The sequence below is a fragment of the Vigna angularis genome, chromosome 5 (genome assembly GCF_016808095.1).
Source record: "Vigna angularis cultivar LongXiaoDou No.4 chromosome 5, ASM1680809v1, whole genome shotgun sequence".
NCBI lineage: Eukaryota > Viridiplantae > Streptophyta > Magnoliopsida > Fabales > Fabaceae > Vigna > Vigna angularis.
The window spans coordinates 28,763,191-28,899,272 of record NC_068974.1 but is presented as its reverse complement, the minus strand read 5'-3'; the positions used below and the strand labels follow the sequence as shown (position 1 = coordinate 28,899,272).

Sequence of the window (136,082 nt, the reverse complement as noted above, 5' to 3'; positions counted from 1 at the left end):
AAGAAGGGGTTTTTTGTGCGATTCGGTTTTCTTTCACTGTGAGATGTTTTATTCTTCTCATTGCAGTTCAGTGATCAAATGGAGTTCCATAGTGAAGTTTCTCTTCTTTGTGGTTCTGTTCTTGTCACCAAGCGACGCAGTATTGGGGGATTCGGACGAATCTGCTCTCCTTCGTCTGAAGGCATCGTTTTCCGACCCCGCCAGCGTTCTCTCCACATGGACCTCCGCAGCCGGCACTGACTCTGGCTACTGCTCTTGGTCTGGTGTCCTCTGCAACGCGAACTCCCGGGTGGTCGCCGTCAACGTCACCGGAAACGGCGGCAACCGCCGCAACGGAACCTCTCACCCGTGCAAAGGTTTCTCTCAATTCCCTCTTTACAGATTCGGAGTTCGGCGAACGTGCGAAGGTAGTAAAGGTTCTCTCTTTGGAAACGTTTCTTCTTTTAATTTCATCAGTGTGCTCACGGAGCTTAGGGTTTTGTCTCTCCCCTTCAACGCGTTGGAGGGGGAATTTGGAGGTTTTGAATTTGGCTGGTAATGGATTGAATGGTTCTGTGCCTGGTTTTGTTGGAAGGCTAAGAGACTCTTTCCTTTAATCAGTTCAGTGGGGTTGTTTCGCGAGAGATTGGGGGAGAATTGTTGGAAGCTTGAGCATTTGGATTTGTCTGCTGTTGCGAGAGATTAGGGAGATGGTGTTGTAGATAAACCCAATTAAATAAACCTAATTTTTAATTAAAATTTAATTTTAAAATCAGTTGCCCTAATACCACGTAAGCACTCAAACAATTACGTGTTAGACACCTAGCCAGTAATTACTGCCACATCATCAACCCATTAACTCCGTTTGCCTATATTTAACGGAAGGGACTAATTTGACTCACATAATTACAAGTAAGGATCCATTACAATCAGTTTTATAAAGAGGGACTAAATTGAGATTTCCGAACCAAACTGGGGACAAAATTGGGTATTAAACCTAAAAAAGTACTAAAACAAACATTTTATTTCTATTTTTGTTTTTGGGAATAATACTTTTCAAAAAGTATATCTCCAAATGACCCGAGCTTATAATTTTCGGGAATTCTTAACTGATTTTTTTGTATATTCTCAGTTGGAAACTTCTTCGGAATTTGGTTGCCCCAAGATTAGATTTTGAGAAGAGTTTATGATATTTTTTTTTGAAAAAAAAGGAAAGAAATTAAAAAAATTTAAAATTAAAATTAGAGAAAAGTAATTTAAAATACTTAATTAAAAATATTGAAGTTAAATTTTAAATGTTTTGAAAGATGAAAAAAAAAACACAAAAATAATTTAAGGATAAATAACTTTTGCATTTGAACGTTAATGTTAAACCAAAAATGATATCAATGGGAAAAAACTAAAGAAATATCCAAAAAAGGTAAGAGAAACACTTTTGTTAAAGGAAATTACACAAAATTTACATTTATTTTTCCTCGCACTCGTAAGTCCCTAGTTGAAGCAAAAAAGAAAACGTGAAAAAGTAGTGTGGTGACGCTGCTTTTAGAAAATAATTATAATGTATATGACGTCGAAAAACTTCAAACTATGGCATCTTATAACTCTTTAACGTCTGAAACTAGGACATTCGACGTAACAATTTCACTTTCGCGTTTAACATTTTCATAAAAGTTACCCAGTATGATGTTGGAAATTGAAAATTTTGATGTCTAATTAATGTGCATATGATGTGGAAAAAGTATAAATTTTGACATTGAAATTGAACATTTATTTACAAAAATACTACCAGTCATTTTTTACCTTGGTTTTTCGTACTCCAATATTGAATGCGAGACATTAAAGACTTATTTTGTACTAGTGTTATGGCATCCCATTCGACAATCCTACCTGTATGTTTGTAATTTTTTTCACATTTTATCATACAAGATGAATTTTCTCTCGCATGATGCGAGACTCACGTATCAATAATTTAAGAGATGTCATTCTTATTAAGTAGGCAATCCTTGAGTTTGAAAACATTCAAAATATTATCGTTGTGCTAAGTGATGTTGAATTTCCGTTGGTTCACCTGGATTTTAGAGAGTAGGAAACTGACCACTTTATTTGCCATAATCTTTTATAATTTTGAAAAAAATTCTCAGTGTAATTTTTCTAGACTTTTGATACCATGATAAGTTTTACAACAAGAAAACTTGATACCTCTTGACTCATCAACCCATCAATATAAATACACGTTACAACATTGTGCTGTCTAAAATAAGGTGAAATTACATTCACTAAAAAGTCCATCAAATAATGTAACATCCCAAAAATACAGCAATAAACTATATAATAGAATAATCACATTTAATAATATTTCAGTTCAGTCTTACACTAAAGTAGAGCGAACGCTCATGGCCGAACGGTCTTACATAAAAGAGTTATAAGAGTAACTAAACAGGTTAAGAAAGTTTAACCGAACGGTTTACAAAACTCATACCGAACGATCAAAATGAAATCAAAAGGGAAGGTGATCGAACGACCACCTTTCAATACTAAACTACTGACCGAATGTCCTATTGTTCGGTCTTCACTTCTACCTCTACCAAATTTTCTTCTTCCAGCGCTTCTTCCAGCAGCTCGTCTCCTTCTGCTCACATCCACGCGGATGATCATTGCAATGACAAGGACGGACGTACGAAACAAGACATGACAAGAAAAACACAGGGTAAGCTTATGTAATTTAATTCATGCATAAACATACATTTCAACCAATTCAACACACAAGGTACATTTCATCATACATATCATACGAAGCCTATTACTAGACTGACTGTCCGGACTGTATGAAATCTGTGTAGCTACAGGCGTTCGTGCACTCGGGTGATGTAGTAACTGGGATGCCCTCAACAGCTGCCACCCGAGGTTAACCCTATCTGTCCAAAGTAACCCTAAGGACTAGGACCTCCTACCGTTCCCACACATGATCTACCCCCTCTACGTGAGGACGAGTACTCACGGAACATCAAGATGAACTGTCAGCTTAGTATAACCACATTCATACTTTACCAATTTCAATATTCATTCATGAGTCGTTCCTCCCCGGAACGCTCGTTCATATTTCACAACCTTTCATTCATATCATATTCTCTTCATCTTTCTTTATTCATCATCTTAGTTCCATCTTTCATTCTCAACTGTTTCAATTTCCTATTTGTTCAAAGATTTATAAAGACACCAGATATCGAACGTTCTTTCCTTACTCAGAACAAAGAAGAACACTTGGAACGAGACAAAGAGGTCTCTAGTTCCAGAATAGAATGAGACCACGAGGATTACTATCGGATTACGAAAGAAACCGAGGTCAATAGTATATCGCAAGAATGACTAGAACGAACGTTAATTACAAAGTGAGTCAGTTAGATGAACTGACCCTTGAGAGTTCTAACCGAACACAGAAAGAATTAGGCCAAATACTAAGGCTCTAAGCCGAAACCAAATGAACGTATACACTTCAAGACTTTCAGAGAGAAATATTTAGAAAGATTCACCTGAAGAAACCGAACGCTTAAGAGTATTTAACTTATTTGAATTTACATCAAGAAATCCAAATGCCAGTCGATGACCGGTCACGGTGAAGGGAAATTCTACTAAATTTGGACAAACTCTATTTCATCAAAAATAGATCAAACCATAAACGAGTACAAGCGCTTGGTATAAGACCAAACACTACTCATTTCGAGAGCTTGGTGTGAGACCGAACACTACTAAACTTATAATAGAAAGATTAATAAATAAGATATTATGGTAATTGTGTTTAAGAATAACTAACATATACAAATACATATATTTAAAAATTTTAAGTTTATCAAGCACAGTATTTTCACAAGAAGACGCTCGTCCTCAACTAGGATTCTTTCCAAATGAAAGAAACAAATTTCAGACAAGTTTACCAGAAACACCGAACGGTCGAGGACCGTTCAATGACGAACGTACACTATCATAGGGAAATTTCATATTCGAAATTCATTTATATTCAAACTCATTTCTCAACATACAACTCCATAATTTCATACATTCATATCATAATTAATTTTTCATATTTCATACCATCCAAACATAAATATTTCATATAATTCATGCATCATAACATATCACAATCATTTTTCATATCCAATCCAATCAACGAACGTTCATGCCACACAAAATCATACACATTAAATTAATAAGCTCCCCTTACCTCTAGCGTGAACGAGCGTCCTAGAGACAGAAGTAAGGTTTCGCCTGACTATGATTCCCTTCTACCCTCAACGTTCAACAGCTCTTCCAAAAACTAACCAGACAACAGGAGACCAAACAATGACTCAGACAATATGAAATCATGCAACCAGATTTTTGGTTTGCATGTGCTAGAAACGAACGTCTAAATACAGGAAGAACTTACCAGTTCAGAACTTAAAATTTGTTCAGTTTAAAATGAAGCTCAGGACGCCGGTAGTGCTTCTACGGTGCCTGAATGATGATCGGAGTAGAGAAATGGTGAGTTTCGGTAGAGAGAAGGGAAAACTTTTTAGAGAGAAGAAGGAGAAATGAAATATCAGAGTTTTGGAGAAGAATGGTGCATGCAGAGAGAGTGAGACGGGTTTTTCAGAAAAATCAGTTTTGCTTCCCACGTTAAAACGAACGTCCGCTCATCTGCTGACACATGTCTTCCACTATCTGATTTCCAAATCCTCGTTGCTTGACACCTGACGTCCGTTCAGAGGGGTTTTGGGTGCGTTTTTAATGAGGTCTGACAAATAATATCTATAAATATAACCATATTACATCCATAAGTAGGTTAATAATATATGAGATAATTAATAATAAAAAAGAATAAATAATATCTCAATAATTTTAATCTAAATTTTTAAATCTAAAAAATAAATACATATGTTTTAGTTTTATTCTTAAATATGAAATACTTTTATACAAATGGCTACATTTAAATATCTATATAGATTTTTTTTGTCATTTGTGTTTCTTCTTGTTTCAAATTACCACGGTGGGACAATCCTTTACAACGCCTTTTACTATTTCCTTTTCATTTTCATTACTAAAGATCTCATATGGACTATAGATAAGAAAAATTTATAATATAAAAATGGATACAAACCTCATCTCATAAACCAATTTTATAAAGTTAAGTTAAGTTTAAATTTCACTTCTAATATCAAAATCACCTAAAGTACATCTTGTGAAATTTATTATTCATTGGATCTATTGTATTATATTAGAAGATTTATTATTTATTAAACATATCATATCACCTGTTATGGAATAATCCATTAATATATAAATTTATACATAATATATATATATATATATATATATATATATATATATATATATATATATATTTCAATATAAGAAGTAGATTACAAATCTTATATCAACTAAAAATAAAATGAATTTAAATATATAAATATATAAATTTAATATTATAAATCAATTTTATAAAATTAAATTAAATTTAAAATCCACTTCTCGTGGCTAAAAATATTAATAATGTATCCATATCGTAAGATGCAAAAAGATAACCCAAAATAAAATAGAATATGAATAGAGATTTACATTAAAGAACAAAATAGTGCAAAATATTGTTTTTATTAACACTTTTCTCACCACTTAAGATAGGTTTCCTGGCAATTCTTAGTGTATCATCCATCAAACAAGTGTTTAACTAAATTTAATATTCTATAATAGTTTTAAGTACTTGATCAATAAAATTCAATTTTTTATATTTTATTTTTATCTATTTTCAACATTGTTTATATTGTTCGAGTAAATTACATGATTGCACAAAATTTAACCATAACAACAATAATTTACCTCAATTTCATATTAATAATTCAAAACTAATAATTTAATAATTTATATACACAAAAAAACTTCTAAATAATAACCAATTTTAATAATTAAAAGTAATTAATTAATAATGATCAATTTATAAATGAAAAATTATTGATAAGTAAAATAGTTTGTATTTTGAATAAAAAATTGTAATTAGTTTCTAAATTGATAATTAAGATACTTTTAATTATGAATTAGTATCTCAATTGAGCACTAATATTAGCTACCAGGATTTTAACTACTACTAAGTAAATATATATTTTATTACTAAAATTTGTTATTATTTAGATATTATTTTATAGTGATAGATCATTAAATCTGTTATTAGTAAATAGAACCGCAACATTAGTAATTTAATTTAGTTTATATTTATATTACATACATTTGAAATTATTGATATTGATTATTAATATTAAAAATGTAAGTATGATATAAATTAATAATCATTTTAACCTCTTAATTCGTTAATCATAATTTCAAATTTCACATTTTAAAATAAAACTGCAATATTGTAACTAACTTTTATTAATTTACGTTAGCGAACTCCAAAAAAAAAAAAAATTGTTATTATTCATTATTATAGTCTATATATATTTTATTAATACTCGTAAAGTAAACTAAATATCATAATCCTTAATCATAACCATTAAATTCTTTTAAAAATAATTTTTTAATAACTATGAATTTTATATATTTATTTTTAAATTTAAATTAAATATTATAAATTAATAATTTCAATTTATCTAATTTTTTTTTAAATCACAATTTTAATTTTAAATAAAAAATAAAGAATAAAAAAAATCCATAGATCAGTTTGTGTGGACTGAATGAATTTTCGACTACCAGCTCCAACCATAATTGACAATTGGGTATTTGGAAGTTCATTTCTGAACCTCCGCAATAAAAAGTTCTGTTGACTAAATATTTTTTGAACCTCCATTTTAATTTTAATTTGTTTTGCACATCTTTCAAACAGTGGAATTTTAATATTGCAGAAAAAAGAATTACTTTTATTGTAACATGTGTTTGGAAATATAAGTTTCAAACATTCAAACCTGAATGAGCAAGATTTTGGTTAAAGATTACTTTTATTGTCATGTGAGGGTCATGTTAACAAGTGCCATGATTAAAAACAATTAATAAATATTGAATTTTACAAAGATTTATAATTAATTTTGATATTGAATGAATTTTGACTTTAATAATTATTAATGTAGTTTTATTTTATTTAGATGACACAAATATCTAAAGTGTTATACAATTTTATTTCATAATTTATTTGATGCAAAAAAAAATTAAATAATAAAATATTTTTAACGCAGTTGTATTATTTTTTAAACTGTTTATCTTTCATTTTAATATTGCTAAAAATTAAAATATAATTAAACGTAAAGAACCTTTTAAATGTTTCAAATCTTAACTTTTTCAAGCCTTCATATGTTAAGTTTTTACTAAAAAATAGTCTTTTAAACGTCTGAGATATATTTTTATTTGTTTCTTGATAAAAACGTTAAAAACTCTAAAGAGTTTATTTTGTTTTTAGAAAATAATTGTAAACATAAAAGATAAAAAAATATTTTTATCTTTAAAAAAATATTTTAATATGAATTTATATTATTTTAATTAGTAAAATTAATTATTCAAGATTTTATATCATAAATATAATGAAAGAAAAAAATCATTAATTATATATTAAATAATTAGTTATATATTAAATAATGCTTAACATTTTTTTTTATGTAAATAGCTACAGATTTAATGACTAGAATTTAACTACTGAAAATTTGTGTTATTGATATTATAAATGTAATTTATCACTAATTTGATCACATATTTGTGATAGTCTATGATTTAGTGACTATTCCCACTGCATGTTACAATCTATTTATTTTGATTGCTAATTGAAGTCATTAAAATACTTACTTTTTTTTTAATAATCATAATACGTTCTTTTTCTGTAAACTTAAATTATTGATTAGAGTCACTTTATATAGTATGATTCATTAGTGTAACTATCACTTTTTTAATGTTAGTTGGGATTTATAAAAACCTCGAACCTATATAATCATTATCAGATATGTTATTCGCAAAATTAATCACGATTTACCAAATTTCACATTACATCACATAACACATATATAATCCATTTATGTTATTTTATCCGGTAATAATTTATTTTGCTTTTAACACTTTTTTTCTTTTTAAGACTAATAATGTAATATTTAATCTACTACAACAATTATTCTTCACACATACACATGTAGAATAATGTAAATATTTAAAGCAATTGATTTAAGTTTAGGTGAAAACTATCACAACCATTAAACTCCCCAACTTAGTGGGATCCATGTGTGCTTTGCAAGTGTCAGGGTCATTAAATTTCCCAACATAGTGGAAATCATGTGTCCATAAAAGGGAAAATGAATCTCAGGAAGTGGAAGACAGGTGGCTGCAGGAGAGTGGACCGATCGATTTGTACAAAGGGTATTTAAGTTGAAATTTTGAAATTCAGTCCCACTTTCTACATGCACCCTTCTTCTCCAAACTGCTGACCCTCATTTTTCTCCTCCTTCTCTCTAGATTCCTCCATCTTCTCTCTAAGAATTCTCATCTTTTTCTTCTTCCGATCACCATTCAGGCAACGTTTGAGCTCTTCTGGCGTCAAGGACTTTCATTTAGACCGATCAAGTTGCAGTTTTGAAGTGGTAAGTCAAATCTCGTTGTCTTTCAGGATCCATGCATTCCTATCACATGCAAAGTATTGGTTGGTCTTGCATGTGTTTTATCAATCTCTTCTCTGAAACTGTTTACCATCTTTGATTTCATGGATGGTTCTTTTGCACCAACCAGAATCTTATAGGAAGCTGTAGGAGTTACTTGGGATATATTCAGTATTGTGAAAGTTTAACATTTTCTGGGTTTCAAGGTAAGGGAAGCTTGTAATTTAATTGTGATTCTCGTTTTATGATTTTTCTTGCTGAAATGATGTTATGATTGATGAGTTGGTTGATGTTGAAATATTACATGTTTGTCTGAATGTATTGATGATTGATGAAAAGGCATGATCTGGGTAGAAATAGGGTTTAATCTTAATTCTGCAATAATCTGCAGAATTAATTAAACTGTAACCGAGAGTCATTCGTGACTGTTCGGTTTTCCTTGGTTGTGTTCGGTCTTAACTGGATTCTCCTTCTAAAGAGACTTTCAGTTAATGACCGTTCGGTCTCCTATTGGTAGGTTGGCACACTAAATATTTAGTTTATGTTTGGTTTTCTATTTCTACTTAGTTATCAGCCTAGTGAGGGTATTCAAATGAGTTAAGTAATCAACATTATAGTCGTTTTCAGTATGTGAATAGATGTTAGGTTGTTTCCGTGGTCGGCTTGGTATATTTATATTTGCTAGAGTATTTGGTCTCTACAGTACTAGGTCATAGACCTGGTGCTCGGTCTCAGTAGTACTCGGTCTCAGTAGTACTTGGTCATAGACCAAGTGCTCGGTCTTATAATATTCCGTCATATACCTGCATTAGGTATTAAGAATGTTTGGTTAAACTCCAAAGTGTTCGGTTCAAGTCAATAGCGTTCGGTTAAAGCTTGTAGGGTTCGTTTTTGAGTTCTTAGGTTTCATCAAAAGTTATTATGATTTTCGGTTAAGTGTAAATTATATGTATTCTTTGATATTCGGTACATTCTTAGGAGTTCCATCTAGTAAGATATTGATCTGTAGTAACTGTTGAGTCATAAGTAAACATCTAAATATTATCAAGAGTGTTCGACTTATAATGAGTCTTATATAGCATAGATCTTTCGGTCATATTCTATGTATAAGTGGAAGATCGCTCAGTCTTACACTAAGTGTTCGGTTGTGTTAGTCTAAAAAGTATTCAGATCGTTTGGTCTTGTCTCTGGGGTGAGTGTTATTGTTCAACTTTGGTTTAAGATGAGATATGTTTCTATTAGTTTGGTTTTATTGTATTGATGAATAAGTAAGATGATGCTGAAGAGTGATATGAATTGAGTAATATGGATGTGAAAGAGAATTCCAAGGAGGAATATCTCATGAATGGTATTGGAATGGTAAAGTATGAATGTGGACAAAGCTTAGCTGGTGTTTATCCTGATATTCCGTGATTACTCATTCTCACGTAGAGAAGAGTAACTCATGTGTGGGAATGGCAGGAGGTCCTAGACCATATATAAGGTGAACTTGGGCGGAATGGACTAACCCTAGGTGGCAGCTTTTGAGGATATCCCAGTTATTACATCACCCAGGTGCAAAAACGTCGTAGCTACACAGAATTCATACAATCCGGACGGTCAGAGTAAAGTGGTCGGTCATTGCATGCTTTGACGTATGATTTTGGTTGGAAATGTATGATTGGATGATTGCATGATTTACTATTTGATGTATATCAAATTTATGTGAAATAAATGTTTATAGAATTAATTAAATTACATAAGCTTACCCTATTTCCTGTCTTGTCTGTTTTGTCCTTCCTGTTGTCATTTTCTGTTGCAATGATCATCCTTTGGATGTGAGCAGAAGAAGAGGAGTTGCTTGAAGAGGCTTTGGAAGAAGTGGAGGTTAAGGCCGAACCGTAGACCGTTCCGTAGTTGTAGTTGCTTTGTTTTGAATACCCGTTCGGTTTAAGCTTAGTTTTGAAAACCGTTCGGTCTAGACTTTGACTTAGTAAAAGTTTAAATCCTGGAGTATTATTGTAAGGTCGTTCGACCATAATTGTATCTTTTCTCTTCCAGAACTAAAATGTAATATTGTTAATATGTGAATATTCTATAGTATGATTTTATATTGTATTTTTGAGATGTTACAAAAATGTTTGACGAAGTGTTAAAGCATACGTCGAACCGAATTGTTCGATCTAAGGAAAATATCCAAATGGATTAATTTTATTTTTAATAGTCAATTACCCGTGTTTTATCAGTTTTTTTGGATCATTTTAATTTTAAATACTCCTAACTAATGTAAATTCTAAATATCTGCAAACTAAATTTAGCTCTACGTAAAAGTTATACGCCCCAAAAGCTATTATACGGAAGCATTATACCAACAACATTATGGTAAAGAGGCTTAGAAACGAGGATTAGGAATAATAATGGGACTATCTACTATGCAATTTATAATAAAAAAAAATTATGTTATTTGACTCGGTATTAGTTGAATATTTATTTTAAAAAATATTTTAAGATTTATGAATATCAATAAATATTTATAAATATTTAAAAAAGATATTTTATAATTTTTTAAAATAAAACTTAAATAAAATTATAAAAGAATATAAAATATAATATAATATAAATTAAAATTTAATTTTACTAAATTTAACATAATAAAATATAAATTAATTTTAATTAAATTTAACTTAATAAAATATATATTAAATTTTAATTTTAATTTTTTTATACATAATAAATATTTGCGAATGCAAATAATATAATCCATTCACTCAAATTATTTATAAATGATATTAACACATCTACCGCCTGTTAGTTGTAAATACTAATTATTCCTCAGGATTTTTCTTAACAGATATTTATGAATATAAATATTTTTGTGATCTTGAACAAGAATGATATAATCACATTAATAATAACTACAAAAAATTGAAACACAATATTAGGGGAGAGAAAAGGGAATAAAAATTTTCTAAGAAAATTAGAAGTTTTAATGACTATGACCCAAATAATCATTTTTGTTCGTATGATGGTTCAGATTCAACTATGTTCACTTTTTATAAGACAATCCCCATATAAAAATATTAAAAGTCATTATTAATCAATAACTTACACTTTTAGTAAATACAGTATTTATGAATTTACATAAACTTAGTATGTCTTTTTCTATTGAATTGTCATGTTTCTTTTTTAATATTTGTAAATAAGGAAAACTTGATAAATTATCTTAATAACTTTGAAACCGTTACAAATGTCGAAATCATATATGTTCTGTGTAATTAAATTTGTTCACTAAGAATGGTCTTAATCAAGTTCATTGATTTTTTAACAAAACAAATTCAATCGAGAATTAAACACGGTCATCTTGACAAGAAGGAACATAATTTTTTATCCACGTGAATGGACAATATAAAAACTTTTATAAATATCCATACATATACTATATATAATTGTAATACAAGATTTTTTCTGGAAATATGTTTCGGTTAAGGGGATTGAAACTAAGTCTTCTTTCACAAATATTCTTCAAGTTCCAAGATAAAGTCAATATTTTGTCTTCAATCCTCTCTTTACATTTCAATCCTCTCTTTACATATCGGTCGAGCCGAGTTCTATCTACAGAAAGTACTTTAATAGTAAAGTAAGTGTTTGTCCAAATGCTTGTAGCAATAAATGTATAGTAAGAGTAATCAACTATCTAGATATCAAACCTGTATTTATAAATTTCGAGATGAGCTTCTGATTAATATTGGACTAATCACAGGCTAAGTAATAGTAATGTCTTGACTTAGAGTTAACATAATTATTCTTATTGCTAATCTTTTGTGTGGTCCGGCCGACCAGTAAGTCGACCGTTTCGCATTGGGTGGAGGAGTATGTTGATCACTTGGCCTGTAGCTAACCGGACAATCATACTGTACATAGGCCCCCAAGGCCCGAGTTCATCTTCTGTTGAAGACGTACGAAGGGATTTGTTGTGGACAAGGAGATGGGCTCCGTCGCACCACTCGTTCAGAAGTAGTTGGTCATGCTGTACAAAATCCTTCTTATGCCATAGGTTATACATATTCACAATCATATCACAATCCATAAGTCATCCTTAATTTCAAAATAAAAATATATTTAATTCAATTACATTACTTCAAACCACACAAGATTCATTGAACACATAAAACTACACAAACTCTACAACAAGGAAAGCTTAGCACAAGGTCTGACGCTCAACGCAAGGTTTGACGCTCAGTGCAAAAGCTCTCACATATTTTCTCACTCAATGCCAAAAATCTCTCGCTTAGCGAATTATCATAAAATTAGTTCAACACCTGTTGTGGTAACTGACGCTCAACGGTACCTTACCACCACTTAGCTCCATACCATTCACACTTTGGTCTGCTCAGTGGCAGAATGGACGCTCAACACCATACCAAAAACCTGCACACTACCAAACTATGATTTGATGAACTAAGTATCAATTCAAATGACCAAATTGATATTTGTAACTCAGGGATTGATAATACGTGTTTTTGTGTTTAAAAGAATACCAATTTGCTCAATTGACTACATACTTAGTTTACCAATTCAACTAAGCTAAATCTATTCACTTAAGATACTCATTTAGAAATCCACAAATCTCAGCTCCAATATGAGATAACCAAGACCTCAAATATACATATTTCAGATCAATAACATAAGTATTTGTATCAAACAACAACTCTAACAGAAATGCCTACATTCTATCACCAATTATGGAAAACTTTTGTCTAATGATAAGAGCAAAAAAGTAGTTAATTTTCATATGGAATTTTAGCACTTATGTTTTGAATTGAGTACATTTGTATCAATTTTCCCCAATCTAAGAAAGATGAAATGTAATCACATGTTTCTGAGTTGTTGAGTAAAAGGAAATCATTTGATCCCTAGTTTGTATACATTTAAGGTAAACTAAGAGAGAAGAGCAAATCTTGCAACATTTCGCCAAAGCTAGAATGATTTCGCTTAAGCTAGACTTGTCCAGGAAGTCATTACCTTAAAAGTCATTCTCGCTTAAGCGAGAATATTTTAGCTTAAGGGAGAATGACTATCTTCTCGAAGAAGTTTCTTCTCGCTTAAGCGAGAATAATTTAGTTTAAGCGAGAAGAGAATGACTATCTTCTCGAAGAAGTTTCTTCTCGCTTAAGCGAGAATAATTTAGTTTAAGCAAGAATTCGGACAGTTTATATACTTACGAAGCAAAAAGAAAGAAAAAGGACGGAGAGCTACGGAGAAAGAAGTACCCAAAGAGTTTTTCTTCCACTTTAGTTGTAGGATCTTCTTCTTCATCTCTTAGAATGCTAATGGCTACTATGAGTGGCTAATCTTGATAGCGTCCTCCTCGAGCTAGGTTGGGCCAAAGCACGAAGATGAAGCTATGGAGGTGGAATTTGTGCGGAAGCGATGGATATGGTGGTGGGCTCACAATTTTGGTGAGTATTTGTGGTAGGATGGAGGTGTTTGATGGATCTCCGGAGAGGTTGGGCCAACTCTAGAGAAGGGTGGTTAGAGGGACCTCATGGGATGCTCTAGCCTTGACTTGAGACAAGATATGTTTGCACACATTTTGGCATAATAACATTCAAATTCATCAAGTGATTTTACAAGGAAGGAGACCCTTCTATTTATAGAGAAAGGTGTCTCCAAAGTAGACAAGAAACCCTAAAAACTATCCACTCTTAAAGAGACATGTGGCAATCCTCTTTTACAAAGTTTCTCCACTCTTAGAGTGCCATGTGGCAATCCACTTTTGTAAAGTCTTCTCCACTCATGTGGTAATCCACTTTTGCAAAGTTCCTCCACTCTTAAAGTGCCATGTGACAATCCACTTTTGCAAAAGCTTTCCACTCTTAGAGTGACATGTGGCAATCCACTTTAGGAAGAGTTTCTCCACTTGGAAAGTGACACATGGCCACTTCCTTTTTAAGAAGTGTCTTCACTAAGAGCTTGCCATGTGGCCATCATGTCCCATGGTGGGACACACTCTTTTAAGCTAATATTACAAACCATACAATACTTGGCCCATTATACAAGGCCTAAAAATATACCCTATACTACTTGACCCTTAATACAAGGTCTAAAATACACACAATTTTACCATGGCTAGGGCATATGCCATCATACCCTCCCTCTTAAAAAGGATTTGTCCTCAAATCTTTAAGTTTCTTCAAAAACCCTCTTCTTCATATTGATCAACTTATGTATCAACAAAACCCTCCGGGGTCAAATAACTTTCTGCAAAAAACAAGAGATAAAGTAAGTATTATTAGAATAATCAACCCAATTATGTATTTTCCCTTTAAGTCCCGGCTTATCTTGTGTTGAATGCATATGCATTTGGAGTGACTTCCTTTTTTACCACCAAGTCTCATTTGGTCTTGTCTTTCCAATCTACTAAAGGAAGATGGAAAGAATACCCCTTTTGAATCTTCACACAAGCTTGTGGCCCTTAACATGAAGGCTCTTTTGTTGGGACACTCATTGGACATGTGTGTATTGCTTTGACACTCTGAACATTTGATTTTGTATATGTTAATGTCATCTCTTTCCTTTTCTCTCTTATTTTTCATTTGTACTTGGTCTATTTCAACTTGAGATGGTGTGAGAGGATGAAGTACAAACTTTCTATCTTTATGGTTGAAGGTTATCTCATTGGTACGACCATGATGTATGGTTTCCTTTTCAAAAAGCCAAGGCCTTCCTAACAAGATGTGACAAACTTCCATAGGTACTATGTCACATAGCACACTATCTTCATAATTCCCTATGGACAACTTAACCTTCACTTGTTGATTAACTATCATGTCTTCACCATCATTAAGCCATTGAAGTTTGTAAGGTTGGGGGTGAGGCAATATAGTTAAGGCTAACTTTTCAACCAACCTAGTGCTACAACAATTGCAACATGAGCCACTATCCACAATAAGAGAACACGTGTTTTCTAAAACTTGACATCTTGTATGAAAGATGTTCTCTCTTTGGGTTTGGACTTGGGGACTAGGTTGATTCTTCAAAACTCTTCTCATCATGAGGAGATCTCCCTCGCATGGGTAGGAATCTTCTCCTTCACTCTCATCCTTACTTGTGTCTTTCTCCTCCTCCTCTTCACTACTATATGAGTCAACATCCCTCAAGATTATGGTCCTTTTAGTGGGGCATTGTGATGCCATATGACCTCTACCTTGACATTTAAAACATTTAATTTCACTAGTACGAGTGTGTAATGATGTTCCCTCCCTTGATCTATCTTTTTCTTTCTCCTTCCACAGATTCCTAGAGGTTTCCTCTTCCATCACTTGCTTACCTTCCCTCCTATAGTCTTTCTTAACACTAGAGTTAGAGTGGTCAATTTTCAAACCTTTTCTCAAATGTTGTTGCTCAACTTTTATGCAAATTTGTACCAAATCATTGAGATCTTGATAGGGCAACAACTCCACTTTATCTCTAATATCAAGATTAAGACCACTTAGAAATCTAGAAATGGTGGTTCCTTCTTCTTCCCTAATTCCCGCTCTCATCATGTAGAGTTCCATCTTTTGCCTATACTCTTCCACACTCATGGTTCTTTGTTGGAGCCTTTGGAGTTTATCCATAAGCTCTCTATGGTAGTAGGAAGGTATGTGTCTTCTTCTTAGAGCACTCTTTAAGTCATTCCAATATTGGACTTGAGGGGAATTGGAGAGTCTTCTTTCTCTCACTAGGGAAGTCCACCAATACATGGCATTCCCTTGAAAGCTTAGGGTGGCTAGGGAAACTTTCCTTTCCTCTATTATTTGACGACACTCAAAAAGTTGTTCTACTTTCATTTCCCAATCTAGGTATGCCTCAACATCTTCTTTCCCATGGAAATGAGGAAGGTCTAGCCTAATCTCTCTTGGTGGTTGTTCACTCTCCCTTCTATACCTTCTAGGTGGAGGATGTTGGTAGAATTGGGCAGCAGTCCTACTATCTTGTTCAGGGTATGTGTTTTCTGTGGGAGTTTTTGAACTTCTCCTTGAGTGACTCCTACTCCTACTTTTCTTTATCTCTTCTTGGACCTTTTCTTGTTTTTGGGCTAGAACTCTAAGTTCTTCTTCTAAGGTTTCAAGATATTGTTCTCTTTCAATTCTTTCTTTTTCTTTCAAAATGGATTCTTGCTTTTGCCAAAGTTTTAGTGATTTTAGTTCCTTGGCCATTTGTTCTAAATTTGGTTGGGCCTCTTCACTATAATCACTATCAATTTGGTAAGAAGGTTCCTTAGACATTCTTAAAAAAAATTCAAAATATGTAATGCACACACAAACTTGTATTTCAAAAGTAAATTCCTTTAGAGATTTAAGGAGGCAAAATAATCTCAAGTTCACTTCCAGGAAAGAGAGGAGAATCACTAAGGATCACTTAAAATCCAAGCCTTTCCTAGCCAAAGTTTACCTCAAGTTCTCTTGCACCAAACTTCTCAAATGGAATTAGGTTTGATACACAAGTAGACACACAATAAATTATAAGCAGTTAAAGACAACAATTAAACTAGACTATGCGGCCTAATGGTAAAGTTAGAAGGCACTTTGGAACCTTCAAACTTTAACCAACTAAAAACGTTTTCAATATGGTTTACAAGTCTTTGTTAGGATATGGGATTGAGTATCACAGACTACCCCAAGATACCTAACAAGGTTATGAGTTACAAATCCAAAAGCAATACAATTTTACAACTCAAAAATGCGTAATACAAATAAATAATGTGTGTTCCTCTCTAAAGTGTTTCACTCCTTTTCTTCTTGTCTCTTCCTCAAGGTTTCAAGGTCCAAAGAGGTCTCCGATCACCCAATATACTATGTCCAATTTCGTTTTTCCTCCAAAGAATATCCTACACCAAATATCAAACCAAATCCGAAAGGTAGGAATCCAAAGAGAATGCAAATCAAGGGCCAATTTGAACAATAGCTCTTCAAAAGGAGTTATGTTGAGACAAAACAAAGAGTAATGAACAAGACAATCAAGAAAATAAAGCTTAAAAACAAAGGCTAGGCACTCAAAAGAATTACCTAAAGAAAGGCACTAGAATAGATGAATAAAACAAAAAACAATTAGAATAGAGAATTATCACTTCTTATCTTTACAAACACTGAGCTAATGGTGCAATGTAGGCAGAGACAATATTTTGTCAAAAGTGTCATGTCCAAGTCTCATATCCAAGGGTCATGTCCAAGTGTCATGTCAAGGTATTATGTACAAGTATCATCTCCAAGTGTCATGGTAAAGTCTCATGTCAAAGTCTCAAGTCAAAGTAACTTTTTTTTTTTTTACTTTTGCTTTTGCTTGTACTTTCACTTCTTTTTTTTTTTACTTTGGCTTTTTACTTTTGTCTACACTTTTGTTTTTCAACACAAATTAGATCTGGACAATTTGTTTGGGTAGCTCAAAGTTCATGACTCAAAGAAAAAAAATGGAAGAAATCTTACTAGAATCAAAAATAGAGCATGAAACTCAAAGAAACACAAGAGAAACTTAACTCTAAGAACTTGACAATGATCTAATGACAAGCATGAACTCAAATATGAAATAAAAAAGCACTCAAATGGATGTATATACTGTAATTTCGAAATCCCAATGGGACATATTTTTTTATGATTTTTGCAAAGCCCGAACTAAGAGAAAATGACATAAAAATGACTACACATGACTCTAGACAACATGGATGGAATTAAAAATAAAAAATAACCCAAAAATGACATTAAAACAGAACCAAATATATGAAGAAAGACTCAAAAAAAATATAAAAGCACGCCACAACACATGTATATGGAAACTTAGTGGTAAAAACCGAATGGTTCCGCAAAAGAACAAACTAGAACCATAAAAATAACATATATGGATGTAAACAATGGAAGACAATAAAGAACAACACAATAACAACAAGAAATACACAAAGATAGGTAAAGGACCAAGATACTTAGCTCTTGTAGATCCAAAGCTCTTGATACCAAATGATAGCGTCCTCCTCGAGCTAGGTTGGGCCAAAGCACGAAGATGAAGCTATGGAGGTGGAATTTGTGCGGAAGCGATGGATATGGTGGTGGGCTCACAATTTTGGTGAGTATTTGTGGTAGGATGGAGGTGTTTGATGGATCTCCGGAGAGGTTGGGCCAACTCTAGAGAAGGGTGGTTAGAGGGACCTCATGGGATGCTCTAGCCTTGACTTGAGACAAGATATGTTTGCACACATTTTGGCATAATAACATTCAAATTCATCAAGTGATTTTACAAGGAAGGAGACCCTTCTATTTATAGAGAAAGGTGTCTCCAAAGTAGACAAGAAACCCTAAAAACTATCCACTCTTAAAGAGACATGTGGCAATCCTCTTTTACAAAGTTTCTCCACTCTTAGAGTGCCATGTGGCAATCCACTTTTGTAAAGTCTTCTCCACTCATGTGGTAATCCACTTTTGCAAAGTTCCTCCACTCTTAAAGTGCCATGTGACAATCCACTTTTGCAAAAGCTTTCCACTCTTAGAGTGACATGTGGCAATCCACTTTAGGAAGAGTTTCTCCACTTGGAAAGTGACACATGGCCACTTCCTTTTTAAGAAGTGTCTTCACTAAGAGCTTGCCATGTGGCCATCATGTCCCATGGTGGGACACACTCTTTTAAGCTAATATTATAAACCATACAATACTTGGCCCATTATACACACAATTTTACCATGGCTAGGGCATATGCCATCAAATCTCTTCTCTTGGGATTGAATGTAATCGATTCGAACTCGGATGTAATCTGGTGATATTTATATATAGCATTTCTGTTTTTATTCAACATTGGTATTTTTGTTCTGCTCTTAATGCTTGATTCTACCTGATCAATAGTTTCATGAATGTGGATTTTAGACTTGACTGGAAAGTATTTCTAAAACCCTGATCTAAGCAAGAATACTTGATATTCTGTGATGCTAGGGATAGATTTCAGTTTATCAATTGCTTATAACACTTGAATATAATGCTAGACAGTTTGTTGGATATGTGAGGAATCAATATTCAAGGAACTGATCTTATGAATTTTATATGCGAGGAATCGATATAAATGACTTTTGTGTGTTGCATCAATGTTGGTAATTTCAGTTGCTATATGTTTGTATTCATCCAGATTGCAGACGAGTGAGATAGATGAATTCAATCCCAACTTCTCATATTAATCTTCGTTAAGTTATTTGTTGTTATTATTTTACTTTCACGCAACGTAGTTTTATTTATCAACATCAATCATGAATCAAATTGAACATCCTTGTATATATACTGTTTGAGATAAAAATTTATCTGTTTAATCGAAACTGTTCCTTGTGGGTTCGAAACTCTTACTCAAAATCATTATACTACAGTTGACTATTGGTACGCTTGCCAAAAGTCTAACATCTAACTAAACTCTATTCTATTATAACTTTGAAACAAATTTTTTTAACAATGATAACACCAGTTCAAACACACATTCCAAATCAATCATAACCATCAACACACACACATACAAAAAAAATTTGCATTAGAACTAAAGACAAATAATATTTAGCTTCCCTTACTTTTTAGAAGTTGAAACAATACTCTAGAACCTAGATCGCTCTCTTATAACATATAACTTTATCTGCACATACAACTCACATAATCATCAATAGAGTACACCATTAAAATCACTGATCAACAAATAGTACAATAAAGGACTCAGAGAACATATGTACTAACTTAAAGTCCACATGCATGAGAAAAGTACTAAACTAGAGAGAAAAACAAAATAGTACAGAAACATTATACCAACAACATTAACGAGGATGACAACAAGGATTAGGAATAAGGATTAAGGATGACAAGTTAAGTCGGACACAAATAGTGTTTACTCGCTATGCGAACTGTAATGAAAAAAATCTACTTGTTACATGCTCTATTACTCGTGAGATACCCGTTTAAAAAATATCTACTAGTATTCTAAAACCTGCGAATATCCGTGAATACCCGTGAATATTACAAAAAGATATTTTATAAACTTTTAAAATAAAATCTAAATAAAATTACAAAAAAAATATAAAATAATATAATATAAATTAAAATTTAATTTTAATTTTAATTAAATTAACATAATAAAATATAATTTTAATTTTAAATTTTTACAAGTAATGGATACTCACAAATACAATAATACTATTCAACTCATTTATAAACAGATATTAAAATACCGAAATCCAACAAACTACAAGTATCTCTCACGGACCTTACAATCAAGTATATTTTCGTTATCCTAATAAAAATGGTACACTCTCAAGTAGGGCTGGGCATAACATACTGAACTATACTATACTACAATTAACTATATTTTTAATAAACTAAAAGAAACTGAACTACTTAATATAATATTTAAACTATACTATTTAAGAGTTCAGTTTTTAAAAACTGAACTTATATTAGTTAACTAATAACTGAACTGAAATTTGTAAGCATACTATCAGCTGCATAATTGTATTCTCACTGTTGTTTGTTATGCGTTAAGTATTGAAAGGTTATGAACTTAAATAATTGTTTACAATATTAATAAAAATCAAGACAGTACAGTTTCAATTTGGATTTAAATTATAAGTAAATTCACCTAACAAATATAGTTGGTGGTTAAATTCAAATGTTAAAAGTTTATTGTGCTTCATAATAATTTTTTTTATAATCTTAATTATTCACCAATTAAGACAGTGAATAAATTGGACAAATAAAGTAGATATTCTTTTTTAAATACTATTTATTTTATTATTTTAAATATAAAACAATATCTTTAAATATACTATTTTATTATTTTAAATATAAAAGAATATCTTTAAATATACCATTTTATTATTTTAAATATAAAATAAAAAGTATTTTAAATAATTTTTTCTTCAATTCCACAATTTGAAGTTTGTAATCATATATATTTTATTTACGGTCTTTTGAAACTGACTATGCTTATGTTTGAATACCAGTATATTTATGTTTGAGTACCAGTATATTTATGTTTGAATGCAAAGTTTAGTTTATATATATATTTTAGTTACCGCTTTTTAAACACAGTAGGCTTATGTTTGAATGGATAGTATAGTTTAGTTATTAGTTAACTGATATAAGTTCAGTTTTTTAAAATTGAATTATAAAACAATAGAGTTTGGATATTATTTTAATTAGTTCAGCTTTTTTAGTTTATTATAGTACAGATAACTATAGTTTAGTACAATTTAGTTAATTTTGTCCAGCCCTACTCTCAAGGATGAGAAGAGTGATAATGGCTACCAACAGTTGAAGCACGATAATGGAGAAGAGAAAAGGAAATACAAATAATCATTTTTGATCCTATGATGGTTCTAAATTCAACTATGTTCACTTCGTATTTTTTTCTAAGATAATCCTAACATAAATAATATTAAAAGTCATTATTAATCAATAATTTAACACTTTTGGTAAATGCATTTATGAATTTACATAAACTTAGTATGTCTTTTTCTATTGAATTGTCTTGTTTCTTTTTTAATATTTGTAAATAATTAAAGTCTATAATATGAAAACTTGATAAATTATCTTAATAACTTTGAAACCGTTACAAATGTCTTAAATTTGTTCACTAATAATGGTCTTAATCAAGTTCATTGAATTTTTAACAAAACAAATTCAATCGAGAATTAAACACGGTCATCTTGACAAAAAGGAACACAATTTTTTTATCCACGTGAATTGAACAATATAAAAACTTCTATATGCACTTTATTTCAGAAAATTGAGTTAAACTCAACACAAATTTAAGGTTTTTATTCTAAAAGTTTTTCATAAAAAATTGTAAAACTAAAATTATAAAATATAAAATAATTAACTTTTTTCTTTTATTTTATTTTAATAATTCTTTTTCGTGACAAATAACTGATTAATTTAAGATTTGAACTAATATTTCAAGATACATAATAATATCTAACATTAAGTATAATTTCTATCAATAATTAATATTATAATAAGTTACAAAATATTGTGTTATCAAAATGGAGTGTTTCATCCTACACCTCCAAGATCTCATCTTGCACCTCCAAAAATTTCATTTTTAACCTTCTGGCATCTCTCATCCTGCACCTCCAAATTTTTTAAAACTTTATTTTTAACTTTAATAAATATTTTTCCATTTTCTTTTCTTTTTTATTAAAAACAATCTTCACTATCTTAATAATAATTTAATTTAATTTAATTTAAAATTTAAATATTATTTAAAATAATTTTGTATTTTAATAATTATTAAAATATAATTTATATTATAATAATAGTTATATTAAAAACATAAAAATAAAATAAAATAATAATAATAATAATAAATTTGATTTAATATATTCAAATATATTAAATTATAATAAAATATTGAAACAAATTAAATAATTATTAAATTTTAAATAAAAATGAAAATTTTAAAAAACTTATTTATATATTAAAATCTATAAAATATGTTAATCCTTTTGCTTTTTATTTAAAATTTAATAAATATTAAATTTAAATAAAAATTATAATATTACTTATTATATTTTTATATTTTAATAACTAATAAAATATAATTTATATTTTAAAAATAGTTCTATTAAGAAAATTGAAAAATAATAACTAAAATAAGAATAAAAATGAAAATAAAAATAATACTTAAAATTATATTTAATATATTTAAATATATTAAATTATATTAAAATATTAAATTAAATTTAATAATTTTTAAAATTTAAAAAAAAACAAAATTTTGAAAAATTTGTTAATCGGATATCCGATAAGTTATGAATCGATATCATATCCGATAAAGAATGGTTTTTAAAATTTTATTTTATATATAAATTTTAATAATTATTTAATTTAATTTAATATTTTAATATTTTAATATAATTTAGTATATTTAAATATTTTATTTAATATAATTTTATTTGTTATTTATAAATAATTGTTTTAAATTTTGTTTATTATTTAAATTTTAATAATTATTTAATTTAATTTAATATATTAATATAATTTAATATATTTGAATATATTAAATATTTTATTTAATATAATTTTACTTTTTTGTTATTATTTTTATTTTAATTATTTCATTTTTATATTTTTAATATAACTATTATTATAATATAAATTATATTTTAATAATTATTAAAATATAAAATTATATTAAATAATATTAGAATTTTAGATTTAATTATTATTAAGGTGGTGTATAGTCTTTTTAACAAGAAAAAGAAAAGAAAATAAAAATATATTTATTAAAATTAAAAATAAAATTTTTTACAAAGTTAAAGGTGTAGAATAATGATGAGATGTCAGAAGGTTAAAAGTGGAACTTTTGGAGGTGCAGGATGAGATCTTGGAGGTGTAGGATGAAACACTCATCAAAATGACTTGTAACTCTCGAGCCAACCCAGCCCACTACGGGTTAGAGCTGGGTTGAATTTAAAAAAAATGTAATTCTTTGGGTGTTGCTCCCTCCACCACCACCCTATACTTCCTCCACCTCCCCACATTATTTTAAATACAATTATATCCTTAAGTTAAAAAGATTTTTACTTTTACCCTATTTTAAATAATTTGAAATCCTAATTTTACTTTCCCAGCACCCAACCACGGAACTCTCTTTCCCTTTCCCCATTTTCGTTTCACCTCCCCACCTCCCGCACTTCCATTCCTTTTTCTTTCCAGCTTTTTTTTTTGGTTTGAAAGCTTCCATTGCCGCCGTGGTGTGAAGGAGCGTCACCGCCATGGTGTGGAGGAACATCGAGAAGCGTCCAGAGCATCAACCAGCGTTAGGAAGTATACAACGGAGGTGACATCCTTCAACGGATGTCCCCTAATAAAACAAACTAAAATAAAAAATGTAACCTTTAAACACATCTTCAATGGATGTCACCTCCGTTTAAAGGTTACGTTTTTTATTTTAGGGTTTTATTTCAAGGTTTATTCGAATACGAGAAAGCACGACACGCACTGCACCACGAGAGGGAGACTGCTTGATAACTCTTTCCACCACCACCAACCTTTGCAACTTGTAGTATCTCACAACCACGAAAGAAAGAGAGGAAGAAATATAATGTTAAAATGAAAGAAAAATATTTTACTCATGTACGGGACTATAATAGGTTATTAGTGAAATATGTTGTGAATGGGTAAAATTAAAAAATAATAATCCTAAAAATAAAATTTTACTGAGGGACAAAATAGTAAAGTGGAGGTGGAGGGAGAAAGGTGTGATGGTGGAGGTAGCAACACCCTAATTCTTTTATACTGGTTGGTTTTCAACCCGGCTTACTTACAACCTGACTCACCCGAGTTGAACCCGTGGTGAGTTGGGTTGACTCACCAACTCACCTAATTTAATTTAATTATTTATTATTTTGTGTTTCAATATTATTATTTAACATTTTTTATTATATTGTAAATGAGGATAAAAAAAAGACGTTACAAGACAAAAAATATTATAGATTTTTTATTCAAGACTCTAATATTATAAATGGACAAGTGATACAAAAATTATTAATATTAAAAACTTATTTGTTTGCCTTTTGTGCTTGTTTTTGGATTACGCATATGATATTTTTTTATTTATTTTGAATTGTCTTAGGAGTTTAACATAATTTTAAAGTGAAATTTATTTATATTTGAATTAAAAAAGTTATAATTTTTTTATTTAAAAAAAACTTATAATTAAGTAAGCTAGTGAGCTAACCCGTTTAACCCACAACCTGTGGTGGGTCGGGACAGATTCAAAATTTTTTCAGCTCGCTAATTAGTGACTCGGGTTGGATTGACTCACTAAGTAACCAATCCGTAGTGAGTCGGACGAGGTTGAGCTGGATTACCCATTTTGATAGCACCACGAATACAACTCATTGTTTTTTTTACATAAACTAACAAAAAATAAATAAATATCAATTATTAAAATCATTTTTCGAAAATAATTCTTCTATCTCGATAAATATATCATTTATGATTTACGAGAATGAGTTCAATTAGTTAATATTTCCTTAGAAATTGATAATATTAATTAACTTAATATTTTTAAAATGCTATAACTACATTATGGATAATTAATTAGCATCTATTTGAAAAGTAATTAATTTATTAACGTTAAAATAATCAATAATTATAATAGTTCTCAAAATTATCCTTAAAATTATTGAGACTAACTAATTTTTCTTATTTCATTACTTTCCGTAATGAATATTGTGAGAGAACAATTGTAAAATATTAATTTTTAATAAATTTAATCTCTAAAATTCCCTATTCCACATACATTGAAACAATTCATACAGAAAAACTCAGTTATCAATTAAAGTCGTTTAAAAATATTCAGATGAAAATATTCAATACCACACAAACAAAAGACAATTTTATAAAAGAGAAAACTAAAAAAAAAGTGTTATATTTAAATTCAAAGGAAATATAACTTTATGAAATTTTGTGAAAAAGATTAGAGAACGTTGACTTATTTACAAAATGAGATACAATATATTCAACAGAAGGTGAAACTACAAAACTCCAACAATCTTCTCAAAAGTCAAAATTTCACGTATGAAAACAAACCAAGGAACATGAACATCCAATTGTATGAACAACAAAATTCAACTGCAAAATACTGGAATGTATATACATGCAACAATGCATCCAAAAGGGGCAACACAAGCCACTCCTTCAGATAACTTCTAACAGATTAACACTCTGGGACAGTACAAAAAATATCAGCAATGTCTAAACCCTCTGGAATATCAAATTCGAACAAGTCACTGCAAAAACTATTCTTCTCTTCCTCCCTGCCACTTCTCAAATAGTTGGATGATGAATTCAACTGGTTTGGACTTGACTCAGGCGTAGGCATAGCCGAGTCATACCCCTTTTTCAGCTCTGCATTTTTCATGGAATGCGCAAAAACATGGTTACCTAACAAATCAACTTGGTTTTGTTGCAAAACAAGGTTCTCATCACCCGAAGGAGAATTTGAGCAGCTAAAGTTTTCCACGGTGCCAGAGAATCCTTCCAAACTTTGAAGCTGAGTTATGTCTAGTGGTTGAGCAACTTGGTTTTGTACATAATTGTGTGAAGCCAAATTTTGATTCTCTAGAAGAGAGGCTGTAGCAGCAAGGTTTAACAAGCCTTGGTTGATCAAAACTTGAGCTCCTCCTAAGAAGCCTTGCATGTTAAGGGAGGGATTCAACACTGTCCTTAAAATAGATGACATGTCTAGCAGGTCAAGGCGTGGGGCATGTGTAACTGGATCAATTCCCATACGAAGAAGCCTCTTCCTAATGTGTGTGTTCCAATAGTTCTTTATTTCATTGTCAGTTCTTCCTGGCAACCTAGCTGCTATAGATGACCATCTAAGTAAACCAGAAATTAACCATATTATTGATCAGAAACTCGTACCAATCTATAATATTGAAGCTTATTAGACAGATCCTGATATATATGAAGGAAAATGGTCATAGATAGTTCTTACTTGTTTCCCATGATACTGTGCAACTGAATAATCGTATCTTCTTCTTCTAAGGAGAATCTTCCTCTCTTAATATCAGGTCTAAGGTAATTTGTCCATCGAAGGCGGCAACTCTTGCCACACCTTTGTAGACCTGGTCAAATGTATGTGTTAGTGAATAGTAACAATCGAGTAGATAGAACAAGAAAACCGTGTATGTGTTGAAAACATGTTAGTATAAACAAAAATGGTGTTTCTCAAACTCAAGGTCAACCCAAGCAATATTTTGTTAGGACAATTTGATATATATTACAACATTTACATCTTTTCGAAACAAAAATGATATCTTCTAAGTTAGTATGACTAATCTTTCCTATAACAAAACAATGTGTTATTGGTAAATGCTAATGAAAAGGGAGGGAGAAGGAAATAACAAACCAGCACTTTTAGGTAGGGATCTCCAATTGCCTGGTCCATGAGTCTGAATGTACTTGATGAGTTTAAGGTCTTCTTCTGGTGTCCATGGACCCTTCTTGAGTCCATTCTTGTCACAGCAAGGAGCTCTTCCCATTTTCAAAGTATATAGATGAAAAGTGGAGTACGGTGCAGGAAGGTTCCAATAAGCCAAAAGGGTAGAAAACTTAATATTTCTTACCACAAAAAGACACAGAAAGTGAAGTTCTGTTGCTTGTGGTGATGGCTGAGACGACAATGCTTTTATAGCAGAGGAAAGCAGTGTAAGATGTTCAAAGTCAAAAGGATTTGGCGCCGACCATTTGACACATGTCTCTCTCAGGCTCAGCGAAGATACTCATCAATGCATTATGTATGTGTTATAATATATATACGTGTATTATACATACACTAAATTGCATACACGGTTTATATACGTCATGTGTTTGATATCTTGACAAAAACAATGTCTTATCTATTAATCTAACCATTACATCGTTGCATTGGACTTGAAACCAAAAGGAGATTAACATGGTAGAAGTAGAATTATGAATCACATTTTTAGCAGATTAACAAAAGTTCATTTTCTAAAAAATTAAAGAGTTAGCATATTACTAGCCAAATACAACCTTTCACACTCTCTCACACTTAACAGAACAATAAACGAATGATAATAGATGAATGAATTTCTTGATGGCAATATTTGAATAAATAAGGGTAAACAATAATTGGGAGTATAACCTCCTTCAATTACTTTGAGAGCATAACCTCCCTCATAAGACAATAATGTCTGTCACAAAACTCAATAATCAAAAGCATACCTTTAACCCTAGACTCTAACTTTATTTATACTAGTTATTTCTCGCACATCTCTTATTAAATATTTTCCTAGAATATATCTGCATTTAATATAAATATTCCTATATTTAATATAAATATCTCCCTATATATTATCGTAACATATATCCTTAATTATAAATATCTTATATTGAATATTTTCCTGAATATATATTTATTTACTCTAATTAACTTATACTATATTTATTTACTCTAATTAACTTATACTGAACATTCTCTCTGCTTCCCACCGTTCGGCCTGGTTGCTTCATGTTGTCTATCGTTCGGCCTAACCTCTCTATGCCTTCCATTGTTCGGCCTAACCTCTCCATGCCTTCCACCGTTCGGCCTTTACGGTTAATACCGTTCGGCCTCACTTCCCTCCTACCTTTCTTCTCCTTTTCATTACCTCCCACCTTATACCCTAACATTACACCCTGCTGCAAAACAACCTTGTCCCCAAGGTTGGATTGGGGGAGCTTGATCTCATGGCTCCTCATCAATTCAGGTCTGGAGGTTTGGGTGGTGGAAATTCCTCCTCGTCCTCTACCAATATCAGGACTCTCAAACTCCTGTCCAGGCAGTGGTGATAAGGACCAAACGGTCCCCCACACCTGATACACCTTCCCTCTTCTCTCCGTTTTATGGCTTCTGAATAAGGCATGTTCCTGGTGTTTCTCCCATTATTATCACTACCTTCCTTCCGTACGGACCCCACACTCTCAGCGACTCCCGATCGGCCTGGGTTATAGTGATTGACTTTAGACCGCTCGGCGACGACCAATCGGCCTGGGTTATAACGATTTACTCCGGGCTGTGTCTCCTCACCGTTCGTTCCAAAGGTGACGGGTTCTTTGTCACGCTCCAATTCTCATCCTTTGTCCTGCCCTAGGCCTCCTCGGCATCCCTTGCAATTCTCATGGCAACCATCAACTTCTGCGGATCAAGTAGATGGATTTGATTACGGATCCCCTCTTGTAAGCCTGCCATAAAATACCCCATCAGTTGTGCTTCGGGTATTGCTTTCGTTTGGCCGACCAAGATTTCGAAACCTTGGATATACTCTTCCATGGTGCCTGCTTGTTTACAGGCCGCCAACCTCTCAAAGATTGTTCCCCGGCTCCTTCCTCCAAATTGGTTCACCATCGCCTCCTTCAATCCTCCCCATGAACGGTCCTTGGCCTTCTCTCTCCAGAAACTGAACCAGTGTCTAGGAACTCCCTCCATGCTGATATAAGACAGGCGCAACTTTTCTTCCTCCGATACTCCTTGTAGTTCAAAGAACTTTTCCGCTCTATTGATCCAATTCAACGGATCAATCCTTTCAAAAACGGGTAAATCGACCCTTTTCCTCCAAATCGGCTGCTCCTTTCGGTGTCCCCCATCTAGCCCGCCATCGTCTTTCTTACCCTCCTCCTCCTTTCTCCCGTTGACAGACCCTTAACTGTCCTCCGAATTCCCCTCATGTCGTCGACCGCGCTCCCACATCATCTTCACTAGCTCTTGGACTACCGTCTGCAATCCGCCCATGGAGATTTCTATGACCTCTAATTTCCCTTCAATGACATTCACTCTTCCCTCCATGATGATCCGGCAGGTCGGACCAATTGTTACGTACCTGAGTACGTAAACTAGCCAAATACAACCTTTCACACTCTTTCACACGTAACAGAACAATAAACAAATGGCAATGGATGAATGAATCTCTTTTATTGATGGTAATATCTGAATAAACAAGGGTAAAAAATAATTGGGAGCATAACCTCCTTCAATTACTTTGAGAACATAACCTCTCTCACAAGACAATAATGTTTGTCACAAAACTCAATAATCAAAAACATACCTTTAACCCTAAACTCTAACTTTATTTATACTAATTATTTCTCGCACATCTCTTATTAAATATTTTCCTAGAATATATCTGCATTTAATATAAATATCCCTATATTTAATATAAATATCTCCCCATATATTATCCTAGCATATATCCTTAATTATAAATATCTTATATTGAATATTTCCCTGAATATATATTTATTTATTCTAATTAACTTATACTATATTTATTTACTTTAATTAACTTATACTGAATATTCTCTCTGCTTCCCACTGTTCGGCCTGGTCGCTTCCTGTTGTCTACCGTTCGGCCTAACCTTTCCATGTCTTCCACTGTTCGGCCTAACCTCTCCATGCCTTCCACCGTTTGGCCTCACTTCCCCTTTTGTCCACCGTTCGGCCTAACCTCTCCATGTCTTCCACGGTTCGGCCTTTACGGTCAATACCGTTCGACCTCACTTCTACTTTTGTCCACCGTTCGGCCTAACGTCTCCATGTCTTCCACCGTTCGGTCTTTACGGTCAATACCGATTGGCCTCACTTCCCTCCTACCTTTCTTCTCCTTCTCATTACCTCCCACCTTATACCCTAACACACACACTAACATATATTACTCTTTAGCCTATCTATCTATATATAGAAATGTTGGTCAAAGTTGAGTATATATATTGAATTAAATGTCCAAATTAACAAAAAAGTTTTGTTTTAACTAATATCTAATTAAAAGTGTCACCATACATGTTTTCGATAAGTATAAAAGAGTGTCAGATATCAGAAACATCTAATTATAATAAGAGTGATGTCGGTCCTCGTATATAGAAGTAGAATTAATGTATAGTATTCTGTCTAGATTTTCTTTCACAATGAATACATATACGTAGAATACTTGCATCCATGTACGGTTTACGCATCTCATATGGGCACATATGAAACTATGGCACGTGACGTTATAGGACAGAACAGGGTTAACGAAATTCAAAACTGAAAAGGACATGCAAGGGAGCTGACTTTTTCCATTGTAAAACCAGTGAAGAGAAGCAGGTAGAAAACGATTTTTGAACTTTTTTGCTTGACCTTACAGTTTTTACGTATTGTGTAGAATCATGGACGGTACGGTTGTTAAATCTCCTTAACAACGTTTGCAGAAAATATGCTCCACTTTTTCTCTTTCACTATACTGCTTCCTTGTGGGGTTTCGTTTGACTATGCATAAAACTTCTACAAGGGTGTGAAGGGGAGAGAAAGGTTTCAAAAAGTGACTAATATAAAACTTATCACGTTTTCTTCTTGGTGTGTACGGTGGTGTTATCTTTAACTTAGTAACATTTTTCGAAGTTAGAGGATTGTATTTCTGAATTTTAGACTTAATCCAGTGATCACGTTCAATTAATAAGAGTAATTTTTTCTTCCACTTTAATCACATGTTTTAGGTTTACTGAGTCTCCTTGTGATCTTTTTTTAAATTACAAAAAATTAATAGATTTAAAAATAATTACATGTATGGATAAGTCGCATGATTTTATTAAAAGAAATTAGGTTATTAGGATGAAACAACTTTAATATAAAGATTTTTTTAAGTTGAACTCGTGTCACTTACTACTTCAATTTAAAATGTTATAAAAATTTCAACTTTTAAAATTATTTAGTTTCACACTGTCTTTAATATCATATGTTATGTAGACTCTAACAAATTTATTTTTGTTATCACTTCAAAAAACTTTTTAATAAAGAAGATATTTTATATGTATATAAACTCATATTTATTTTTTATTTTATTTGATTTCAGACTTTGTTTTTATCTAACACTTTCAGCGTATTCATGTTATTTTAATATAATTATAATTATTTTTTAAATTTACCGCTTTGAAATTTTTTCTAAAACATTAAACTGGTGCTTTTTCCAAGAAATTAAAAAAACAAATGTGCTGCAAAAATTACTGTTTGGTGAAGATTACTTTTTCATTTTTTCTTTCTATTCGATTCTGATGTAAGCGTGACGATTGTTGTTTTGGGTCAGAAAAAGGGTGTTCTTTGGTCAAAAATCTTCCCACACCCACTCGTTTGTTTTTCAACTCTAATAATTTATTTCCTAAACAAAAATTTTAAAATCATTATTAGTCCAATTTGGCCTTATATTGTGCAATACATTACACATTTTTGAAATGCAATTTGGAACAACATAGTTTTCCTTAACATTATCATGAAGAAAGGAAAAAGATATATAAATAACATATTTATTATCATTATAATAACGACAATAGTACTTCTCATACTAACGATTTTATATAATGTCAAGAATTATGTAAGATTTTAAATTATCACTGAATAGAATTAAATCCATAATATTAAACGAATTATTAATATTTATCAATACAAAATGAATTTAAAAAATTAAATTATTCTTAATTAGCAAATTTTATATCAACATGATGAAGAGAATTAATGAATTCCCTCTGTTAAATAAAACATTCCTTACTTAATCAACTACCATTTGAGTTTTTTACTTTAGTCAATTCTGAAAAGTTTATAGTTTTGTTGTGTTAATAAAATGGTGTTATGATGTGTCACCTTCTTCTCCACAAGTTTTTGGATGAGTAGAGAAATTTCCATGGTAGGAGACCTTAAAAGGAGTAAAACAGCATCAATTACAGGTGTCATTACCTTGTCCATGAAATGAAGTCAGCCATGTCACAATTTATTTTGTTCTTCACAGCAAGTAAGGTGTTGGTTGCTTAATGCTGGCTAGCATTGCCTTATTCTGCGTTCAAAATGCTTTGAAATTAGGTCCAGATTTTCATCAACCTCTATCTAACACTGTATGATGTAGGTCAAATGTTATTTGGTTCAATGTTTTTCTACTTTCTTTCTTTAAATATTGTCATATTCTCTCGCTCACATCTACAAACTTCTCCATTTTTTTCTTCTTTCGGGGTTGTTTATAGAATGAGTTAGGATAAATTTAGTTTTAATACTTAACTTGTATAAATTTTGGTCTAATTATTTGGTTTAATCATATACATTGAAGATCACATATATAATAACCCGCTACCGATAGTTACTTGGCGGAAAATGAAAAGCTTGATGGCGATTGCTTCCCTGAATTACTGATCTACCATCACTTTGATGTTAGCTTCATTAAGTTCATTGTATGGATACGGTGTTTTATCATTGGCCAATAGTTTCAAAATTGCAATCAACTTTGAAGTTTCTTTTTATGAAACTGGATCAATTAGATTTGAAAAGTATGTATTTGGGTTTTCTTAACAAAAAAAATTATGCAGAGAGTTAAGCGGTACTCTTAGTGGTTAGTTATTGACGTGAGGAAAGTTTCTTTTTTCGATGGAAAACAAAGACTACGTTATTTACCGTATTTTTTTAAGAGGAACAATTCAACTACTAGAAATAGAGAATGATAACATTATGAGGAGAAATAGTACCATGACATACTTTTACGTTCATTTGACACAAGATACAAAGGTAAAATGATTTAAAAAGTGTAAAGTTTTGTATTTTTTCAAGCCCACGTGGCAAAAACATTCAATTGACACGCTACTTTTCAATTATTTCTTCCAAAATTACCCTTTCATCTTTAATAAATATTAAAAGAAAAAGTGGAACCCATTGTGTCATTTGAATGTGAAAAGCAAACATGTGTGTCGAAGTATTATTTTTGTTTTTTCAAGAAAGAAAAAAGTAAAAAATAAGTAAGGGTAATGTCAAATGAATGTAAAATATTTAAGTGTGTCAAAAAATCATTTTCCTATTCTGAATCATGTCATATTAACATGTGGAATATAGTTGAAAACGAAAACTATATACCTCTTAATGAAGAGGTGTAATGAAGAGGGTGAGTTACTGATGAGAAAGAGATGGTCAGACAAAAAAAAGGTATTTTCTTATCTCCAAAGTTCACAAGTCTTGAAAAAGAATATAGAAAAATTTATGGATTCAAGCACTAAGAAAATATGTGACACCCTTATTATCATATATGAAAGATTTAATGAAGTTAAAAGAACAAGCTCTATTTGTTGACCAGACAATACATGTTGTTCTTCCTGCTGGACAATGCGAATATGCAAATCATGTTCAACAGATTCCAAACCATCTCAATGAGTTAAAATCACTAGGTAAGGTTTATGATAATTTTGATAATATTAACAAAATTTCTATGCAGCCTCTCGAAATAATAGAGACTACAAGTCACAACTCTCAAAATGTTGATCTAATAGTGACTAAAGTATATATTTTGTAAGCAAATTATAAATGAAGAACAACTCATTATATTTATTGAAACTTTTAAACAAAAATAGAGATTTAATTATTTTTTTTTTAAATGTAGACTCAATTAAATAAAATAAAATGTAAGAACCAAAATAAATAAAAGCCTAAATATAAAGACTAAATACTAATAAGCCCTAAAGACAAAGCAAAATTAAAATGAAAATAATTAATAATCCTCTCTCCTTTCCAATTTTTTCATTTCTTATTTTTCTTCAAACAAACGTATTGACTTTATTTGTTTTTTTTTTATTTTCTACATTTCTATTCTTGTTCACTCTATTTTTGTCACCAAACAAAGGGTAAGAGTAGTTAAGTGATGCATTCTACTTCTGCATATTCTACATTACTTTCATTGTTAGTTTGCATGCATAATTAACGCATACACTTTGGTTTCACACATTTTTTTGATATTTTTTTTCTTCTTTTAGAATTACTTTTTTGTTGTTGCATGTTCTGATCCTTAAAACTTATAAATTTGGAAAGATGGAAATGTAAATGGAGATTTTTGGAAGTCATCTTAGTGTGTATATGAAATGGGCTTGAAGAAAATGTAAAAGCCGAAATGGTTATATTTTTTTTTTCACCATGAGTGGTGTAATTTTATATACATGTTCGAAAAGAACTCAGAGATAAAGCTACTATTGGATTTGATGATTAACCAACATTCTTCCCAATTTTTGCTTTGACAATAGTGTAATTCTTCTACAAATTGTGCTTTCTCAAAACCACCATAGCATATCATAGAGTTATAATCAAGAAGAACTATAAGAGATTTTAATGGATTTAATCCATATATAACCTCAAAAGGAGAATAATAAGTTGTTAACCACTCTATTATACGAAAACTTAACAAAAAGTGAACGTTTTTACTCATTTTTTTAGGTTCTTAGTAATTGTGCATCTAAATAGTTATATTGACCCTTTATGTTGATTACCAAGTTGGGAATGATGAGCAATAAAAATTAAGATTTTAATTTCACATTTTTGCATAAATGTATTTTAAAAATATTCAAGAATTTTTAATATCTATTATACATAATACTCCTTAAAAGTAATAGAGTTACCCAACCTCATTAAAGAAGAAATTTATAATATGATACACATAATCAACTTAATGACCGGAATAAAATGGACTATTTTTAAAAATCTATCCATAACCATTAAGATTGAATCATTATCTTTCCTTATTTATAAAGTAGAGGGTATTTCTTTCTACACCATATCAAATTTCTTCTTGTACCCCATTTGTAAGCTTTCGGAAAGTTTGATCCACAATAGAGGTGGAAAAAGTGTCTTCCAAAAAGACATGGGGTTTGCTCCCACCACCACCACCCTCCACTTCTCCAACCTTTTTGCAAAAAAAAATTAATTACAAAAGTAACCCTTTTTATTTTAACCCTATTTATTTACTCATGAGAGGAAGAAGTGGAACGTGAAAAAGAGGAAGAAGAACACAATGAAACAATGAGGGGACATACGATAAAGAGGAATAAGAGTTACCGCTGCATACATATAGAGGATTGGAGTGGGTAGAAGTTAAAAAATATTAACCCTAAAATTTTACTAAGGGTAAAATAGGAATGGAAAAATAAAGAGAGGGGTAAAATATGAATGGGTGGTGGTGGAGGGAGCAACACCCAAAATATATTTTTGAAATTGATCTAGTGTGTTCCGAAAAGCAAAATCCGATTGAGGGAGTGCAGAAAGAAATTTGGTGGAATGCAGGATGAAACAAATTAAAGTACGTATAATTGAACTTTAAATTTAAGCCTTTAGACAAGTGATCCACTTTTTTAAAAAATATTTAAACATGTATTTTCTTTCTTAAAGGGAAAGAAAAACCACTTGACAACGTAGGTTTAGAAATAAAATATTCTTTAAAAAGTGAACTTTTATTTATAAAAAAAAACTTAAAAATTAAAATAGTAAATGGAAAATGGGTATAAAAAAATTATATATCAAACTTTCATTACCCTTTCTCAAGTGTGACCAAAAGAAATTATCATTCAAAATCTCCAAAGTTTTAAAAGCCTTATCATATTCTTTAATATACCCTCACATACTTTTATGAGTTGCTCCCTTAAAGATCCTTTGTGTACATAAAACATTTTACCTTTCTAATCTAGCTGAAAATAAATTTGGTGACTATTTAAAGAACCCTAGAAAAACCCAAGATTGGTTGTCATCATTTTAATAAAATTCTTTTTATCATCAAACTTAAGAAATTTTGTTCCAGTAAGTGTATCCTACGGTATCAAGGGTATTAAGGTGTGATTGGGCCGTCATTAGGCCGATGAAAGGTAAAAGCCCATTATAACCAGTATAAATAAAGGTCTCAGGTATGACTTCAGACTTGGATGCAATATATACATGCATTACTTACCGCTCGATTACATTACTAACTTGAGCGTCGGAGTGCCTTTGACAGGTGCTCGCCCGCCAAGGTGCGTCCGCCCGGTACGTAGTGTCCACAGTGTTCGTCCGCCCCATCTTTAGTGTCTACCCAATCTTCAGTACTACCAGGAATGTTTTAAGGGATCTCCACATCCCAACCGAAACATTTTGGCGCCCACCGTGGGGCATAGCTGGTATTCCCCACTGTACCCACAAGGAACCAGTGAGTGGTGCCTCAGAAGAACGTCAACTCAAACTTTCAGCCTCTTATACTCGGCCTCGTATACCTGACAACTCGGTCTTGTCTACTTGGCCACTTGGCCTCGTTCGCACGGCCATTCGGTCTCCACTTTTCGTCCTCTCAGCTTCCCTTGCTCAGTCATTTGGCTTTTCAACCTCTTAGCCAAGTTTGGCCTCCAACACCCGACCGTTCGGCCTCCAAGGTAATTCCTCGAACCTAGCCTCGCAGGTACCTAGCCAAATTTGGCATCAACCGTTCGGCCTTCAGAGGCCTCAACATTCTCGGCCACCACGGCCTCAACCAATCGGCCTTCATAGGCCTCGACCGTTCGACCACTGCTTGGCCTCAACTTGGCCTTCTTGGCCTCAATTCCTCGGAGTTCAAAGGCCTCAACTCCTCGGCCTCTACAGCCTCAATCGCTCAGCCTTGAAATGGTTTCAAGTTTTTGGCCTCCAAAGGCCTCAGCCGTTCGGCCGTAGTAATCAGGTACTTTCTTAAACCAGGCCTCTAGGTACATGGTGAAAATTGGCATCAACGTCAGATCATTTGGTTGTACGGTCTCAACATGGCCTTCTCGGCCTTAACTTCTCGGCCTTCAAAGGCCTCAAATCGGCCTCTGCGCCCTCAACCGTTCGGCCACTACATAGCCTCAACTTGGCCTTCTCGGCCTCAACTCCTCGACCTTCAAAGGCCTCAACTCCTCGGCCTCTACGGCTTCAACCGTTCGGCCTGGAAATGGTTTCAAGCTTTCAGCCTCCAAAGGCCTCAAACACTTGGCTTCTTCGGCCTCACTTGATTGGCCTCCTCGACCTCAACTTCTCGGCCACCACGACCTCGACCTCTCGATCATAGCCTGGCCTCAACTTCTCGACCTCGAGTGGCCTCGATCGTTCGACCATCCATTGGTCTCAACTTCTCGGCCATAGCTTGGTCTCAACTTCACAACCTCTATCGTTCGGCCTCAACTTGGCCCTTGATGGCCCCAAATTCTCAGCCTCCCAAAGGCCTCAAATTCTCGGCCTCGAATGGCCTCAACAAAGCACAACTCTTTATCTTCCATCCGCTCACCAACAAGCAGAGATGACTCAGAAACAAAGGCCAACCAGGGCAAACGTCCTTTCCAGGAAGGCCATCTACTAAAACCCTTTACATCATTAACATCATACTCGGGCTTGGGGGGCTGATGTACCGTATGGTACCTAGGGTACCGTAAGGTCTCCTTCCAAGCCGACCGTTCGAGCCAACCATCAGGCCAATCATTCTGGTCGACCACATGGTCCAGACCGAACGACTATTCCTAAGACCGAAAGGTTCTTCTTAGGCCAACACCAGGCCAAATACCCCGGCCGACCAAGCCGACCACCCATACTGACCGACCATCCTGGCCGAACAAACTGCATGATTAGATTATAAACAGTAAAAGCTCATTAAAGCCCCTAATGGAGATTAAGGTGTGATTGGGCCTTCATTAGGCCGACAAAAGGTAAAAACCCATTACAACCAGTATAAATAAAGGTCTCAGGTATGACTTCAGACCAGGATGCAATATATACATGCATTACTTACCGCTTGATTACATTACTAACTTGAGCGTCGGAGTGCCTTTAACAGGTGTCCGTCTGCCAGGGTGCGTTCGCCCGGTACGTAACATCCACAATATTGGTCCACCCCATCTTTAGCGTCTACCCAATCTTCGGTACTACCAGAAATGTTTTAAGGATCTCCGCACCCCAACCGAAACCGTAAGCAAGGTGTGTTTCCTTAAAAGAACATCAACAACCATATTTGATTTTCTCTGCTTACGTTTGATCATAGAATTGTTCAGTGTACTCTACCTATTTTGTATTTCTCTGCATTGTCATTTTAAATATTCAAGAATCGTGATTTCCTTTCACAATAAATACTGCTATTAATTGTACAGGGCTTTAGAAAAGGCATATGGTCTTATTACAGATATAGAACTCGATAACATCATAAAAATAGTAAAATTAATTTAAAAAAGTAGTTTTATATTAAATATATAAATCAATTCTATAATATGTTCAATTTACTATTTTGTTCTTTATCTCATCTTCTTATTCTCAACGATAATGTAATATATTAGATGTCATGCCAATATGATAAGTGACTCTTTATATTCTGATAACACCATATTATAAGTGTAATATCATTAATTAACAGCAGTAAAGACTTTTTCAATGATCAAGAACTAAAATTTTATACAACAATATCAAAATAACAAAAGAAAAGGACAAACAATAAAAATCAATATATTAGAAAAATAATATTATGCTTTTGAGTACCTTAAAAAAAAAATACACAGTTGCTAAGTTCGCCCAATGGAAAAGGCTTTCAGTAGTTTATATCTGTGTCTCTACTTCAGTCTCTTTTACCCGTATACCCCACTGGGATCCCAAAAAACCAAACAAACACGTAAACAAGAAACCTCGTAGTTCCTTTCCAACGCTGTCATTGCCTTTGCACACAGTTCAGGTCAACTCGACTTTTTATCTCAACTTTATGCTTTGCATTCTTCATTTCTATTCTGCTCACACTCCCAATTCCAATTTTCACCATTCGCCCCATCAAATTCCCAAACTGAATTCGAACATAATCGGAGGAACATAGCAGCGACGTCACGTGACTTTCGCCTCAATTTGTTCGTCTCTCTGTGCTGCTGCACGTGACATGGCATCACACCAGGCAATGGCTTCTTCTTCCTTCATCAGCAACTTCATAATTCCCGACCACATTCTCGTACCGGGCTCTCACGTTGGAAATGAGGGCCACCAGCCTGAGTGTCCCGTCCTCGTTTTTGTCAACTCCAGGAGTGGCGGTCAACTCGGAGGAGATCTTCTCCAAACCTATCGCAATTTACTTAATCCAAAACAGGTTGATAATTAACCTCACATTGAATATCGTATCTAGAAAATTAACTGTTGGTGTTCTATTCTGACGTGTTTGTGATTGGTTGACTTTTTGATGAGTTTGGATCTCTTCCTGTGACATTTTTTGCAGTGAGATTTTAGTCTGGGAACTTATGAAAGAAATTTAAATAGTAGAATAAACGGGTATGGAATTTTGATGGTGGAGATTTTGAATGAAGAAAATTCAAATGAATATTCTCGTATGGGCGTGAAATATTAGCCATTGATTTTCGCGTCAAAACAACTTATATTAATAATTGACTTTCTCGTGTTGACATGCTTTAATTTACCCTTTTAATTCTTGTCTGGAGACCAGAATTGATTCTGGAATCTAAATTCACATCCAAAAATTGAAAAAATGGAAGCAAGTATTTGTTGTTTTGACTTTCAACATGGAATTGGAATCGGAATCAACTATGGAAGAATTGAATTTAATCCAAATACACCCTTAAGTGAGCTGCTCAATTCAGAAGGGTCTGATCCTTGAAGTTTATCAAGTTGTTTTGATTCGAGTGACTTTTGGTTTACACAATCTATCTTATCTCAGTGGTGAACAAGAAAAACAGTCGTTGGTGTTCTGTCACATATGATTTATTATGGATGTTGATATTCTTATCAACAACTAATAAAATTTACTTTACCTTTTGAATTGAGTAGCTCGTTTTAGAGAAGTCAGGTTATTAAACTGATGAAGTTGTAATTTTTCAGGTTTTTGATTTGGGGGAGCAGGCGCCTGATGAGGTTCTCAGAACGGTGTATGCTAATTTGGAAAGCCTTAATCTGCAGGGTGATCAGTTTGCTAAAACGATCATGAAGAAATTGAAGTTAATTGTGAGTTTTTATGAGAAAAAATATTTAATGGGTAGTAGTTTTTTATTTTGTTTGTGAAGAAATTTAATGCTTGTGGTCTTTGTTTGAGTTTCTGAGATGTATCTTGGCTTTAGGTTGCAGGGGGTGATGGAACAGCAGGCTGGCTTCTTGGAGTTGTTTGTGATCTCAAATTATCTCACCCTCCACCTATTGCCACTGTGCCACTGGGCACAGGGAATAATCTGCCTTTTGCGTTTGGTTGGGTAGGAAAAACATACAGTGAAACTTTATAGTGCATGTAGAATACTATACCTGTTTTTTCACTGTCATGAACTTCATAGTATTAGATCTACAGTTTTATATGGAAAGTTTTTATTTTGCCAATTCTTTGTTTGATTGGATTTACTTTAATATGGAGCATATTATTATGTTGGCATATTCCTGAACTTCTTACCTTTTCTTCCTAATATTATAGCCGTTTGTTTCCTGTATATATAAAGATTTCTAGCTCCTTTAATGTTTTTCTATTTATGCTAGAAGTTAGGAAGTTTTCAACAGTCATTGACTGTAAACACATTTTTTATGCGTTACAGGGGAAGAAGAACCCAACAACAGATCAAGGATCAGTAGAGTCATTTTTAAATCAAGTCATGAAGGCAAAGGAAATAAAAATTGACAAGTAATGTTGTCTGGGTCTAGTATTTAATTTTTGAGATTATTTTATTATTCTTATACCTAGATGGCTGACATTTAGATTAATGTCATTTTTCTTAGTACAATACTCCTATTTCCTTATAATTGATATTCGATAAATAAATTTATGTGACCAGGTTATGATTCCTGGTTTGATTGTTTGCATGGCTGAATGACAGTATAGTTGCGAATGGCAAAGCTGTGTATAGATGTAGACATGTTGATTTTGTAATAAATCCAAATTGAAAACTAGAGCTTTTTGTTTTAATCGAGTCATTGACACTGGAATGTGTTTTCTTAGACTTTGAGCTACTTCACAAGTTCAGTCCTTATGCCCCTTGATCCAGAGCAAATAGATGAATGTTTAACACATTTTTTATTCAGTTTCTGCATACATTCTACAAAATGCTGTTTTCTGATAACTTTTTCTTCACTTCCCTAACCTTCAGCTGGCACATTCTCATGAGAATGAGAGCTCCTAAAGAAGGTTCCTGTGATCCAATTCCACCACTTGAGCTACCACATTCTTTGCATGCCTTCCATCGTGTATCTGAAGCAGATGAGCTTAATAGGGTAAGACATTCCATGAGTCACTAAATACTATTTCACAATCTTCTGAGAAAAATACCTTAATTTTTTTTGTGTTTTGCAATGAAAGTTTTATATGCTTCTTTTTCTAGTGACTCGAACCTCACTTTTTAACACATTATTTTCAACATTATTCCATTTGGGTCCCATTAAATAGAGATTAGGACCTTGTTATTTGGGGGACTCTGCTCAAAAGTATAATAAAATCTTCTGCTGATATTATTGGGTTTCCTATTTTGTTTTAATATTGAGTTCAGTTATTGAAACTGAGGAATGACGGTTCTTGTCAAAGAATTTTTGTGCCGCCCTCAATTTTAATTTTGAATTTTTAAAGGATGTTGTTAACTGCTTTTCAGGAAGGTTGCCACACGTTTCGTGGGGGATTTTGGAATTACTTCAGTATGGGTAAGTAAGAATAGTTATTCCTGGCTCTTCTGTGGCTAAACTTCATGGACCCTAAAAATGTTTTCCACTTATGGAAGAATATTATTAGTTGATTGACACTTTCTTGCATTAACTTGGCCTTTTCCATCCATTGATCTCTTATAGATTAGGTTTTTGCAAATAATGACACTGCAAGTTCCAATATAAATAAATGTACACAGAAAACTTGAACTATAAGGTAAATGTGAAAATGTACTAATAATATATTAAGCAAATCTGCCTATTAAATTAAATTCATTGATTGTCAACTGCATTGTTATTTTTCTTGTTTATAGCCTGATTACTTTTATCTTTTCTTAGAATGTTTAGATGGTTGATTATATTGGAGGAGTTTTATTTACCTGTCCTACTTTAGTGCTTGTTAAATTATCACCCACTGTTGACTGTAGGAATGGATGCTCAAGTGTCTTATGCATTTCATTCAGAACGAAAGAAGAATCCTGAAAAATTCAAAAACCAGTTGGTTAATCAGGTATGCAGTTGTTCCTTCAGTGCTATAATTATATGCTAAAATAATGTGCAGTTGGTTAATGACAGTATTTCTTTGACTTTCTCACTCTTGAAAGGAAAGGAAGAGATATGTACTCTTGTTCAGAAATTTTTAAAAACTGATATTCTGGTCTTGATTTGAATGCACTCGTTAGACTACTTATGCTAAGCTTGGATGCTCACAAGGATGGTTTCTTACTCCTCTTTTGCACCGTGCCGATAGGTCAGTTCATTAAAACCTGTCATTGTATGCATTTGTGAAATATGCGAGAACCACTTATCAACACTTAACATGGAACCCTGAGGCTTTGACCATATATTTTTAAGCCATCTTCATTCTATTGCAATTTTTGCTATCTTTCTTAATAGGTCTTAACTTTTAAGTGTGCTGAATTTTTCTAGATTTCCAAGATCTTTATCCAAGTATGTATTTGGTAATATTTAAGTGCATTGCTTAGACCATTTAAGACAATGAAAGGGAATAAAGATTTATTCAGGCTTTTTCATCAGTAAAACAGACACATTTGTAGCTTTGATCATGTGTTTCCTTTCCTATACTTATATTCATTTTTAGAATAGTGCAACAAAATATTTATGTTTCGACAAAATCAAGAGGGGTGAATGAAAAGTTTTTCAAAACCCTTTCTCACAAACATGGAGAGTTTATCTAACAGTCACAACTCTAAACCTTTGAATGAAAAGTTCTTCACAATTAGGTTTAGTCAAATATATATAGACTTTCTCTTTCAAAAATTAAGTCAAGAACCTAGAGAGTCAAGTTACAACTGCTGCTGATAATGGGTTATATCAAAGGATAATCGATTATCATAGAAGTTTTTTCAAAAAACATTTTCTCACTATAATAATCTATTACCATAAGTGAATAATCGATTATCATGTAGTCTTTTGTGTAAAACTGGATTTCATTTGCATAATTGATTATCATTCACATACTTTTTATGAAAAATAAAACTTTCCTTTGTGCATGCCGCTTTGTGATTCTCTAAGCTAAGTCCTATACATAATTTATTCACTAGTATGACTTATTACAAAAAATTAAGAACATACATAAATATAATACAAGCCTTCCAATATCTTTTGTCATCACTTTGAGTTCTTGGATTTTCTTTTATCATCATCAAAATTTACTCTTAATACTGATCTTCATGATCTTCTTCTTTTGCCTAAAATATTCATATAAACACCTTTGTAACTTTGATCAATTAGTTAGAATGATTTTGAGAAAAAGCCGATCTTGCACCTTGTTGACTCCTTTAAAATTTTAAAAGCTCAAGCATTACATATAAGAGTATCTGGTTCAATCCCAAAGCATGATAATGTATCACTGATTTTGGAAAAATTATGGTAATATTGAGAAACAAAAGAACCAATGATGGAGTATCTCATTCTAGTGCAAAAACTTAACTTTGAGGCCTTGCTCAAGGTATATATGAAGGACTAGATGAAAATCATATAGATGACCTTAAAGTAAAGGTTGACATCTGTATGCAATTCTACTTTGATAACAAGTCAGCCATAAGTATTGTTTATAATCCGGTACACATGATACGACCAAACATATTGAAATCAACATTAATTTCATCAAAGATAATCTTGACATAGGCCTTGTGTTACAACTCACGTTGACTTCTAATATGAAACTTTTTCACTAAGGGGTTTTCTCATGATAGATTTCAAGATGTCATAGACAAGTTGAGAATGATCGATATTCATTAATCAACTTGAGGATAAATGTTTTAAATAACTAATTATTAGGAGAAAAATATCCTTAGTATCTTTATATTGATCAGAAGACAATATCTTTTGAATCCTTCTATTCATTTCAATCAATTTTTATTTCTTTATTTTAGAGGGTTTGAATGTTATAAATAGAGGTGGTGATAATGTAATGTATGTGATTGTTAAGAATAAAATAGTTTTATTTTATTACATAGTTCAAGTGTATCATTGTAGATTCCATAATTGACCCATGTCCACTTTTACATTTACAAGGTAGCTTCCCGACCTTTTAAAAGTTTGTTTTTGGCGTGGCGGTAATGCTGGTCATGGCGGCCACTGACCAGTGATTTGGAACTAGCAAGCATTTGAAATAAATATTGGCACTATATCAGAATAATAGCGCTCTGCTATTTCAAAAGTCCAACTTTATTTAATTGTGGTCAATTAGATAACAAATATGGTAAAACAAAACTTAATGGTATCCTATATTTGGTTTGCTTATGTCTGTTGAGTCTTGTGTATAATTCGGTCCATTTATCAGAGCGTACCATTGACAATGATACATGTTGAAACAAAACGTGATCAGCACTCATAAGCTGAGGATTGTTTAAGATTGTTTTTCCTTTTCTTGTTTAGTTTGTAAAATTCATATGTAGGATGGATTGCAACAGTGTTTGATAAAGGAGATTCAGAGCATTTCTAGTAATTTAAACAGTGTTTTGTATGCTAGTTTAATAAAGCATGCATTTGTACCAACCACATAAAGCTAATCTAATCTGCTTTCTAATGCAGGAACATAGCACAACTGGCTAAAGTAAAATTCATGAAAAGGCATGGTGAATGGCAAGACCTACACATACCTCCTAGGTAAATCATTTTATATATTTAGCCATATATTTAAGGGAAACATTTAAACGCTAAGATCTCAAAAATAAGGTTATTTAAAGAATAGCATTTTCAACTAGCCGAAGATCAAACTTTCAAGAGACAATCAATTGCTGTTTATAATAATTTTTCAGAACTAAATTGCTTTAAAGGTGGTTGCTATTGTTTTTTGGACTCACATTGGAAACTTATTGTACGTAGATGTTTTATAAACGACCAGATAAATTATAAAAATTTACTTTTACTGCATCCCCTCTGTTGTCTTCTGCGTGCTGCATATGTTTACTTCCTGAATAACGCCTAATATGACATTTTCCATTGAATGTACAGTATCAGGTCAATTGTATGTCTTAACTTGCCCAGCTTTTCTGGTGGACTAAATCCATGGGGTACACCTAACAGGAGAAAGCAGAGTGACGTAATTTCCATATGCTAATGCTGCAGTTTTTAAGTATTTTGCGAAATATTTCTTACCTGCTAGTTTTGAGATTAAGTACTAGTGGTGAATATATAATACTCTCATGCTAGTTTTCTGTTTTCTGTTAGAAAACTAAGGTTTCTTGATTGAATACAGAGAGATTTGACACCACCATTTGTTGATGATGGCCTACTAGAAATTGTTGGTTTTAGAAATGCGTGGCATGGCCTTGTTTTATATGCTCCAAAAGGACACGGAACGCGTCTTGCTCAGGTATATGTGATACGATAAAATAATGGCTATAAGATTGTTGAAAAAATGTTAAATAGCAGTTTTTATCTGGCCTATTCCTTGTTCATTAGGCACACAGAATCCGTTTTGAGTTTCGGAAAGGTGCTGCCGATCATACATTCATGAGGATTGACGGGGAGCCTTGGAAGCAACCCCTTCCGGTTGATGATGATACAGTTGTGGTTGAGATTTCTCACCTTGGCCAGGTTAGCATGCTATCTACGGCTGATTGCAAGTCTAAAAGTATGTATGATCCTTTATCACCACGCCATGAGGTTGAGGAAGATGACAGTGATGAAGATGCCTCTCCATCAGAGGAATTTCGGAAGTTTGGTGCAGCAGATACATTTAAAATCCCATATGACATTGACCCTTCTCGTCTTAGTTAGCTCCCTCATTATTAAGACAATTATGGTGTTATGCAGCTCAAATTTCCTATACTAATTAGTAGTAGTTAACCCCTTACAAATATTTGTGGCTTCTATCAATGTGAAAATCATTATTCTCAATTCTTGAAGCATTATGACAGTAAACAGGATAAATGTATTGGGATGATGGGATACAACAATTGCAGTTGTAATACATAATTTCAAGTAGACTCCATGTATAAGGGCTAATTTTGACCTGAGACTATGAAAGTATTCAGGAAACCGGCATGCGCATATTAGGGCAAAATGATTTTATTAGAAGAAAAATCAATCTATTCTTGGGAATTTCTTCTTGCACCCGGATTTTTTTTTCCTGCACCCTTGTGTTTTTTTTATAATTTCAATTATACTCTTGATGTAATTATAGTTTTGATATATAATCATAAATATTTTGGATTGTATAATCTATAATACATATTTAAAAAATAATCTGTAATGTAAATTATGTTTTTGATTATATAACGAGTAATTTAAATTTGAAAGACAATTCAGAATATAAATTATATTCGGGATTATTTGAAATAAATTTTTTTATATGATGTGATTTAAGCATAATAACTTAAAAAATATGTTTTATAGATAAAATTAAATAATTATCATTTTATCTTGATGATAAATATGATATAAATTTAAATATAAATAATGAATATTATATTAAAATGAAATTAAAATTGTTATTTAAAATTGTAAAAGTATTATTATTATTATTATTATTATTATTATTATTATTATTATTATATTTTTATTATTATTATTATTTTTATATTATTATTATTAGAACCCTGCTATTAGAACTCATCATCTTCCTAGAACCCATCTTCATTTGTAGTATTCCACGACAGCGATGGACAGCACCATCAAATCACACCTCCAAGCCAAACCAGCAATGGTATTATCAGGTCACGATACCAGAGACTGCACCATGAGCATGGCACCAGGAACACCGCAGGAGATCCTAACCGCCACCTCCACAACTCTGCCGTGACCAGAAAGGTACCCACCACCAGGAAGAGTAAAACCATATCCCCACCATGCAGCTGACCAACACCTCCTTCAAAATAACAAATCAAAATGCAAAAAGAGGAGAGAAGGGAATCGATTCCCTATGGCAGGAAAATTGGTTCTCCTTATTCTATTATCTTATAACAGACACAGCATAATCGATTTTTTAAAAAATAATACAAAGGAGAATTGATTTTCTTGGGTCTAGAATCAGATCTCTTGAACGTTTATATCATGAATGTTTTCTCTCGTCTCATTCTTGGCAAATTCTCGAGCAACCATAATCGATATTCTGTATTGAGAATCGATTACTTGCACCGACAACAACTTCCCATTATCTCCATGCAATAAACACCATGCAAAAGAAAAAAAGAAGAAAGGGCAATACAAATGTGTAATATTTTATCTTGTTAATCTGCAGGTGCAGGTTGTCCGTAACAAAATGAAGTATGTGGGTGCAGGAAGAAATACCCTCTCTTCTCGGTGTTAACTTATACACAGCTTTGGTGGCTACTCGGAAGAGTGCGAGGAGTTAGAGTATTGACGTGGTATCATTGCAAATTCTAGTTAAAATGTGCAAATATCGGTGATCAAAATTCAATTAAATCCATATTACTTTGTAAAGTTTGTGTGAAAATATGTTACGTGACTATCCAATATATCTTGGTCTTGCAGTTTTCGGTTAGGTGTAAACCGATAGTCCAATAAGTTGCAAGGAAATAACGAATCTAAAATGCGTGTTTGTTTGAAATATGCGAGATGTGAACTAGACATTCACTCCAAAAAATGTAAGATTCTGAAATATGAAGAATTTCAATTTCAATTACCAGACCATATGCTTTCCCGGGTGTGTATTTGAACTACAAAATACATCTGCGACCGTGTGGTAGAAAAGAAAATACATGTTAGAGAAGATTACACAAGACTGTGTTGGACAGGTAAATTGTGGTAGAGCAGAAAGTAGGATTTAGCTGGATCACCATGGAAGAAGATAGATCAAGTACAGTATACAAAACCATGATGATAGTAAGGCCCCACTCCGATTCACCCAATGCACAAGACCAACAACAACAACAAAAAGAGCAAGTCAAGAATACCAATTCTTACAAGGTGATCATTTCAGAGAAAACCCCATAACTAAAGGCTAGAAAATTGCTGTTGGGTAATGGCCTCATTAGTCTTTTGTGGTTCGGCCCTTTCTTCTCTTTTCTTCTTCTCCCTGAAAGCAAAAGATTATTTCAAAGAGTCAAGATCTTGCTGAGGAAAACAAAACAAGGTAAATATAACAACATCTACTGGAACAACAGTTCAGGTAAACAAATCCAAATGCTGACTGCTGAGTAGATATGGGTATCAAACACAGGCTACTGCAAGCATTATGGAGCAAATGGGATCTAATTGTTATCAGTGGTGAAATAACTTGACTAAAAACTATTTAGGGCAAAATGTGGTTTTGGTCTTCCTACAACTTTAAATGTGTTTTTGGACTTTCTAAAACTTTTGAAATTCAGTTTTTGTCTCTCAAAATCTTCCTTTCTCAATCACTCTAGTTATAAAATGTATCATTTTTTATCTTTCAAGGGAATTAGATAATGCTTGCTATAGTATAAAAACCGGTTCAGATTGTAGCAAGAGCACTAAAATTTGTGTATTTCAAAATTAGGGAAACAAAATATAAAACCTTTTAGAGAAACTAAAATTGATCTTTGGAAGTTATAAAGAAACCAAAAACATATTTTACCCATATACTCAACAAAAAGTTAGAAAGACACCTTGATACGAATGTTCTCAGTGTATAACACAAAGTTTGTAATCATATCTTTTCTAAATAGGAAATTTGTAATGAATGTTGAATCTTTGTCCAAAAGGCTTCAATATAGGCTGGGGCAAACCACCTCAAATTTGATTAAAGTTAATACCAAAGATTTTAGTACGTTGCTCTGAGGTTTGTGATGTCATTTTCTACAAAAGTTGAACATTTGGAATAATGTTTTCATGAGCTTAATGGACTAAACTGCCAAAGAATTAGTAGATTTACAACTGCAGACTAAAAGGTTGAGAATGGAAAAAAAAATCACTGAATAAATGCGATATTCGTAGATTCTATCATGGATGAAAACTCCTGAGAAGGGAGTTTTCACTAAATAGCATTGCAAGAAGATAAATCACTAAATTCACTAGATAGCATTGCAGATGCCGAGATCTAATATTTTACCTGTCAACATATTCCTTTAGCAACTCTTTAGCTTGAACCAACTTAGAAAGCAAGTTACGATACACATCCAAATCCCGATCCACGCTTCTTTTGTTGACATTCAAAACCGCACAAAGCTGTTGGATTAACACCAGAGATTGATTGATAAATAATCCTATATAGAAAGTAATTTTTGCGGTAGAAAGCAGATAGGTTTACTCATAATCAAGGTATTAAATGCATCCTCCTCTATTCCATTGTCATACCATCTCCTATACTGAAATTGTTAGTTTTATCTGTGATTTGGCGCCTATAATTGTTGTGTATGATTCATATTCTATGGCCAGACAATTACATGGGTGATAATAAATCTGTACTGTTATATACATATATACATATACATACATAAACAGACACACACATGTGTGTGTATATGTGTGTGTGTATATATATATATATATATATATATATATATATATATATATATATATATATATATATATATATATATATATATATATATATATATATATATATATGATGCATCTACTTATTAAATAATAACAGAAACAACTATTCTGATCCACAGTAGGTAGATACACTGTCACGTTGAGTGTACACACATTTATTCTGCTGATATAGAATTCAATTTCTATTGCAAACAATAATATTAAAGTCCTAAATGCTTATTACAAAAGATGGAGTGTTTCTCTTCACATGTCGTACAATTATTTCAGCAGAAGAAAAATAATGAAATCAATATTTTATATATAGATTAAAGAAAATTATGTGAGTAAATCCACCTATAAGGCCTGAACTTGGAAGAAGTGAGATCATATCAAGACCATTATCTCACCAAACCCAAACAGCCCAGAAAAGAGATGTCTAAAAATATTTGATAGTCTTGAAATTTTCGTTTTATAGACTGAGTGAGAAATAGACTCGGCAATCTAAACTCCAAATTATTAAAAATATACATGTAAATCAAATCAATATATGATTATTTTTCATGTATTCTTTCAATGCTCAACTTCTGTTAAAATTTGGTACTGGTTGAAACAATTTTTTTCTTATCTCACTTTTGGTTATTCTATGATTATTTATTCCTTTTCTAAAAGAAAAATGCAGTCCTCTGGTTTCTCTAATAAAGTTTGTTGTTGTTATTGGTGCAGTCTGAATGATTTGAAGAATGAGAAACCAAGCCAAATTTCAAAAGTCTATTCATATACCGTCTGCTCTTCAGATCATTTCTAGTTTTGAGGTTAGCTGGTATATTTTCTACTAAATCAATTCATAAGACCATTGCTGATTTGTGTTAAAAGCATTTGGTATTAATACTCGGTCTGGAAAAGTTTCTTCTTTGGTCCAAGTTATTTGGGAGTTTCTAATGGCTACTTGGGTAAGATACTGCAAAGGGTTGTCCTAGTTTGGCTGTTTGTGCTGATATTTTTCAAGACAAGAGGGGAATATATTGACAACCTCTCTTCTTTTTAGGAAGTTCAAAACACTCTCTATGCTGAACTTATGGGAGCCATTTATGTAGTAGGGTATGCTTGGAGTGTTGGATTTAGACATCTTTGGCTGGAGTGTGATTTTGTTTTAGTGTGCAAAGCCTTCTCTTCACAAAATTGTTCCTTGGATTCTCGGAGGTGGATAGAGGAAATGTCTGTTGTGATATGGAATTTTAAAGCTTCACACATTTTTAGGGATGGAAACCATTATGCTGATAAATTGACCATTTTGGCTTGGTAAATAAGGAACAATTTAAATGGTATTCTTTTTATGCTTCCTAGCATTAGTATGGATTTTTTTATAATAGGGGTTTAGGGTGTTTAGTTTATTTTGAAGCCTGTCTTGTATTTTTTTTTATCATGGATTTGGTCTTATCCCCTAATGAATCATTATTTTTTTTTTCTTTTTAATAATTTTTTTTTCATTTGATGACAAATGATAGATGTGATTTGGGGTGTCAACATACCAAAGATGTTAAAGTGCATAATGATGTCAAGCATGAATTTTTCGTTAAAAATAATCAATATATGATGCCTTAAATGAATTGGGTAACCTTTTCCAAAATTGTTGGTTCCATAGCATTTGCTAACTCAAGAAGGCGAAAGAGGCCTATTGCGAAGAAACGACTGTAACTGAAATCCCCCTTTCCTCCTGCTCTTTCTGCAATATCCTTTAATATTCCCTCAACTTCTCCTTCTCTGGAAGAGAACTCAACTAGTGAAGTTGAGTTTTGAGCTCGAGCCCATTCTTCCAATTTCTTTGCATCAACTCTGTAGAGGGAAATATAGAAGATAATTATTTGCAACAAAAATTCAACGAAATTGATATAACAATTTTTTGCACAGTACAGACAATGGACCTTGTATTTCACCCAACTTTTTTTTTCCTTCAACAGCTTTTAGGAAAAGTAATTCATTCTTATACTTTTAAACATGCAGATTAAATTTCAGAACCTTTTTTTTTTCATTTCACAGCAATAATCGACAATATTAATAATGCGTGCCTGGGTGGCAGTGAGTACTATACCTTCTAATTGCAGGCAAATTGCAAACAACAGACAATACATCAAAATTTATTATTCATGCAGAGAGTCATTTGATTGTACTAAATCTCTCTTCAATAATATTTAAGCAATAGTATGGGTATCAACAGCCTAAAACATGATTTTAGGTGCTAAAACTCCAATGTCATGCTTGGAGTAAGCACACCAAACATGATTCACAAATCACAAAATCATGTTCCATAATTTGTAGCAACTGCTAAGAACATGATTTTGGGTTCAAAATCATGTTTGGAAGCACCCAAATGTCCCCCAAGCACACAGCATCAGGGCTTTGGTGAGTTTAAGTGAAACAGTTTCCTGTGGCTCATAGCCATTATTAGTTCTCAATTCCTTATCAGTATGTTGATGATTTGGAATAGGAATCACAGAAATGGAAAAGTCCAAATTATTCAATATTTTGACCTGTATTGTTCAGGATCTTCTTTCAGTGCCTTAATGTATGCTTGGAAGATCGCATCTCGGTCCTCATCACTTGGATACCCTTCCATGAGTTGCTCATATACAGTGACAAAGCCAAGGGCAAATACAGCGTCATAGCGATATGATCTCTTGTATCTCATTAAATGTTGCTGAACAATGAGCTCTTGCAGCACCGTGTTATAGATACTTGGAATTGGTCGCTTATATTCCTTGAGAAAATTTAACTTTGTCTCAGAAACAGTTGGAGGGTCTGCAGATCAAGTGTGTAAACAACCCATAACCAACTGTTGATAACAAGATTCCATTTAATTTTTTATTCCTTTTGCCCATTTGACACTATGAATATTAGAACGACAAAGGAACCTACTTTAGAACCATTTGACACTACATCACATACTCAGTCGTCAACAGATTCAGCTTAACATCACTAGCATATATCTAAGTAACGACATCTTCGTATTAACAACCAAATCACCTGATGATAACATTGAAAATCGAAACTACACTCATCTCTGCAAGAAAGAGCTGCAAAGAATTTCAGTTTGACAATCACACAAAAAAAAATCATCACAAACACAACACGATGGCATCAATCCAGATAATTTCCCAGTCAATTGTACATAGAGCCACTAGGAATTACATCCACTGGTTACAAAAAAACTAAAAAACTAGGTCCAAACCTCATCAACCACACTTTCAATGGCAACATTATCCTCAAAACAACAAATTCCTCCTTAAAAATCCGCTTGCAAAACCACATTTAAAAAACAAACTTCAAAATTGACAACCATACACCTGCAATTAAAAGATCATTTTCAACTCCAAACATTAGAAAACAAAAACAAAAAATGAAAACAACCCAATTCTCAGAGAATCAAAAGGTGCTCAAAACTCGTATAAAGTTGTACCCGTTTTTTCCTCACTTAGTGGGGAGCCAAACAAACCTGTGACAGAGGAAGAGGAGCACCGAACAACCATTTTGGAAGCATAACTGGAAGCTCGAACTCCAAGATAGTGGCATGAGAAACCAACGCGGAAGCGGAAGCGAAAGGTTGGTGAATTGGAAGAGAGGGTGAAGTTCCTCTGAGAAGATTGAGTGAGAGTGGAGAAATGGAAGGAAGAAGTAACAGTGGCCATCGGGAAGAGAGAGAGGGAGTGGTGGCCGAGATCAGAAGTTTCGCGGCATAGCAGTGAAAATATTCACAGACAGAGAGGCATTGCTTTGCTTCTTTGGGTAGGGGAAAGTGGGAGGCTTTTGTGAATTGCAGAACGAACAAGCTTATCCAAGGAGACAATGGTATAATGACACGTGGAAATTTGTAATTTGTTTGTCAAATAATCAAAAGAAAATTATCATGTGAGTATAACATGTTTTCGCATTATTCTCTTAATGATCTTTATTTCTTAAACACGTCGTTATGAGTTTGATTTTGTGTTAGTGTGTGGCGTATGAAAAAATATGGTTTAGTTGTATTTTTTTTTCTTTATTTCATTAAGTTTTGGTTTTTTAAATATTATTTTCATAATTTGTGTTTCTGTTTTTAATTATCTAGAATTTTAATTTTTAATGTAGTTTAGATTCATTAAATTTTAATTATCAGGAAAATTGATTAAATTTATGCTAAGTTTTAATGAATAATGGAGCCAAAAATTGAATAAGTTTATCGATTATTAAAATTAAAGGATCAAAAATGTATAAAAGTAAGGAACTAAAACAATAAAAAAAAAGGATAATAATGTAGATTGTGTAAAATATAGTTTCATGTTCATGAATAAGGCTTGTATAGTTTTAGAAAAATGTTACAAAATTATTGCGGAAGTGTATACGAAAAATATGCTGTATATTATTAAGAGAGATGTAAATTATTAAGAGAGGGAGAAATGATATTTAAAAAAATTAATTTGATCAATTGAATCTTAAAAATATTCTTTGGAATACTTGACTAAGGAAATAAATTATAGTGGGTTTAGAATAACAACAAATATCCACCATCAAAATTTGTGATGCCCCAATAGATAATTAATAATAAGATTTATGTTGTGTAATACACGTCTTAAACATTTTTTTTAATAATTAGTTATATTCTTATATTTATTAAATTAGAATAGAATGAGAAATGAGAATGGGAAGATCTATTATGGGATATGTAGTAAAGAAACACATCATATTATTTTAAATGGATTATATATTTAATAATTTATTAGTGCATAATTTAGAGTTTACATTTTAGATTTTAATTTTGTATACTTATTTAAGTATTTTTTTCACCATCTTATATCTCTTCTTTTAATAATTACTTAATAATATTATCCTAATTGATTACTGTGACACCCGGACACTGACGAGGGCGGTGAGTGATCGTCGGTGCAAGAGGTACGAAGTGCAATGGGCACTGACAAGGAGCGGCTCCTGGCAGACTTCCAGTGGAAGGGACACATGGATGAATCGAACATACACCAGAAAGAGATGGATCTAGAGACTGTATATGTATGAGACTATAGAGTTGAAGGATAGCTTAAAGGGATTGATTTGGCTACTCATATCATCAAAATACATTTGTTTTTCGGTAGCCTACCTCATAAAAACGTCATGGTGACACATGAATGGATGAATCGAACATACACGAACCAATGAAGTCACTAACAGAAAAAAACTACTTATTGTCATTGAATTCATGTATGACATATAGGCAATAAACATGTTTATAAGTAAATTATCAATATTTACGTAAGACCTGTAAAGAATAAACGCAAAAACTTTTTACGTCTTATTCGTATAGGTTAGTCGTATGTTTATTATGTACACATCATACATATATTTATGTTTAACATGTTATAGTCAGACATAAAAACACTTTTTTATACGTTAATTCCTTAAAGGTGAGACATAAATTTGTTTAAAAAGCATATATAGCACCTATGTTGTGAGAGCTCAAGCTTCCATTAGGAAACATCTTTCCCTCATAATAATTTTCTGAATTAAGGTTAGTTTCTCATTTTTCTCGCCATAGCTAGCATTGGTGTACATGTGACTATGTTTGGTGAATTTAGTCTTTGTTTCTCTTGAATGTAAGTTTTATGATTTTTTTGTTTATATTAGATTTTTGCTTAATTTTAAATTTACTAGTTTATATAATTTTAGATTTATTACATGTTTGATTAATTTATAATTTGATTAAATTATAAATTATTATTATTAGGTGCATTGTTAGTTTATATAATTAAGATGTATTATAATTTTAGATGTACACACCTATAATTTTAGATACACATCCAACCAACCTTAATTTTCCTTTGAGATTTAACATAAATGATTAAATATTAATAGTTTGTACTAAATCTTTAATTATCTGATCAAACTATTTAAAAAAAATTATTTTTCATAATTTTTTAATTTGTGTACATTGTAGGTATCTGCATAAAATTTTTGTTCAAATCATTTTGTGTTGTTCTCTGGATGTAAACTTGATTATTGTCATGAATGATCACTTTTATTTCGTGTATTTCGGAAATCAATGTGAAATGCTGCCAAAATTTTATCAAATTTATTATGATAGACTTCTTTGTGCACATGTTAGTGAATTATGAAAAATATTTTTTTCTAAATAGCTAGGGGACCTTGTGAGAATTAAAAATTTGATAATGATAGAATTTGTTACAAACATAGTTTGGATCGAAATAACAATGTATCATTGTTTTAGGTCTTCGAGGATCTCTCACCTCAAAGAAGGACATGAACCAAATAAGACAATAATGCATAAGTTATCTCCTCTAGCATGTAGATTAGATTTTGATTAACTTTTTGTTTTAAGTTAGATTACCTTTTTTATTCAATAGATATTTAAGATACATGTTTTTTTTAATGATTGTATGTTATATTAGGGAGATGATTAAGATAAAGAAGAAGACATAAAGAGACCTAGATGGAAACAAAAGGGTCATGAAATTAATACTGAACACAATTTGATAAATGAGAAGCAACAAAAATAAATGTTAGTAAAATTTTTAGGTTTAAACCCTTTAGTTGTCCCTATTTATGTGGAGTTTTTCCAGTTTGATCCCCGACTTATTAGAATCCCCAGTTGAGTCCTTAAAAGTGTTAATTTAAGTCAATTGAGCCCCCGCCGTTAAATTTAGTTAACGGGGTTAAGTTTTTGCACAAATGGGAGGGTGATGTATCAATTTTTGAACACGTGGCATGGTGAGAGTTGAAACATCTTGTAAAATTATAATAATATGAATTTCTGAAAAAAAAATTGTAGGACTGAAACTAAAGTTTTTAGAGAGGCCAAAAACATATTTTTTTCTCAACTTGAAAAAAAAAATCAATTCTAATCTAAATGGTCTCTTCGTGCCCAATTCTTCATCTTCTCTAAACAACCACGAGTGTTGCTCAGAGTAACTCCCGCTTATATCACAATGCCAAAAACTACAAATATGTTGATTACAAGCCACTCGTGCTCGAAGTTGTGGTTGGCACCGAGAAAACATGACTAGGCTCTTTTTCAAGTTGAGAAAAAATATGGATTTCTGAAAAGGGATTTAGGGTTCAATAAAATTGAATTTGGGATTCAATTTAGGATTAAAAATCTGAGAGGAATTTGGGATTTAAAGTATTGGGATTCAATTTGGGATTAAATTTGGGATTCAATTTGGAAGATGAGCGAAGTCGCAATTTAGGGTTTCTGGTAGAAGAGATTTGGGGCTTTCTGTGTTTCAGGTTTTGCAGGTTGCGAGGAAGTGTTTCGCGATAAAGGAGATGAAGCGAGGAGCTTCATTTCGCGGTGATGCTCATGGTGACGCTGTGATTTTGGAGCTTTTGCGCTACAAGTTTTGAGATTTCACGGTGGCTCTGACGAAACTCGCGATGGCTTCTTCTTACGGTGACATGAGGGTTTGCGTTGGTGGTGGGGGGACGAGCATCGCTGGCACTACGAAGGAGGTGATGAAGCGTGACTATATGAAAAATTGGAAAAAACAATCAGAGAGGTTTACAAGCACATTACTCTGACATCAACATGCCACGTTTCAAAAAATTACACATCAACCTCCCACTTGTACAAAAACTTAACCCCGTTAACTAAATTTAACGGCAGAGGTTCAATTGACTCAAATTAGCACTTTTAAGGACTCAATTGGAGATTCTAATAAGTCGAGAATCAAACTGAGAAAACCTCACATAAATAGGGACAACTAAAGGGTTTAAACCAAAATTTTTAAAATACTTTTTATGGATCCTACTTAAAAACGATCTTTATACCTTCAAAGACATTTAAGAGTATAGTTTGAAATTTTGAGAATAATAAAAATGATGGATTGACTAGGCATCTAGAGATTTAGAAGCTCAAAAGAATTTTATCTAAAAAATCTTGATTTTACTTTATATCCTCGAAATGTACAATTGTCCTTAACAAGTAACGATTTTACTACTTTTGGGTCTTAAAGCAATATTTATAGTATTTGACCATTAGTTATCATTCCATACCATACAATTGATAGAAATCATCCAACCATAATGAATAAAAGGATAAAAAAAGATGAAGCCTCGTGGAGGAAGACTTTACTCTTGAAACTAGAGACATTTTTGGGCTTAATTGAGCTTTCTTTTGGACAACCAATACCCTAGTAAAACTTCTTTTTTTTCCCGTCAAACACAAGGATAGAAGATAATGTAGAATACAAGTTTCACATCAATGGAACGAGTCATTTTTAGTATAAGAATAAGGACATTGTTTGGTTGGATAAGGGGCTGCAAATTATCTTGGTTTAAATTGGTTTTTACCCTTTTTTTAAGTCCCATATCCTCAGGATATGAAGAGTACAGGACTTGTGCATCTATAAATAAGACCTATTATTTCCTCTCGTAACTTATCTTTGCTTTGAATGAAAATTGATATATATATATATATATATATATATATATTATTTTTCTTTCTTCTAATCTTTTTATTCTTTTAAGGTCATCTTACATGGAAGTATTCTTCTCTTCTTCGAAATATTTTTCAAGAAACTTTTCTTGGAAGAGGATCCTTCATTGGAAGAAGAACCTAATCTTAAGGGACTCAAATTTTTTTTTAGTTTTTTTAAGTTTTTTGTTCTTCAAGAATGCTTACCAGAACAACACTTTTCCATGGATGTGTTGAAGCAAACAAACTGTATTTTCTCAAATATAATTCTTAGAAAGCGAATGCTAGATAATGACATTGACATTTTACATATAGCTCTTTATAGTATTGGGATAAAGGTGTTGAAACATATGAAACCAGGTCTCGAGATACTTATAAGATGGAATATCTATACTGAAATAGCTTGGATGCAACTTCACTTTATGTTCATTTAATAATAAATGGTGTTTTATGAATACTTATATTTATCCAAATGGACATAATTTTTTATTAAATTGAGATAATTTAATGGAAACATTAGATCATATTGAGATAATTTGTCTTTTAAATGCTTGGTTATGATTTTAGTGTCAATGATTTAAAGTGAAAATATGAATATATATATATATATATATATATATATATATATATATATATATATATATATATAATTATATGATAAAAGTAAAAATAAAATTTTTTAAATACATCAGAATATTTGTCTTTTAAATGTTTGGTTATAATTTATCAACTCTGTTTCATTAAAGTTTTCAAAATTAGTAGATGTTTTAGTTATTATGAAATTTTGTGTGTAATTACATAATAAGCCTTGTTTTATATAATATTTCACTTTTATCCAATTATTATTTTGTACTATAATTTAAAATTTATATAATTATCATTTCTATATAAATATTTGACATTACATCTTTTGATATTGAATATTTTATGGTATCATTTTTCCTTTCTCATCATTTTTATTCTTTTGTAAAAAAAAATACTTAATTGATATTTAAACAGTAAAAAAATGAATACAGAATTCAATATGGATATAACTATTACCTAACATAGATAAAAATGAGATAAAAATTGTATACCCATGAAGTATAAGAATGAGATAATAAAATTGTGTACCCATTAAGCGGGATAAAATATTTTATAAAACAAGGCAAAATAAAACAAGCCAAAAAAACTACTTTAACATCTTTAAGATTAAGGATTCTCACAACATAAATCATAAGAGATACTAACCTTCATCAATGAAAGATGCCACGTATTCTTCGATATCCTCTTTTCAATCTATCTTTTTTTTTTCTTTCTCTTCTTACACTTTCTTGATGGTTTTCTGTAAAAAAACAAACCTTATATACAATAGACAAAATCCTAATCCATTTTTTAACATTGTCCAAGTTAGTTTTTATTTTATCTTTATTTTATTTTTCTTATAACTTTCCATAATAATCAATACTCCTTATATTTTATTAAATCAAATTTGAATTATCATAATATTTTAACTGAGTTGCGAATTAATTCGTTAATTAATTGTGAGTTAAATTTATTTTGTTAGTTAACTTTATTTTTTATTTCAAATACGCTTTCTTCAATCCAAGCAACCAGGAAAAAAAATCTTTAATTTTCCTCCTCCAAAGAATTTTTTTTCTTTCTTTCTTTCGTAAGTGTTAAAAAGGTTGTTTAGTATACAACAATTATTTTTAATATTAACAAAAACACGTGTTCTGATGAATTTATATGCATATAACTTGACGTAACTTTCTGAAACAGCCCATTGTGTTTCCTAAAACCACCAGTTTACTTCCTCTAGTTTTTCCAAAACCTGTGGTCATTTGTATCTGTTTGGAACTTCACTCATGTCTTTATAAGGACTACCTTCATTTTATGCTCTCATTCACTTGTTCATTCATTCATAAATTAAACTTTGTTTTCTTCTGTCATCATTATAGTGTGAGATTTACAATATCATCAAACATGAGTTCAACAATTAGAGCATGGAGTGTGGCAACTAGTGTTGGAGTTGTGGAGGCCTTGAAAGATCAAGGCATCTGCAGGTGGAACCATGCTTTCAGATTAGCTCAACAGCGTCTCAAAATTCATGTCACTTCGCTTTCTCAAGCACAAAACCTTTCTTCCTCTTCTTCTGCTATCATCTCCACAACACCAAAACACGAGAAGCTAAAACAGTCAGAGGACTCCATGAGAACCGTCATCTACTTAAGCTGTTGGGGTCCCAACTAGATATCATATGAGACCAATAAGAAAACATTTTTCTTCTTTCAGTTCTTGGAATCAAGCAATCTTCGTCTCAAAGCAACATGAGGGTTGTGATTTCAGGGGTCATATTGTAAATTTTTGAAAGATTTGCTTATCTGATGTGACAATCAGTATGTAAATTATGATGATAAATAATCATAATTTTAATGGTTGAGGTTTGCCAAACTTTATGTGTTCTTTAGTTTTCCCCCTCTTCCATGTGCCGGATTCTTTCTGTGAGGTTAAAAATCTGTTCGTATTGAAATTTGTTAACTAAAACTTAATTGATTTCAACAGGAAAAAGAAAAGGAGATGGGGGTAACTCATATTTCCTCTGTTTTTAATAATTTTGAATATTAAAGAGCTCCTACTATATTACAGGAAGGAAGATCAATGTAATGACGGTTGAAGTGTAAGCATGGCTATATAAAATTACCTAATCAGAGCATTGCTGAACATCGAACTGGATTCAACTGAATTATCTTCATACAGTTCAATATTTGAGTTGATGCTCAGCGAAGAACAATATTGGGTCTGTTGTATTGATATTGGAATATCACAACTCAATTGTTAAAAAGACAGTAAATGCAAAGAGGATCAGCAAGCCAACTTTACTAAAGGCAAAACTCAAACTCGACTTGGTTTGTTTCAAGGGTGATGATAGATTAGATTTTTCAAAATCGGTCTAGATTCATTCTAGATCAAACAAAATAGATTGGATTTAAAGTACAAATCTATTTTAATTAAATCACATTAAATTATATATTTTTTTATTAAATCTACTTTGTTTAATTTCAGTAAATATAGAATTAATCTAATCAACTATGTATGAGATCAACTCAATTCAGTTTGACATGGATGTAGGCACAATGTACCGACCATGGTCCAACTTGACTTGGTGTCAACTTGATCATGTTCATCTAGATCTCAACTGAGTCTAACTCATCCTAAACTATCCAGACTTGGATCAATTTGAACATGAACCAATTAGACTCAAATAAGGCGCAAGCTAACTCAGACCTTATCTTGATTAGCCCTAGCTTAACTTGTTTGAACATGGGTTGGACTCAACTAGAATGAACATGAACATAATCTAACTCAATTGAATAAGGTTCATTCACCACGACCTAACTACAAAGTGATTTGATTCGACTTGAGCTTACATCGATTCATTTTAAATTGCACCAAGGTTGATTTGTTTCAAACAACACCTAATTGACTCGCATTGACCCCATACATTGACCAACCTAGTTTGACTTGAGGGTGGGATCACTCAGTTTGATCTAGGCATGGGCAATCTCACCTTGATCTCCTCAACTTGATTTGGGCTTGACTAATTTGTTTTCTTAGGCTTACATTGCTTAACTAGGTTTTGAATGACAAAGCTAGACTGGGGCATGGGCTAACTTACATCGATTAAGGCTCAAGCTTACTTGGCTTGACTAGGTAGCAGGCTTACTCGGTTCAGCCAAGGACCTGATTGACTTAGCTTGATCTAAGACTGACGTTTTGGTTCGATTGAGGACCAAACCGACTTACTCAACTTGGATTCAGGCTAACTTAGTTTGCCTTGGGTTTAGACCAACTTTTCTCAAGCTGGGTTCGAGCCGATTATCCTGGACTCGAGCCTTAGTACCCTTAGCTTAGCCTAAACCTAGGATGACTATACTTGATTGAGGCAAGGATTGACTCATCTAGAGTTGGGTCTAGGCTAACTCACCTCAACTTAGGTTTGAACTAACTTACCTTAGCTTGATCCATACTAACATGACTAAACTAGGGACTCAAACCAATCAGGACTTGAGACTCGACTCAGTTAAGGATCAAGTTAAATCGGTTTGATTAGGAATTAGATAAGCTCGACTCAATCTACAATATAACTAACTTTATTCAATTTATAATTATGTCAATTTGGTTTGATATAGGACTACACTAACTTGAGTGAACTTAGATTTGAACCAATTTGACTTGATCAATGCACCTTAAATTTTGGATTTTTAAATTCTAAAAATTTCCAATATATAGACTTAAGTTTAAAAATATAAACTTAGATTTAATTCAAATTTATTTAAATAGATTTAAAGTAAATGTTGATTTAATAAAAAATTTAGAAATGTTGATTTAATAAAAAATTTAGATAATTATGATAATATTTGATAATTTCTTATGTTTTGTTGATTTGTTCTATACAGTTCATTCTTTGAATACACACTATACAGTGGAGTTATTTTAATGCCTTAAGAAAAGTTTAAGTAGAAAACAAGCAATTCAATCATTCCCTCCCAATAACCAGGTATAAATGTGATTAATTTCCTCACAAACTATTAAAATATGTGCACTGGATTTGATATCATAAGATACAAACCGTGTGCTGGACTTGTCTACTAGTGATTAGAGAAACCAGAGCCTTTGGTGCTCTTTTCAATGCAACTAGGTCACAATCAAGTGAATCGACACTGACATGTGGTCCCACTAAAAGTGGAGGATCCTTCACAATATCAATAAATAATTACCTACTACTACTACTTTGATAGTCCCCACCAAAGCAAAAACCACCGGCTTCACCGTTTTTTTTTTTCAAATATTCAGCATGTCTTTCTGTGGACTCTATGTATGTCACCTCTTCTCTTCATTTCTTTCGTCAAATCTACCATTTTTCTTTTGAAAATTACCTTACGTTTTTTGTTTTTTTAATAAAATTTGTTCATAAATTATGTAAATAGATAAGGTAAAAATAAAAAATAATGAAATGATAAAAAATGATTGATAACTTTAATACTGGAAAAGTAAAATAATTTGAAGTAACGATGACTTCAATATTACTATAAAAAAACTTACACTTTTACAAATTAACTTCCATTGTTTTCTTGTGACATCAAGAAAAGCGAAGAACCAGTTGTGTAGATCATAGAAGCAATAGGAGATGAGTTTAGCTCAGGGAGGTTTGATTGTGGCAGAGTGTTGGGGTTTTGGAGGCCCTGAAGGACCAAGGAATGTGTAGGTGGAATCAAGCTTTGAAGTCCACTCAACAAGTAATTAAAAACCATTTTGGATCTTTGTCACAGGTAAAGAACCTTTCCTCTTCTGCTGTTGTTTCTAGTTCTAGCAGAATACAGGGAAAGTAGTCAGAGGACCCCTTAAGAACTCTTATGTACCTAAGCTGTTGAGTCCCAACTAGAGAAACTTTTTTAACTGTCTGTTTAATTTGAACCACAGAGATGAATGAAGCCTGGAATTTCTATTCCCGTGTTGGCTTGGTCTTGGATGTTGTACAAGTTTTGTATATAGTATGTTTGTTATGAGTGAAAGATGTCATTTGACTCTGATGAATGGCAGTTGAAAAATCATTTTTTTAGAATTAAAAATACTCTTGTGTTTATAGTTACAATCAACCATAAATTGAATTATAGCTAATGCTTAGAATTTCAAAGGAAACATAACAGCAATATTCAAATGCAAAACTTCTTAGTTCTTACAAATCTTATTATTTCACAACATGTCCAATTATTTATCTCTTAATTTTAGGTGTACTAAAAACAAAGATGTGCTTTGGAATGATTACCCAATAAAAGTGTTAGTCTTGTTCTTTGTGGCAGAGTGCATGTTAGAGCATTCATTAAGAGACTAAGTCTTTGTTGTAAGTTTTTCTTTAGTTTATAGTCATTAGGATCTTAAGAATTTATGATTCTCACAACATTAAACATAATTGCATAATTAGGACAAGAAATCACTAACCTTGATCCATGCTAATTGATTCGTGATTTCCTTGCTCTTGATCTTTAACTCCTTACCCAATCTATCCCTTAATGTAACTTTAATCCTCTAAAAACTTTCTTGATGGTATTTTGAATGAGAGAGAGCTTCATACATCAGGAATAAAACCCTTAATCCCTACTTATACAACTTCCATCAAGTTGTAATTATTGTCATTAAGTCCCTCAATTATTTTAAATCACACTTTGACCCTCATTTATTTTCACATGAGTCACTTAATAGTTGGGTAATTCTAACATTCTCCCACTTGACTCTTGTGATGTCATAACATTCAGTGATTTAATAAATAATCATAATGCGCATGTGAGGACTTTACATAATTGGCTTCATCATTATTCATAATTAAAGATATAGAAATAACAAGAGTCATGGCGGTCGCACATCATTCAATCGATATGTCTCCTTCCATGTACTACTATATTATCTCTTTCTCTTTAATATGACGTTACAAAACTTAAATACATAATGAGTTCAAACATAATGTCATTTTAATAACAATAATATATTTTTTTTCTTCATCATAATTTGTATACATAATCATATAGAAGAAAATACAAATTTCAGAAACTTATACATTAAAGAATTCAAGTGTCACATAAGCATTAATAACATTAACATTTAACTTTCAATGGTAGACATAATGCCCATATTCTTTACATGATCAACAAATAATTTGGGCGGTAACCCTTTTGTTAAAGGGTCAGAAATCATAAAATCAGTGCTAATATGTTCTATTGACACTTTATGTTTCTGAATTTCTTCTTTAACGACAAAGTATTTCAATTCCATATGTTTAACACCTTTGGAATACTTTTCGTTCTTAGAAAAGAAGACTGCTGCGGAATTGTCACAATAAATTTTCAGCGGCTTGGCAATGCTGTCAACTATTCCAAGCCCTGAAATAAAGTTCCGCAACCAATTAGCCTGAATGGTGGCCTCAAAGCATGCCATAAATTCAGCTTCCATAGTGGATGTAGCAATGACGGACTATTTCGCACTTTTCCATGAGATCGCTCCTCCGGCTAAAAGATACAGATAACTATATGTAGATTTTCTTGTATCTATACAGCCAGCAAAGTCTGAATCTGTATATCCAATCACTTCAAGATGATTAGATCTTTTTTAAGTAAGCATGTGATTCTTTGTTCCTTGTAGGTATCTTAAAACTTTCTTTGCAGCTTTCCAATGATCCATTCCTGGATTACTCTGATATCTACCAAGCATACCAACTGCAAAACTAATATCTGGTCTTGTACATGTTTGAACATACATCAAACTCCCAACAACAGATGTATAAGGAATATTTTCCATCTGTTTCCGTTCCAAATCATTCTTTGGACATTGCATGAGACTAAACTTGTCTTCTTTATGTATTGGAACGGGAGATGTTGAACATTTATCCATTTTAAATCTCTCTAAAACTTTATTAATATATGCTTTCTAAGACAAACCTAACAATCCTTGTGATCTATCACGAAATATTTCTATTCCTATCACATAATATGCCTCACTCATATCTTTCATTTCAAAGTTGTTAGAGAGAAATTTCTTAGTCTCACTTAATAGACCAAGATCATTAGTTGCAAGCAAGATATCATCAACATATAGAATCAAAAATATAAACTTGCTCCCACTGACCTTTAGATATATACACCGATCAACAGTATTTTCCTTAAATCCAAAGGATATAATAGTATCATTGAACTTGAGATACCATTGTCGGGAAGCTTGTTTAAGTCCATATATTGATTTCTTTAGTTTATACACCATGTGTTCCTTTCCTTTTTCAGTGAACTCCACTGGTTGATCCATATAGACATCCTCTTCTAAATCCCCATTCAGAAAAGCAATTTTAACATCCATTTGATGCAACTCAAGATCATAATGAGCTACTAATGCCATGATAATTCGAAAAGAATCTTTCTTAGAAACAGGTGAAAATGTTTCCTTATAGTCAATGCCATCTTTCTGAGTAAAACCTTTGGCAACAAGTCGAGCCTTGTAACGTTCGATATTACCATGAGAGTCACGCTTAGTCTTAAAGACCCATTTACACCCAACTCTCTTGCATCCTTCTGGTAATTCCACAAGATCCCATACATCATTTTGTACCATCGATTTAAGCTCATCTTTCATAGCATTTAACCACTTATCAGAATTATCACCATTAATGGCTTCTGAAAATGAAACAGGATCGTTATCAATACTTAAGTCATTTTCTGACTCTTGTAGATAAACCACATAATCATTCGAAATAGCAGACTTTCTTTCTCTTTGAGATCTTCTTAATACTATTTCTTGTGATTGTTCTACTACTGGTTCATTGTTAATCATGGGAGTAATAATGTGTTGTTCTTCTTGATTGTTGCGTGTTTCTACAACATGAGGAACAACAACTCTTGAAGAAGAGGCACCAATTACAGGAACTTGTACTCTAACTTCTGTAATTTCAACCTTTCGTTTACACTCCCACTAGTTTCACCATTTTCAATGAACCGAGCATTTCCAGTTTCAACAATTCTTGTACTATGGTTAGGACAGTAAAATATATACCCTTTTGATTTTTCTGGATAACCAATGAAATATCCACTGATTGTTCTTGCATCCAGTTTCTTTTCTTGCGGATTATAAATTCTTATTTCTGCCTGACAACCCCAAACATGCAGGTGTCTCAAACTGGGTTTCCTATTTGTCCATAACTCAAAAGGAGTCTTTTGAACAGCCTTACTAGGAACCCTATTTAACAAATACATGGCAGTCTTTAATGAATACATCCACAACGATACAGGTAAACATGAATTACTTAACATACTCCTAACCATATCCATTAAGGTTCGATTATGCCTTTCTGATACATCGTTTTGTTGTGGTGTGCCTGACATTGTGTATTGAGCACAAATACCACGTTTCTCAAGAAATTTAGCAAATGGACCAGGGTATTGTCCACTTTCATCATATCTTCCATAATACTCACCACCTCTATCAGATCTGACAATTTTCACCTTTCTGTCTAATTTTCTTTGTACTTCATTTACGTAAACTTCCAAGACATTCACTGCTTGAGATTTCTCATGCAGTAGATATACATATCCATAACGTGAAAAATCATCAATGAAGGTGATGAAGTATTTCTCTTTATTGAAGGAATTCACATCAAACAGACCACATATATCAGTGTGTATAATTTCAAGAAGCTGTGTACTTCTTGTGGCTCCTTTCTTTGTGTGTTTTGTTTGTTTGTCTTTAATACAATCCACACATACATTCAGATCAGTAAAATCTAAATCCGGAAGGATTTCATTCTTTACTAATCTTTGCATCCTTTCTTTGGAAATGTGTCCCAAACATTTATGCCACAAATAAGCAGATCGTTCATCCACTAAACTGCGTTTAGTGCCAACATTGTGATGCAAGATCATAAGAGTTTTAGCATATAAATTATCCAAATTCAATTTATATAAACCATCATAAAGTGTACCAGATCCAATCATACAGGCACGCTTAAACAAATTGAAACAATCATTCCCAAATTTAAAAGAGTATCCAGCAACATCAAGCTTAGACAAAGAAATCAAATTTCTAGTGATACTAGGTACATAAAAAGTATCCATCAGGTCTAAGTGATATCCAATGTCAAGAATCAATCGATAAGTCCCGACGGCTTCCACTGGAACTTTCACTCTAGTTCCCATGAAGACAAACTTCTCAGTTGGGTTTATGGTTCGGATTGTAAGGAATCCCTGCATCACATTAGAAACATGAGTCGTACATCCAGAATCAATCCACCAAGTATTATGGAGAACTTCAGTTAAGTTTGATTCAAAACATACATAAGCATTATGCTCACCTTTCTTTTCGAACCAAGCTTTACGCTTTACGCAGTCCTTCTGAAAATGTCCAGACTTCTTGCAGAAATGACATTTGTCATTTTTCTTCTTGATTTTGGTTGAGGACTCGTCAATCTTTAATGGTCCTTTATCCTTTCCATGTTTCTTAAATTTCTTTCTAGCTCCTTGATTCTTTAGATAATGAATATAGTGGCTTCTTAAGTTCTTAAGTTTGGTCTCTTCTTGAACTAACATACTGTGCAATTCATGCACATTCCATTTGTCTTTTAAGGTGTTATAGTTCATCTGAAATGAACCATACTCAGAAGGTAGCAAGTTCAAAATGAATTGCACGAGAAAAGTTTGTGCAAAGCCACGAGTTTTAATCCACTCACCCCATAATGAAGTCGACTTAAAACTGTTGTTTTGCCACACAATTAAAAGTTCAACATAAGTGCTTGTGTTTTACTTTTCTAAAACATCAGACATGTATTCTTCAATAAAATCAATTATATAGCACAGTGAAATGTAATGTATCAACACAATCATGTTCTCAATGCTATAAACATATTTATACAATGATTAAAACATATAGCATGTAAGCAATAGACAATCACTTATATGCTCTAAAGGAACAACTCATATATGCTCTAAAACAATTTCACAATACAATCCATTGCATATATAAAACCACACACTCAAAGGTTGAAAGTTGAAAGTTGAAGCGTGAATGCAATTGACAAAGGTGCACAGAGAAGTGAGATGTTTTTCCATTTAAAGGTGAACAACATCTGCATCAATAAAAGTAACATTTGGCAAAAATACAAGGACGGTTTGATTCTGATAATAGTAGTCGTGGGTACTCTCATTCTATCAAGTTCAAACCTAATTTATCCTCATGCATGAGACATTCGAGCTTGCACTTGGTACATTAACCTAGGGAATGAGGTTCCAAACAAAAGGAACAACTCATATATGCTCTAAAACCATTTCACAATACAAACCATTGCATATAAAAAACCACACACTCAAACACAACAAGATTAAGAGTTAAATGTGTCGACCAATAATGCTTGTGGATGTGTCAAGACATCCTTTGAACAAGAGATCAAGTATGGGAAATAAGAAAAATCGAAGGGGCTCACACTTATGCGACACAACTCATTACATAATATCACAATAGATTGGGATCATGTATCATTTCCTACCACATACATGAGATGGTCGAATTTAACCCATCCATACCAATTACAACAATCATTAGTGCCATCAATACCTTAATGAGGTACACAATATAATATAGCAAGTAAGTACATAACTATATAAAATATATTGAGAACATGTAATAAAACATACACAAAAGGATACCCATAATTGAAAGAATATCAGTTTTTGCATCGGACTGCTCAACTTCCTTTTTGGTTCTAGCAAAATCACCAGTGTAACTTGTACCGTTGAAAAATAGAGATGATATGAAAACCGAAAGTACACCTCCTATTTGCTGAACAATGTTGTATGAAGTTCCCTTAATATGCAATTTAGAAGCATATTCATTTATGATACACTTGCATAAAGGAGAAATCTTGGAAGATAATGAAAAAAAAATCAACCGTTAGAAACAAAAACAAAATGAAGCAATGAAAAATAAAATGATAATATTGTGATACATCATACCTCGTAACAATGGAGGTTCCTTCTCTGGTCTTCTCAAGAAGAATTTCTAGATTGGTCTTCTCAAGAAGAATTTCTAGAGCAACTCTAGCTACTTCCTATTCAATAGTTATTTTCTGGAGAAATTTAGATTCGGAAGTGTAATTAATCCCAACCCCCCACACAATTGACCAAAACTTCAGAATATGCGGCTCTCCTTCACTGAAAGTTTGATATACAGGAAGGTCAATGTCAAACCTTGATGTAAATTCTTGCAAAAGATTTTTGTACATTATAGGATGGATGCAGAATGGATGAAAAGAAGAAGAAGAGAAACTTGAAAGTTGAAGGATGAATTCAGAATGGGCAAAGGTTCATAGACAATTTAAATGCCATAGAGATGGCAGGTACTCTCATTCTATCAAGTTCAAACCTAATTTATTCTCTCATCTTTCCTTCTGTTGAACACCACCACACATTTTTCCAACATCAGGTATTGTTGCTACAACTTATATGATTAGATTAACGCATAAATTATGGTGCTTTTTTAGAATTAGATGTGCTAATTTTGAAGTATTAATTGAGTTTGGTTGTTATTTTAATGTGTTGTAGGAGAGAAAGCATAGTGGTCCAAGGTCAAATCGCCACTATCGTATAACAATCACATAGGGAAGGACGACTCATTGCTTAAGGTGTGCAACATGTGAAAACACTCTGCAGCGTGGGATAAAGTTGCACGATGTGATAAATGCAACATAGGAAAAAGAAAAAGTCTGCAAGTGAAAACTGCACACCACCAAATACCCAGCTAATATACCACAACTTTCACCGTCCTTGGTTTTTGCTTCTACTATAAACTGAGGTGAAAGATGGGAACGAAAATATGGTGTGAAGAGAAAGTTGAAAGTTGAAAGATGAAGGGTGAATGCAACTGAAAAAAGGTGCACAGAGATGTGAGATGTTTTTCCATTTAAAGGTGAACAACATCCGCATCAATAAAAGTAACATTTGGCAAAAATAGAAGGACGGTTTGATTCTGATAATAGTAGTTGCGGGTACTCTCATTCTATCAAGTTCAAACCTAATTTATCCTCATGCAGGAGACATTCGAGCTTGCACTTGGTACATTAACCTAGGGAATGAGGTTTCAAACCAAAGGAACAAGTCATATATGCTCTCAAACCATTTCACAATATAAACCATTGCATATACAAAACCACACACTCAAGCACAACAAGATTAAGAGTGAAATGTGTCGACCAGTAATGCTTGTGGAAGTGTCAGGACAACCTTTGGACAAGAGATCAAATATGAGAAATAAGAAAAATCGAAGGGGCTCGCACTTGTGCCACACAACTCATTACATAATATCACAATAGGTTGGGATCACATATCATTTCCCAACACATACATGAGATAGTCAAATCTGACCCATCCATACAAATTACAACAATCATTATAGCCATCAATACCTTAATGAGGTACATGATATCATATAAAAATGCTTGGTTGGTGAAGCAACGAGCAATTTAATATATGTACGGTAACTAGGAAGAATTGTTCAATAGATTTCCATTGGTACTGTAAGCAATGCAAACATTTTTTCCCGTCTTCATATAATGACTTAAAACACAGCCAATAACTGACGACAAAGAAGTCTTGGAAAATTAACAATATTTCAAAAGATTATTTGGAACCTTCAAATTGTGTATTGATGGATTTTCCTATTGCAAATTGTTAGTGTAAGTGGACAGAACCTTCCTCTAAAGGAAATATAAGGACACTCTTCTGGTGGTTCTAGCAAAAAATGGGAGGAACAACATACTCCTTATTACTTTTGCTATAACTGAAGGTGAAACATCAAAATCTTGGTTTTTTTTCCTTAAAAACCTTAAGAGACATGTTACACCTTAAGAAAACTTGTGGTTAATTTTGGATTGCTACAACTCTATCATTGCAACAATTAGTAGATTGGGGAGTGGATGTACTTAAGGAAATTTTGTGCATGTGTATTGCATTTGACCTTTTGCACATAATTTCATCCGATGTTTTAGGAATACAACTTTGGAGAATGATCTTGTCAACATGGGTAAGTACTTAACTTTCCAATATTTTATTCAATTATATATGGTCTTTCATTATTCTTTGTCATATTTATTTAGGATTAATTTTTTTAGTTATATTTGTAGTATACACAATGATTAAACTACGACGTAACTATTACTACAATATCGTAAGGGAATCTAATTCGAAAGCAATAACTTATTGGAACCAAATTTCGAGACATCAATGGGCACTTGTGTTTAATCAAGGAAAAAGATGGGGTCACTTGACAACTAATCTGGCCGAAGCAATTAACTCATTCTTGAAGCAAACAAGAAAGTTACCAATCTTCTCCATAATATTGGCCACATACACCAAATGCAACAACTTTTTCACAAAAAGAGGAAACACATAAGTGTAATGATAAGTGTTGGTCATGTATATTTTGAAAATTCCACCAAGGTGCTACAAGATGGTGATTCAAAATCAAACACCTGCAAAGTGGTTGAATTTGATAGAATTACAACAAGATTCAAAGTGGAGGAGGTGGTCAACTGAAGAAAAAATACGTCCTCTAAGTAAATTTGTCGCCAAGTTGGATGAACGATGGTATGATTGTGGAATGTTTCAAAAAAAATTAGTTACCGTGTTCTTATGCCTTAACAACTTGCAAATATGCCCATCAAACTTCAACATAAAAATCAAGTCACATTATAAGTTGGATATCGACATGAAAGTGTATGACTATATGTTTCGGGAGTTAAGACATAAACAACATTGGCCACCATAATCTAGCTTCAGGAAGGAACGCGAAGGTCGATTCAAATCATCTAGAATTAGAATTAAGATAGACATCAGGAAAGGAAGACATCTACAAAAGTGTTCATACTATCATATACCAAGACACATAAGAAATCATTATCCTGACAATCCTGACATTAGATGATCCTGTTATGAGAAAAGAAAGGATATGAATTGTATTTCTTATTCCATAAGAAGAGAGTACAATTTTACATATATATAATTGTTTGAAACAATATATAAACGGAATATAAATATAAAAATAGAATATAAATATATGAAGATAAATGCACAGATATGAATGGAAAATAAATTAAATCCAATATCCCCCCTCAAGCTGCAGCATATATATCCTTAATGCTCAGCTTGGACAACAAAGATTGAAATTGTGCTGGATGCAAAGCTTTAGTATGAATGTCTGCAAGTTGTGCTGAAGTAGGAATGGACAGGAGCTTAATTACACCAGCTTGAACTTTATCTCTTATGAGATGACAATCAATTTCAATATGCTTTGTTCTTTCATGCATGGCTGGATTTTGTGCAATTTGTATAGCAGATTGATTGTCACAAAACAGAGAAACTGGTTATGGTAGAGGTTGTTTCAAATCATGGAGCAAATACAGAAGCCATTGAATTTCACATGTTGTGGAAGCTAAAGCTCTATATTCTGCTTCGGTTGATGATCTAGATATAGTACCTTGCTTCTTGGATTTCCAGCTAATTAATGATGCACCATAGAACACATTAAAACCAGTCACAGACCTTCTAGTGTCAGGGCAAGCAGTCCAATCAGAATCACTAAAAGCCTTGAGAGCATGTTCTGTGTTGGAGGGAAAGAATAATCCTTGTCCTGGATTGTTCTTGATATATCTCAGGATTCTTATTGCTGCTGCATAGTGATCTTCCAAAGGATTGGAAAGAAATTGACTGAGAGTACTAACAGCGAAACATAAATCTGGTCTTGTGTTGGTTAGATATAGTAACCTGCCAAGAAGTCTTCTATAAGCCTGCACATCTGAATAGGGTTTCCCTTCTGTCTTGGAAAATTTTGTGCCTGGCTGTATAGGAGTAGAAACAGGTTGACACCCCAACAATCCTGCATCTTCTAGTAACTCTAGAGCATACTTCCTTTGTGACAAATTAATGCCCTGTTGAGATCTTGCAATTTCTAAGCCCAGAAAATACTTGAGTTGGCCTAAGTCTTTAATCTTGAACTTTGCATTCAATAGAGCCTTCACAGTTTGGATTTCCTGGATGTCATCACCTGCCAAAACTATATCATCTACATAAACAAGTAAGATGGTAATATGAGCATAATCACTTTTGACAAAAAGTGAATAATCTGATTTTGATTGTGTGTAGCCCAAAGAAAGTAAAGTAGTTGTCAACTTGTAATTTCATTGTCTAGAGGCTTGTTTGAGTCCATATAAAGACTTCAACAACTTGCAAACTTGTCCTGGTTTTTCAGATTTATAACCAAGAGGAAGAGACATGTATACTTCTTCATCTAGATCCCCATGTAAAAAGGCATTAGTTACATCTAGTTGATGTAAATACCAATGTTTGGAAGCTGCTAAAGCTAGAACCAATCTTACTGTTGTGAGTTTGACAACAGGTGAAAAAGTCTCAAAGTAATCTAAACCTTGTTGTTGTGTGTAGCCTTTGGCTACAAGCCTTGCCTTGTATCGTTCAATACTCCCATCAGCATGCCTCTTTATTTTGTATACCCATTTACATCCGATAGGTTGCTTTCCATTAGGTAGATCAGTCAAAACCCAAGTTTTGGTATTTTCTAAAGCTGCAATTTCTTGATCCATGGCATTTCTCCAACAATCATGTTTGATGGCTTGGTTATAGGTTTTAGGTTCACTAACTTGGGAAAGATTAAGGACATATGATTTATGAAGAGATGATAATGCATCATATGATAGATATGAAGAGATAGGATATAAGGTACCTGTGGATGACTGAGTGGCGGAAGAAGTAGATGACATGTTGCAATGATAGTCCTGCAGATAAGATGGTGTATGTTTTGGCCTAATTGATTTCCTTTGTGGAGTAGCAGTGACAGGTTCAACAGAAACAGGCTGAGAAGAGAAAATAACAGGGTCGGAAACAATAGAAGGAGGAGATGTAAGTGGTAAAGAGGGTTGATCAGTAACTTCTGAGAAAAGAGGTGATGGAGGTGAAATAATTTTGGTGACAAAATCCAAGGAATTTTGTGTATTAATAGGTGAGTGCTTGTCACTAGTAAGAAAAGGAAATATATTTTCATAAAAAACTACATTCCTTGATAGAAAAATTTCCCTAGAATTGAAATCTAACAAAAGGTAGCCTTTCACTCCTGTTTTAAAACCCAGTAAAACACATTTTCTTGCACGAGGTTGAAATTTTGTTCTATGAGTTTGAAGAGTTGAAGCATAGCAAAGTGAGCCAAAAACTCGTAAGTAAGTAATGTCAGGTTTAACATTGTGTAACAGTTGAGATGGAGAAAAATATGTCAAAAATTTGGAACGTAAAATATTAATGAGTTGCACAGCATAACGAACAGCAAAAGACCAGAAAATTATGGGCAAATGGGATTGAAACATTAAAGATCTAGCAACATTGAGAATGTGTTGATGTTTTCTATCAACGACTCCATTTTGTTGAGGTGTTTCAACACATGATAATTGATGTTGTATCCCTTTTTGTCTATAAAAATCTGTCATTAATTTAATCCATGTGTATCTAGACATATCATCTACTATAGTTAAGAAATATTTGAAACCATCAACAGAAGAAGTACTATAGGGCCCCTAAATATCAACATGAATTAAATCAAAAGGAGCTTTTGAAAAAGTAGTACTTAATTGAAAAGGTAACTTTCTTTGCTTAGAATAATGACAAGCATCACAATGCGTGTATTTTGTATTGGGTAAAGTGGCATACATGTTGCGTAATTTGGTATAACAAGAAAAAGAAGGATGCCCTAGTCTATAGTGCCAAATATCTATAGAGTTATGTCTTATTGTAGAACAAGCAATAGAATTCTCAGAAGTAATAGCAACTGGTGAACCAAGGGGTGTGGATGCAGGAACTATCATGACATACAAGCCATCTCTTTCTTCAGCTTTGCCAATCATCTGCAGGGTTGACTTGTCCTGTATTTCACAGGAAAATTCAGAAATGTTAAGTTTACAAGATAGAGATTTAGTTAACTTTGTGACCGAAATAAGATTGACAGAAAAATTAGGAATAAACAAGACATTATGTAAAGTAAGGTGTGGGCTAAGTGAAACAGTGCCAGAAAAATGAGCAAATGAAGAGTTCTTGTTGGGTAGTGATACTGTAATTGGTGAGATTCTATGATAAGAAATAAAATGAGACAAAGAATTAGATATATGATCAGTAGCACCTGTGTCTAGAATCCATTTGGAATAGATATTACCTTGAGCCTGGGAAGAAGTGGAAGCATTATGAGAGCTCACTAGATTAGTAGAATGTGGGATTGTGGGATTAGATTGAGGAAGAAGTGCCAATAAACCATGAATTTGCTCTTGAGAAAGTCCCAAAATTGCGGAATGTGACTGTGCCGGAGAATTATTATAAGAAGGAACTACTATAGAAGAATCTGTTGTAACATTGTGGACTCTTTTGGATTTGAGATCAGGTGGTAATCCATGTATTAGAAAGCAAGTATCAATGGTGTGGTTTGTCCTGCCACAGTGAGTGCATTGTCGAGGTGCACCAAACCTTCCCCCTAAGGAACGAGCCTGAGAACCTTGATAACGAGCCTGAGAACCTTGATATGAAGATCTTCCCCGGCCATAATCATTGGCAGGAGAGGGTTTACCTCTGCCATTGAAGGTAGAAAAAGAAGGTTTAGATTGAGAAACTTGTGACGCCATGACTGGAGGTTGAGAAAGAATTCCTGATTGTAATTGTCGCTCATGTTGAATTATCATCGAAAAAATTTTGGGTAAAGAAGGCAAGGGATCCATGAGAAGGATCTGAGAGCGAACAACAGAGTAATTATCATTCAAGCCTCTAAGGAAACAAAGAACACAATCATTTTCACGATATTCCTTCATTGTCTTAGAAACAACACAACAAGAAGCAGAAGATTGGCATTCAGGAATAGGGCGAAAATTGCAAAGTTCATCACAGAGAATCTTCATTTTAGTGTAATATGCAGTAACACTTAGATCAGATTGATGCATTGAATAAAGATCTTGATGCAATTGTGAAATTCGAACAGAATCACCTTGGGAGAAACGATCTTTGAGATCCTTCCATGCCGTAGCAGCAGAGTCAATCCAAATAATACTTGTAGCAATCTCATGAGAAACAGAATGATTGATCCAAGATAAAACTAGATTATTGCAACGCTTCCATGCTTGAACCATTGGACCTGTACCAGCTGGACAAGGAATGGAACCATCAACAAAGCCAAATTTATTCTTCATTTGTAGTGCCATAGACATCGAGCGAGCCCATCCATGATAATTGTGACCTTCAAGAATCGGGGAAACAAGCACCAATGAAGGATTCTCATTAGGATGAATGTAATAGTCATGTGTTGTATCTTGCAACGATGCGAGAGTAACAGAGGGAGTAGCCATAAAAGGAGAAGAAAAAGGCAGAAAAGCCAAGAACGAAAGGTAGAAAATGAAGATCTCGACAGGAAAAGAATTGGTTGCGGAAGAACGTGATAAAAAATTAATTTTCTTCTGATACCATGTTATGAGAAAAGAAAGGATAGGAATTGTATTTCTTATTCCATAAGAAGAGAGTACAATTTTACATATATATAATTGTTTGAAACAATATATAAACGGAATATAAATATAAAAATAGAATATAAATATATGAAGATAAATGCACAGATATGAACGGAAAATAAATTAAATCCAATAGATTCACTTCTCATAGTTAATTGTATTCAACTTTTTGTAATTTCAATCATTAAATAATAAATTTTCTATTCACTTATGCATTTTCAACTTCATTATATTTGTCTAATTATCTTCACAACAAATTTTTGTACTATTTTATTAAAAACTAAATATTTTAAGCAAAAAACGAAACAAAAACAACTTATTTAATTATTTTTTTTCATTTTTTGGTTAAAATGGAAAAGTTTGTACAATTATTTGCAACTAAGGTTATTCCACTCTTAAATACATATGTACTTAATTTTTTTCTACACCTATTAACAACTTTTAATACCTATTCTTAATAAGAAATAGAACTAAAACAACATTTTTCAATATTTAAATAATCAATACTAAATCATTCTGTTTTTCAAAAATGGAATTCTAAATTATATTCAGTCATTCATGTACACGTTTCATTATTCATTATCCTAAAAATGTAAATATATGTAATCCAGTGATTCCAGGTCGTGTTTCTAACAACCGAGTTCCAACATCAAAAACAAAGCGTGCAACCTGCCTAAATTTTCTGCATGTACGAAATTAAAAAAAAGAATGTGCAGGAAAAAAAATCATAAGTAGGAAGATTTAAAACAGGAGACAAAACCTAAATTATTAAGGGGAAAATGCATGATAGTTTTATTTAAGGCGAACATTAAATGTTTAAATATCGATAAAAAGAACTGCTAAGATGCCGGAACTTATCTTGGGTTTTTCATCAGCGTGTCACATCAACTTCATTGGCAAATACACGTGTTCCCTATAATCCAGGATACATGAGTCATAGCCCACTGTGTTTACTTCCCCTGGTTTGCAACTTTGGTATTCCCATGTGCTTCTTTCTCAGTATATAAACATCACCGTCCTTTCATATCCTCATTCGTTCAACAAAAAACCAATCATAGTCTAAGAAGAATCACAAGATCATCATCACAAGATGAGTTCAACAATTAGAGCATGGAGTGTGGCAGCTAGTGTTGGAGTCGTGGAGGCCTTCAAAGATCAAGGTATCTGTAGGTGGAACCATGCTTTGAGATCTGCTCAACAGCATCTCAAAATCCATCTTGGTTCATTCTCTCAGGCTGGGAAGCTTTCTTCCACTTCTTCTACCATGCTCTCCATCAGATTGAAAGAGCAGAACGCAAAACAATCAGAAGAGTCTTTCAGGAAAGTCATGTACTTAAGTGTTGTATGGTAATAGTACTGAAATATTAATTGTTGTGACGATCATTTTGTAGACTTTGATTATCACAGTGCTGACAATTGCCAAATTTTATTCCTTAGTGTGCTTTTATTTCCTCTTCCATATGCCTAATCTAACTTTCAGAATGGCCAGGAACAATGATTATCACAGTTCATAGCTAGGACAGAAAATATGTTGCTACAATTGATTCGTCAGTTTTGTAGAAGAATGGTAACTGCATTTTTAAAGCTTTATTATAATTAATTATGTGATTTAGGTTATATCCTCTTATATTCAAGCAGAGGAACCAATTTTGCAAGTTTTGTGGCTTTATGTTTCTAGTTCAGTTTCATACTTTTTCTTCATCGGGAGTTTTTCTCATGAAGTATTGAGATATGATAAGAGAAAACGTACGTATTCAATTACCATCAAGTTAGTAAGACAAACTGACTGCATTTATAATGTATATTGGCAGTACCCCTAATATAAAGATAAATCATAATGATGTGCAATATCTGATGATTATTACTACATATGTTCAAGGTTCTTTTCAATATGATTTATAAGAGTAGTACACAATTTGTAAATTGAATTGTCTTCCAAAGTGATCTTTTAGGTAGGAAAAAGATTTTATAAACAAATTAATGGATTAGATTTAGTACATAATCAATTATATATTTTTAAGTTGGGTTCAGAAATAATCCATTTATCATAGTCCAAATAAAGTTTTTCGGGGATAAGTATTTAATTGAGTATGTTTAACAATAATGGGTTAGTTTGTGCATAACTAGTTTTCATAAGATTTTAATATAATCGATTATTTTTAAATATAACTTGTAATTTCAACCTTTTCTTAAAAGTTTTCCTTTCAAAAGCTTCAAGTAATAATTGATTAATATTAAAATAAATGCTTTCTATGTTTATAAACAAACAAATTAATCGATTATGTTTAATAATAACCGATCATCTCATTACCAAAATTTCTTAAAATGAAATACTCTCATTTTGAATATATATATATATATATATATATATATATATATATATATATATATATATTCTTTTTACAAATTTTTTAAGTTAGAGTGGTTATTACATTTTTTTCTCGTATTTAGAATATCCAATTTTAGTTTTATTGGAGTGTATTTAAAACTAAACTCCTTCTTTTAATTCAAATTTGCTCATTGTTATTATTTAAGATTTAACTCAAAGTGGTAAAAAATAGTTTTTAAGCTTTGATAGATGCTAAATGATCGAATTACAAAAGTTTCACTAGACACTAGTACAAAAATCGCAAACGACGTTATATCATGAGACATTAAATTTACGTCGAATTAAAAAATTTTGGCATTAAACTTAACGTCGAATTTTGTCAATATTCGACGTTAATCAATTTTTTTTTGTTTTTTTTAATTAATTGTGATCTTTTTTACAACTCTACAAGACTTGAAAAACCAAAAAACAACACAAATAATAACCAATAACAAACAAGTTCAATCAAACAACAACAAACAAGTTCAATAAAAAAAACAAAAAAACAAGTTTAAAAATTAAGTTCTTCAAAGCGAAAATGAAAACGAAAACTTCGTCAGAATAAAGTTTTGTCACAGTGAGAGAAAAAATAGAATGCGCCTATGAAGGACAAGAGCACGAAAATAATCGGTTAAAACAAACAAAAATCATATATAAAGTAATTAATTAATATGCATTTGTATCAAATGAAAGAAAGATTACATGTGATACTGTCAAACTTCATTCGAGAAAAGTTTGAGAAGAGAAGAAGGTATCGCGCGCTAAGATAAAGTGAATGAATTTTCACTATCTCGCTCAATATTTATTGAATTCACTAACATTTTAACGTCGAATTTAAAACGTCTTCGACGTTTTATATCATTTTACGTCGAATTACAATTGAAAACGACCTTTAATAATTGCATTTATTTACAAAAATGTCACCGGTCATTTTTAACGTTGGTTATTCAGTGGTTAGACGTTGAACGTGTGACGTTATACGTTGTTTTTGTATTAGTGAGAAGACCTGGTTTGTTGAATTTCATTAGACGATTTGATGGTTATTAATGTGTTGAACTTTTTAAGATAAGTGACTTTGATGTTTGATTGTATACATGCTTTTTACAAGTTCTAACATGTATTTTGTTTGTTGAATCTCTCGTTAAAGTGTCTAATATGTTGAGTTGTGATAGATGATATAGTTGATCTATGAATATGACAATAGAGATTTAATTTGCTTATTTGAATTGAACGAGTTTATTTAGAAAATTTGATTTAGGATATTGTTTGATTTATTTATTTAAGCGAAAAAGAAGTAAATATGTTTCAAAGATATTATTAAAACCTTACTTATAGAGCGCCTTATGCAAAAAAAAATACAAAGATACATATATGATATTATAGATTTTGTAAAATCAAATGTAAACTGATTTAGAGCCACAAAGATTATTCTTAAAGAGACACGTAAAGAGTTTAGAGCTGAAAATGGTCATTTATAGACCATTCATGCCTCTTTGCTATACACGCTTAATCACAAACTAGATTTTTTTTATCTATTTTCTCTTTTATAATTCTTTCTCTTGTTTTCTGCATGGAAGGATAAACCTTTTTGGATTGCTTATCTAGTGAGTTCATAGTGAATTATGAGCTTCTGTCCTTAACATGTTTAGTTGTATAATTTTATAAACATAGTGTGCTCTTTTTAGTTTTGGTTTTTGCTATTAGAAATATTTTTTAACGCATGTTAATAATTCAATTTTGAACTTTTATTGAAATTTTTGTTAGTTTGCTTAATTCTAACAATTTCTTGTTTGCTTAATTCAAGATGTAAAATAGTATAAATCTTGAATATAAATGCTTGTAGACTTGGGAGATACTTAATGAATTAATTTGAAATGTGCTTTGATCATTTGTCCTTTTTGAATTTCAATCTTTTCTCTTGAGGTTGTTTTAGAATGCTTGTTAAAAATTTAACATTATTCTTTAATTGAAGTTCTTGTTAGTTTTCTTAATTCTAACTGGTAGCATAATGCTGAAGAGAAAGTTTTGATGTTGTTTCAAAGTCAAGTCTCAAGTGCTCTTATTGCAGGTTACAAGTGCTCTTAGTTTTCTTTCAGTTGATACATTTTAACAAATTGTACCAAGTTTTAATAGACAAAAAATCTTCATTCTTAAGAAAACATACTTTAGACAGAAGGGTATTTTAATAATTTTTATTTTTAATTTAAAATAAAAAAAATCAGAAACATTTACCTAACCCTAATTCACCTTCCTCACTTATCCAATTTGTTTCTCTCTCATCTCCATCCTCTTTAAAACACAGTAACCTGTGACACAGCAAAAATGGAATGAAAATATGCTTATCAATCTAAAACATTTGAAAGGGAACGAGCAGTGGTCTCTTTTCTAACGTTGGTTATATGCAGGAAGGTGAAAAATATATTGCAAAATATTGTTTTCAGTGATGAAAAATATGTTTTTAAAATTATTTTTAAGAGTTGACTTTAGAAATCCATTTTCTGGATAATGACTTACCCCTTCCGGAATCCCCTACCCACATAAGGGTTTTTCTCTTCTTGAAAATATTTCCAGACAACTTAATAGTCAAAATATCAGATCTCCCTGAAGATAAATTACTACTTCTAAAATTTAAAAACGAAATTTAATAACAATCAGAAGCGAAAAGATATAACACAACCCTCCAATAAAAAATCAACATCAACATCATCAATTATTTTATTATTAAAGTGGAAAACAAATAAACGAATAGAACAAGAACAACAAATTGCGGTATCGCAAGTTGTTATGTGTGGGTGAGAGAGGGGGATGGAGATGAGAAAGAAACAAATTGGATAAATGAGGAAAGTGGATTAAGATTAAGGAGTGTTTCTAATTTTTTTATTTTAAATTAAAAATAAAAATTATTAAAATATTCTTATGTTTAAAATATGTCTTTGTTCACATGCACAACGCGTATAACAGGTAATTAGGCATGCGAAATTTATTATCATATTCATAAACGTAGAAACTTCAAACATTTGTATAACAGCTTCTGGCATTAGTCATTTTCTCTGCAACATCTGAAGCATTTGTATTTGGACATGCAGCTTGATTTGATCTGGTTTGGTTCATACCACCTTTACTGGAACATATTTGACTGCATGAGGCACCTCTTCAATTTTTGGTGAAGAATTATTCTTCTCCTGGTTGTCTATAAAAATAATTAAATATTACTAACCAAAAAAATAATTAACATAACAGAAAATTTAAATTTATAAAAGAGAACATTTATTATGGTATAGGCAGAACCAAAGGAACCATTAAATCATTCAAAATAAAAAAAAATTAAGAGGCTGCGAATCAGATATGCAAACACGATAGGGACTGAATTGGATTTGGATATCTGATTCAGTCCCCCATCGCATTTGCATATCCGATTAAGTGCGTATCCGATTCAGGCCCCCATCGCAAGCTCTTAGTGAAGAGTTTTTCTTAAGAAGGAAGTGGTCACGTGTCATTTTATAAGTGGAGAAACTCTTACTAAAGTGGATTGCCACATGTCACTCTAAGAGTGGAGAAACTTTTCAAAAGTGGATTGTCACATGGCACTCTAAGAGTGGAGGAACTTTGCAAAAGTGGATTGCCACATGGTACTCTAAGAGTGGAGAAGACTTTATAAAAGTGGATTGCCACATGGCACTCTAAGAGTGGAGAAACTTTGTAAAAGTGGATTGCCCATGTCTCTTTAAGAGTGAATAGTTTTTAGGGTTTCTTGTCTGCTTTAGAGACACCTTTCTCTATAAATAAAAAGGGTCTGCTTCCTTGTAAAATCACTTGATGAATTTGAATGTTATTATGCCAAAATGTGTGCAACCATATCTTGTCTCAAGTCAAGGTTAGAGCATCCCATGATGTCCCTCTAGCCATCCTTCTCTAGAGTTGGCCTAGCCTCTCCAGAGATCCATCAAACACCTCCATCCCACCCAAATACTCATTAAAACCTCACCAAAACTGTGAGCCCACCACCATATCCATAGCTTCCGCACCAATTCCACCTTCATAGCTTTATCTTTGTGCTTTGGCCCAACCTAGCTCGAGGAGGACGCTATCACAATGGAAGAAGACGAATTGTGGTGCTATGGTGTTTATGTGTGCCTGGAAGCAGTGGAAGAACATGAATTGTGGTGTGTGTGTTGCTGGAGTGTGCCTGGAAAATGAGATGCGAAAGAGAGGGAGGAACGAAAGAGAGAAAGATAGAAAGTGAGACAGTGAGTTTCAAGTGGGCAGGCCTGAAGAATAAAAACTGACAGATTTGACCATTTAATTGTTTTAAATATTAATATCGTTTTAAGTAAGGGTAATGTTGGCATTATGAAAATATTTGGAGGTGTAGAGTGAAAGACTTAGAGGTGTAGGGTGAAACACCCCTATGGGTATATTTAGTTAAAACTTATGGGTGAGACCCATTTTTTATCTTGGACTTTTATGGATAGAACTTTAATTTCAGTTGCACAAATAAACATTAGAACATCCAAGAATAATTTATGCACTAAAACTCACTTTTTTTGTCTCTTTAATTTCCAAACCCAATAAATCTAATCTCATCAAAAATTTTAATTTTAAAGCATAAATATGGATATAAATATGCACTCATCAACGACAAAAAAGAAAGTTGTGTTGCAACATTGTCTTCCACCAAAGATGCTTCAATACCTATCATTCATCTACTCACACCAATAAGGTGATCATCACAAAAGAAACAAACATAGACATACGAAAGAACAAAAGAAACAATAGGATAAGTTAATATGCTAAAGAGTTTTCATAAACAATTAAATCATCTAGATATACACAAGGTAAGCTGGCTAGAAAAAAAATAGCATAAAAACACCTAATAACATGTTAAATTTCATCACATAGCTTTCACAGAGTCATACATGAAATCAAACTCTTCTAGACCCAACTTATCTAAATGGGTGCGATTGAGTCAAACTAATGAAATCCATGCACTTGTAGTGACAAAAAAACAATGCTCTACCGAGTTGACATACACAAGGATAGTCTCTCTCATGCTTATAAGAATTCTAGAGTCGTTTTTGTGACAGAATCTCCTACCATTCTCACCACCTAATCATTCTTCTTTACATGAATATGAATGATTAAAAAAGTTCAGAATAGGTACATAAAATGAAATAGTCCTTAACTCAATTCTTTAAATTCTTTAAGCTTTTTAATTGATTTAACAAGTTACAAAGCATATGTATAAACTAGAAGATATGTATGTGATTTAACTCTATTGTTACTTCAAAACTTGAATGTTATTATCATAAGTTAGTGTAAATGTCATCTTGAATGAGAATTTAAGTCTTATTAGTTGTTTCATGTCTTTCTTTATTTTTTGAATTTTCTTTTTATTTTATATTATTAAATGTAATGTTACATGAATGATATGAGACCTGAATAATAAAATTTATAAGTAAATAAAATTAAAATATTTAATTTAGAAGGAAACTCTTATATAAGATATTACTAAAAAATAGAAATAGTGCGTATGTTAAGATATAACAAATCAATAATTTTTTTTTAATTAAAGTATTCTTGATACAGAAGGAAATGATATTTGTTTTAGTTTTTTATATTCTAATAGTTTGCCGTTGATGGAAAAGTGTATGAATAATGACCTTTTATTACTTTTTTCTTATATAATAAAGCAATTTAAATTAAATTATATTTATGTGGGAATTAAATTGAATTTAGACCTTTGTAATGTTTTGGGATTATTTTTTTCAAAAAAATTGTAAAATAGTTATATTATAAAGTAATTAAAAATATATAATCTATAAGACATTATTTTACTAAAATTTTAAAAATACTGAAGAAAATAGGAACTTGTTAGTAACGAAAGAATGTGAAATAAATACAAATGGACACAACTTCTTTCAAGACAATTTGTCCGTGTCAGTTTAAAACAATAAATGACTAAACGCGTTCATATTTATCTATTTACGTTACTTTTATTATATCTTTAAAAAGTTATTATGAAAAAATAATAAGTTGAAAGACAAGTTTTATTTAAAAAGAAGAAACAAAGTACAGCAAAAGAAACAAAGTCTTTGTAATATCTTCTATCCGGAAGCACGGTCTTCTCTAAAGTAACAGGTTTAGCTTTTCAATAAATATTGTTTTTGTTAAAAATCATTTTTGTTTGTCTCTTTGCTTTTCAATCAATGAGAAAATTAAATATATTCATTTTATTTTAATAAAATTTTATCAGAAAGTAAATCTTAGTTGGATGCTGCTTAATACTTTTTGATGAAAACAAATTAAATATCCTAGATAACATGTTTTTGTCTTAAAAAAGTTAGATACTATAATTTTTTTAAGCTTTTTAATTGATTTAACAACTTACAAGCTTACAAAGCATATTTTTAAAATAGAAGATATGTGATTTAACTCTATTGTTACTTCTAATGTTATTATCAGAGGTAGTGTAAATGTCATCTTGAATGTATGAAAATAGACTATTTAAATCTTAATGTCTTATAGATTATATATTTTTAATTACTTTAGAATATAACTATTTTATAATTTTTTGAAAAAAATAATACCAAAACATTACAAAGGTCTAAATTCAATTTAATTATCGCGTAAATATAATTTAATTTAAATTGCTTTATTATATAAGAAAAAAATAATCAAAGTAATTGTTCATACACTTTTCTCACAAACAGCAAACTATTATAATAGAAAAAACTAAAACAAATATCATTTCCTTTATTGAATTGTTATATCTTAAAGTACGTACTATTTCTATTTTTGTAGTAATATCTTATATAAGAGTTGTCTTCTAAATTAAATATTTTAATTTTATTTACTTATAAATTTTATTATTTAGATCTCATATCATGTAACATTATATTTAATAATATAAAATAAAATTCTAAAAATAAAGAAAAATATTAAACAACTAATAAGACTTAAAGAGTCTTTTCTCGTACATTCGAGATCACATTTATAGTAAGTTAAGTTTTGAAGTAAAAATAGAGTTAAATCACATATTTTCTGGTTTAAACATATATGCTTTGTAACTTGTTAAATCAATTAAAAAGGTTAATTAAAAAATTTATATTATCTAACATTTTATAAGAGAAAGACAGCATGTTATCTAGGATATTTAATTTGTTTTCATCAAAAAGTATTATGAAGCATCCAACAGTCAGTCTGTTTTCATATAGGATTTACTTTCTAATAAAATTTTATTAAAATAAGATGAATATATTTAATTTAAAATTATAAAATATAACACATACAAGGAGAAAAATACTAAAGGGTATCCCTAAAACACAAGCAGTCTAACAAGGAAGAACAAAAGCTATCTGGAATAACTTTCTACATGAATATGAAATATAACAAGAAGATCTGCATCAACTTTTACAAGAAGATGATATATTGACAAATCTCACCATTTAATCCATGGAGAAAATTAAAACATGCAAATTACATCTATGAGGATTTTGAAAATTAAAACATGCATGGCACGGTCTATGAGTGGTAGCAGATCCTTTTCTGGAACTGCATCTATAAAGGATTTTGTTATTTCTCAGAGTGAGTTCATTTATAAGCAACTCGTTGGATTGGACAAGACATCCAAATCAAAAGACATGATGTTTGAGATATAGCTGCTCTTATTGCTCTTAGAGATGAGGCTATGAGGCTAAGAAGCAGGCAAACCATGCACATATGCAAGTAATGCCCTCAAATGGCAGTTTAAGGATTGACTCAGGAACTGGAGATGAAGAAAACAAGAATCAGATGGATTTTGTAGATTCTCCAAATGATGAAGATGAAGATGCAAAGTTAGCACGACTCTTGCAGGAAGAAGAGTATTGGAAATCTATGAAGCAGAAGAAAAACAACAGATCAGCCTCTGTATCAAACAAATTCTATATCAAAATTAATGAAGATGAAATTGCCAATGATTATCCTCTCCCTGCTTTTTACACAACCTCCCTTCAAGAAACAGATGAGTTTATAGTTTTTGATAATGACTATGACGTGTATGATACTGAAGATCTTCCTGGAAGCATGTTTCATAAGTGGTCTTTATACAATTCAGATGCAAGATTGGTTTCCTTGGAACTTGTTCTTATGAAAGCTTGTTCAGACAACGATGTTGCAATCTTTGGTTCAGGTGTAATGACTTCAGATGAGGGAAGTGAGTTCCATCTTGAAACTGAGGCTGGCCAATCTTCTTCCACTAGTTCAGAAGCACAGGCTGCTGATGGAATGCCAATTTCTCCATTTGTGACTGGTCTTACAAACAAAATGGAAGAGCGGCACCGTACCAAATGGTTTGTGAAGAAGAAGAAAGTTTTGGCACGGAGCGAGCCTAATTTAAATCCTAGAGCAGCAGTGGGTGCTGTTGTTTCCAAGAGAAAAAGCAACAACAACAAAGCTAATCAATAGAATACGGGAAGAGTATTACTCAAACCACTTGCCAGAAGATTCAAAAGAGGAGCCTGTCAGCGAGTTAAAAGAAGAGGATGAATTGGAGTAACAGGAAGAAAATAAGAGGCAAGAGGAGGACAATGAAAAGGAGCCAATACTTTTGGAGGGAACCTCAAAGAAGAATTCACATTCAAAGCAAACCATTCAAAATAAATTACTTCTTCCATACTCATCCTAGGTATGCTCTGATCCAATTCATATGTTGAGAAAAGAGAAACAAAAATATGGTTTACAGAGAAAACAAATACCATTAGAACCAAGTTGAAAGGATTGCCACCACCATTAGGCACAAATATGAACCTCCTGAGATGAGCAAGCAGGGACCAAGTTCAGCACTGAGTTGAGAGTGAGTTGAATGGTAAAGAATAAAGAACCTGTGACGAGATAATGTCTTCATGGGACATCGCAGAGATGTTGCTCTGTTAATTGCTTCAGCTTTCTTGCTTCTTCTTTTGAAGAATTGTTATCATACAGAATTTTATTATTCTTGGTAACAGGTTTACATAATTATAAAACAATGCACCGATCTCACAACCAATAGGATGCAACAATGCACCAATGTCACAACCAAACAGATGCACCGATGTCACAACCAAACAGGATGCACCTATGTCACAACCAATAAGAGTGCTTAATGATGAGATATCCCGTGATGTTTCATTTTTTTTTATATATTTTAGGTTGCTGTTAGATTTTAAAATTAAGATTTTTTCTTCTATCCCATATTATTTTATTTTCTTTCTTTTCTAAATCAGCATTTTATTACTCCTCGACATCAGTAAAGTAAAGTATAAAAAAATTATGTTTATATGACCCTTGCAGATAACATTTATAATTATTTTTTTTTAATTTTCTTACGTAATCAATTAATTTATTTATTGATTACGTTTAAGATAAATTTTCCATGGATTTTATATGTTTAAGACTTTTACGCTTGTTTTATTGAGCAATAATATTGTTAATAATATTGTTGTAAATATGGTTAGTAAATGTTGTATCTAGTTTTTAGAGTAAAATATTGGTACCAATGAATGAATTATAGGGCATTTTTAAGGAGGAAATCTCCTTAAATGTCTTTTACTAGGGTGTATATTGAGGTAAGAACATTTTTAATTATTTTTTATTTTATTTTTTTACGTAATTAATTAATTTAATTTATATTATATATATATGGGTGTTAAATTGATTTTTTCTAATATTTTGAAATTTTCTTTTGAAAAATAATGATAGATAGATTCCAATATAATTAAAAAATATAATCTATATTGTATGACGCTACTTTTTAAATCTTTTATAATATTAAAATTGTTTTTATTATGCACATGTAGATGCATTTTAGTTCCACAAGATTCTCGTTGAGTATTATCTTTTGCGAAAGGTTTAGCGCTAAGCGTCGTCTCTAAATTTGAGTTTGTATGTTGGATTTGTCTTCTACTTTGGAAATTTTTCATGGATTTTTTATATATTTAAGACTATTATGTTGTTTTATTGAGCGATAATATTGTTGTAAACATGTGTGGTAAATGTTGTATCTAGTTTTTAAAGTGAAATACTAGTATGAATGGATGAATTATAAGACATTTTTAGGGAGGGAATCCCGTTGAATGTGTTTCACAAGGGTATACAATGAGGTAAGGACTATTTCATTTTGTGTAGCCATCCTAAACTCTACTAATCATTCATACTCATGTAGAGAAGAATGATTAGGTGGTGAGAGTGGTGGGAGGTCTTGTCATAAAGACGACCCTAGGATTCTTATAAGCATAAAAGAAACTATTTTTGTGTATGTCAACTCAGTAATGTTTTTTTGTCACTACAAGTGCATGGATTTCATAGTCTTATTCAATGGCACCCATTTGGATAAGTTGGGTCTAGAAGATTTTGATTTCATGTATGAATTTGTAAAAGCTATCTGATAAAATTTAATATGTTATTAGGTATTTTTATGCTATTTTTCTTTTCTAGCCATCTTACCTTGTGTATATCAAGATGATTTAATTGTTTATGAAAACTCTTAACATGTTAGCTTATCATATGTTTATTTTATTCTTTCGTATGTCTATGTTTGTTTTGAGCAAATAATAGGTATAGAAGAATCTCTAATAGAAAAATTTAAAACACGGACAAAACTTAAATTATTAGTAGGAAAGGCGTGACATAGTTTTATTTAAGGTGAACATTAAATATTGATAGAAACAACAGCTAGCATGCTGGAACTTATCTTGGGTTTTTCGTCAACGTGTCACATCAACTTCGTTTGGCAAATACACGTGTTCCCTATAATCCAGGATACATGAGTCATAGCCCACTGTGTTTACTTCCCCTGGTTTGCAACTTTGGTATTCCCATGTGCTTCTTTCTCAGTATATAAACATCACCGTCCTTTCATATCCTCATTCGTTCAACAAAAAACCAATCATAGTCTAAGAAGAATCACAAGATCATCATCACAAGATGAGTTCAACAATTAGAGCATGGAGTGTGGCAGCTAGTGTTGGAGTCGTGGAGGCCTTCAAAGATCAAGGTATCTGTAGGTGGAACCATGCTTTGAGATCTGCTCAACAGCATCTCAAAATCCATCTTGGTTCATTCTCTCAGGCTGGGAAGCTTTCTTCCACTTCTTCTACCATGCTCTCCACCAGATTGAAAAAGCAGAACGCAAAACAATCAGAAGAGTCATTCAGGAAAGTCATGTACATAAGTTGTTGGGGTCCCAATTAGGTAGCATAAGACCGATAAGAAAGTCTGTTTTTTTTCTTCCGATTCAAGGATTGAGGTTTCTGTGACCATATTGTATAGTAATAGTACTGAAACATTAATTGCTGTGACGATCATTTTGTAGACTTTGATTATCACAGGGCTGACAATTGCCAAATTTTATCTGTGTTCCTCAGTGTGCTTTTATTTCCACTTCCATATGCCTAATCTGACTTTCAGAATGGCTAGGAACAATGATTAACACAGTTCATAGCTAGGATAGAAAATATGTTGTTGTTACAATTGGAACATCTTTGTAGCCGATTGGTCAGTTTTGTAGAAGAATGGTAACTGCATTTTTTAGGCTTTATTAGAATTAATTATGTGATTTAGGTTTAGCTGTAAACAGGTTGAAATTAATAATATCCTCTTATATTCAAGCAGAGGAAATTTTACAAGTTTTTTGGCTTTATGTTTCTAGTTCAGATTCATACTTTTTTCTTCTTCGGGAGTTTTTCTCATGAAGTATGAAATGATCAGAGAAAACGTACGTATTCAATTACCATCAAGTTAGAAATACAAACTGACTGCATTTATAATGTATATTGGCAGTACCCCTAATATAAAGATAAATCCAAATGATGTGCAATTTCTGATGATTACTACATATGTTCAAGGTTCTTTTCAATATGGTTTATAAGAGTAGTATACAATTTGTAAAGGTTGAATTGTCTTCGAAAGTGATCTTTAAGTAGGAAAAATATTATCAACAAATTAATGGATTAGATTTAGTACATAATCAATTACGTATTTTTAAGTTGGGTTCAGAAATAATCCATACAAAATTTTCAAAGTTACAGAGTCGTTATTACAATTTTTTTTTCTCATATTTAGAATATGTTAGAAGTGGACTTTAGGTCTAAGTCAACCCCACAAAATCAGCTTGTAAGGTGAGGTTTGCATCCCACTTATATATTATAATTTGGTCTTATCTCTAGTCGATGTGGGACTTCTAACACATCCCTTTTACACCGAGGTATAGACATCTCGTGCATGATAGTAGAAATTGGGTGGTCCAATAACGGCCTGATAGCGGGTGGAATAGAAGAATAGAATGCTCACATAGAACTCGCTAGGATAGGCTCTAACCATGGCTCTAATACCATATTAGAAGTAGATTTGTGAGCATTCTATTCTTCTATTCCATCCGCTATCAGGTCGTTATTGGACCATCCAATTTCTACTATCATGCACGAGATGTCTATACCTCGGCGTGAAGGGGGTGTGTTGGAAGTCTCACATCGACTAAAGATAAGGCCAAATTATAATATATATATATATATATATATATATATATATATATATATATATATATATAAGTGAGGTGCAAACCTCACCTTACAAGCCGATTTTGTGGGATTGAGTTAGGCTTAAAGTCCACTTCTAATAGAATATCCAATTTAATTTTAGTTTTCTTGGAGTGTATTTAAAACTAAAGTCATTCTTTTAATTTAAATTTGTTTAATTGGTATTATTCAAGATTTAAGTGAAAGTGGTAAAAGATAGCTTTTAAGCTTTGACAGATGCTAAATGATCGAACGAGAAAAATCTCACTAGAAGACTTGGTTTGTTAAATTTCATTAGACGATTAGATGGTCATTAATGTGTTGAACTTTTTATGATAATTGACTTTTGTGTTTGATTGTAGACATGTTTTTTACAAGTTCTAACATTTGTTTTATCGATTGAGTCTCTCGTTAGAGTGTGTAATATGTTAAGTTGTGATAGATGATATAGTTGATCTATGAACATGCCAATAAAGATTTAATTTGCTTATTTGAATTGAACTAGTTTATGTAGAAATTGTGATTTAGGATATTGTTTGATTTATTTATTTAAACGAAGAAGTAAATACATTTTAAAGTAATTATCAAAACCTAATTTATAGAGCGTCTTATGCAAAAAAAAAGATAAAGATATATACATGATAATATAGGCTTTGTAAAATCAAGTGTTTACTGATTTAGAGCCACAAAGATTATTCTTCAAGAGACACATAAAGAGTTTAGAGCTGAAAAGGATCATCATCATTACATACCATTCATGTCTATTTGTTATATGCTTAATCACAAACTAGATTTTTTTTATCTATTTTATCTTTTATACTTTTTCCTCTTGTTTTCTACATGAAAGTATAAACCATTTTGGGTTGATTATCTAGTGAGTTCGCAGTGAGTTATGAGATTTTGTGCTAAACATGTTCAATTGTATAATTTTATAAACATGGTGTGCTTTTTAAAATTTTGATTTATGCTAATAGAACTAATTTTTAAAGCATGCTAATAATTCAATTTTTAACTTTTATTGAAATTTTTGTTTGTTTGCTTAATTTTAACAATTCCTTGTTTGTAAAATAGTATAAATCTTGAACATAAATGCTTGGAGACATGAGAGATATCTAATGAGTTAATCATAAATCTGCTTAGATCATTTGTCTTTTTTGAATTTCATTATCTTCTCTTAAAGTTGTTTTAGAATGCTTGTTGAAAATTCAACCTTATTTTTTAATTGAACTTCTTCTTAGTTTGCTTAATTCTAGCAATCTCTTGTTTGCTTAATTTGAGAGGTAAAAGAATATATATATCAATAGTAAATGTTTGGAGACATGAGAGATATTCAATTAATTTATTAATTAATTTGATATTATTTAAAATTTAGAATTTGGATGAATGATAATTATATGATACCAAATAAAAAAAATTTAACAATGAATGAACTATAGAATTAATCTGCCTTTAAATTGTTTTATTCTCACTCTTTTAAGCATTATCTATATCAATAAAATGTCTCATTTTACTTTATTGTTTTCTCTTATTTTTTTTTTCTCATGCAGACACTCTTAGAATCTTAATTACTAAGATTACAATTGAATTTTTTGAGAGAGTATTTACTTGCTATTGATTTCTTGTGCAATATACACTTTTGGATTTCATATTGGATGTCTTTCTCTTGCATTAGACATTTACTCCTTATTTGGATGATCTAGTCTTGTATTAAACGTCTATTTTTTAATTTGATTGTAAAAACAACAATGACCAATTAACATTATTGCAATAAAGTTTCAAGAAAGTATTTTTGAAAAATGTATTTTGCATTAGAAAGATCTTCTCAATATTCAATAAGAGAGACTATTCAAATTATATGTTAGTTATTTGTGAATTCATTCACAATTCAAGTTATATCTTTATTTTCATTTCTTTATAATTTGGATTTGAATTTTGAAAGACCTCAAAATTTTCACTTTCCTAAGTTTAATAACTAAACAAATTATTAATTTTAAAATTAAATTGTCACCACTTTATTAAAATTCAAAATAAAAAGAAAATTCACATCCTTACATCTTAAAACTTTATTAACTTAACAAGATTGTGTGTGCCCTCCTTTTTTTGGAATATATAACAATTTTTCCATCATTAATATTGTAAGACCCATGAAAAAAAAAATATTTATAATAGTAAATTTTAGCATTTTATTAGTAATAATAATTTTAATGGATAGAAAAATATATATTTTGAATATAAAATTATAGTAATTTTAGAAGGAGAGGTTAAAATTTTTGATAACTTATTTAGTATTTTGTTTTTTTTTAAGAAAATCGAATAGTAAAAAATGAATAGTGAATAGTAAAAAGTGAATAGTAAATAGTAAAAAGTGAATAGTAAATAGTAAAAAGTAAATAGTAAAAATAAATTTTCAGCATTAAGATTCCTTAGCATGGAAGAAAGTAGTAGGTAGAAATTAGGATCAGATTTGGTGAGAAAATGATTGAAATATTATTTTTAAATAATATTAAAATAATAAATAATATTAAAATATTAATGAATAGTAAATTTTTTTAACTATAAATAGCCATGGGAGGGAAGGGTATTTTGCACCAAGAAAAGAGGAATCAAGTGAGAGCTTGAGAAATAGAGAAGAAAGAGCTAGGGAGAAATTTTTAGTTGCAAGAAGAGTAGAGGTTCTGAAGGGTTTCGGGGAAATAAATTCAGATCAAGAGGAATCTGGAATAGAGGTAGGGGAGCTAACTTTTCTAAGCTTTTATATTATGATTTAGTACTGTTTTATTATTATTCATGTCTTGAAATTATGTATGAATATTGTTAATGCTTACTGTATGTTTATCTATATTGATATTCGGTGTAAATATTATATGCTGTTGTTTTGAATCTGTTAATAAGAAATTTGTTAAAAACTAGTTGAGGAACACTTTGGCTAAGGAAAGACTTGGTACTTAAGTTGTCCATTGTGACGCACCTCTCTTTCCTGGAAGTCTACTCGACAGGTTTTTAACTTAAATCTTGTGTACAGATTATGTACTGTTAAATTATCATGTAATATATCTTGTAGGAATATATTCAGTTTGTATGATTTCTGAAATGATTGAAGTTTATTTGATTTGAATTTATGCATCTGAACATGTATGAGTATTACGGGGAAATGTCGTAAGGGTATAATATGAGTCGAGGAATGTGAGTATGGTATGAGTCTCGCGGAGAGATTTTGTAATGTCATGGTATGTGTATGAGGATTATGGGTAGATTTCGTAATGGTATAATATGAGTTAAGGAATGTGAGCATTGTATGAGTTTCGTGGAGAGATTCTGTAATGACATGGTATGTGCGTATATGTTGATGTTGAGGGTCATGAAGTTGGAGGTTATCCTGATACTCTAATAATCATTCAGTCTCAAGTAGAGAATGATGAATTATGTGGTGAGAGGGGCAGGAGGTCCTGGTCTATGTGCCGGTTTAGGACATAGTGAGGGGACTAACCTTGTGAATGGTATGGAGGGCAGAATGTCCTGGTCTATGTGCCGGTTTAGGACATAGTGAGGGGACTAACCTTATGAATGGTATGGAGGGCAGAATGTCCTGGTCTATGTGCCGGTTTTGGACATAGTGAGGGGACTAAGAATGACATCACAAGTGAAAAACCTTCCGTTGTATCGCTCATCAACATATCGTTGGGATAAGTACCTATTGAATATCGTTGGGATTAGTTCCTATTGAATATCGTGGGGATAAGTGCCTATTGGGTATTGTGGAATGAGTGTTAAGTATTGTGGGATGAGTGTTTATTGGGTATTGTGGAATGAGTGTTTATTGGGTATTGTGGGATGAGTGTTTATTGGGTATTATGGAATGAATGTCTATTGAGTATTATGGTATTTATTGGGTATTGTGGGACGAGTGTCTAATAGGAATTGTGGTACGATGGTATGAGGGTGTTTGACATAATTATTATATGATGTTTGTATCGAAGTAATTATGCATGTCTTATAAATGATTTGTTGCATGTTAGCTCACCCTACTTGTTTGTGTTTTGTGTTTGGGTATGTGCGATGATCGTATAATTCGTTATACGGGAGCAGATGAAGGAATGTCGCCTCACATAGTACCAAGGAAAGGGAGGAGTAGAAGAACTATAATTAGAATCTTTTTACATGTATAGACTTATATCAACTAGGAAATTTTAAAGGGTGAGATTACGGAATGTTACCGTAAATGTAATGTTAATTATCAAGTGTGAAAATTTGGGATGTTACATTAATGTGAAAAGTTGGGATGTTACATTAATGTGAGAATTTGGGATGTTACATTAATGGTATCAGAGCAGTTCGTCCTTAGGATGACCTTTGTGTCGTGGGTCTGTCGTGGGTCTGTCGTGTCTTCTCTATGAAGAATTGAGTCTAAATGGTATACTTACCATTTTCTCCAAGTCTAGATAGTAGATTATTGTGTCTAACTACTCATGACTTTTACGAGAGATGATTTTCCTTTCTTAATTCTCAAGGTTTATGAAAGATATTAGAATTAGTTAAAGCCTTCATAGGGAGATATAATACTAGAATTTGAGTTTCAAAGGATAAGTGAAGATGTTGGTGTTTAGAAGTTATGTTTTAAGATGTTTGCAGGACAAAATCAGGAGATTAGATATCTTACGTTTCACAAAAAGGAGTTAAGTTCAAAGGCTAGAATAAGAGAAGCTTTGGATAAGCATGAATGTAGCAAGGTTTGAGAAATCAGTTTGGTTTAGTATATCAGTAATGTTAGAAGTCAGAAGAGAGGGAAGTGTTGATGAGAAACGGAGTGGCATTGTGTGAGATTGGTAACATGGATTGATGTATCAGTGATGGTTGGAATCTGAAAAAAAAAATGGTGGAAGATTTGAAGATAAAGTTTAAAATAAAAAGGGATAGGAATACTGAAGTAGATTAAGGATAAATCAAATATTAGACGAAGAAGAGTAGAAGAGAAATGGTATAAGGCATAAAGAGGATTGAGAGAAAGTTTAATAGGAGGAGAAATTTGTAAGTTAAGAGAACACGAGGTCTTTAGAGAAGAATGAAGTATTAAATGGATTCTAAGCTAAATGGATGATCAAAAAGAGATGGTTAGATTTTTCCAGTAAATGTATTAGAGATAAAATTTGAGAGTATGTGATTTTGGTATGATGAGTGGTAGAGAAAATCCAGGTACGAAAATTTTGGCTTTCAGCTTATGCAAAGTTTTGGTATTTTTATGAGAGGATTGAAGAGTCATGATTTATGGTTGAAAATCTTATTGATTTTGGAATATTAAAGTTAGTAGAGGCAGTGTAGGTTGAATTAATATTATGAACATGGCAAGACAAGGAAGAAGAAGAGTTTGGAAATAGATAAAAAGGAGAGTTGCAATACTAATGTGATTAGGGAATTTGGAATAATTAAGAAGTTGTAGGTTGTGATTGGAGCAATTTCATCAGGCATAGTTATATGGTAGTATTCAAACCTCAATGGTGATGTAAAGGATGGGTAAAGATTTATATGTCGCACCTTGATCTCTATCGAGTGATGTGTGTGAGTGAACTTGTTGATACTTACTTTTAGTTCGCATAAGATAAAAAATTTTAGATTTAGTTAACACTAGATATCCTGGGGATATGGTTTTGATCTAGGGAAGCACGTTATAATTGAGGTTGGTTGTGGTTGATTGCCTTGATAATCTCTCTAGATCATTTAACTTATGTGCCATAAGTGGTTTATTTAAATGAGTGGGTGCAGTACTGATAAGGAATCTAGTTAGTTTTAAATTCGGCCTTATTGAGATTAAAATAAGTGGTTTCAGAATTTATAACATTGTTGATTGAGTGATCTGTTGAGTCTTATCAGAGATACACAATTGTTAGGTACTGGGTTAGAGACAACGTTAAGTTTGTGGATTCATGTTAGGTTAGGATGTGGGAAGGTATTTTGAGGACAAGGTTTATATTCCTAAGATTTAGAGTTTATAAGTTAATTCTTGGAGAATGTTTTAACTTAGGCTAGTAATGGTTGCTAGGAAAATAATTACATGAAGGTTGAGATAATTTGGAGTATAATCTTGAAAGAAGTTTGATTATTCTAGTTTTGTTAAGTATTTCAGAAATGTTTATCAGGTGAAGAAAATAGTGGTTTAACATTTAGTGTGGGTTAAATAAAGGATGAGGATCAATATTTTACGGATATCTGACCAATGCAAGTGAATGATAGATATTATAGTCTAAGGGTATGATCGAAAGGATGGTTTGGTCATGTTCCAATATGTTTTTAGAAGTTTATGGTCTTCAAGAATTGTGAGTTGATTGTTGAACATTAAGTGTGGTTAAGGGTGAAGGCAATATTACCGAGAGTCAGATAAGTTCATCAAGGACGAGTGAAGGAAATGATGCATGATCTTAAGTATGGAAGGGTTTCTATGGATGTTATAAAGCATACTCAATATAGGTATTATTTTTGGACAAGTTCTTGTTAAATGGGTGTAGAAAAGAAAAACATAAAGGATGAATTGTTTAGTAATAGTGTTTTGGACTCCGTGTAATCATCAGAGTAATTATAAATTTTACGGAGAATAGAAGTAGAGGGTAAGGTGGAACAATCTAGTATAATTTTGGTAAACATAAGTGGCTTTTAGAGGTGTACGATTTCTAGGAGTAGAAATTGTGTTGAGAAAATATAATGGAAGGTTGTTACGGAAAAAGAATGATTCTTAGAGTTTTATAGGGTCATGAAAGTCTTAAATAGGGATCTATAAGGAGAATCACTTTCTGGTTATAGTAGGAATGAAAAGTTTTCTGGAATTTTGTGATTAATAGTTTATGAGTAATGAGTTCTTTTAAAACATTAATGGATTATTTTGAGACTAGTGGGGTATGTTTAATGGTGGTTTTGACGAGGCTAGAAGTGACAAGTAAGAGTGTTTTGAAGGTTTATGATTTTAAATTTTTTGTGAGTACATTTCAATTTGAGATGCTAGAAATTTTATGCACAAAATAAGTAGAGTAAATGAGTTTACAAGGAAACTAGAAGATAAGGTGAAATAATCATAACTTTATTTTTATGTCGAATTTTCGAATTTTTGAGGACGAAAATTTTTGTTGTTGGGGAGAATGTAAGACCCATGAAAAAAAAAATATTTATAATAGTAAATTTTAGCATTTTATTAGTAATAATAATTTTAATGGATAGAAAAATATATATTTTGAATATAAAATTATAGTAATTTTAGAAGGAGAGGTTAAAATTTTTGATAACTTATTTAGTATTTTGTTTTTTTTTTTAAGAAAATCGAATAGTAAAAAATGAATAGTGAATAGTAAAAAGTGAATAGTAAATAGTAAAAAGTGAATAGTAAATAGGAAAAAGTAAATAGTAAAAATAAATTTTCAGCATTAAGATTCCTTAGCATGGAAGAAAGTAGTAGGTAGAAATTAGGATCAGATTTGGTGAGAAAATGATTGAAATATTATTTTTAAATAATATTAAAATAATAAATAATATTAAAATATTAATGAATAGTAAATTTTTTCACTACAAGAAAAATTGAAATTATCTACCCATATTTATATACGGATTCTAATCCGTATGTAATATAAATATTATATACGGATTTTATATACTGATATAAAAAATAAATTATATATAGATTTTATCTATCTATAATTCGTATCTAATATCCAAAGTAAGGCGCGTTGTGCGTTGTGGCGGGAAAAATTTCTAAGGACTGAAGTTTATGTAATGGGCTCAATTAAAAGTGAATCTTTCCTACCAAAACTACGTACGGATCTGGAAAAGGTTTTATTAAAAAACAATAATATGGTATTTGTATTAAGAAACCCTCTTGCCCCAGGTCTTAGTTTCCTCTGCTCTCTCAACGAAGAACCCTCTTTATAGAAGACGCTCCTTGGACTTCTCGAAGCTTCCTCTACGAGTTAATAGTGAGACCATGACCAGATTCAATGAAGGGCCTTAGCAAGAGAACTTGAAAGAGGAGAAACGCGCCTGGAAAACCCTAGGTTCACGATGATACTCCAGGAGCGGAAAGGATTCGAAGCGGAGTGAAAAATAGGAAGATTGTTCAGTGAGAAATGCGATTTAGGTCGCGTGTTCGGTAGAAAAGGACGATTCAACGACTGAATCGGTAAAACAGTGCCAAGATTGTTGGACTCGTGAAAGCTTAAACCGTAGTCGCTGTGTGACCGAGCTATTGTTCCATAACCACCATTGCATCTTCTCATCTCCTACGAGGGTTTCCAAGGTTAGTGCATTCATATTAGGTTTAGTTAATTACTTTGTTAAATATGGTTTGGATTGGGCATGTTTTTGGAAAAGGGTTGTTTGAGACCTATAAGTATAAAGAATAAAGCCACACATAATGGGGTTATGAAACTGATGTTCCTTTTGATGCCATACTTTAAGTATAATCTTTTCCCAGTGATGGAAAAGTGATTGTTGTGGATTTGATTGTTCCTGCTTTGCCTAATAGTACTGTTATTGCGAGGACTGCTTTCCAAACTGACCTCTTGATGATGGCTCAAACCGCACGAGGGAAAGAGAGAACCCAAATGAGTTCATGGAATTGGCATTATCTTCTGGATTCAGTGGCATCAGATTCGTCTGCTTTGTCTCTGGCTTCTAGATTATGGAGTTTTTCAAGTAGAAACCATCTTTTACTTACTGTGTCTTAAATTGTTTCTTATATTATTCTGTCTTGTTGCAATTTATAAATAATGTCATCTGAATAAACTTAAATTTAGGGTATATTTGCAATTACATTTAAGTTTTTGTTTTCTGATTTTGTGTTGCCGGTTTTGGTTTTTTTGTTGCATATTTTCTGTTTCTATTTGGTAAGTGTTCACGGCTATATAATAGCCATTACAATTCAATGAACACACGGTTATAATTCAGATCATTATTTCACGTGTCATTTTTTAACAAATTAGTACCAGAGCTATTGTGTTTGAGTTTCTAAGTGAGAAAAAGAGAGAAGAATTGCTCGAGTGTTTGATGAAGAGAGAGTGAGTGATACAGCTGTCGCGGCCGATCAAATTTTATGTGCAATTAAAATGCAATACAGTGCTAGGAAGTGACTCCTAGGTCGTCTCACAAGGACCAAATGTGGTTCAGTCTCAGGTCAACACGTAAGGGGGGGGTTTGTGAAAGTTTGAGTTGCGAATGAAATTAAAACACGACTGAATTAAAACGCGTTAAAATAAAATTCAAGACAGTAAAATGAAATTAAAATAATAAAAACGAAATTGGTACAGTGAAAACGAAATTACAGCAACATGAAACAATAAAAACAAATCTGGAACAGAAAAAAGAAAATACAAAAAAAACGAAAATACAGAAAACGAAAATACAGTAAACAGTAAAAACAGAAAACAACAAAATTCAAATATGGAAACAGAATTAAAATGACAGCAACAAAATACAATAAACAAAAATACAGAAAATCATTTCAACATATGATGTAAAATATTTTAAAGCAAAAGAAATGAAAGACAGTAAAACTTCTCTACTATTAGCTGTGACCAATTCACCTACTGAAAGAAATTAAAAATTGCTAATGCTTTAAAGAAGGAAACCACTCTTGGCCGTGACATCATTATTGGCAAAGCAAAGTCAAAACAATTTGTATTCTTCTTCATTCCATCAACTTCCAACTTCTACAATATTTTAATCACACATGGTCCACTTTTTGCAAAAGCTTGAAAACTATTCAAGAAAATGGCTATCTACGTGACTAATTCTTCCACCTTGTGATTTCCATTCCAAAAGAAACAAAAAAATGCATAAGAGGCCGTGGGCCACTCCTTCATTCACTTTAGTCTTCATCAAAAATGAAAAATGCATCCAAAACTTTTGTCTCCTTCTTCACACATGAAATAATTCTCCACGGCTCCACCACCTTGTTTTCTACCTAAACTTGCTGACTTGTTGCAGCTGCATTCTCCACTCATAAACAAATCAATTTGTCTCCTTACTAAATAAATGAAAGATGAGTTGCTGTTACAAACTAACACACGCCCCTTTCAATCTGCTGCTGGACCGTGCTTCTCTTCCAACCATTCACTCCTTTCTTCTATGTTCAACCACCATTCTATTCTTACCAAAACTATCTTCTCCTCTTCGCAAGAACTCCTTCTCCTCCTCTCTACTTATGCTTACTTCCAACAAACAAAACCAGCAAAAACAAATCAACACCTTCAAGGTTTCACACGGATCTCTTCTCCTCTACACCGAGAGCTTCTTCTCAAATTTGACAATTTTTTTTTTGGTTCATTTCTTTTAAGTAATACCATCCTACTCTTCTCTATCATCTAAGGAACTAAAATAAGTGAAACCTTGCTTCTGTAAATGAAAGAAACCGAGAACTCCTCTCCAAACAAACAACTTTTTTTTTTTTTTTTTTCTACTGATTAGGTGACGGCAGTGTACTACTCTACTGCTAAAGCAAAATAAATGAACTTGATCTAAGGTTCCACACACACAAGACCGTGTACCCTTTTTCCACAATTACAGAATGCTAGAAGAGATTGTATAAATGTGCAGAAAACCAAATAAGATAGATGCAATCATGATTCAACAAGAGGAATAAACAACATCCAATTCATTCATCATCAGAAATATTGTACAGTTCTCTTGAAGTAGAATACTCAAAGTAAAAGGAACAAACAAGTGGTAGCTGCTGCCTCTTAGCCGTGTGCTTCCTTCCCAAACGTAACATCAGTTTGCTTCCTTCTTCCAGCTCTCTGAATGTGGTAATTTTCTACTTAGGATCATCTCTAAATTTTCTTCTGTCAAGCCTCTCATCCCTGCACCATTTCTTCCTTCATTCTCCAGCCATGTTGTATGCACTCTTACGTTTTTCTCTCATAGAAGAAGAAGATGAAAAGATGGAACACTCAGAACTGTTGAGAGCCAAAAATTCTGAGAGGAGAGACTTTTTTCCTTCTGGCCGTGTGTTGTCTCCATATTGTCCTCTGCATCCTCTCCCAAGAAAAACATTCTCTCCTCCTCCCTAGAATCCATGGACCGAGAGACTTCAGCAAGCATGCAACCCCCCTTCCAATCAACAAGTGGCAGCTGGACTTCCAAATTTTTCTTGGACCAAACCAATGCTCCTTGTGTTTGCTGCTGGCCGTGTGATGTTGTGCTTCTCCAAATTCTGAATTTGCTCTCTCTTCCTAAACGTTCCAGCCAAGAGTAAGTGTGCCCCTTTTTTTCCTTTTGTTGACTTGCCAATGTTGCAAACCGTGTGGAATGTGGCCAGCTGAAAACTCCTTAATTTTGTTGAGCTTTGCCAAGTCATCCTTTCAACAAAAAAACCATGAGAAGCTCTTGTAATGGTGGCCCCCATTTTTCTACTTTGTTGTCTCCCATTTAGTGTGAAATTGCCGAGAATGTTTCATTCATGTGGCATGCCAATTTCCATCAAAAACCGTGGGTTGCCTTCCAATGTGGTCCCCTCCATTATTCTTCATCATTTGGCAAAATGAATAGGCTTTTAGTATGAGTTGGCCGTGTGAATTCTGGTTGCAGCAATGACACTACAAAAACACTTCATTACAAAATATAAACTAAAGTAAAGCTTTGCAAAATGGAATTCCCAATGGGCTCTACGTGTGGTGTATGTTGCCAAGCCAATTTTGCTTCTACAAATTTGAGAAAAAATATTTCATCAGAGATCAACATACAGATTAAATCACTGCAATACAGTTTCTTCCAAACACAGTGTGTGAATATTTTTCCCAAATGTCCCAATTTATATTTCCAAAATTCTCCCTGCAATTACTAATGCAAATAATTAGCTCAGATAATTCAAATTAATTAAAATAAGAATTTCCGATCGAATTAAGCACAATTAGCAAATACGGAAAAATATCGGACATTTAAACACGGTTCCCTGATTAATTTTAGAACAATAAGCTAAGTGAAGTGAACAAAATATTGACTCATCAGTGAGAAACTTGTAAATCCATGTTGAAATCGACAAAAAAAGCCAACCACAATAACTAGAGTATGCAGATAAAGACTCTTTTTGGATTCCAAGAAAACAAGTTGTATGTAGTTGAGAATGGTATCAAGAGGTTATCTCAGTTTCGAAGCTTGTTTCTCCAAACATGTTTCTCATTCAGAAGTAAATTTTTTTTTACTAATGATGGTTATTTTGTCCAGGATTCGAGATTGGAGGCAGCGGGAGGGGATAAGTTGAGAGTGAGATGTTCAAAATTAAAGCTAGAAGTGTTTTCATTTCAAATTTACATAATTTATTCACTTTTTTTTTCTACTGTCATTGTTATCCTTGTGTTTTGACTAACAATATTTTTTTCTTTGGTTAATAGTATGACTTATTGTTTACAATAAGTTGAGTCTTATATTTTTATCATAATATCTATAGGTTGTTTACCTTTTTCAGCCTTACTTGATATATGTGGCTTATTTTCTTTAGTCCATTTCAAGTATAAGTGTATCTAACTGCCTATCTACTACTATCCATTAGGTGTTTCAGGGGAATATTTGAACTTCTACAAACAGATCAAAGTTTCATGTAAGTTTTGATAATGAAGCTTTAAATGTAATTTTGAAGCCTTTTTCTTTAATAAAATTGAAAGAATGCTATTGGATTGCTATACTGTAGGTTAGCACTACAACCTGTACCAATCATATGTTGCATTCTTGATAAAAGGAAAAGAAAAAAATACAAAAGTGGGGGCACTAATTATGAAACCTTGATTGAGAACTTGACAGTGGACGATTTTGAACTTTTGTTGAAAAGAGTACTCAAGTAATGATTATGTCACTTGAGACAACTTCTCTTTGTTTGTTAGACTAAGGCTTTGATATGAACCGAGGAAGAACGGGAGATTGAAGAGGGCGATTATTGTTACTTTTGGGATTGAATTAGACAAGTATTTTAGGAAGATTAGGATCCCTGCATAATCCATAGAGTATGATATTTTCTTTGATTTGTCTTAATAGTTCTTTTTTGGTTATGTGGAAAATAATGTTTGACATTTTATTCCTTGTACAATTAGTTGAACAGAAAATGAACATTCAGTTGGTTTCAAGCAGGAGCACCATCTTATGCAGTAGAGCTGGGAAGGCTATATAGGAAAGTTTCAACAAAATTATGTGTTAGACACCATATACCTCAACCCGGTTTTGTAAGACAATATTCTCTTGTAAGTTGTGAAAAATTTCAAGAATAAAGCTTTTGAAGATTACTTTAAATTTAATTTATGCCTTTTCTGGTTGCTTTTAAATATTGCAAGTGCATGAATCATCTGATATTTGGATTTGCTCTGTTTGCATTAATGGTCCTGTTAAGTTTTTTTTTATAACCACTTATTAGTTATGAACCTGTTTGGAACAATGCAAATATGTTTATGTAATTTATTGTTTAGTTTAGAAACATCTTACTCACATGCAACTTCTAATCTTGCTACCAAATCCATGATTTGACCACACAATTTATAATCCTACTACATTTTTTTTCTTCTAAATCAGGTTTAGTATAGTCTGTTTGTAATAAGTTGGAGCTTGCATACTTCGAATTGGGAATTCGAGAGCTCTATCTATATTCTTGGTTTATATATATATATATATATATATATATATATATATATATATATATATATATATTCTAATTGCATTCTCCATTAATAACTACAATGTTATTATTGTTGGATGAAACTCCAATTCTCTGATCCTTTTTAACATAGAAAATGGCATTAAATAGATATGTTGTACTAAATCAAAAATTGCCTTACATACTGTCAAAAATTGCCTTACTCAATTAGTCACCAAAAAACAGATTTGATGAAATGAATTCTAAATAGATCAAAACAGTGCAAAAGTTGATCAGATGGGGAAAAAGGATTTTTGTCCACCCGTAGACTTAACACATAATAAATCTATATTTTATTTGATTATCTTGGATCTTAAATTCTTTGTCTGTGATCATTGTAACATCATTACTGTGAGAAAAGGGTCAAAACGAAATAAGTGAAGTTTTTTAACAAGCTTTTTGACCACATCCTCCAAAGATGACTCACGGATTTAGCTTCTTTTTTTTTACTGCACCTTTATTAGTTTGCCTAGTTATCAAGTTTTTTCTGACTAGCTCTTAATTAATTATCTGTGTGATTTTTCTATGTTTTCTTTAGTTTGATCTTAGAAACATTTTTTTAAAATTCCCATTGCCTTATCATCTTCCTAGGATTTCTAATTAAAGTTCCATGTTGATGTATTGATATACTGCAAATTTTATGAAGTGTAAGTATCCTTTTTCAAATTAGTTTTAGTTTAATTTCAATTGGAGGCATGTGTTTCATTGTAAATCTCAATATAAATTCTTTTATTATTTTGGAAAATTTTAATTGAAGTATGTCTTGTTTTATTTCTTCTAGCTTCATTGGACGCCTTGTACCCCATTCAGAATGTGCTGCCATCTTTTGTGGGTTATAGGTCTACAATCATTATGTCTCAATTTTAAAATTTAGCTAGAGAAAAGTAACTGTGGAGTGTTGTTTCCTGATTTCTCGGCCTTAAAAAATATCAAAATTTTTCTTAACCAAGCAACCATTTCATTCTGGTTTTGTCTCTGGTATGAGCCCACAGGATTTGATTGAAATACAGAATAAAGATTATTTTTGACATAGGCCCCACCAATAGTTCCAAATAAATACAAAATTATGAAATGTTGGGTTAAAGCTTCTTCAATTATCAAAGATTGAAAGACATTATTTTGTGTGAATGATAGCAGGGTTTAGTGTATATATTTGAACTGTATTAGTTAGACTAGGGATTCCCACCAAACCGATGAGCTACGTTGATCTGGGTTGGAGTAATTGATGACTAATTTATGTAAGTATTGTGCCTTGATATTGCTATGTATACATCCTCAAGAGTTCTGCATAAACTGTTGTTGTTTCAGAATAAAAATCTGCTGAAAAACTGTTTTGATTCAAATGCTGTAGAAAATTATTTGCTGTTTTGATAAAAATGTTACAGGAAATTATTTGATGTTTGGATATAAAAATGCTACAGAAAATTGTTTGTTGTGTTGATTCAAATGCTACATAAATATTTTATTGTATTCGTTGGTTAAAATCTTGTTTAATATATATTTGTATAGTGTGGATGCAGGGCATATATATTTATTGTATGGGATGTTAGTCATGATTGATATATTGTTATATATATTACATTTATTACGTTATATATTATATAGCAAGCTAAGATAAGTTTTCGAAACCTATGTCTTATTTTTGATAAATGTTGAAAGTTTTCAATGAATTATATCTTTTATTAAATAGTTGTAAATGTTTATCTATATTAGATGATTTTTGGCAATTTGTTAGTTATGTTGACTTTTATCAGCTATTGAAACTCAACTATTAAATGCAGATGCAGAATCATCTATTTTTTTTTATAAAATCATAAATTATATACGGATTTTTCCGTATATAATTATATACAGATTTTTCCGTATATAATTATATACAGATTTTATATACAAATTTTCTGTATATAATTATATACAGATTTTATATACGGATTTTCCATATATAATTATATACGAATTTTATATACGAATTTTCCGTATATAATTATATACGGATTTTATATACGGATTTTCCGTATGTAAATTATATACGGATTTTTCCGTATGTAAATTATATACGGATATATCCGTATATAATTTAGCTACGCTTCTTTTATATACGGATTTTTGTCCGTATATAATTCGTATGTAATATCATTTTATATCCAGATTTTGGAGGTTATATATGGATTTTGACCGTATGTAACTGTGATTTTTCTTGTAGTGTTTTAACTATAAATAGCCATGGGAGGGAAGGGTATTTTGCACCAAGAAAAGAGGAATCAAGTGAGAGCTTGAGAAATAGAGAAGAAAGAGCTAGGGAGAAATTTTTAGTTGCAAGAAGAGTAGAGGTTCTGAAGGGTTTCGGGGAAATAAATTCAGATCAAGAGGAATCTGGAATAGAGGTAGGGGAGCTAACTTTTCTAAGCTTTTATATTATGATTTAGTACTGTTTTATTATTATTCATGTCTTGAAATTATGTATGAATATTGTTAATGCTTACTGTATGTTTATCTATATTGATATTCGGTGTAAATATTATATGCTGTTGTTTTGAATCTGTTAATAAGAAATTTGTTAAAAACTAGTTGAGGAACACTTTGGCTAAGGAAAGACTTGGTACTTAAGTTGTCCATTGTGACGCACCTCTCTTTCCTGGAAGTCTACTCGACAGGTTTTTAACTTAAATCTTGTGTACAGATTATGTACTGTTAAATTATCATGTAATATATCTTGTAGGAATATATTCAGTTTGTATGATTTCTGAAATGATTGAAGTTTATTTGATTTGAATTTATGCATCTGAACATGTATGAGTATTACGGGGAAATGTCGTAAGGGTATAATATGAGTCGAGGAATGTGAGTATGGTATGAGTCTCGCGGAGAGATTCTGTAATGTCATGGTATGTGTATGAGGATTATGGGTAGATTTCGTAATGGTATAATATGAGTTAAGGAATGTGAGCATTGTATGAGTTTCGTGGAGAGATTCTGTAATGACATGGTATGTGCGTATATGTTGATGTTGAGGGTCATGAAGTTGGAGGTTATCCTGATACTCTAATAATCATTCAGTCTCAAGTAGAGAATGATGAATTATGTGGTGAGAGGGGCAGGAGGTCCTGGTCTATGTGCCGGTTTAGGACATAGTGAGGGGACTAACCTTGTGAATGGTATGGAGGGCAGAATGTCCTGGTCTATGTGCCGGTTTAGGACATAGTGAGGGGACTAACCTTATGAATGGTATGGAGGGCAGAATGTCCTGGTCTATGTGCCGGTTTTGGACATAGTGAGGGGACTAAGAATGACATCACAAGTGAAAAACCTTCCGTTGTATCGCTCATCAACATATCGTTGGGATAAGTACCTATTGAATATCGTTGGGATAAGTGCCTATTGAATATCGTGGGGATAAGTGCCTATTGGGTATTGTGGAATGAGTGTTAAGTATTGTGGGATGAGTGTTTATTGGGTATTGTGGAATGAGTGTTTATTGGGTATTGTGGGATGAGTGTTTATTGGGTATTATGGAATGAATGTCTATTGAGTATTATGGTATTTATTGGGTATTGTGGGACGAGTGTCTAATAGGAATTGTGGTACGATGGTATGAGGGTGTTTGACATAATTATTATATGATGTTTGTATCGAAGTAATTATGCATGTCTTATAAATGATTTGTTGCATGTTAGCTCACCCTACTTGTTTGTGTTTTGTGTTTGGGTATGTGCGATGATCGTATAATTCGTTATACGGGAGCAGATGAAGGAATGTCGCCTCACATAGTACCAAGGAAAGGGAGGAGTAGAAGAACTATAATTAGAATCTTTTTACATGTATAGACTTATATCAACTAGGAAATTTTAAAGGGTGAGATTACGGAATGTTACCGTAAATGTAATGTTAATTATCAAGTGTGAAAATTTGGGATGTTACATTAATGTGAAAAGTTGAGATGTTACATTAATGTGAGAATTTGGGATGTTACAAATATAAGATAGTGTCTTTCCCAATTAGGTCTTCTACAATTATTGTAATGTCAATCAAACTTTACCTATCTTTATTAGTTAGACCAAATAGCTCAAATTTGTCAATTTTATTATCATAGTTGGTCACATTACTACCATCCACTTGGGCTACACTATAACACAAATTGGATAAAAGTGAAAGAATCATATAAAATATTTCACAGACAAATAAAATTTCACAACCAAAACATACATCTATAAATTTTGCAAATATTAAAGAAACAAAGTTCATAAAGTTAAAATTATTTTTAAAATATTATAAAAAGAAAACTTATATTCATGTTTAAAAATGTTTCAAATGTCTCTTTACTAATCTCCTTTCTTATACACTGATAATTATTATATTGAATGAAATTATAAAAGAAAAATATTAAACTAATAATAACTCAAATTTATTCATAAATTTTTCTTTTTTTAACTTCAATCGATGGTGTAAATAAAATTTAAAATAATAACATTAAATTATTATATTATAGTAAATTAAAGATCTTTATGTAATTACAATAATAAAATTACACTTAAGAAAAAGAATTAGAAAATATATTAAAAAATAATATTTTAATTAATAAAAATAAATAATAAATAAAAATATTAAAAGCAGTAAAAAAGATATTACTATTTGATAACTCATTACATAAAATCGTACAAAGAAAAAAATATATAATTATGGATATGATAATATAAAAAATACCTTGAAGATTTGATAAAGTTTTTCAAATATTAGAATAATGGAACCGTCAAGGAATAATAAAAGTTGTTTTAACAAAACAAAAGTTTTTCAAGTAAAACAAAATGATCAAAAGACAATAAAAGAAGATAAATTTTTATATTACCCAATAAAAATGAATGACTTGCATGAAAACTTTAGAGTAAAAATAAAAAGATAAATAATAAATAAAAATATTAAGGAGTAAAGATAATCAAACGAAAGACTTGAAATGTATTTTATTCACCCTTAAAATATATATATATATATATATATATATATATATATATATATATATATATATATATATATATATATATATATATATATATATATATATTAATTAGGTTACTTAATAAATTATGGGAACTTTACTAATGTAACGGAGACTGGACCTATATATACATACTCATCCTCGTTCCCATGCTAAATTAAAAAAATATGGATATTATCTATCATACTTGTATACAGTCAAGGTAGGGATTCTTCATCTAAGACTGGTACAGGTTCATTTGTTATTTTTACTCATTAGCCTTTTTTAGACAAATCTAGTATGTTTTTTAATGAAGCAATAAATGTCTCATATCTCTTTAGTACTATTACTAAATTTTTTTCAACGGGTATGAAATTTGGAAACTCTTTTTTCTTAATGGTATGATACTCTCTCATCTTTTGCAACTCAAACTCTCTTATCAAGTATAAAATTTCCATATCTCGAATCTTCTCATTTTTTTTCCCTTTTTAAATAATTCTAAATTTTTTGAGTGACTATAGGGTCATGATCCTAGTGAGGATCATTTGTGAAACACCTACACACAAATATGACTTTGTATTTACCTTCTTTTATCTTTTTGTTTTCTTTTTGAATGTTTATTTGGGTCATGGTTAGATTTTCACTTAAGGGATCAATGGTGCCATCCTTTTCCTTGACTTCTTATAAGTTTAACCATTCTATAAAAGTTTGTATTCTTACAACCTACATATCATAACTTTTACCAACAAAAGTGGAATAGCAACTTGTAAGAAATTTTCTTCTATTCTATTTTACAAGTCTTGTAAAAATGATGACTCTTGATATCATTGTTGAAATTTTTAAGAATTTTAAAAATATAAGAAATATATTATATGGAGGAGATTGTCGTTTATATATATATATATATATATATATATATATATATATAATACACAGTTAATTACCGCATATATTTGTCTTATAATATTAAGAGACGTCACCTTCTTAATGATTAAGTCAAAAGTATAAATACATTACCACATATGATTCATTAATTAGTGATATAATTATATGATAAAATATTACACAAACAAACATAACAATGTTACATTTTAACATTTACAATATATATTCCCATCATTTTTTTCTCATAACAGTAGGTTTTGATTCTTAAATTGCCGTTAAAGATTGTTTTTCCTAAACTTGTAAGGACAATGTCTTCCTCTTACCTAATATTTTTAAAACAAGAAACAAAATTTCCTTTGTAATGATGAAGCAGAGTCATGGCAGATTGGCTATTAGCCAAGCCCAGTATCAGATGTGGCCCTTGCAAAAAGATTCCCTGACTTCATTGTCAATATACTAACCAGGAGATAGTAGGTCCAAGGTTTCAAACAGTGAAAAGAAAAACGTAGCAGACACATTCATAAAATAAATTTAAACTATGAGTGAATATAAACTTTTTCTTACAAGTGAGATTTGTAATTAAGTGAGATTTGTAGATTGATTTAAATTTAAAACCTACAGTTAAGATATATTATAATCATCTTAAATTTATTTTAAATTTATCAATTCAAAATTTGGTATTTGTTAAATAATATTATAGGAATAACTAACAGACCATTTATAACACACTCCATATTTATATGTCTTTAAGATATTTTAGTTTTTGTTCTTCTCTAACGTTAATTGTAATTATATATGTGTCATGTTTATGAAGTACTCCTCATAATTCAAGCAGTCATTAAATGGTACAAAGTTAAAATAAAATAGTTGAATATAACTTTTTGGCTAAAAATCTTGCCAACATAGTTATATATATAGAAGAGAAAAAGAAAGTTTTGATAGAAAGAACTGTTGGATTATTCCATGGCAGATAATTGGTAGAGGTTGAAATAATTAGCAGTTGATAATGAATTTCATATGCAGAAGAAAAGAGATAAATAAAGATGCCTTTGTGCAAGAGGGCCACATGGGAGGACCAGGATGTTTTTACGTGTTGTCATTCTTAATGACACCACCAACTTGTAATGCTCTAACATCATAGCTTATCATGCCATTTTCAAATTGTTTCTAATCCCTTCTTCTATCCATCTATTCTTTTCAAGCACAGTTTGATTCGATCAAATCGAGGATAAGAAAAAGAAGAAGAATGAGATGTGAATTTGTTAAAAGCATATATCCAATGCTTTTTCTATTTTCCCCATATTTCTTCATCTTTTGTGGTTTACATTTCAAGCCAAGTCCATTATCAGACACTGATTTTTGGTTTTGTTCTTATCTAAAATTTGCTTTTCGCTAAAAGCCTCCAAACCATAAAACAAACAACCTTTTCCATGTTACTGTTCTGTTAATGGAAAACAAACAAAAAAACAATGGATGCAACTTTGCTTTGCTGGTGCAATAGTATAATCATTTTCTGGACAGTTACAGATCAATTTTAGTAGTGCACAATAAAACAAATAAAACAGAGATTCTCAAGCAATAATTGTTTTTTTATCAAAATACTTTCTCACTCAGTTTCATAATCACAATTTAAGGTACTATTTTTATGTAATCAATGAACCAACCTATAAAAGATGGTTATGGCTATTTATTTTCTCAAATTGACATTAATTAATGAATTTTATTAACATTTTTAGATTGAAATAGAGTATTTAACTAATTGGGAAATGAAAAGGTGGGATGGCAAATCTTGTGTGAAATCTAAAAAAGAAGTGCAAATGATTGCATAGAGAGTAGAATCAAACCAACTGTAAAGAAGTTGGACCTCAAAGGCATATATCAAATTCACAAAACTCACATCACTCAAATCCGAGTTCTTCAAGAAGTGATTAGAGAATGAAATGAGAAATAGGAAAACATCTTCTTTTGTAAAGAGTTTAGCTAAATCATGGAAAGTGAGATGCTATGCTATAACCCAAAATTCGGATATTCAGATATAGCAGATTAGATAGCATTTAGTAAATTCCATATTCTCATGCTTTAATTGCCTTTCCATACCAATTATTATATCTAGTAAAGAATCTTACATTTTTAATATAGTTATTTGTTCCATATCCATTTATCTGTTGCAATACGTCCAATAGTGTCATAATTTTAACTTTTAAAACATCTCAAAAGTATTTTTAATCTCAAGTTTTGAATGATATAAAAATATTAAGTATATCGAACATCATTAAAAGTATTGATTAAATAAAATGCAATACAAATATCATGTGATCATATATGAATAGATATATAGGTTTTTTTTTTTAATTTTAAATGCATTTATGTAGAAGTTATTTGTTTTAAAAAATGTTATGTAAAATGTAATTCAAATTTTGAATTATTACTTTTATGAAATTATTTCAAGTTTGCCTTTTATAAAATTACACACTCAACTGTGTGTAAATTGAATGACATCATCTGTGTTCCTCGTATTTTCTTTGAAGAAAACAAAATGTATGAGAAATACTTATTTTATATCATTAATATCTGAAAAAATATATTTCAATTATTTATATTCTAAAAATATTATAGTTTATTTAAAAGTAAAATAATTTATGTTAACACAAATTAAAAAAAAAACTTTTATATAAAAAATTGTTAAAATACTATTTTTTTTAAATATTAAAAACTACTTTTGTTATTCTAATTTATACATACATTATATGGAAATTTGCTGTATAAAGATTTTAAAAAGATTAAAAAATGGTAAGGTAAAATTAACTTATATATATATATATATATATATATATATTTAAAAATATAATTTATAGAAACTATTTAAGAAAATTTCTATATACTAAGTTATTTAAAAATTAAATTAAATTTTTGAAATGAATCTTATTTTTTTATTTTTCTATTTTAAAATTTGTAAGAAGTTTGCTGTTATTCCATATTAAACATGACAACAACTTTAAAAAAATCAAACTTTAAGTCATTAGTTATGGAAACTACCTATTTCTGTTAAACTCGACCTGATTGATTGTAATAGCATTTTATTCTAATTAAATTCCAAGGACTTTTATAATTATAAAAAATTTCTCAATTTCCCTTTTATTCTAATTAAATTCCAAGGACTTTTATAATTATAAAAAATTTCTCAATTTCCCTATGCTGCCAAATTACCTCAATCATAAAGTACTAAAAACCACCGTTTTGGACAAAACATGAAAAGGTTGTAAGTCACAAACAACGAAAGGTCACGTTCTATCCTCGTTTTCCTGAGGCAAACTACGTTAGTGAGCTTTCATAAGCAAAGACAATCCAACAAGGGTATCTGATCTGATACATATACCAAAATCCATCTTCACCCACAAAACAAACAAAACTAAAGCTTCAAACTTTGCCATTAATTCAGCTGCCCACTTGCCGGAAGTCTCATTTTCCGGCCAATAATGGCGGTGGAGAGTGTCAAAACGGGTTCTGATGGGAAAGTTTGGAGCTTTTGTAGTATGCCATTTTGGCAAACAACTCATCCTTCTTCGTCTTCTTCAACTTCCTCTATGCATAACAGTGTTCACCATCAGAGCCAGATTCTTCAATCTCTTGATAGATCCACTTATCAACCTTCCACCACTGTTTCTTCTGTGGCTAAGTCTTTGCTCCCAACAAGGAGAAGACTCCGTCTTGATCCTCCCAACAAGCTCTACTTTCCTTGTATGCCTCTCTCATTATTAATCTTTTAACTTCTTTTTTTCTTACACTAACTAATTCAATGTGTGGTTGTTGTATCTGAATCCCATCTGATTTCTTGTGAGTGGATTGTTCATGACTAATGTGCCCATTTGAGTTTAGTTTTGGTTAAATTTTGCATTTGGTCCTTATAATTGTCTTTATTTTAAGTTTTAGTCCTTATAATTACTTTCGATTTAAGTCTTAGTCCTTTTCCAATAATTCTGTCAGTTTTAGTCTCTAAAAACTAAGTTTCCATCTCTGGTGTTAAGACCAGAATAGAATTTCTGTCAATGTAAAGTCCTTGCAAAAACTTTCTAAAAGACATAAGGAGACTAAAACTAATAGTTTTATCCTACAGAGACTAAAAGGAGAATAAAAGTATAAGCAAAAGATGAATAGTTCAACATTATCTTATAGTGAATGTTTTGTTGTAATGGTAGGAACATGGATGTGGTGTGAAGTCTACAGTAGATATTAATTAGTTTTGTCTCCTGTCTGATATGATGTGTGACTTTGTTTTGAAGATGAACCTGGTAAGCAAGTTAGGAGCGCCATCGCAATTAAAAACACTTGCAAGTCTCATGTAGCTTTCAAGGTGCGCTGCATTTGGTTATTGTGGTTTTATTTTTGTACTGTTGGATTCTGTTATTGACAAATAGTTTTGTCTTGTTATGCATAGCATAAAATTGGACACAAATTGTGTTTAGGTTGCTCATTTTGGAAATTTGGAATGCTGCAGACTTTTGCTTGCTCTATTTATCCTCTGTTAAGGTTATTCCTAATAGTGTTGCCTTCCTTTGTCTTAGTTTCAAACAACTGCACCCAAGAGTTGTTATATGCGCCCTCCAGGTGGTATACTTGCACCTGGTGAAAGTATTATTGCAACTGGTAATTTATTCTTCTAAACTACTGTAAAACAGTAGGAAAAATTAGTTAAATACTCACGAGTTGGGGAATTCCCTTACAATTTTGTCATGTGTTTGGCAGTGTTTAAGTTTGTGGAGCCACCAGAGAACAATGAGAAACCAATTGATCAGAAAAGCAGGGTTAAGTTCAAAATCATGAGCTTAAAAGTGAAAGGCGAAATGGACTATGTACCAGAACTGGTACTGTATTATTGTCTCTCTTGCATGGTGTCTAGCATAACTCTCCATGCATGATCCATAATGCTTGTAAGTACTTATATCACAGTTTTACCATGTAATCCTTCATGCAGTTTGATGAGCAAAGGGATCATGTTGCAGTGGAGCAAATTTTGCGTGTCATTTTTCTGGACCCTGAACGCCCTAGCCCTGTAAGTCTAATAATTAGAAATAAAAAGTAATCAATCATTAAAGTTTGGTGACCCCAAAGTTAGAAAGTGGAAAACAAATCTAAATTTGGTTACTAGTTATTGGTGTAAAATGTCAACTGTGAGAACTGATGTAGTTTTACCTAGTTGGTTGTTCATGACCATACATTATGCAGTAAGAAAAAGTTACCAGTAAACTTGTTATTCCTCATATTCATACTGTTTGTGAAATGAAGTTTTACTCTTTTAGTACTAATTACTTGCTCCAATTTGAAACATGGTTTCTCAAAGGCTTTGGATAAGCTTAAACGGCAGTTAGCTGAGGCAGAGGCTGCATTGGAAGCAAGAAAGAAGCCCCAAGAGGAGACAGGTCCTCGAGTTGCTGGAGAAGGACTTGTTATAGATGAATGGGTCAGACATGTTAATCATGTTTTCCTCTCATTTTGGTGAAGTTTGTGATGGAATTTCATGGTCTCATTTCATTTCATTTGATCTCATTCATTGTCATTGGTTTTTATGCAGAAAGAAAGAAGAGAAAGATACCTGGCCAGGCAGCAGGTTGAAGTGGTAGATTCAATGTAAAATATCTTTTCTTTGGTTTTGTTTTTTTAGTTTTCCTTAATTTTCTCCAATTTGTAATATCAAAAGTTGAATTCCTTAGTCACTTATGTGTCAAACGTGGTTGAGTTACACTAAGTAGATACTGTGAAAACATATCTTTGTTCTATTTAGGTAGCATGTTTGTGTTGTAGATGCGATTGAACCAGTGATTGTGATGCTTAATTGTATTGCTGCATCAGCTCTTATAATTTGTAGATAGATATCTACAAATAAAATGGATCTTAGCATCATTCATGTTTCACTTTCATAGTTTCACGCAACTATTGATGTGGATGATCGATTTATACTTTAGATTTATGTTGATGTTAACATGATGCAGAGACATACAAATGTGGGTGGGGGAGTATTAATAAACTATTTTTCTTTTATTTGTTTGGATAAATGTTTTGGTGAATATTCCTACAAAATCAAATAATTCTTTCTATAAATTTAAACTAATTTTCATGTATAAATTAAAAATCAATTTTAAAAAGTAAATCATTTTAAATTAATAACTCTAAAGTTTTGAAATAATTTATTCATGGCATTGGATTAAACTAGAGAATTAATGGGTTATTTAGCTGGCAGACATTTTTACTTTTTCATCCATCAGAGTAAATTAAATTAAATTTTTAATGTAAACTTACGAAACCATTTCTAAAAAATTAATAAATTAGTGTTACTATATATTTAAAATTAAATTATGTATATTATATATATATATATATATATATATTATTACTTAATACTTACATTGTTCTTTCAAGAGATTTAGATGTCTATGTGAAATCATACTCTTTTACTTTATGACTTTTTCATGTTGAGATAGGTATATATTTTTACGTTTAAGTCAGTAATTTGTTAGATACAAATAAATATAGTAATAAATAGTAAATTATTTTATCATTTATCTTGAGAATTTTGTATATTTGATAATTGGTTCCTACTATAATGTCATGGCTCTAGAAATAAAGCATGAGTGTATTGTGATCAAGGTTACCAAACTCGCGAGTTAACTCGAACGAATTTGTATTTTCAGACTTGGTTTTCGAATTAATTCGGAATCAAACTCGGTTTCTGAGTAAACTTGGTGAAATCGTAACTGAATTTGTGGGATCGGTTAGCAATGATTTTGCGAGTAGAAGAAACAAAGAAAAAGGAAGTCCTTTTGAGTTTAGGGCACTGTCATGTTTTGCTGTCGTTCGTGGTCACACTTCGTTGACTTGCTTTTATGTTCGTCGTTCACTTGGTTCGTGCTCGCCGTTCGCTTGGCTCGTGGTCGCAGTCCGTTTGTCTGGTTCGCGCTCGTCGTCGTGCTCGCCGTTGTCGCTCCTGATCTCGCCTCCTTCGAGCTCCTTCGACCTTGGAGTGAAGCTTTTTTTATTTGAATGTTACAACCCCTAAAAGCACTGTTTGTGCTTTTATTAAAGAAATTAAATTGTTAGGGTTTTAATCTCCTCTATTGTTTGTGCCTTTCTATCTTTTATGTTTTTTATTTTAGCATGTAAATATTTAATATCAAAGTAAAGCTTAGTACTCTGTCACTTATTATTTAGGATTATTAGACCTCCTTTTACTATGCTAAACTTTTGGGCCAATATTAATTTCAACAACTTGTTTTTTTAACTGAACTGACAATTATATTCAATTAAAATTATAACAAAAGAATAATAATATTAAAGAAAAATATTTAAATATATATAATATGATAAACTAATAATTATAATAATACTATAAAAAAATAAAAACATTATTAATAACATTATAAATATTAAATTATTCTATTATTTATAAATATTTTAAAATACTTTTATACGAAGTAAACTCTTACGAGCTTACGATTTGAGTTTACGAAACTCTCACGAGTTTACGTAAACTCTCGAGTTTGACAACCTTAGTTGTGACCATAAGTGATAAAGCCACTTTTTTCATCATCTAATATCTTGTTTATGTGTCTTGAATGATTTGTTGATGAGGTACAAGAATTTTTGTTCCTTATGGTGTTCTTAAACCAGTGCAATACTAATTATGTCTTTAGATATGGTTAGGTATACGATCAAGGATCAACCACTTTAAGGCTTCTATAGGATCAAAGGTGAAGTCAAAAAATGTTTCAAATCTGAGAACAGTTTTTCACAAACGACTCTCCGTTCAAACTTAGTAGTTTTCTTCATGAGTCGAATGATCCATTTAGTCTTTTCAGCCAACTTTGGCATGAACCTCAATAGATATGTTAGCCTTCCAACAAGTTGTTGAACCCCTTTCAAGTTCTTCAAAGTTCTCAATTCTACCAATGCTTGACATTTATCCAAATTTGTCTCAATCCCCTTATGTGTAAGCATGAAACTAAGAAACTTGTCCTTATCCACTCCAAAGACCCAATTTTCCAGGTTTAACCTAATGTTATGTAGTTGCAAGTTAGAGAGTACCTCTTTTAAATCTCCAACATGTTGTTATGTTGAGTCCAACTTGATCACCATGTCATCCACATATATCTTGATATTCTTTTCCGGTAGCTCATGGAAAATTTTATCCAATAGCCTTTAATATGTTGCATCACCATTCTTGAGACTTAAAGGCATCACCTCGTAGTAATAATTGACATTTTTTGTGATAAACGTGGTTTTCTCCTTGTTATGTTGGTGCATCTTTATCTGATATTGTATTTGAAGTATGCATTTAAAAAATTAAGCATTTTGTAACCGGTTGCATCGTTTACAAGCCAATGGAATGCTCGAAAATGGATAGGTGTCTTTCGGATAAGCTTTGTTCAAGTCTATGTAATTTGTACACATGCACCATTTTTTGTTCGTCTTTTTCACGAGAACCATTAGTTAAATAAGTGGTGTACTTTGCTTCGCACATGAAACCTACTTCGAGAAGTTTTTCCACTTTAACCTTGGTTGCTTCTCTGTTTCTGTGATGTTAGTTTAGTGTCCTTATATATATAGACAATTAATGGCATGCTATATTGGGATATATCCTTGGGATGTTAGTTGTTGTCCATGTGAACAGGTCTAAATTCTCCTAAAGGACCTTCATTATTGCCTTCTCGTCTTCTTCCTTGAGGAATATCCCATTTTTTGTGTTTTTTTCCTTAACATCCTAGTTGAAAAGGCTGAGTATCGCCGGTTGGCTCTGGTCAGGTATTATCATCACTTCTTGGGTTGAGATCTGTCATTTCCAGTGCTCATGCCCTCTTTATGTTATGTGTTTCGAGATGGGGTAGTGTTGGATGAAGACACATGCTTTTGACACAACATTCTCTTGTAGTTTTTTTATTAACAAGCATGGTGATGATATCACCTTACACTTATGGAAACTTCATGGCGAGATGGTTAGTAGACATTATTACTCCTAATGCATTCACGGATGGTCGTGTTAACAATGTGTTATATGAAGTATTCGCATCTACAATAACATATTGTATCTGGATAATGAGTGTGCTTCTTCCTTCTCCAAACTTTGTGTAAGGATCTATATACTAACAGGTATCAACTTGTTTCCTTGTGAAATTAACAATTTAATCGCTAAAGTGTTATATCTCATTCTCTGAAATCTTAAGTTTCTTGAAGATCTTCCATACAAAATATCAACCAAGCTATCCTAGTCAACTAGTATTTTCATCATAACAATATTTTATATTTCTACTAAGATGACCATAGGATCATTCTATTATGGATCAATGGCTTTGAAATCTATGTCCGTGAAAGTTATCGCGTGAATCTTTTTTTTAGGAAGAGAGAAGAGAATATAAATTATTACTACAAAATTTTGTGTTTACATACAAAAGAGACGTAGAAATATAAAGTTTAGAAGACAAATAAATTGATAAACCAACTTTGTGAGTGAAAAGTATTTGGTCTTTGATGTTTTCATAGAAATCATGGAAGAATCAAAGAGATATGAAGGAGAAAAGAAAATATAATTTGACTATTTTTGAAGATGAAAGAGTTACTCTAATATACTAGAGACACTTCTATTATGTAAATTCCCTTGTAGTCACTATAAAAAAAATATGGTTATTATCGACAAAAGTTTACTAAGAGATCCTAATTTGTTGATAAAAAATATTATTGATAAATTTTACTGAAAAAGTATAACATTTATTTTAAGATGGATATTAATTTAGTAGTTATAACTATCCATCAATAATATCTATTAATAAATAATAAATATGTTAATCATATTGGTAAATAATTTTTGTCGATAACTTTTAGCAACAATAATTTATCCATGAGTTATTAATAGTCTATAGTTAAAAGTATTATTTTACCAACAAAATTTAGATTATACTATTAGGTTTTGTTTGTAGTGATAAGTTTTACAATAAAAATAAACTTCAAATTTATCTTTATTTTCTACATTACTCACCAAAATGCTATTCTCACTTAATAATTAAACATAAATATAAAACTCTAATAAAATATAATCTTAACATATATATAAATCTTGCATTTTGTTAATAATTATAAACGTATTAAAAAAATAAAGATTAGCCGCAAATATAAAAAATAGTTTGAGGAAGAAAAAAATAAGAAGATAAAATTATCCATCCATAAATATTAAACTTGAATGTAATGAATATTTATAAATTTGTATGCAATGAAGAGAAATTACGCTGCAGCATAAATTTAGGATTGAATTTAGATATTTATGTGAACAATTTGAAAATGATAAATGTAAGTCTAAGAAATTTCATTTTCATTTTACTCTCTATTAACTACAAGAAAAAAAACTTTATTATCTTTACGATTTTTTGGACGCAATTTTCTTTTATGGATAAAATTTTCTTGTAGTGATTTAGTTCATGTGCAATTAAATATAATTTATAAAATAGAAATACAGAATACATGTCAAGTTGAGGATAAATAAATTCCATGTTATTAGTTGTGGTGTTTGTGTTTTGCTATACTAATTATTGTATTATAAGCCTATAAAATATGTTATGATAATTATATGTATAATATGTTTGAATTATTGTTGGTATGTGTTGGGTCTATTAAGGAGAGATTCATCTAGGAGATACAAATACTAATGAGATTCTTTACCCAAAACCTTTCTTATACAATGCTATATATATTTTCTTATTTATCTGAATACCTTTTGTGAGGAAGACTTTCGGCATAGGGATCATTATATTCGTCTGAGTCGGTCACTAAGACAATTACCACTGTTAGGTCTATCGAGGAGGATGTTCACCGGAGAGATACAAATACCAATAAGATCTAAGCTCAACCACATAAGGGATTAACACAATTCTTTACCCAAAACCTTAAGACAATAAATTAATGGGTCTTCTTTATATAATATTCTACTTTTTCATTTTTATCCAATGTAAAACTTAGGCTTACATTTGGATTTCCAACTGTATGTAATTAACTTTAACATTAAAACAGTGTTTAATTTATTAATTTGTTGAAAGAAAACATGTTAAAATATAGTTTTTTTAAAAAATTGAAATGAAAATATTAAATTTGAGTTTGGATATAATTACTAAAAACTATGAACTGTTTAGACTAGCCTGGGACCATTGGGAGATGTTTGTTTTCAAGAACTGAGGATTTGTTTTAAATAAAAGGATTACAAATATGGAACTGAATAATGTATATTTAGTTATTATTTAATCACAAGTTGTTATACACATGCAGCAATAATGTACATTTATTATTTAATCATAAATTATTGTACACATACAATAACTATTTTAATAATTATATCTACTTTTTTTATTGACTGTAATGGAAAACTAAAGTGATGTGGTTAAATAGTAATGAAATTTTATGTGTTAAAATTTAAGCATAAAAAATAAATAAAATAAAACATTATCAGACGAGAAGAAAGAGAAATAACGTAAATATTGTGAGTGGTTGTCGGATTTAACATCTGTCCACTACGTATGACTCATCCATATCATATCGTTATGGATAAGTCTGCCACCTGTTAATGTTTTTCAATAATTTATTTTTCTAATAAATTAAAAGATAACTCTATTTTTGCCACTTAAATTTAAATTATTAACTAAAGTGTAAAACTAAAATATATTACCAACTAATTTACTTATATGTTGACAAATCAATTCTTAGTTCATGTGTCATTTTGATATTTGGTGTAATGCATTCATTATTATTAACAAGTTTTCATTGTTTCATTTAATGACAGTGTTTTTCATTGTAAACTACCATAAAGTTGTTTAAAATTATTCTAAATGTCAAGATTGTTGGTAAGAAATTTAATATGTACACATATAATACATTAATTTTGAAAAAAAAAATATAAAACACACAATATATATATATATATATATATATATATATTTATATTGTGTACCTGTTTTTTCAGTTAGTACATTTTAGTAATGTGTATTGGATTTTAATAGATAAAAATGCCATCATATATTATGGATTCTAAAGTTTTAAGGTCAAGGTATTTGAATAATTTTCATTCTCAAAACTAAAAAAAAATAACAAACCCGAAACCCTTACTCACCTCCCTCATTCTTTTCAATCATTTCTCTTTCATCTCTCTCACTCTAACATTTTCTCTGTCATTCCTACTGTAATCCCAACTGAAAAAGAGTTGAGTCATTGGCATATTCGCCTTCAAGCAAAGGTTCATTTAAGATCACTTCAATTTCATCATCTTCATTGACCTCTCTAATTTCATCATTTGTAAATGTTGAATCATCATCTCTACAAAAAACCCTCCCGGCCAATTACTAATTCTTTCAGATGTAATTATGCTTGTGAAAATTAGATAAAATTAGGTAAGACAAAAATTATAAAATGAAAACTCATTATAAAATCATTTTTTTGTAAGAAATTGTTTAACAACGAGTGTTTCTGATTTTTTCAAGGTCAATTACAAATTCCTTCTGATGACATTAGGCTTGTGAAAATTAGATAAAATTAGATAAGACAAAAATTATAAAATGAAAACTCATTATAAAATCATTTTTTTTGTAAGAAATGGTTTAACCGCGAGTGTTTCTGATTTTTTTCAGTTGGGGCTACCGTAGGGATAACAAAAAAAAGATTGAAGTGAGAGAAATGAAAGAGAAAGGGTTAAGAGGAATGATGGAGATCAGTAAGGGTTTGGAGATTTCTTGTTTTTTTTAGTTTTGAGAATAAAAATTATTTAAATACCTTTGACCTTAAAACTTAGAATTCATAATATATGAGAGAATTTTTGTCTACTAAAATCAGTACACATTTCTAAAATGTACAAACGAAAAAGATTTAGCAAACTCATATATATATATATTTTATGATTGTTTAGAGTATATGAATTTTTTTTATATTAAATTAGACCGGATGGAAATTATTATAATATTTTATATTTTTTTCTCAGAAAAAATATATTTTAAACAGAACTTTTCGATTCTCTAACACAAAAACAAAAATGTACAATTAAATATTTTATATATGGCTTTTTATTATTTTTAATCAAAATTTGATTTTAATATCTTATAGTCAAATATTTAATATCAATTTCTGTTATATCAGTTATTAAAGCAAAATTTAATTTTAAAATAATATAAAAAATTATATTATTATATTTATTCGATTAGAATTTGTGATTATTGGTAGGTCAAAATTATAGAAACATTTTTTTAACATTTTATGTTTTTTATTTGTTGTTTGAAAAAAAATGTCTAATATTTTCAATTTGCATTAGAATATAGATAACTTTTTATTTTGTTGTTATTTACTATTATTTATGTTTATAATAAACATATATATTTAAAAATAAATAGAAATAAAAGTACATTAGAAAAATATAATTATATAAGGAGAATTAAGTGTCTTCTGTGTAAATCTTATACACACCTCATCTTAACATAAAAAAGATGTAAGTTTCATATCATGTCCAAAAAAAATTGAATGATGAAGAATTTTGGTTTTTGATTAATTGTATGGTGAGAGTAAAGTGAATAAGAAAGAGAAAAGTATTGACCAAATAGGGAAAAAAATTGGAAGGAATTAAATAACTTCATACATACTTGTTGAATTTTCATGTAATATGAACCTTTTATTTTATTTAACATTAATTTATTTCATTTTATATTATTTAACTTTCTAAACATTTTATAAAGTAATTTAATTTTATTAAATTGTAATTTTTTTAATTGAATAAAATATTTTAATAATCATTAAATACAAAAAAGTATGTAATTATTAATAATTTTAAAATATATAATTGTTTAGTCAAGCCAAAATTTGTTTAAATTTTTTCAATTAATATTGACAGTTTTTTAATTGGTGTCCTTAAAATTATTTCTAATTGATGTCAATTAGAAAACTTTATTATGTTTTTTTAAAAAATATTATTTCTTTGATATTCTTTTAGGTTTATTAACCTATTTTTCATCTATTCATTAATCACAAGGTATTATTGAACTCAGAGTAGAGAACTTTATTACTATGTCTAATAAGATTTACAAATAGGGTAAGTTTATTTTTTATTTTTTTTTATAGTTAAGTTTATCTTATTTTGCATGAGTGTATTAAGCTAAATGTGGCCTGATTATACTCAATGTGAATATGTGAGTGTTTATGGTCTTAATAGTATGCTCTTATTGTTGATTTGATTTCTTTGTGTAGATAAAATTTCCTATGAGTGGGTAGTGGGTAGACTGCTGTAAGAACTTTTGGGAGTGTCCAAGCAACGAAAGCTAGATTAAATATAAATAGTACTGTCAATTGATTTAAGAAATTATGAACTGAGTTTGATAAATTATGATTGGTATTGACAAATTGATTGGTATATTATATGCTTGGTATGTGTGGTGTTAACATAATATATCAATTTGGTAATATGATGGATTGGAATGGTTAGTACAATTTTAAGTTAGAAATAACTAGAAATTGAACATTGGAAGTACATTAGATTGACAAATTAGTATTGTAGGATATTAAATGTCAATGTGTTTAAAATGATGGTCTTGTGTGGGTTGTAAACGAGGAATTTCTATGACATTTAATTGATCAAATTGATGCTTCTTAAAGCTAAATAAAAGTTAAATGGTAATTTTATAAGGTATCTTAAGTGGTGAATAGTTTAGGAAGAATCAAATTGATCAATTAAATCTCATTGATAAATCTAAATTTTCGGTGTAGAATTGAGTGCCACTACAGTGTCACTGAGCTTAATCAGGTAGTGACCACTGTTTTTACTTACGCTGGACAAAATATCAGTACCGGTGGACGCAACAGAGTCATTGAGTTCACTAACTTATTAGCATTGGACGACAACAAAGGACTATCAAACCCAATTCCTTGGATAATCTTGGGAGCTCCAAGGGTACTTGCATTGGGCGATCACTTGGCTCACTAGGTGTATGAAAAGAGCGTTGAACATCACTTCACTTGCGTTGGACGTGACTCTGCTGGGAACCCTATTTGAGTTGTGTTGATGGAAGTAAAGGGTAGTTGGAAAAAAATTGCAGTCTTTAATTATTTAATTGTTTGACATTGAATAAGTTTATGTTAACTAGTATATATATATATATATATATATATATATATATATATATATATATATATATATATTATACCAATGAATGTTTGTGATGTTGCGGAGATGTTTTAAATGTCTGCGATGGTTGTAAGGACTCATGATGAATGGATTCTAGTGTATAGTGAGGTCATTAAGTGTATTGAATTGTAATTCTATAAGGGAACCGATCCTAATTCTACTAGTATTTGGTTTACATAGATGGAAATACTTACTTGTGAGAGTTGAAGGAGGTCTTTACAATTAGATATGGAAGAGGACAAATCAGTGTATAGATTTACCTTGTCATATTTGCATAATGAAGCATTCAGATCAACCTTCTTTGAAGTATAGTTAGAGCCTCTAAGTGACAGGGATCAAATGATGACATGTACATGGTTCCTTAGTCTATTCAATACATTTATACTCTATAATTTAAGTATTATATTTTTTTATTGGTTATTGTTACATAAGTCATAAGAGCTATGTGAAGGATATTCTAAGAGTATGGTGATATTATTAAGGATTAAGTACCTTTTTAGTTTTTGAACTTCTATGCAAAATTAGAATTTGTCCTTTTCTCAAAATTTGATAAATTTTGATTTTAAACTTTAAAAATAAGTGGATATAATCATTTTAATCTAATAATATTAATTTTTTTAACAATGTTTTTAGGTTAACATTTGAATTAAATTGTATTAAAATAGTAACTCAAATATTATCCTAAAATGTGTTTTACACGTAAAAAAAATTTAATATAGTTAAATATAGAAGATTATATTCATTCACTTTTAATATTTAAAAACCAAAATTAAAAAAGAAATGAATTTTAATTTTACATATAAATATAAAAATTAAAAATATATTTAACCATATTATTCTTGCTTATCCTGTATTTGTTTTTTCAAATATTGTTATCTAGATGATCATATACTTTCATGTTAGTAAATAATTATGCAGGTTTAGAAGATGAGCAATTATGAGGGGATAGAAGTTTATTTCGTTGCAAGTTTAATTATATAAAAGTATTTTATATTTTGTATCTTGTAGAATGAAATTATATTCCGAACTAGTATAGAGGGCTATTCAAATTATCTTTTTATTATGTCTGAAACTTCTTATATGTAATTAAATATTAAATTGTGATAATCTAGATAATCTACTAAGTAGATTTTCTCTATTATATTAAACCATTAAATATGGGAAAAAAATTTTTAATTAAGATTTATGAAAGAAAACAAAGTGTTAAGAATATGACATCTCAATCAAATTTATAATATTCTGGTCTTCAAATTGTTTTTTTATTACTAAAATTAAATTGTTAAGAGAATATGAAGAAAAAGAAATTAAAATATAAAAAAAATTAAGTTTTTATTTATTTTTAAAGTGAATTTTAAATCACGAATTAAATAATCTAATTTCTTTTATAAAATTTTAATTTTTATTAAAATTGTTTTATTAAATAACATATTTTACTATAAAATATATCAAATTTTCTATAAAAATAATTCTCGTGTTAAGATTGTCTATTATTATACGTAACTCTTTGTAACATTTTTTTCAAAAATGGTTTATTTAGATTAATTTTAGTGTTAATTTTTCATTTAAATATTATCTATTTATGATTTTTAATTGTGACATCCCAAATATATAATAACCACAATCATATAATATAGGCGTCAATATCTAAATAAAGAGAACAGTTAGAGTATGACTTAAGTATGGAATTACAGTCATCCAAATATGAAGACAGAATTTTAAACTTAAACTGTTTAGAGTATTCAACACTTTAAGCGTTCAAATAGGAAATTGCTAAGTAGACTGCACTGCAGCATCAGTATCCTCTAGTTCTTGCTCCAAAGGTATCTCCTCAACAATTTCTGCTCTCATCCAAGTGGATGATCATCGCAAAAGAAAACATACAAAAGCAACACACCACAAGAAGCAAGGGTGAGCTAGATAAACAAGCAATAATCATATAGTACAATCAATCGATGTCATCATGCTTAGTTACATATAAAAGAACAATTAAAGCATACCCTTTAAACCATGACTCAAAACCATGACTCAAACACTCAACAAGACTCATCCAGATTGGTATAACTGTCGAACTATTGGTCGTCTTTGCATTTGCATAGTTCAGTTGGCCCTCCCCAACACTATGCAAGGTAAATCCCCCCATGTGTCTGTGTCTAAACTCTAAGACTATAGACGAGGACCTCCCTCTACTCTCACCACTCACATTGTTCTTCTCTATTTGAGCATGAATAGTGCTTTGAGTATGGGGATAGACATATCAGTTCAAAGCTCCATACAATTATACAGAACAACATTAACACCCCGCACATCACTTTCAATCATCTCACCCTGAGATGTTCAGTTCACACTCAATTTCATCATTTCAATTTGCAGTCACATTATTTCAAGCCACACAATTCAAATATATGGACATACATACATCCTGGCAGTCAAACAACATCAAACAACTCAAATAGATGTGGAAAAATATGAAACTCACTGAACCAGGTCTCACAACACACCAAGATGCAAGGCAAGACAGCAAAAAATTCGCACAGCGCACCACCCTTGGTGCGTTGAGCGAATTTTCCTGACGAGGGGAGTGTTTTTCAGCTAAATTTCGCATAGCGCATCACCCTTGATGCGCTGAGCGAATTTTCCTGACAGGGGGACAACTAAAATTCGCATAGCGCCCCAAATTCGCTATTCGAATTAATTTGGCTAATTTCCCAAGCTAGCAACAGTCGCAAAGAGACTACATTCGCTACGCGACTTACCAAACAGATAGCAACCCTCTCTAGTCTTTCGCACAGCGCACCAACTCGCTGTGTGAATGCTCAAACAGAGAGCACCTCTCTGTGAGGACTCGCTATGCGAAAACATTCGCTTAGCGAGTCTGCATAATCTACAGAACGCAAATTTTGCAGAATTACCCACTCACCCACTCCTTACCACTTCTAGGCCTTTCTTCCAACTTTTAAGACTTCTAATTCATATTTTGTACCTAATTAAACTTGTCTAGATGATTATCAAGCGTTATTAACATGATTTTAAAGTGATCAATACCCAAGTTTTAACTTAAACTCCCATTTCTTATTAACCCAAGAACCCAATTTCAATTCTACCATGTTGAACATGACTTTACTCAGTTTTATGATCCTAACCTGTTCTCAAATTCTCTACCTCAGTTCCTTTCAAAAGACTCAAAACAGTACTTCCTTAACTATTTACCCTTCTAACGCGACTAACACATGATTTCCACCTCAACCACTCCTTACTAACCTAATTGGTCATCGGAGATGAATCAAATGTCTGAACGCATCAGTCTCACCTTCGACGCTAGCACATATGACTAGTTACAAGTGACTGGATCAGACTAGGGCTGCTCTATGATCAGGGATGTGCCAACTCAGGTTTTTAAGATTCCTCTATCCTACCAACACAGTACTCTCAACAAGTCACAATTGATTTATCTAAGTCATCCAAACTGTCCTATGGTGTTCTATACTTCAAATTACTTAACTTCAATACCTCACAGTAACCTAAAACAGTACCTGTACACCTATTTACTAACCACATGACCAACATTACATACTCCAAGCCTCTCCAACAAAGCAAGTACAACAAACAAATACATCCAAGTCAAATCAAAATCATCAAACCATGGTTACACAAATTTCACATATTCAACAGGTGCAATTTAAAACATGCTCACCCCAAAATATAGTATAACAGTAAACCACTCAAAATAAATTAAACAGGTCAATCATACAACTCCTAAAATATAACTAGCTCCCCTTACCTCAGAGTTGTATTACCAAGCTCACAAGGACGCCCCTTTTTGGTATCTCACACACGCAAACTAAATCCAAACCCTACAAACCACCAAAGTGGTGACAGCAACAGCTTTTAGAGCTTGATTTGGCAGAAACAGGAAAACGAAACCCCCTAGTAACATACAACCAGTAATGTTGCATGCTCTAGGTTTGAAGATAGTGAAAGAGAAGGGAAAAATGACTTACCGGTCCAAACGAAAATACGATCGGTTCAAAAGGAAGCCTTCGGTGTGGTGAATGTCTAAGCACCTTCCAACCCAAGATTGAACGGTTCAGAGAGCTGAAAATTGAGAGAGAAGATAAAGAAGAATTTATGGCAAAAAGTCTTAGAGAGAGAAGAGCTTAGAAAATGAAAAATTATGAGGAGTCCTTCTTAAGGTTAGGTTGGCCTTAGTCTGATGGGCCTGACTGTCCCACATAGGACCCAATAACCTTAAACTTTTTCAGACTCTTACATTAATGATTAAAAATCTTTTAAAAAATGTTAGTGATATATATATATATATATATATATATATATATATATATATATAATTAAAAAAAAATCAATCTATTATTTTGTTAAAACAGACTCATGTTTCTCATTATCTTGTATAGTTCTAATTTTTTATTTATTTCAATAGTTATATTTAATGCTTCTTTCATTTCACTCATTGTTTAATTTTTTTATAATTTTTTAAATTAATTATCATTTATTTGTAGTAAGAGAAAAGATAACTCAATCATTCAATTAAAACTGTAAACATGGAAAACTCTTTAACATCAAGTATGAATATGCAATAATTACAAAAGAGTATTAAAGTATTTTATTCACTGCTTTGTTAATGCTTCATTCATACATGTAAGAAAATACTAAACAATAAATAAATATAAAAAGAAAATGTTAAGATTAGTTAAATAGAGTTTTTGTTAGAGGAAAGAGAAGATAATAATCCTATCTGTGTTTATCCAATATCCATTAAAGACAGGGTCCCACCAGAAGCAAAACCACTCATAGGTTTAGCTGTACAGTATTCCATCACCCAAAACCACCTTACTCACATGTTTTACCCCTCTGCCCCCTGTTTCCTCTATAAAGACACACAGATTAGTAGTTTCCTAGTCCCAACAACTTAAGACATGAGTTACTTCTTACGCATCTGGATGTCCAACACTGTGGCCACGGCAATGGAAGAACCCACCACCAAGAGTTGCAGAAGGTTATTCTCCGGCAGAGACTGTTCGGAGACCAGAGCTACCAGGTTGAGTGACGTGACCGGTCGACGAGTTCAACCAGATGAGTCTCTCAGAATAGTTATGTATTTCAGTTGCTGGGGTCAGGGATAGCATCCTCTGTTTGGCGTCTCACCAAATGTATTTGCATCTCTTTCTACTTTTTCCTCTTGTAAATTGTAAGTTGTGCAGCAATTTAATGAAATTCAACTCTCCAGTTATACCATGTGAAAAGTTACAGAATTAAAATTCAAAATAATTACAAATAACATCTATATATTCTTATTAATTAGGATAAGAGATTTGTTATATTGAAAACATGACATCTGAGATTTGATATTACTGTCAACATTTTGGGATCAGAGTATTTATTACTGGCACAGGTAAGAATAGCTTTAATAGTACTTGTTTGTTTATTTTATTTCTTTCCTAGTTATATTGTTATTTTATATATAACTTGAACAGTGTTTTTCTCTTTCTTTATCACATAACAAGATTCAAAATTAAATACTTTTATATTGTTGAAAAGTATCAGGATATTTTATTTTACTTTTTTATAAAATTTGGTTTATTTTTAATTCATACATTAAAGAAATTTACGTTGGATGCACTGTAAATGCACTGCAAATAAAGAAAAAATAAATAAAAAACTACTAGATATTTTATATAGAATGTAAATAATACTAAAAATTAAAAATGCATTATTTTCAAATATTAAAACAGTATATATTCAAGTGTTTAGTTTAACTCTTTTTTTTCCTTCACTCACGATTTTTACAGATTTGTTGTATAGACAGAAGTGATTTTAATTTTTTTCTTTCTGAAAGGATAACGCATTCCTAAGCTAACTTCGCTAAGGAAATAAAGGGCATTTCTTGACAGTGAGAAAGAGAAATTAAAATTTCACTATTATAAGTTGAGTATTGAACGTTTCATCGTGTTGTTGAACCTAAATTCAAATATGGGTCTATATTAAATTAACCATGATTTTGAAATAAAGTAATTTACATTGAAATTTGTCCCTTTTTTTTCTTTTAATGAGAATCAATACGTATGGGTTGAAAATCTTTTTTTTTCTTTTGATGTGTTTTCAAGCGTTTTGTGTAAGTCCTCTCAATTTGGATGCACTGAAATTTGCACTCAAACGAAAAATTAGGTAATCAAATACAGTTCTTAGGAGAAGAAAATAAGATAAATTAAACTAATGTTCTCATAAATTAGAATCACACTTCAACTTTTGGATGCACTCTGGTTTGACATATCTTGATAAAATGTACATTTGATTCTTATTATGAACATCAACCTAGGAATTTGTATTGCATTTCATGTGATGATTCAATAATGCATACAACTGGTTTCGTTGTAATGAGAGATTCCTTATTTTATTTCTGTGCATAGAGTTTCAGTATGTCTGGCAAACTAGCAGCAAATAAGGTTTTTAGAAGTCCAAATTGATTTATTGAAGTCAATGTGCTATTTAAAAAATAAGGTTGTTTATCAATACAATTAACATACCATAAGATAAGGACAGGGAAAAGTAATTTCATGAAATTAAAATCCTTTTTTTTCTTATATTTTGTGTGGTAAGGTTGGGATCATTTGCTCTGCTGTGCCAAGAAATGAATATGAAGTAGGTCTGAGCTTTGAATGAGATCTTAGATTTGACTTGAATCCCTACCAAACAAGAATCGTCTTCCCCAGTCACCAACCACCAAAAACCTTGTTCTCCAGCTCACTTGTTTGCTGCATGTTTTGGGATAGTTAGAAGATGAAACCATACTTTACTAACACAATGTGATAAACTTGTGTCCAATAAAGCTTAATACATTACAATTTTTCCTTAACTTGTTTTGAAAATTTTAATTAAGCTTCTAAAAAAGTAAAGAAAAGTGTAACTGAGTCTTTGATTTTCTGTAATCTTTTTTAATCAAGTCCATGAATGTGGTGGTGGTTTCAAGCTATTATAAACTAAGTGTGGATACTTAATTGTAGAAACTTTACAACACCAAAACTCAATTACAGTTTCTTTTAGTTTAAGCCTTGAATAAATTACCTTGTATACACAGAATACCAGAGCCACTGGGTGCTCTGACCAATTGAAATCCAATCTCCTGGAAGCTGAGCTGCAGTTTGCTCTCCTCCTAGTGGAGCAAATTGTCCTAAATGCTTGTACCTTTCAATAAATAAATTATGGGAAATGAAGAATTAGGCCTGAAGTTTTCGGTTACACATGCACCATTTTGTTTACACCAGGAAAAATTAACCAAACACGTAACTGATTAACCATTTTTGTTTATTTTGTGGTAGAATTACATGTACATCATCCATAAAGTATTTATTAACCTTACTTTATGTCACATGAATAAGCATATTTGATTTCAGAATCCTCTATTACTTAATATATCTATTAATGTTTATGTGACAGGTAATCAGATATTTTAAAATTACCAGAAAGAGCACACGAAAGTCAGTTACATGCCATTTAGATATTAGTAGTGATGTGTTTTTGTTTTTTTCTTAAGGAGATCATTAGGAAGAGATTATATACAGTAACTTGAATCCAATCCACATGAAGGATTAACATCACTTTTAATCTAAAACTTTCAAACTTAGATTTACTCTTAAATTATTCACATAAAAACCATAATGATCTTAAACCATATAATAATTTCTTCCATACCTGAAGGGACGGAATCGATGGCGACCAACTCCTCTGAACCTGAGAGGGCCTTCAGGATACCTCTCACACAACTCCATGCGGTTGAAACAGTCTGCAAGATACACTCCTTGCTGTGCAGCTACCTATAGTGATTCAAAATTGGAAGGCATCACAGAGCACAAGTAAGATGACCCTTTTGACAAGGAAAAGTTTCAACACATCAAGCACTATTGAGAAGTAGTGTTTGCTGTATGCACTTGTACCTGAGCTGTGGCAGGAAGATTTTTCATCTGAGAGTCTACTTTGGAAAGGGCTTCTTTGAAGTATTCAATGTCCACAGAAATGCCGCTTTCTTGGGATTTCTTTAGCAAGCTGGCCATGTCTTTCATTTGGTTCTTCTTTAAATAAATTTCCACTTGAGGGTACCTTTCAATAATGTCATCAACAACGTCTTTAAATGCTTTAAGATCTAATTTTCCGGAATTGTTCTGGTCAGCCTTGCTAAATATCACGGCTATATCTTCCTGGTAAAGCCATGGCACACAAAACTGTTATGTTAGAACTTAAAGAACTAACAGACCACTGCAGCACCATAATCTGTTGTTAAAATGTCAATGATTTTTAGCAGAAGTAGTATGCAATGGTTAATATCAGGTCTATTGCAAAACCTTAAGCTTTTTAGGCATGTAAGTTCTATTTACTCATGTCATTCAACATTTTGATCTCTATTTGATATGAAACATTTTTACTATAATCACATCTTGTTATAGCAATGAAAGAGCACAGACTAGGAAACAATAAGGGCTTGTATAATGAACAATTCATAGATTACACCTA

The 136,082-nt window shown here is 31.5% G+C and overlaps 7 protein-coding genes and 3 long non-coding RNA genes across 11 annotated transcripts in view; 7 read left to right on the top strand and 3 right to left on the bottom strand.

The window, feature by feature from the left end:
- Window positions 1-26,263: 26,263 nt before the first annotated feature.
- Window positions 26,264-27,595, bottom strand: LOC108339379 (transcription factor MYB41). The gene is made up of 3 exons (XM_017576515.2): window positions 27,463-27,595; window positions 27,049-27,178; window positions 26,264-26,929 (listed from the first exon to the last, which is right to left on the bottom strand). The coding sequence occupies exons 1-3, from the start codon at window positions 27,593-27,595 to the stop codon at window positions 26,266-26,268; spliced, it is 927 nt and encodes a 308-aa protein (XP_017432004.1). The 3' UTR covers window positions 26,264-26,265.
- Window positions 27,596-39,425: 11,830 nt separating this feature from the next.
- LOC108338799 (diacylglycerol kinase 5) lies at window positions 39,426-46,947 on the top strand. The gene is made up of 12 exons (XM_017575830.2): window positions 39,426-39,958; window positions 40,702-40,824; window positions 40,938-41,066; window positions 41,397-41,482; window positions 41,946-42,069; window positions 42,441-42,489; window positions 42,918-43,000; window positions 43,173-43,240; window positions 45,550-45,624; window positions 45,973-46,060; window positions 46,217-46,333; window positions 46,423-46,947. Exons 1-12 carry the CDS (start codon window positions 39,755-39,757, stop codon window positions 46,738-46,740), a joined length of 1,464 nt encoding a protein of 487 aa, XP_017431319.1. The 5' UTR covers window positions 39,426-39,754; the 3' UTR covers window positions 46,741-46,947.
- A 650-nt stretch (window positions 46,948-47,597) lies between these two features.
- On the top strand, window positions 47,598-51,305 carry LOC128196491 (uncharacterized). The gene is made up of 3 exons (XR_008248823.1): window positions 47,598-47,772; window positions 48,203-48,329; window positions 51,148-51,305. It is a non-coding gene; the product is annotated as an uncharacterized LOC128196491 (long non-coding RNA).
- Window positions 48,586-54,232, bottom strand: LOC108340610 (protein THYLAKOID FORMATION1, chloroplastic). The gene is made up of 5 exons (XM_017578103.2): window positions 53,915-54,232; window positions 52,953-53,220; window positions 52,041-52,257; window positions 49,997-50,112; window positions 48,586-49,000 (listed from the first exon to the last, which is right to left on the bottom strand). The coding sequence occupies exons 1-5, from the start codon at window positions 54,105-54,107 to the stop codon at window positions 48,919-48,921; spliced, it is 876 nt and encodes a 291-aa protein (XP_017433592.1). The 5' UTR covers window positions 54,108-54,232; the 3' UTR covers window positions 48,586-48,918.
- Window positions 54,233-60,749: 6,517 nt separating this feature from the next.
- LOC108339961 (uncharacterized) lies at window positions 60,750-61,309 on the top strand. The gene has a single exon (XM_017577192.2). It carries the CDS (start codon window positions 60,752-60,754, stop codon window positions 61,106-61,108), a length of 357 nt encoding a protein of 118 aa, XP_017432681.2. The 5' UTR covers window positions 60,750-60,751; the 3' UTR covers window positions 61,109-61,309.
- A 29,914-nt stretch (window positions 61,310-91,223) lies between these two features.
- LOC108340019 (uncharacterized) lies at window positions 91,224-91,711 on the top strand. Its single transcript, XM_017577249.2, has one exon. It carries the CDS (start codon window positions 91,291-91,293, stop codon window positions 91,555-91,557), a length of 267 nt encoding a protein of 88 aa, XP_017432738.1. The 5' UTR covers window positions 91,224-91,290; the 3' UTR covers window positions 91,558-91,711.
- Window positions 91,712-100,734: 9,023 nt separating this feature from the next.
- LOC108340131 (uncharacterized) lies at window positions 100,735-106,127 on the top strand. Of its 2 annotated transcripts, XR_008248952.1 has the most exons (3): window positions 100,735-101,148; window positions 105,072-105,110; window positions 105,397-106,127. It is a non-coding gene; the product is annotated as an uncharacterized LOC108340131 (long non-coding RNA). The 2 variants fall into 2 exon arrangements; XR_008248951.1 differs by lacking the exon at window positions 105,072-105,110.
- A 9,498-nt stretch (window positions 106,128-115,625) lies between these two features.
- Window positions 115,626-118,276, top strand: LOC108339550 (vesicle-associated protein 4-2). The gene is made up of 7 exons (XM_017576688.2): window positions 115,626-116,116; window positions 116,659-116,729; window positions 116,941-117,022; window positions 117,122-117,240; window positions 117,351-117,428; window positions 117,717-117,836; window positions 117,948-118,276. The coding sequence occupies exons 1-7, from the start codon at window positions 115,855-115,857 to the stop codon at window positions 118,005-118,007; spliced, it is 792 nt and encodes a 263-aa protein (XP_017432177.1). The 5' UTR covers window positions 115,626-115,854; the 3' UTR covers window positions 118,008-118,276.
- Window positions 118,277-132,312: 14,036 nt separating this feature from the next.
- Window positions 132,313-135,728, top strand: LOC128196537 (uncharacterized). Its single transcript, XR_008248950.1, has 2 exons — window positions 132,313-132,727; window positions 135,273-135,728. It is a non-coding gene; the product is annotated as an uncharacterized LOC128196537 (long non-coding RNA).
- The window catches only part of LOC108339033 (external alternative NAD(P)H-ubiquinone oxidoreductase B3, mitochondrial-like), a 4,385-nt gene continuing 2,500 nt past the window's right edge, over window positions 134,198-136,082 (bottom strand). Inside the window, exons 7-10 of the mRNA XM_017576183.2 lie at window positions 135,509-135,769; window positions 135,267-135,388; window positions 134,640-134,759; window positions 134,198-134,329 (exon numbers count right to left, since the gene is read on the bottom strand). Of these exons, the coding sequence (XP_017431672.2) occupies window positions 134,242-134,329; window positions 134,640-134,759; window positions 135,267-135,388; window positions 135,509-135,769 (591 nt within the window). The 3' untranslated portion in view covers window positions 134,198-134,241. The remainder of the gene's footprint in view (window positions 134,330-134,639; window positions 134,760-135,266; window positions 135,389-135,508; window positions 135,770-136,082) is intronic.

Bases quoted from the DNA above. Each gene is read 5' to 3' on its own strand.
- LOC108339379 (XM_017576515.2), bottom strand. From the start codon at position 27,595: ATGGGAAGAGCTCCTTGCTGTGACAAGAATGGACTCAAGAAGGGTCCA. The intron at 27,179-27,462 runs GTTTGTTATTTC...ACATTTGACCAG, and splicing joins ATCCCTACCTAAAAGTGCTG to GTCTACAAAGGTGTGGCAAG. The intron at 26,930-27,048 runs GTAAGAACTATC...TGGTTTACTTAG, and splicing joins CACAGTATCATGGGAAACAA to ATGGTCATCTATAGCAGCTA.
- LOC108338799 (XM_017575830.2), top strand. From the start codon at position 39,755: ATGGCATCACACCAGGCAATGGCTTCTTCTTCCTTCATCAGCAACTTC. The intron at 42,070-42,440 runs GTAAGACATTCC...ACTGCTTTTCAG, and splicing joins AAGCAGATGAGCTTAATAGG to GAAGGTTGCCACACGTTTCG. The intron at 46,061-46,216 runs GTAATTTCCATA...GATTGAATACAG, and splicing joins ACAGGAGAAAGCAGAGTGAC to AGAGATTTGACACCACCATT.
- LOC108340610 (XM_017578103.2), bottom strand. From the start codon at position 54,107: ATGGCCACTGTTACTTCTTCCTTCCATTTCTCCACTCTCACTCAATCT. The intron at 53,221-53,914 runs GTTTGTTTGGCT...CTTGATCTGCAG, and splicing joins CTCCTCTTCCTCTGTCACAG to ACCCTCCAACTGTTTCTGAG. The intron at 52,258-52,952 runs GTCAAAATATTG...TTCCCTCTACAG, and splicing joins GAAGATCCTGAACAATACAG to AGTTGATGCAAAGAAATTGG.
- LOC108339961 (XM_017577192.2), top strand. From the start codon at position 60,752: ATGCTCTCATTCACTTGTTCATTCATTCATAAATTAAACTTTGTTTTC.
- LOC108340019 (XM_017577249.2), top strand. From the start codon at position 91,291: ATGAGTTCAACAATTAGAGCATGGAGTGTGGCAGCTAGTGTTGGAGTC.
- LOC108339550 (XM_017576688.2), top strand. From the start codon at position 115,855: ATGGCGGTGGAGAGTGTCAAAACGGGTTCTGATGGGAAAGTTTGGAGC. The intron at 116,730-116,940 runs GTGCGCTGCATT...CCTTTGTCTTAG, and splicing joins AGTCTCATGTAGCTTTCAAG to TTTCAAACAACTGCACCCAA. The intron at 117,023-117,121 runs GTAATTTATTCT...TGTGTTTGGCAG, and splicing joins TGAAAGTATTATTGCAACTG to TGTTTAAGTTTGTGGAGCCA.